The sequence below is a fragment of the Lichenostomus cassidix genome, chromosome 1Ab, assembly GCF_008360975.1.
Source record: "Lichenostomus cassidix isolate B80296 chromosome 1Ab, HeHo_3.0, whole genome shotgun sequence".
Lineage (NCBI taxonomy): Eukaryota > Metazoa > Chordata > Aves > Passeriformes > Meliphagidae > Lichenostomus > Lichenostomus cassidix.
This window is the reverse complement of record NC_139481.1, coordinates 3,460,340-3,604,518: the sequence shown is the minus strand read 5'-3', so window position 1 is coordinate 3,604,518 and position 144,179 is coordinate 3,460,340. Positions and strand designations below refer to the sequence as shown.

Genomic DNA, 144,179 nt, shown 5'->3' with positions numbered 1-144,179 from the left:
GAATTAAGTGGTTTAGGAACCATCAAAAACCTTGTTAAGGGAAAACTTCAGCCTAGATTTTTCCTTTCAGGAGGTTTGAAGCCTTAAGAAGCCTAGTTGCCATCACCAGTTACATATAAAAATCCGAAGTTTTATTCCTAAATCACGAAAGCACTTTAAGAAAAAGAGTCCTATAATGCCACTTGGGCACAGAACTTCCCTTTAATATTGCACAGCTAAGCCTCTGCTTACAAAATACAAAAATAAGAGGAAATAACAGCCTGAACTCCGTGCTCAAACCTCTCTCTATAAATGCTGTGGTTCAGAATGTACTGCAGGAAAAGCCCAACAAGTTTGACCTGTTCTCCAGGAGTTGACTGCATTCCCACACCCAGAGGTATTCTGTTGATTGTTGCTCACCTGTCAGATCAATGGAAGAATCTCTGATGAACTTCAGAACAAGCATTTTTCTGTTTCAGGAATTCAGGAATCAGAAGAGCTGAATTAAGCTCACCTCCTCCATCCCAAACACACAGGGACAAAGCTCCATTCCTTCAAATACCCATCTGAAATTATTTTCCAGGGACAATCCTCGCCACTTCCTCAGCAAAGCAGTGATGTGGTAGTTTGGTGTTGCTGCTGCTGCTTTTTGATGCTTGGAGAATTCTCACTGCAAGGATTATTTTTGCCCCAAGGGGAATTTTCCCCACGAGTGTGTGAAATGATGATTTGCTGCATGTCAAAGGTGGCAACCAGCAGAAGCACCAAGCACCAGCCTGGCTTGTTTTTTGGGGAGCCTTGATTATTTACAATGACATGAATTGACAGCACCTGCTTCAGACCAAGTGCTTCCTTTTGTTGTTTCCTGGTGAATTGCTTTTGATAGCTGTTGAACAAACCAGATATCAAAAAGCTTGAATGCTCTGAGCAGAGCTAGCAGCATTCACAAAGATTTGGGCTGCAAAATGCACAGCAGGTTCAGCTGTGGGTTGGGTGTTACTTCACCTCCAAGATTAAATAACTATCAACTTAGCAAGATTTTTTTTTTCTTTTGAGATTTATTGTTTCTGACAGACAAATGTAGATTAAATACATTCAGCAGCTCCCACGCAGATTTATTTTAGGAGCTTCCTCATGCAAGTATGATACCTCAAGGCAATTCTTTTGCCAAGAGAGCTTTGCTATCACCTGGACTGTTTCTAGAAAGGTGTGAAATCTATTCAAGCACACCAAATTCCAGTGTCTCCCTCAATACATCTGTGTGTTTGAGTGTATCTGTACCAATTTATGTGCAAGGGTTATAATAAAAATGTCCTTGGGAATTAGGAGGAAAAAAGCTCTGAACATTGAAAGTTAAGGAGCTGCAGTAAAATTACATTTTTTAGTCTGTCCTCTCATGTTTCCAGCAGATGCTCTGCATGGGAACAGAGAGAAAGAGTCTGATCTCGAAATTAAATTAAATTCCACTCTCAATGACAGTCTAATGTCCATGTCCACAAGAAGTCACATTATTTTACAAGTAGCTCATCCTGTGCTGGCAACAGCAATTTCTGGCCCTGCCTTAGTCTCACAACAATTTCATCTGGCTGAAATGCTCAGATGCCCTCAGCTGCCACCAGCTGCATGTTGGCAGCAGAGTGCAGCTCCAAAAATCAGTGCACTTTTTTTTTTTGGTGTCTTCTCAGAAGTATTAAAACCCACACGGGATAATTACAAGAGTTCTGCAGCCCAGGCAGAGCACTGAACCTGCCTGAGCCATTCTCTCACTTCAAAGTGACACACCAATTACGAGTTCCTTTTGGCTGGGGGCTTTCATTTCCCACTTTTCAGCATTCTGCTGAAGTTGTAACCTCGTTTCCCTCTGCACAGACCCATCCCATGCCAAGAGAGAGCCAGATGCAGAGATAACACCGAGAATTTATTTGGCAGCTCAGCCCCACAATCCTGGAAGAACCATTCAGGTGCCAAGTTGAGACAGAAGCTGCTGCTGCATGTTGATTATTGCCATGAAAGCATGGCTGCAGTGCATTTAGGACCACAAAATGAGGCCCTGTGCCAAAAGTTAACTGTAGGAAAGTGAGAACATGCCATATTTACAGTATTAATTTTAAATGCTCTCAGCATGGGCAACAGCAGCAGGGATTTATCTAACAGCTGTCTGCAAATTCACCCTGTGCCTAAAAGGATGTAAATGCAGAAAAGCAGTAAGACCCTTTGTTGCAATAATTTAGGGTTTTCAAACTGTTAGTTTGTTGTGAGTTTCCATCCTTGTGAGGCACAACTAATGTCCTAAATCAACACCACAGAGCAGATAGGAACATCAGGTGTGGCCAACCACAGCAGTGTGAGCACTTATTGGTTCTAATCATTATTTTAAAATTATGTAATTGTTTTTCCCCTCTAGTTTAGCTGAGTCATTCCCAGAATGCTTTTTTAGTTAGCCAAAATAACAGAAGTGAGCAAGGATTTTACAAGGGCAGCAATGCCCTCACTTTGCTAGGCTTTTCTGCTCTGTGACACTCTGCTTCTCCCTCATTGCAAAGGAGAATGAGGAACAGCTCAGTTCAGCTGGTTTTTCTAGCCCAGTTTAGGTAAAGAACCCCTAGTTAGAAACAATCCCTTTGCATTTCAGAGTGCCCTTCTCATAATGTAAATAATAATCATCCAGAAAAGCAGAATCTCCCCAGACACTTCTGCCAGAATCAGAAAAAAGCATACAAGCAAAGCCCAGGAGGGTTTGCCTGCCAGGGAGGACAGAACCCAACAACTTTTTAAGAACTGTTTGAAGATCCTGACTGCAAACTGTCAGTTCATACTCAGAATTTATTGCAGCTTTGTGCAAATGTATTTCCTTTAATGACAATACTAAAACCACCTTCTAAGCATTCAGGAAAACTGCATTTCTGGCTTGGCAGGAGTGGAAGAAGACAGCTTAATTAGAACAAGCAGATTTTCAGACAGAGCATAACATTTGGTATTTCAGCTCTGGAGTTTTATAGCTCTGCAGAAATTAGCTTGCAGACAGTGAGATCTGCTCAGATTTCTCCTTAAATTAATGTCCTTCCTTTCCCAGGGAACGCTCACCTCGTGTTTATTCTAATAAAATTATTCCTCATTATTTCCATGTCACCCGTGCTCTGTATTTTCTTCCATTTCTAAACTACAAAGGACAACAGGATAAATTATTCCAGCAAGGCCTGTGGCATGTCCAGCTAAAAAAGCCATGCAGAGGGGTTTGAACTCTGCTAATTTCAGTGGCTGAACTGCTTTCTTGTTAACCTTACACAGCATCAGAATTGGCCAAGTCAAATGCCCAAGATAATTTCCAACTTAAACCAAAAGTGGTTTAGGAGGATGAAAATTCCTACATGAAAAATCTTGCTAGGATAAAGCAGATAGATGAAACAAAGCAGATTTGATGGAAAATAAATGAATCTCTAATCTAATATAATTTCTATTTTGCAGCTGTTAGGGTTTGGTAAAACATATTGTAGAATGTGTAAACTGCACCCCTAGGAGCAGCTAATTCCTTTTTCACAAATATTGAGCAAAAGGTAACAAAACCAGGACCACACAATTCCAGAGCACTGGTTAGAAGGATCAGGCAGTCCAGCTCCTGTCCAGTGAACCTTTTTCATCAAGGAATTACATAACATTTCTGGGAGCCAAAAATCAGAATTCCTGTGCTGCTGAAGAGTGAATTTCCAGAGCTAACAGCCTCCTTCTCATGCCTCATCCCAGGAAATATCAGAGGCCAGGTTGCATGGGGCTCAGCAATCTGATCTAGTTATATATATCTAGATATATATCTAGATATATATATATATCTAGTTATATATAAGATATCTCTGATTATTGCAGTGGGATTGGACTGGATGGCCCTTGAAATGTCCTTTCCAACCCAAACCATTCTGTGCTTCTCATTAAATCCTCCTGGTTAACAAAGTTCTAATAACCCCACCCTTTCCTGTAAATCCTAAAAGAGGACTGCTGTGCTTTCCTAATCACCAACACATTCATCCCTTTTCCAGGAATTTTGCAAGAGGAGACTTTGCGACATAAAGAACATTCAGTTAATATAACCTGGAGCCAAGAGCATTTTGCCATCAAGCTTAGCCTTGACAGAATGGAATTAAATTATTAACCTATTAAAAGCATTTAGGGTGTGGGTGTAACTCGTAACAGATTTAGGAAATCAAACCCAACAGGCACCACAAAACAAGGTAAGAGCATTATTTTGGAACCTTGCAGGGCCCCTGATCCCGATAGGAAAGCATCCAAGTAAAACAAGGAGAATTATGAGAGCAAAATCAATGTATACCCATGAAAAGTTAGGAGTTATTGTCTGCAGTTTCATGTGCAAATACTCCTATTCCAGCTGTGAAAAGAAGCATTAAAAAAGAAAAGAAAAAGCCTATTGGGGTAAATGCACTTTTAGCTGCATACTAGTATTCTTTTTCATGAAATTCCTCCATGCAGACCTGTTGGATTGTGTTCAGCAGCTGAGACTCCGTGGGGAAACAGAGAAAGTTTCTGGGGCCAGAGATGCTGCTGCTGCTGGAATTTGCTCTTGTTCCTGCAAAAGAAACATGCACAGATGACAGGAGGGAGGAATTCAGCCAGAAAAAGACACTTTTGACCCAGTCACTCTATTCTAATTGAAATATTACTGCTGAGGGAGTAAAAGCAGATTAAATTCAAACTCCTTCGTGCATGTCAGGAGCTGGGCTGTTAAAGGTATGATTTTAGTCTCTTTGTAGTCACCTTATATTGGGAAATCAACACAGATGAATTGTCTTGGGCTCAAGCTGTGGAAAAGGGGCAGCAAAGAGTTCCTGGGAAGGGCAGCACTGCCAGCACGAGTGCTGGAACGGCTGCAGAGACTGAGGAGAAATAAATCACGTTTCAGACAATAGGAATGCAGTAAAAAAAAAAAAATAAAAAAAGGAGAAAAAAAGTAGGCAGGAAGGCTGAGTAGGGAGCTGCACTCCCCAGCTGAGAAAGGAGATCTTGAGGCTGAGCCCTTCCCCAGCAATCCTGAGGGAATGGATTTTTGGTGCTCCAGGGATAAATAACACTCATGGGGATCATCCAGGCAGGAGAGGTGGGAAGGAGCAAAGTGCTAAAATGAAAACCTCACATTCCATTCACAAATCTGCAGTTGTGCCTCAGACAGAACTGCATTTCTGTGGTTTTGCCAAGTAGCTTTACCTAGATCATCTATCTTTGGGTTTAGCCAGACAAAGGGGAAGTAATAAATTGGAACTTATAGAACAAGATAATAAAATGCAGAAGTTTTATACTGCTGTCCCATCGGCCTGAGAGAATATATGAGCTCTTGGCTCAAGCAATGATCAAGAAACACATTAAGCAGCTTTAATTCCTCTCAAGTGCTTTCTTGAGAAACAACTCCTCTTATCTTAACCCCAAAGTTACCTCTGTTCCTTGCAAATTTCTCCCTAAATCCCAGCAGAGGGACGGCTGTGATTCCAGTAGTGAAAAATGATTTGCAGAGATAACAAACCCATTGTGACTGAAAAGACTGATGGAACCCCTAATCTCAAAGGGAGGAAATTCACAGAACTTAAATTTCCCATTTAATTCAGTTTTTATGCCTCTCTTCAGCAGTTCAGCCACATCAGCAGTGCCAGGGGGTCACAGCAGGTTCAAAGAACACTCACACCATTACCTGAACAACATTTTCGTGCTGTAAAATCTATTTCCTAGCTGGATTACAGGAGGAAACATGATCTGCACACAACCAAAGCTTCTGGAGCTGCCTGGTTTTATATGCAGCCCAACAACAGATTGATCTCTCTTTGAAACACTTAATCAGAAAGTTATTGCCACTGAGGGTTAGCCTCTGACTCTTCTGGTTGAAACGTCTGGGTGACAACATCCTGCAAGGAATTCTGTTGAAATCACAGCCAAAATTGTAGCCAGAAAGGCACAAGCAGCTGTTGAGTGATTCATGGATGTGAGTTGTGTTACTCTCACTGTGCCAGAGGGAATTTGAGAGAAGCTGCCCAAATGTGATAGCAAATTCCCAGATTTCCTCCCCAGGGATGGCAAGGACCTGGCTGGCAGGTCAGGGTTTTCAGGGCTGATTCTGCCACCCTGTTAAAATCACATTCCTAGCCAGAGATCTATCATTTTAATACAAAAACCCCTAAAATTCCGATTTTCACTCCCTCAAGGGTGAATTCTCTGTGTGAAAGCAAGCAGGCAGTAAAAAGGCAGTGTTTGCAGGGGCACTGCACACACTTTGGAAGCAAACTTTATCATCAATATTTCAAATTGATATCTATTTAATTTGCCTTTCTTGCTGTACTTGAGAAGCAGTAACAGGACACCCCCCAGGGCTAATTTAATGTAGTTTTGTGAACAAAGCATCTGCTTCACATCTCCAAGCAAATGAGTTTGAAGTCTTATACAGAGTGGATTGCATTAACCTTTCTAATTATTTTCCTCCTGAGAAAGCACTTCCAGATTTCTCCTGACAAAACATATTTCACTCCTGAAGTGTATTTACTGCCAATAATTAAACAACAACAACAAAAAAAAAGATAACTCACACTCTGGTAAAACAGGCAGCCCAACAGCAGAACTACAAATGCTGAAGAGACTTGGAGAGAACTCCAGAAAGCCTTGGAAACACAGCTGATAACAAATTCCAAAGCACCAAATGCTTGCTAGCTGCAGATTAAATAACCAAAGCCCTGGAAGTTAAAGTTTGTGTTAAATGCAGAGGGCTGATGTGCTCCAGCAGGATGTCTGTGCATTCCAGCATGGCAGAGGATCAGGATTTATCCTGATTTATCCACCAGGAGCATCCAGGGGGCTTTAAAGGCTAGAGAACAGAGTCATGTGTGTCCTCCCTCTCCCCCCCAGCCCCAAATGGTGCTCAGCTCTGGTGATGTTACTCCCCAGGGCACTGAGATAGTGCTTTCTGGGAGAAAAAAGCACATTTATTGGGAGCTCAGCACATGGATAAAAATGAAATGAACCGAAGCAGCAGTGCAGGGAAGCAGCAGTGGTTGGTCCTTTCGAGGGGAAGTGGAAATTGGAGATGTTAAACTAGAAAGGATCACCTTCCCTCTGCCTCTGTCAATGCCATTCACAGGCCATTGGCGTTTTTAGCTCAGATCTACAAAGGAAATAATTCTTTCATCATGGCTGCGTTGAGCTGATAAACAATGGAAAATTGCTGATTTGATTCTATTTTAAAAAACCCACAGAATTATTTTGGACTAGGCACAATAGCACCGAGTTCTGTTTTAACTTGCTATAATTACAACTGGCCATTCATATGCTGAACTGACATCAAAGAAGAATTTATTTTCAGTAATGGCCCATAATTCACCCTAACGTCTGCAATTAGAAATGCAATGTAATATGTGCCCAGGCCATTGAGGGGGAAGGGGAAGTGCAGCCTTTTGAATTCATACTGTGTAGGAACTGCTTAACAACATGCCTGGTGAAGATTAATCACCCATCACAGTGCAGGAGATCAGGTAAAATTAAACAACCAAACAACAACCGAGCTGCTGAGCACAAAGGAAACCCATTATAAACACAGTGGAAATTGTACATGCCACAGATAAATTAATTCCTGCTATAACCAGACTGTTTTGGGCTCCTGGGCCTGTCCTGCTTCTGCTTGTCACATGTCATGGTGACACAACACCTTCATTTTTGCAGCCAAACTCTCCCACCTGAGGCTCTTCCCCTTCCCACTATTTGCACAAAGCTTCTTAAAACGTCAAGATTCTGGGCTGTGGGTTTTTCCCAGTGTCACACAGAGGTGCTGGCGTGTCCTTGCAGTGTTAACAACCCCAGCTGCACTTTTGTATTTAAACTACAAATTTATTTGGGCACAGACCAATGTTATTCTCATAATTCTATCATTTGCAACTGGGTCTTGCAACAAAGCATTTCTGCTAACAGAATGAACAATTTTTTCTTTTTCTCTTAGTGAATCCTGCTTTAGAAATTAAGATTTTTCTAGCAAACCTAGCAGAAAGATCACTTTTAAAGTTTCTCCTCCTCCTGCATTCCACACAGCCCTAACTGTGATAACTCCATGATGCCTGAGAAGCACCTCAGTACACAGCACATCTCTAAATGTGATTAGGTTAGAGTACCCTGAAATGTCTCTGGGGCTGATAAAATCTCCTGCTCAACAACCATTCCCTGACTAACTGCTTGCCCACATTGTTTATAGGCATTTCAAACAGCACTGATCTCAACGTTGATCTGCAAAGGATTCCAGTTGGTAATTCCCCTCTATTGTGAAAAACGAACATTTTTCTCTATCTTTTATCAGTGTTTGCAGCTTGCCTTATCGCGTATTTGAAGAAGTCTGTGAGATGTTGGGGAAAATCCCACAGGCCTGAAAGATCTCAGGCAGAATCCCACTCTGTAATTCCCCATATCACACAGCAATACACGAGACAGGAGCAGCCTGAACTGAGAGCATTGACCAGCAATTCCTGGTGAGAAAGAGCAAATTCCTGTTCTCCCTTCCAGGAACAGAGCAGGAATATGAATTATTAGCTTTCAGACCACAAACCCATCAAGCTGATAATCTGTGAACATCAACAACAGCTATTTATATATATATATAAAATATATATAATAAAAATAATAAAATAACCACCAACCTGGAATGAACACTGGCATTGTTGTCCATGTCAGGGAACATCATTTCATGTCTTGCTTATGTGGTCAGCAGGTTCCTTCTCTTTGGTGAAACACCTTTAGTCAGAATCAGAAATGAGGAATGCAACAAATGTTCAGTATCCATTTCAAGACATACATGAGATAAACAAACTACAGAATAAGAGAAGACACAGCAGTGGCATTATTTGTTTTTCTGGAAGAAAAGTATGTGGTGTGTAGCCTCTCTCTTTAGCACTGTATTTTAAATATTTTTTAATTCAAAAAATAAAAACTAAAAAATTAAATTTAAAAATTTAAGTAAAATAATTAAATAAGATATTAATAAAAGTGTGGAATTCTCTTGGTCATTCAACACTACAGATCAGTTTAGCTGGGCAGAAATACAATCCTATCAACACAACACTGAGCTGAGTTATCCTCCTGCTGGTACAACCAGTTCCTTGTTATTCCAGAAAAATCCCTCCCCTCAGGATCTCCATCCACCATTTCCCCACAAGCTGCTGATTATAACTGCAGAAAGCTGCAGGGGAAAAGCAGCAGCCACCCAGTTCCTCACAAATCATGTCCCAAAGCTCACTTCCACTTCTTCAAACACCAGCCAGCTTTTCAAAGCTTTTTTCATGTTCCCTGCCAGGAGCATGGCCTGAGGCTGTGCAGGATCTGAGCAGGAAAGCTGAGATGGGCAAGCAAACAAGCTCCAGAAAGAGAAGAGGCTTTGGGGATCATGTATGTTTGCTAGGAGAAATCTGTTGTTAGCAGCTTTGAAGATGCAGTTTGTTGATCAGCTGTCTAGGATGTTTGATGCTAGCAGAGAGGGTTGGAGATGCTTGGGAAAGGCAGTGGGCTGGGGTGGATCTGCTCCTGCCAAACACAGGTCATTATTTCTGTTAAATCCCATGGTCAGCACTGTGCAGAGGGCAAATCAGCCAACCTTCAACCTTAATAGCTGAATAGCTTGGATTCTGAGGGTCCAGCAGAGAGTCCAAACTGAGGGGAGCCATCAGTGCCTGTGCAGAAGAGCTTTGTGGTATTTGAAAGACAAGCTGGTCCCAGCAGCTGTGCCCACAGCCTGAACACCCAACTCACAGGCAGAATTTTATCTCAAATCTGTCTTAGGGAAGTTCCCTTCTCGAAAGTTATTTACTTTTTTCAAAGCTTCCTACCACGTTCCTCTCCTTTGCGTTGCTATTTATTTACTAAATCCCAAACTTGCATGCACTTGAAAGACATATTTGCCAACACTTCACAATGCATTGTCTGACTGAAAGATTTCCCATAAAATGCTGAGGAAAACTGTTCCCAAGTCAGGAGAATACAGTAGCAGGCTGTTGGCACTTTCATGTGAAATACCCAAATGCACATCTGTAACTTCTCCATGTTCAAATAAACACAGTGATATGAGACATCTGCCGAGCCCACAACTCATTCCTTATGCTAGAAGCTTTTTAGTCTGTCTTATCTGGATGAGGAAACAGAGAACTCCACCTTCTGAAAAGCTGGAGCACTGACTTCTGCTGAGAGAGCTAATGGCAAAATAGAAAATGTCTTAAAATACTTTCTCCATTGCAGTGGGTGGAAAACTAGTCCTTGAAAGTACAGAGATATCATTGCTTTCCCTAATGCCTGAAAATGACAGGAAAGGAGGAAAAGGACTGGAAATTAACAATTTCCACCTGACACTTGGAATGCTTTTGTGAGGCAGAAAATAAGCATCAGCCATGCTGAAAAGTGAACTAGAAACTTGGATGAAAAAGGCAGATTTTAATGCTATGAAGCAATCACCTCTGGGAATTCCACACCTGGGAGGTGTTCAGGGTTCTCTGGCCTTCAGGAAGGTCAGGAGTTAAAGCCAGGACAAAACTGACAGTGGGACAGCTGTGTGCTACCAGCACATCCCTTAAGATATTTTGCTTTTAACAGCAGCCGAGTTCCTCACTTAACATCTCTCATCATCACCAAGCCACTGAAATACAGATATCAATTGTTAGCCACATAAATGCTTCAGAAAACCATAAATTGCTCCAGAAAACCAGCTTAGTCTCCCTTGGCTTTTGCATGCAGTGAATGATGCAGATGTGGAGCACACACAGAAAGAAAGTCACACACTGCAGCAACACTGAAAATATGTTTACTGAGCTAATACCCCAAAGCTCACCCGGTGTGATCTGTGAATACCAACAAAATTCAGCATTTCAAGCTCTTGGATTGCCACCTCGTGGCTAATTCACGTATCACTTGGATTTACCGGGAGGATAAGGAATTCCAGCTCAGGAATTCCTTGCATTGCCTGACGAGGGAATAAATGCTGGCATGAATCAAAAGAGAGATTTAAACTGAGTTACATTCAATAATACTTTGCAATGGAACGAGACGCTTCTCTGAAGGAAGAATATGAATCAAATAGTCGGTGAAAACTCATGATGCAGAAATTTAAACACTCCACCCATGATGTGTCAGCTCCACAGCCTGGCACTCTGCCCGGAGGGACACAAAAGACAAAGGTGCCACTAATGAGTGACTTCAAAATTATTCCAGTTAAGCAATCCGTCTGGGAAATTTGTTTCCAAAGCCTCTGGGTGGTTTGATAGTCAATTGACAGAGTTGTGATTTATAGGGAATGTGACCTTTCTTTGAGAATTAGATCCCACAATGGTGTAAAGGGTTGAATCTGATCATGTCCAGGTCTACTTGAGAACAAGGAATCCGTTCTGGATTTTTTGTGTGCAAATCCTTTCACTATGCCTGCAAAAATCATTTGCTTACAAGGCTAAAATAAATTGCTTTATGATTTATAAGAAGACAATCATGCATAAAGATTGAGAATATATAATGGAAAGACTAAAGCAACTTAATAATCTCGAATTGCATCCACATTTCTTCTACTTAGGCTCAGCCTGTCTCCTAATGGGATTTAGTCCCGAACACTTCCTGCTTTCCCTGGTTAAATTACTGATTTACCATTATACAGCCAAGGGAGATCACCCTTGGCTTTGCCTTAATCTTGTGAATGGTTCTTAGAACAAATAATCTGACCATCACAGCATGGCAGGGTGGCAAAACAGTCAAAATTTTCTCAGAAATGCCAAAAACAAATATTTGTTTAATGATACTAACCTGCAAGCTTTAGGAAGAAGAAAACACTACATGTCTAAACAAAGTGTGTGACTATTTAAATTTTACATGCATTATAGCAGCATCCACTCCAAGATGAGTACCAGGCTGGGAAAAAAACCAGCAGAGGAGCTCCACACACCGTTCCTTTAATGCCGCGAAGGAGAACCACCTGCCAGCGCACAGCACCGCAACATTCTCGCCGTTCAAGCCGCTCTCGGTCAGCTCAGAACGCTGGCGTGTCCTGCCAAGAAGCACATCATCGCTCCCGTTTATTCCATTTATTCCGTTTATTCCGTTTATCCCAGCCCGGCTCCACCCCGGGGCGGGGCCTAGCGGGAGCCACGCCCCTCCCCCCAGGCCCCGCCCCTCCCCTCCAGGCCACGCCCCGTCCTGCGTCTCCCGGCGTGCCCCGCGCGCAATGGCGGCGCCCGCGCTGTGCCGGCGCGGCGGGCGGGCGGCGGGGCTGTGGGGCCTGTTCCGGGGCCTGCAGAGGGACCTGCACCGGGCCCTGCCGCCCCCGCCGCCCCCGCCGCCCCGCCGCCTGGCCCACGAGCAGGCGCGGCGGGCGCGGGGCGCGGCGGGGCTGCTGGCGGCGCAGTGCGAGCGCGGGCTGTTCCAGGAGGTGTTCCCGGCGCAGAGCGCGGAGGAGCAGCTGCCGGCGCTGCTGGAGGCGGGCCGCCCGCCGCTGGCCGCCTACTGCGGGTTCGACCCGACGGCGGACTCGCTGCACGTGGGGCACCTGCTGCCCCTCATGGCGCTGCTGCACTTCCAGCGCGCGGGGCACGACGTCATCGCCGTGGTGGGCGGGGCCACGGCGCGGCTCGGCGACCCCAGCGGGCGGGAGCGCGCACGGGAGCCGCTGCCGGCCGGGCGGGTGCGCGCTCAGGCGCGGGCGCTGCGCGCCGGGCTGGAGAGGATTTTCCACAACCACCGGGAGCTGTTCTGGGACCCCGCGGCGGGGCGGCTCGGCCGGGAGACGCTGCTGGACAACGCGCGGTGGCTCGGCAGGGAGCCGCTGCTGCGCTTCCTGGGCGGGCCGGGCGGGCGGCTCCGCATGGGCACGCTGCTGAGCCGGCAGAGCTGCCAGGCCCGGCTCCGCAGCGCCGAGGGCATGAGCCTGGCCGAGTTCCTGTACCCGGCGCTGCAGGCATACGACTTCCTGCACCTGCACCGGCAGCACGGCTGCCGCATCCAGCTGGGCGGCCACGACCAGATGGGGAACATCATGTCCGGCTACGAGCTCGTCACCAAGTACGGGGAGGTGGTGTGCAGGGGATGGGCAGCCTGGGGCAGGGGTGTGATTGTCCTCCTGGAGTGGGCACTGGGGAGGCTGCACCTCCAGCCCTGTGTCCAGCCCTGTGTCCAGCCCTGTGTCCAGCCCTGGGTCCCTCAGTTCAGGAGGGCAGCGATGGAATGGAATGGAATGGACTGGCAGGGTGGTGCTGGAGTCACTGTCCCTGGGAGTGGTTAGGGACACAGTGCACATGGCAGTGCCATGCTCTAGATGACACGGTGATGTTCCATCACAGGTTGGACTCGATGATTTTTAAGAGTTCCTTTCCAGCCTAATTGATTCTGGGATTCTGTGAAGGCATGCTGACATTGACACCAATTGCTGACACTGACACCAATGACTTGGTGCTGACAATCCCTAAAGCACCAGCTGCAGAAGTCACTCCTCGAGAGATTTGGCCAAACACAAAATTGTGGTTGAGAGGAATAATTAATTGCCTTGAGCATAAGCTTGGTACAGATGGACGTTTTGGTCAGGTTAACATGACTTTTTTTTAAATGGATAGGTTGTATTAGTGAATCCGAGCACCAAAATGAAATTCTCTGAAGCATTGGACAAAATCAAGACAAGCCTTCTGCTGGCCTGCAGTGTCCAAGCCACAAAAGCAGCTCTGATTAACAGAGCAGAAGGTCCAGGACAATGAATTCACTAATGCTGTTGTTTGTGAAACAACTTAAAGTCTGTAGATGTCTCTGATACACACAAAAGAACTTAAAAACTTCAGTTGCTGGTTTTTTCCTAAAGCACTCCTCACAGAACAGTGTTGTGGCATCTTTTTGCCTGTCACCCCCTGCTTTATACCAAGGCTAGAATTTTGCAGAATGCTTCTATTTTAGTCAGCTTTACCAAGATAGGATTTTTTTTTTAACATGCAGTGATCCTTTTCTTTCTCAGGATGACAGGAACAGATGTGTTTGGAATTACTGTGCCTCTTATTACCAGTACTACTGGAGACAAACTGGGCAAGACTGCTGGAAATGCAGTTTGGCTAAACAGGGAGAAGACTTCTCCATTTGAGCTGTATCAGTTCTTTGTCAGACAACAAGACAATGTCGTTGAAAAGTAAGTTTCTCTTCCTCTTGCTTTTTGTCATTGTTTATAAATCCCAATCATAACTGTTCATTATAACTGTTTCATTTGGATATGTGCAACACCCATGTAGAAGTATGTGTTAATTACAACTGTATATATTTAATTATAATCATTAAATTAACAGGCATGACTGGTTCCTAAGTATACAGGATAGTGGAACTTCCATGTGCTGAAATATGCATCAGAAGATTAGAAGTTGCATGACAGAGGAGTGAAGCACAGTGCATTTTGTTTAATAAGTTGCTTTATGTTCTTCTCTAAATCTGTTTCACTTTAAACTTTAATAGCACTGTTAAATCTGAGGTATTTCCCTTTTATATGGTGACCTTTCTCATAATGTAATTACCTCTCTCAAAGGTTTATCCCCTGATAATTCAAATCAATGTTCTTATTCCCAGTACCTTTCAGACTGAAAAGAAGGTTATGTGGGTATTTAACTCTAAAATATTTCAGGCATTCAGACTTGATAACAGTAAAGATACATTTAATACACTGCATAGGACTGAAAGATCATTAAAATGGACTTTGTTGTGAAGAGTATTCTTAGGTATGCTTTAAATTCTTGATTATCCTAAATAATCTTCCTGCTGAGATACTTGGTATACTTCTGTCCCATGATCATCACAGACTGGCAGTGGTAGTTTGCATTAGCATATTGTGGAACTGCTAAGATAAATGTAAAACCTTGTTAGTTGACATATGATTCCAATAAATCCTGCAAAAGTTTCAAGAGAAAACCAAGTTATTGATTGGAATACAAGCTTCAGAAAAGCATCTGACATTATCTTATGTCTGAAGACTTGACCCTAGGCAGACTGTTAAGTAAAATGTGAGTTTTAAGGAGTTATTTGAAAGGACAGAATATCTGTAATACATATTTCTTAAACAGACTAAGAATCACTGCAGTGCAGTTAATGACATTTGAATGACAAAACAGGAAATCTTAATGATGGCTATACAGACAAAGTATTTTTTTTTTCCCTGCTCATAGATACCTGAAACTACTCACCTTCCTTCCTCTTGAAGAGATTGCCCACATCATGGAAATGCATGCAAAAGAACCTGAAAAATGGGGCCCTCAGAAACGACTGGCTGCAGAAGTAACCAAGCTTGTCCATGGTAGAGAGGGGCTGGAATCTGCTAAGAGGTGAAGTTTGATTTATCAAGCAGTTTCAGATTTAGTTTTGTGGTAATTATCCATAGCTTTTCAGGGACTATATAATAATCTGTGAAGTTGTTGCTTAGATGTTAAAAGAGAAAACTGTAGTTATTCATGTAAACTTAAAAGTACATTGACAATATAAAAAGAAAGTGCAGGGCAGTGGGGTACAAGAAAAAATGGGGGTGTATTTTAATTATTTTAGTTTGTGGACTCTCAAAAGAAATCTGATGAGTTGAGTAGCACTTAGTGTGATACAAAATACAGTTCTGTATTTTGAATGCTCTTTGCTCTCCCAGGTGCACCAAGGCTCTGTATTACAGCAGTGTGGAGGCACTGGAAGAGATGTCTGACCAGGAGTTACAGGAGCTTTTCAGACAAGCAACTTCTGCCGAATTGATGCTTGAAGCTGGCATGACTGTTCTTGACTTGTGTCGCAAAGCTAATGCCATTCCAGATGGACCTAGTGGGTAAGTTCTCACCTGGGCTCATACTCAAAACAGTATTTGCACTTCTCAAAAACAATTGGAGAAGTAGAGCCTAAGGTAATTTCAGTCACTCTTCATCTGGACTGGAAGTGAAGAGCAGGAGAATTAAAATTTATTCCATTATGGATCCAACAATAATGGGTCCATTATGGATCCAACAAAAAAATAAAACCACCAGAAAAACCAACAACAAACCAAACCAACCCTAAGTGAACTTTCAATTCTTAATAATAAATAGCTTTCTCTTGCAATTAACAATTGGTTTTGTTTTGTTTTTAAGGTACAAGAAAATTACAGATGGAGGAGTTTCGATAAACGGGAATCGTGTAACGAATCCTGAGACTGTTCTCATTCTCGGACAGCATATTCTGAAGAATGGAGTATCATTACTGAGGGTTGGAAAGAAAAATTACTACATTATAAAATGGCTGCAGTTGTGACAACAGAGTATCTCCCTACAATGACAGATCATTTTAACTCTGCTGCTTGAAGATGGATGTGAAGATGTTTCTGTACTGTGCATTACCACACAGCTCACAGACTGCCCAGTATCAGCTTCCTTTTCAAAAGAAACAAGAGATCAACAGAGCTCAAATAAAGGAGCTGAGTTATAACACTGAGGAGATTGTAGATACTCTGCCTTATTCAAAGCACCATTCACAGAGGATCTGCACGAGAAGAAAATGAAATGATTAATTTCAAAGTCCAGTGATGGAGATGTGCTTTCCCTCCTCTAACAACCTTTGTTGTGGCCACTTATTCCAGAGGATAACCCACAGCAAAATGAGCCAAAGCAACTCAAACCAGTACTTCATAGCCAGTGTGTGCTCACCCAACGGAGAAACCTCACTGGGGCAAGGACAACCAACCTCTGATGGTGCTTCTCTGAACAGGTTTGCTTTGAAGGAAGCTGCAGAAAATCCGTAATAAAGGAGTAAATGATTAATCACTAATGTAAGTTGCTTCTTAATTACATATGGGGACACATTGCTAAAGCTTCCCAGCTTTCATGTGGGAATACACAGCAACTTCACCTCTTGTAATCTGAAAGCACAGAGCCTTTCAAAGCTTAAACCAACCTAATGAATCCTTTTAGGCTTTCTGTGTGCCTAACAGGATTTCCAGGTGAGTAGCACTCATTCCACTGCTTTGGTCCCGAGAATGACTTGGCTGCATCCAAGGAATATCCTGGCAGTAATTCTGCAGTCTGTCTCAGAAAATAGCACATTTCCTGGATGTGGTAACTCAGCACCATCTCTTCTGCTGTCAGAGTGAATTAGGATAGTTCAGCTGGTTTAAAACCACCCAGCCTAGGAGAAGAATAGGGAAATTACATGAAATGATAACAAATCCCCCAGATATGTAGCTGGATGGGGAGTTTGTTATTTTTTTTAGGGTTTTGTTTGGTTTCTATGTTTCTTTTCATGAATAAATATTAATATTTAAGTATTTAACACAGCTACTAATTTGTGATTTGAAAGTGCAAAAAGAAAATTAATTATTTGGGCAAGATATTTTTAAAAATACAGTTATTTAAAGTACTGACTTACAAGAGCACATAAGACCTGCAACCAGAACTACAAGTCAGTTCCAAACTATTTCTGGCATAATTAATTTCGTGTATTATCTGTTTATTAAATAACAGGATTGTTACAGCATGGACTTTCAAAGACTTGCATCAAGGATTACAAATCAAGGTCATTTCTTGGCACTCAAACATTACCAAATTGAAACTTTTGGTGAAACTTAAAAAAAAGTCATTAACATTTCAGAAACCAAATTAACACTGGAAATTTCACATGACATTACAGAGCCAGGTATCACTTGCAAGAATTTCTTCAATCCATTAAATTCATTTGCTTTATGCAGCATTTCAAAACCTTACAAGTCAGAGTGTTTCTTCACAAGGGACTTTTGACTGAACTTTGGGAGTTAAAGCTTCAGTAGATCACTCATGGACGGAACTACCTTGCTGAAAACTTCTTAGATGGCAAAAGCAAAAGGGAGAGAGGTGAATTCCAAACAGAAATAAAATGTTTTGGACAAAACTGAAAAGCTTTCACTGATCACCAGAGTCTATTTGAAAAGTGGTTTGCCCTTCAGTCATATTTCTTAATGAGAACTTCCATCCCTAGACACAATGCAAGATAAAAGTACCTCCTTTGTATTCATTACATGTAATGCACACACCATGACTTTTTTGGCTGTTTAAAAATACACAATATATATTTCTGTCTTCTGCATGAATTACCTCAGATCATAGATAAAGTATCCAAAAATTGCATCTGTCAGACTCAACTCCTTGTGCTCATATTGATGCCATACTGAGGATTACCATGAGAAAAAAAAAATATTAAACAGAGATTCTTGTAAACTGAATTTTTAAATTTTCAATCTTTAGCAGCTTACAAAAGGAATTCCATTTTTCCTAAGTGATTTCAGGGGGAAGGAACTGCATATGGTGATAAAAACCTCACTATCTTGGCCCAATACCATAAAATCAAGCCATGGAGGTTGACAGCAGTGTCCTATTTTTCATGCAAGTTGTGTTAAAGAAAAAATATCAGCAACACTCTAGTAAACATTTTCACTTTATACAAAAAGAGTGAATCTGCTTGAAAAGTACATGCAAGTATGCTGGCTGGAGTTTAAATAAATTTTTATTCATAAAAATTAAAATGTTTACTTTTTCAAGGCTAGTGTGATCAATAGTTATCTGTATGAATTATAATCAGAAGAAAAAAAAAATCTCAATTTCCAACCTAAAATTCCATAATTTTACGATTGTCCTCAAAAAAAAAAAAAGCTACTTACAGCACAATAAAATTTCCTCAAAAGCAACTGTAATCTCTGATATAAATATTCCAATTCCACAGACTTCCTTTCATACTGTCACACATTCCAAAATTGGAAGAAGTTGTGGGCATCCCCTTCTCCCTGGCCAACTTCATCTGTTTTTAAAAGAAACGCTTCTTATCCCGTAACAAGTTTTGAAATCCATTTTTATTTCTTTTTTGCAGTTCTGCCAGAGCAAATTTACTATCAGATGGTCCAGGGGTTTGGTCCCAGGGGAGAGGAAGGGGAAAGGTGTCCTTGTGCCTGATTTAAACCCCAACATTCATACACAAACTCCAGTGCACGTGAATAACTCTGCACCCACTTTTTTAGTGGTTATTATTGTTCTCAAGCTCCAGGCTTATTTTTTTCCTACATGATACTCCATTAAATCAAGTCTGAGGTTTTGTCTGCTGTTGAAACATTTGGGGACAAATTAAAAATAAAAAAAAAAAAAAATAGGGAACACACATACATAGTAAATACGGTCGACAATCTCTACTGTGCTATAAAATGGAGACCTCCATCTGTCACAGTGCATGCAATATATTCATGAAAGAAAATACTTGGTGCTCTCTGTTCTTCACAGTACTGAGACTTCTACTGGAAAAGCAGCTTAAAACTATTGTCACAAGACTACACCGGCCGTCTGAACCACAGGCAACCTGTTCAGCAAGTCAGGCACTGGAACTTGAATGGTTTTTCCCCAAGTTCAAATGAGACTGTCACTGAGACAGAAGACTTGGTCTGCTTTAATTTTGCACCAGAAACCTGGTAAGGAGACATTTAGAGCCATTTATTATATGGATTAAATACGACTTCTTTTGCAAAATACAGCGTTTTGTTCTGTTTGCAAATCAAACCGACTGTCTTTACATGAGCAGATTTACACAGTTGCAGTACACAGATAAGAAGAGTTCATAAATAAAAATTCTACTCCGTATACCATGCCTAGCAATTGTCAAGCCAATGGAACCTCCAATGCGTATAAATAGTGTGGCTGATACAGTCTTCACCAAAGATGTGTCTCACGAATCTCTGCAATGATCTGGCTGGCTCTCTGCAGGGCCTGCACAGGAGCACACAAAAATCAGTCAGTTGTGCTGGAGAGATCTCCCAGGGATGTAAGAGAAATAGTTTAGGAAGTGTGAAGTTAAAAATCAAAGCTAATCTGTTTCAATAAGTGGCAACCCATTAAATTCTCACTAACAGCAGACTTTTTCACCAGACTCAGTTTTAATGCATTAAACTTTAAAAACAAAAGAGAAACTGCACCTACTTTAGCCTGTCAAACTGCAGATTTAAAAGCTGAAATGCAATCCTTTCTGGTCATGTATTGGTTTTAATTCCTCTAGCAGAGGAAAGTACTACACTGGCATACTGTTAAAAAGCAGTAAGAAAAAAGGAAAACCAATCTTAACTACTGCTGTCTGCATTACCTTGAGCATGTCAGCTGCCTCTTTCCTGCGCTGTGCCATGTCCTCAGACTCGGTCAGCAGGTCATCCAGCAGCAAGGATTTGTACAGCTGCCCCACCAGCTCACTCTGCAGAGTGTCCTTCACGTGGTTCACCAGGAAATGCATCACTGCCTTTGGCACACTGCAGGCACACAAAGAGTGGGTTTTAAAATAATTATTCAAAACCAGGGCTGAAGAATGCAGAATGAGGGCTAGCAGCTACACACAACCTTGGCTCAAATTACCAGGAATCTATTGCTATTGTAAATAAAAACTCTCTCTAAAGTAAAAGTAGCATCATGTGCAATATAAGAGTAGAACTAATTCATATAAAATTAATTTCTTCCAAATAGAACAGCTGCATTGTAAAAAACATGGATAGCAAAAAAACACAGAATAAATAAATTACTTTGCTCAACCTGTCTCTACTGTGCTAGGGATGACACACTTAAGTATGTCAACCCTAAAATCAAATTTGATGTGTGAATGGGAAAGGAATGAGGCAAGGAAACAAGTCACATCTCTGATATTACACAGTACAAAGAGTGCAATAAAATTAAGGTAAACAAAGCACTTCCTTGCCATGAAATACTAAAAATTATATTGAAAGTGTTAGTTTACTAGATAGACTCAAACATCTATGACCTCACTAATCTGCTTTAAAATATGGTTTCCAGATTCCTGTATTTCCCCCCAGTATTTCCCATACAGGTAAAAACATAAATACATATAAATTTAGGTCTTTCCACAAAGATGTAAGCAAAACAAAGTTTTACATCACACTTAATTAAAAAAAAAAAAACATGACATTTTTAATGGAAAATTTTAAGCCATTTTCCATAGTTGCACATAGCAGAAAATTATTTTACTGTTTCCATCCTTATAGCTAAGTGCTAGAGAACTGAGGCACAGTAGTCTCTATTTGACCTTCCCATTTGAAATAAGAGGACGGCAAATCAAAATTCTGTCAGAGGTACACAGCACCTTGAGTTTATTCATTATTTGCTGCAAATCATCCATCCCAATTGAAGCATCCTTCAGAAAAGCAGGCATTTCCTAAATAATTTAACCTTTTACTTAATATTACACAGAACTGAAACCATTAGACAAAACAAGTGCTTCTTCCAACTCCTTCATTCTGTGGTCAAATTTTACTGCTCGTTCTAAAAAATAAATACATTTTCTCTCTTCTTACAAATGTAAGAACATGATAAAAATACCAAGATTATATATATATAACTTGAAAAGCAATATTTTTCTTTTAAATATTTCAAGGAAGCTTGGCTTTACCTGTCCTGAATGTTCTTCCTGACAATAAGGAAGTAAGATTTAATAAGTCGTTCAATCACTTCACAATCTCGTTGCTCACGGGCAGAAAGTTTGCGTGCAACAGGTACAGGCTAGGAAAAAATAAAACCCTCAGTTTAGCAATTGTGATTATTTGCATATGTAAATAAAACCCAAAACTCTAACTATTGCTCTTTTAGCTTGAGTTTGGTAGATGCAACCTGTCTTGCAACAAACCTGTAATTCTTCAGAAATAAAATCAGACATATCAATATCCAGATCTGGTCGGAATGCACCACTACATTTTTCTAAAGCTCTCCAAACAGTTCAAATATCTCTATCTGTTTTTAACTTGAGTGGGTTTTGTCTTTAAATGATTCTTCTCTAATATAAACATTCAATTTCAGCAAAAGAGCAGCAGGAATTTGAGGTGAGCTGAAATTTGTTTCTGTACCAACAGCTATGTAGAGAAGGATTTCATTTGCCCAAAATGAATTTGCCCAAAAGGAATTTGTGAAAGGAACCCAGTTAGTTATCCCAATCATATCCCAACCTGGAGCAGGCAGGGAGTTGGCAGGAAGATTGGGATTGGGCAAGAAGAAAATCAGAAGAGACTGGCTAGAGCTCCCTGTTGCTCTAGTGGAAATTATTTACAAAAATATCATATATTAGAACCAAAGTTCCAAGCTCTGGAATTCAGATATTTTGTCTCCTGAGCCTGAACTACAAAGAGGTATTTTTCTTCCAAGACTCACCACATCTAATAGGTTTACAGCATGTCCTTTTTGAGGACTAGCAGGTAGGGCTGCAGCTGGCTTGGATTTTTCCTCTGCTGATACCTCTTCTGCTTTGGAGGGTTTCAGCATCCCTCTCCAGCTGCCTGTTCCAGACTCCTGAGATGCATCTGCTCCCGCAGAAGGAGTCTGCACAAACAGCACATTGGGAAAACATGGCACAGTTAGAGCTTGGGCATTGTACAGCAGTGTCTGATCAAATCACTACACGTAAAACTCACTAAAAATGAGATTTTCATAGGTATTTTCATTCTGCTCTTCACATTCCCTGCTTTTGTTCTCCCTTTGCTGCTTACAGCTGGCACTAAAATTCATATTCTCTAATATTTTTCTAATAAAGTGTATGGAAAAGGTCTTACATAGGGAAGCTCCACAGTATTTGAAGGGTCTACAAATCACTTCTGAAATATGGAATGGTCTTCCTAAATCATTTGGCTTTTACCACTTTTACCATAAATCATTGGAACACTACAACCTATACTACCAGCATCATTCTGAAGGCATGTTTTAAAGATCACCACAGCTCTTGCAATATTTGAATTCAAATCCTTTGGGGTTTGTTTAAATACAAACTGAAATTTCTTACAATAACAGCTAAAATATGTGCAGATTTTTGTTTCCAGGTACCACAGCTGTGAAAGTGTTTGTGCTGTCAGAATTTACAGAAGGCTTTTTTTGTACCAAATCGAAACAAAAATCTTCATTCTCTGGTAGTAAAGATCAGAGATTCTGGGAAGTTCTAGACAAAGAATGATTCACTGATCTGAGGAAAGAACACCCAACTCTTAAATATTAGGAATTACTGGACAAGAGAAATATCAGTGGATGGTATCCACAATATGTTAACTAGTATTAAAAATCCCAACAGATTATTTTGATGTAGAACAGTGGTAATTTTTATTTTGTACCTTTCCACAAGCCTAATATCTGTTCTATTTACTACTGTGCTTTAAAACCCATTATTGTTTGAAAAACATTAAAGGTCATTCAAGGCTCTGTACTACTATTTATGTTTTGCTTCAGATACAGGAGGAAAAAAGCTAAATTTATCTATTGTGTTTACAATGAAACACCATAGGCTCATCTTAAATCTAAAAAAAAAAAAAAAAAAAAGTGAGAAAAAAAGAATAGTAAATAGAATAGCAGCAGTAGCATACCAGGAGGAAACCCAGCTGAACTGTGCACATCAGAAGTTTTATTTAAATTGCACAACTGCATTAGAGAACAGACTGTAAGAATTCAAATCAAACTCTGTTAATAAGAGAAAATTATTGTTAAGGAAAGCTCCACTGCATTATTTGTGATTGTGAGAGAGCTGCAGAAAATGACAAAAATCCCTGTGCCACTCTCATTCTGTGTTAGGGTGGAGCCTGCTCTGCCTCCAAAGTAGTTTCACAAACAAAGCTACACAAGTGTGGAATGTCACCTAACAGAGGACAGATTTTATGAGAAAAGCAAACCAAATCTGGTAGATTCCTGCAACTTCTTAAGTCACAACACTATCTGCACCATGGCTCTATTTCTTTGTGATTTTTGCAGCATATCAAAACCTCTAAAATATTGATGAAAATAACAGTTTAAATTCTACTATTGACTAGATTTTGACTTTAGCCACTTTGTTCAGAAATGGAAGCTTTGCATTAAGAGCTGAATATGTAAAATGAAGGAGAAAGCCTGAGTCCCCTTGGTACTCCTAACAGACAAACTCCTGACTGCCCATCTTTTCTGACTCCAAGCAAGAGCAATTAGCAAAAAAGCCTTTACAGTAATAATGAGCTGTTATTTTAACACAAGAGACAGCACACCTGACGTGTGAAAAAACACTGCAGACCACATTTCACAAATATCAGTACACGAGGGATTCAACAATGATGTGAAACGACACAGAGGAGGTTCAGATTGAACAAAGCCTGTAAAGATTCCCTGCAGGAAGCAGGAAACTCACATTTTGGCTTATCTTCTGTCCTCCTTCTTTAACTGTCAACACATTAAAAACATGCAGTTTAGCAGCCATGCTGAACACTTTGATTACAATATTGTTGCACCAAACCATCTACCGACAGTTTGATGCAAATTATGCTGCAGATTTGCACCACAATATATTGCAACCAAGAGTTCTAAGAGAAAGCAGTGACTTGGCCACCTCATGGCATGACTTTCCACGCCACTGAATATATCAAATCAGTAGTGCCAAGTGATCCACACTGGTAGGACATCCATGGAGGACACAGTGGCAGTGACAGCACTACAGACAAACTGCTTTCCTGACAGCTGGGCTGCACCACAACAGAAAAGTGCATGCAGTGCTTAAGAGGAAAAATCAAGACAGACCTTGCCATCAGCCTCAGCAGAAGCAGCAGTAACAGTCTCCTGGGAAGCAGGTGGCAATGCACCTGGAGCTTTAGTGGACTAAGAAAGGTAAAAAAAATGCAGGGAGAGGGGGGAAAAAAAAATTCAACTGAAGACCACCAAAATTTACCTAGCGAATTTCATACACTTTTACCTACTAGCATCTTTCAAAATCCAGGAAAGAAGTAATTTGAATTTGCAAGAAAAACAGTAAGAGAAGCAGAAAAAAAAAAGAAAAAGGAAAAAAAAAAAAAGGAAAAAGAAAAGGAAAAAAAAGAAAAAAAAGGCATCTCCAAGACAGTTAAGAGATGTTTGGATTATCTGACCTTCAATTTCATTTCAGCTCCTACCCTGACGACATAAATACGAAATCAATAAAAAGAAGGATTAAAGAGAACTGAAAGCAATCTCTAGACAGCTACCTTAAATTCCCAGTTAATCCATCAATTGTCTTAGACTGATTAAAGGCAGTAGTATTAGATCCACTCTGGGACTTTGTCTCACTTTTTAAAGTAACAAACTTAGCCAAGAGATTTCTATTAGCTGTAAAACTCCTGTTACAACCTCACGAGGAGCTTAAGCTACACTCTGTACCTTTGAATTTTAAATACTTCACATAATATTAAATAACTGTCTAAAGTTCCAGCTTATTGTCAGACTATTCTTTTCCACAGCCAGACAATATTTTCCATGACACTTGGTTGGTTGTTCCACCCACTGGGCTAATCTCAAAACCTGCTAAAATTCTCCAGACAGAATACATGACTGGATTATGATGAATAACTGAAAATGTCACCTCAACATATTCTCCCAAAGAAAGCAAGACTGCAACAAACTGCAGTTTTAAGAGTGACTTTAAAAGTCACTATGTGGGCACACTGGATATTTTAATCTTGTTTATCGTTTGAAATCAACATATAGTCTCAGCTATAAATTTAAGCATGAAAGTTCTGAGACCATCTTGAACATTTGCAGGCATTTTGTACCTTACCTGAGATGACATTCAAGTAGTAGGTGTAATATTACAGTGAATTTATAGACAAGTCTTCAGAAATACCAGATTTAAAACCTCCCAAAAATTTGCATCTTTTTAAGAAAATGACATTCCATTCTATCTGATGAAATTGAAAGGAAAAAACTCAATACTTGGAAATTCCCAAGACTGTTACTAGTGCAGCATATCAAAATTTCCAATACTTAGACTGGATCTAGGAGAATGCATTAAGCTTTACAGAAAAAATAAAATCCAACACTGACTTACTTTGTCTCGTGGCACAGCAGAAGGCAATTCCCGGGCTAACCTGTTCCGCCTCTGTTCCTTTAAAAACAATCCAGCAAGACCTCAATTATGTCTTACTCTGTATCAACACACAGGCAAAATTCACATTTTACAGAGGACTTACATTTCAGAGACAAACACAAGTGATTTCATCTCATCCAGTGTCAGGCTAATACTGTGCTCTATGAAACCCTTGATTATTTGGATAAAATTACTTTGATTACTTGGTCAAAACTAAATTCTCAATACAAAAAGTTTTGCAAAGCTTTTTTGCACCATGTTCCATAATCAAAACCTGAGCCTTTAAAAAAACAACATCAAAGATACACAATTTGGCTCAGCACAGATATCCTGCAGCCCTCATTAAGCTGTAAATCCTCCAAGTAATCTAAAGGATTTGATTCTGTGGTCAGATCATGATTAGCCCAAAAGGAAGGAGGAGGCAGAATTTGCTTCATAGCAAAATAGAATTTGAAGCAATCAGGACAAAGAAATATCCGATTCTGCTTGAAATGAACAACTGATTGTCCACCAAATAAGGCTTGGGTTTACATGGTTTGGTTCTTCAAAAATTTCAATCCTTTAAGTGAAATATCAACCACTGTTCCTGAGTGTAATATGCAATATAAATTAATAAATCCACAGATCACTGGAGTATACACCATATTCATAATTCACCATATTCTAATACCTCCAAATGTAGAAATGTGCTTCAGTGAAAGAAGTCGAAGCATTTCTTATTTTATCAATTTCACTTTCACTTAAAGAGACAAACTTTTGCAGAGAACATATTTTCTCACCTCTATGTTGTTATTCATTAACCCACAGGCATCAGCGAAGTCTGGATGTTTGGTGTTGATATAAGCTAACTCAATGGCCACCAGATTATGAACCTGCAATGCAAGACATTCCCAGATTAAAATTTTAGGCAGCAAAATTATTGCTAGTGAAGAGCAGTGAACTACACTGCTTGGGAGCACAGCTTAAATAGCAAAAGACCATTGAGCCACAAAGCACCTACAGCATGTCAATTAGGGATACTGAGTATACAAAATAAGTTTTGCAGTTCAAATCAATCTTTTATGTTAAAACATGTTTACTTAAAGCTACAAGTTGTATTTTTGGTTTTTACTATCTAAAGGGTATTACAAGCCTCTGAAATATACAGAACGAGGATTATAATTTAATTTTCATCACTGCATCCCAAACTCTGCAGTAAATGCACAGCTTCTGTTACAAGGGAGGGAAATTCACCTATATCAGAAAGACTAGAAGATGTTAAATTGATGTTGTAGTAAAATTCTTCTTGGGAAATTCAAACACAGGGGACAATATGCTTAACCCTAACCCCACCTTTTTGTTTTTTATGTATCTATACTCTAATACAGAAGTTTCAAACCATGTACATATTAAATAACAAGCTACTTAACAAATACAAGTCAAGATTCCTTGAATAACTTGGGTTCCTGGCACTGCAAACAGAAGCATCAAGACTCCAGCAAACATGCATTTTTACCAGTAAAATTACAGCAGATGCAAACTCACCATTTCATTGGTGACAGGAAGTCTCCTACGCAAAAGACAGGTTACTACTTCAACTATGGCATCGTGCAATTTAGGAAACCTCAGTAATTCCTAAAAACAAACCAAACATTTACCAGTGAGACTTCCACAAGTTACTAAACAAGCAGTGACAAACACACACTCCAGTAATTACAAACCCAATTGGAAAGCATGCATTTTTACCTGTGTACTGTAATTACTACAGTGCTGGATAATCCTCTGCATTTCCTCGTGAACCAGCTCCACACAGCGCAAGCTTGGTTCTTCCAGACGTTTGATTTGCCTTTTTACCAGCAACTCAAATGAAACCTCAGGAACAAACAAGGCAGGACGAGGACCCTGGTTCAAAAGGAGGGGAAAAGCTGCTAAGTTGTCTCTGAAATAAGATGCATTTCTAAGAGGTAGTGTCTGATGTGGCCCAGAATAAATGAGGTCGCAGTGATCACACCTGACACTCAGAACAGGTCTCAAGAGTAAAGGAGGTTACAAGAATATTTAAAAATAAAATCTATAAAGTTGCTAACTTTAAGACAAACTGTGTTAAACAATGATTAAACAGCACCCCGATAGGATCTTAGAGATTTCTACCTACTCATGTCACCTTAGGCTTACAAATCTGAAAAACGCTTTTCACATTTGAGGATCCACATTTAGATGAAATTAATTATAAAGGCAAAGACATTTTCTTTCTCATTTCAGAGAGGAAAATTGCCATTATTTATTGGACAGCCTTGGACATATAATATCACACCAACAAGATAGGTGGCTTTCAGTGTTTGGAATAATTTCATTGTAGTGTGCCTTATACAGAATTTAACCTTTGTTCCCTAACCTACAGCCACAACACTTAGAAATACACAAGAACACTCACAGTGGCATTTCTAATGGCAGTCAGAATGTCAATTGTGTTAAGGCCACCCAGAGGGTCAACAGATTCTAAAGTTCTTCCAAAGGTCTCATGAAAAATATAACAGATTCTGGCTCCACCACATCTGAAAGAAGAAAATAACAACTGAAGAAGCAAACAAGAAGAAAGCTCTCATTGCAAACATTTTTTACAGTTGCTTGAATTCAAACATTTTTGAGGATGTCATGGTCCAGTATAGTAACATTGCCACTGGGTCAACCCAACCACTCAGTCAATATTCCAAAAAAACCATTTGTACTTACAGCTCTGAAGTCTCGATGTACTTTGCAGTTCCTTCAATAGTGTTACAATACTCTGTGGCAAATTTGGTAATGAGCTGCAATAAAGTAGCACTTTTGTCTTCAACAGGTTCCCCATAGCTGTTCAGTAGAGACTGGTACTGAGCAGCTAAAACATTAATTCTGGTTTTCAGCTCTGGCAAGCAATCCCTGATATGATGCATCAGCAGTCTAAAAATAGAAAACAGTCCCTCATTAGAAGGGAGGAAAAGTTGCAGCCTTATCATCTCCATCAGAACAGAGAAGAGACAAAAAATAATCACCAAAGCAAAACATTAGCTTGGGAAAATCACAGTAAATTCAGAAACTGAGAGAAGCAGAGTTTGGAACAAGTTTTCTTTAATGCAATACTGTATAGCACCAAAAGAGAAACTAAGGTTAAAAGAAAGGTCTGCACCTATGTCTAACACATCAGATTATATCTTCAATTCCTACCTGTTCAGTGTCCTAGCAAGGTACTTGGTTCCATTTCTATTGGCGAGGGAAGGATACTTCTTCTGAAGAAAACCATACTCATCACGAATGGAATCAGCCACACTCTTCTTATTGTTAATATCCAACTGACTCCTGAAGGTAAAAAGCAGAGTTACACACTACTTAATGGATGCAAAGTGAAAATCATTTACATTTCTGCTTTTCTGGACAGAACATTTAATAACTGGCTTTTGCTTTTCACACTTAACTCACCTTCCTTAGACTTTACAGGTTTTTATTTGTTGCTCCATGCAGCACAGTCAACAAATCAGTATTGGTAGCAACTGTACACAGACTAAACAATGCTTTGATCAAAACTACATGAGATTTGACCCAAGTAGTGTAAAAAAATACAGCAGACATACCATAGCCTTATGCAGTTAGGACTAATATATACAGGACTTGTCCTGGATCAGAGCTAATGTGAACAGCTGTTCAAAGCATCCCTCAACTGAAGGACAACAGCAGAAGTGGTGAAACTACACCTCTTTTAGGAGTGTCTCTGCTCCTCTCCACATGAGCAGTTGGCTGAGAGGAAGAACAAAGGCTTTTGAGAAGTGAGCAACAAGCTCCTCACTTGCTTATTCAGAAGTTAATTTCAACATGGTCACCTTATTCTTAAAACTATATTCATGGCTAAAAGAGCAGAAAGCATTACTTCAGATCAACACAGTTTTAAAAACAGCACCAATGTGCCCCACAGACCTATTCACTACTCCAATGATGCCAAGTTTGACAGGAATCACTCTTCCCATGAGCACATCCATAGCATCAGTGCCAGCATCCATGAGATCCAGCTTTGTGATAACAGCAAGGGTTCTTCGACCTACCGAGAGGAAAACACTCACTGGGATGTTCTGATTGGATCAGAGGAACTAAAACTCAACATTCAGCAAAGTGGAGAATTAGTGACCTAAATCCATTAAATAGGTAAATATTGCCCATCTAAACCAGTAGCTTAACACACGCAGGATTTGTCTGGGACCTTAATATTTCCTGAGCTCTTGGTCTGAAAAAAAAAAAGTGCCAGGAACTTTTTCTTTAAACTAGAACACACTTTTTGAGTCTAACAAAAATAAATCAGCAGGTTCTTGGGTCTTGAAACTTTCATGTGAGCATATCTACTTTAGTACTTTAGGTTCTCACTGCACAGCATTATTCCTGCAGAACCTGCAACATGATCTGCCACTCCAGACCTTTAAGTGTCACAATTTTGGGAAGTGATCCAAAAGACATTGTCAGTCATTTTTACAGGGGTGAATTAAAAGGGGTCTGCTACCTTGAACCAGGACAGTTTAACTGAGCAGACTGCCAGAAGAGGTTTTCCCTCAAGGTTATGTGGCAGACAAGCCAAAGCAGACTTGGAGTTTGAAACCAATCAAGGAATGTTACACTTTATGGGAAGAAATGTTTGAGGGTAAAGCACACCAACACTAAATTTTAGCCTAATTTCCATACACCTATTTTCCAAGTGTATTAATCCATCTTCTTTCCAGTCACAAAGTGCCATTTGTTAGCCAGTAGTACCAACAGCACTTTGCAAAAGCAAGAAGTAGCAGTCAGTAGCTTCAGATCTGTTTCAAAGCCCTTAGGTAAATAGAAAATAATAATCTTCCTTTTACATTAAATCACTCAGTTCTCCCACATAAATACAGGGCACCAACATAGATACTGACAGTATATATTAATTTTATCCTTAAAAAAGTCACTAATCTAACTGTCAATTACTAGCTGCAGGGTGGCATATTTTCTCCACTGAAAGAAACAACATTGGACAATAGAGCATGAAATTGCCCTAACAGACCACTGTACTGAACCTCTGAAAACCCCCAACATTCTGTAATGCCATTTGGCTGCTGTGGAAATGAAGTGACTCCATGACTACCAGAGTAGTTACTTGGCCTGCTGGCAAGCCAGAAATCTATCAGTTATTAATTCATCCCAGCATTCTCCTGAGTTGCAGAGACTGCAGCAAAAAGTCTTTAAGCAAATATAAAAATCCTATTTTCTAGGAAATGTGGTGACATTTGCTTTTCTTAGTATATTTTTCCCAAACAACTTGAGTTTTACGTTAGGATTTAGTTTTTAAAAAGAAGCTGAACTTGGTGCTTACCATCTGGATCCACCTCCCGAGCTATTTTCAGTGCTTCAGAAGTGGCCATGTCTGTGTTAGCAGCTGTGACTGCCAGGATAATGGAATTGGGGTTGCTGATGAACTGAAGGATGAGCTCTCTTATCTGAAGTTCAATGTCTTTAGGCTGATCACCAACAGGCACCTAGAGAAAAAGTGACATCAAATTTATGTCAAACTAGTTAACCTGAGAAAAGGTGTTTATCTAATAATACAGAACAATGGCAAAGAGTGAGCAGGCAGACCTTGTTCAAAAATACACTCCTCACACTGAGTCAGAAGAGGAGAATTCTGCATCTTACCTTTGTCATTCCAGGTAAGTCCACAAGAGTCAGATTTACGACATTAGATGAAAAAATCTTAAGATGAATCGGTTCAGGACTGATCCCCTAGAAATACATTAATAAGAAGTAATAATGACTGCTCTGGATTATTTAAATGCATCACTTAAAAATCCGAAGGCTGTAGTTTCTAGAAATACTAGAAAATTTCTTTTTCTAGTAAATACTATAAAAAAAGTTAATACTAGAAATTTTCTTCTTTCATCACATACCTTAAAACACACAGCAAGGAAAAAAGCCAAATACATCTGTCAAACAATTCTTTTGTCTTTGGCAGCACCCAATTTTAGAATTACACATGAAGCCATGAATGTGGGAAAATGAAAGCAAGCTTAACTCAAAATTCATTTTTTGCACTTTTATTACAGAACCTTGAATTAAAGCAACAATTCTGTCTTTTAGCTGAAGTCATTTATCTCATGAACACAGTGAAAAAATCTCAAGATAGAAAGCAGCATTACTGTGCTCTTCATCAGAACAGTTAAATGCTTTTCACCCCGAGCTGCCAAAACCATTTAAGAAAGCTTTAAGCAGCATGAGAATCAATAGCAAGGCAAAGATGGAGAGTACAGGATTTACCTTATTGTTTCCTGAAATCCTCTCTGTTTCATTTTCTATTTCCTGACGAATTTCATCAAAATCTGTATAGATCTGAAGTAAGAAAGAAAAATGTTTAAAAATCAAAGACAGGATTCAGTTGCTTAACTGCAAAATAATGCTCTCTTCTCCAAGGGATGGTAAAAAACTAAGTATACAGAATATGAAAAGAAAAAAAAGAATTACTGTCAGCCCTTAATGCTAACAGCAATCATCAGTGATAAAAATTACAGAAATTGGCATTTAATCTGTTGACTAATTCTGTGAGATGGCAGTTATTAGCACTTATAATGCATCAGTGTCAGACAAGTTATTAATTCATGTCCACTTACAGGGAATTTTGAACACTTCATTCCATTTTGAATCTACTTGTAATCCTTTGAAGTTAATCAACAACATGGAGCCTAAACCTCTTCTCATCTTGAAGAGGACAAAGGGCTGAGTTTGATTTTTAAAGTTTTCCACTCTTCTTTCTAATAAACCTCTGAAGTAGCCAATTCTTCAGTGGACTGAAATGCCTTGTGATCACACCTATCCTTGTCTTTGTGACATCCATCCTAATTACGCCAAAGCACAAAATAGAATAATCAACAAAATAACACCAAAAAGACTAAAATAATTCAGCAGAATTGATGACCCACGTAACAAGACATTTTATGTTTCCAGAAGTTTTCTACTCATAAAAAGCAAAACATAAAATCCTCAATATTCTGCCATATAGTAAAGCAGGCATAATAATACCTGTAATCATCTCCTTTTCAGGAAAGTCAAGGGAGGAGATAACAGAATTAAGTATATATATATATTAACATATTTATGACACTGCTACTACACAGTCAGAGTAAACATACCTTATTTTTGGTATGAAGAAATTTACCCCATTCTGCAGCATCTACTTCTGAAAACAAAAATTGATACATTAGAAAGAGAAAGGAGATGTTTCAATAACCTTTTCCCCAACGCCTGTTCATTGAAAACTATGGGATTTTTTTCAAGCAGCAAAAGAAAAATTAGTTAGCTTTCTGGTTACATGTTAAATAGCTCAGTACAGATTTATGATACTGTCAATTGAAACATTAAATTTCATTGTTATATCTAATTTGTCTCATACAAGGTCCACCCTCCTACCTGTGCCTGAGCCAATCCCCTATCCTACAATCTCTCAGAAATGGTCTTGTTCACTAAATATCAGCTTGTAACAGAAAACAAAAGAATTATTAGCAATAGTTTAAAAAACCTGAAATAAAAAGGCTAGCTTGTAGCATCTTTGCTTTTACCATGCAAGTGAGATCAAACCACAGCTGAAAGAAAAAGTTAGAAAAACCTGTAGGACCAAAAGCAAGCAAACAGAAAATACATAAGAATTCTGCATAAGGAAGAAGCCTTAGGAGAACATGTCTCTTCCCAAATCTGTCAAGGACCAAACATCTTCACTCTTGTCAGTCACCACTGAAGTCCAGAATTACTTGGGGACTTTGCAAGAGCAAGGGAGGTTTTGCTCACTTCCTGCTTTGTAGCACAAGCAGGAGTTTCAGTCACACTGCAAGATATTCACACTTTCACAATTAGGTTTGCAAGCACTAGGGGAAAGTTCCATTTCCAATTTTTAGTTTGTGGTGGTCATTTCCTCTGTGCTCCCTGACACAGCAATCTGCTAAAAGTCTACAAGAAATCTGGTCAAAACCACCATTTACCTACAATCAAGTAATCTTTCAAAACCATTTTTGTCACTTAATTTAAGAAACTGATCAACAAAGATTTCTTTTTAAGGATTTGGGAATTAAAAGTGCAGGAAGTTCTATGAAGCAGCAACAGCACAGGAGCAAAAATCATCTCATTTTAATGCAACAAGGTCAGAAAACTGAAAATCAATCAGATCACAAGACTCAGCAAAATAATCACAGTAGCTGAAGTGTAAAAGGAAAAGTGTAATCAACAATAATGTGGCATGAAATGTATGTGATTAGTGTATATAAGCATGCACTTTAGGTGTAGGGAGAAAAAGGAAGTGGATAAAGGCAACCTTTAGAAAGGTGTCTTGGATTTTTCCATGTAGCAGGGTCTGCAGTTAAAGAGAAACAGTATTGAATGGTGTTTAACATTTTTAATCATATTGAACAAATAGCATTTTATTAATTTTCAGTAGCAGATTCTATTACAAAGATCACAAATGCATGCAGACAGATGTGCATGCTATTCTAGTATTGATGAGAGTGTGTAACATGTTAACAATATGTACAGAAATAAGACCTTAATTAAACACATATACATGATGCATATTAATCAGATATTCTATACAACAAAGTTCACTTGATGATGACTATTATTGCCATTCACCTAATTCCAACAGCTCACAATATTTTCTTATCTGAGTACAGAAAACAGCACCATTGGACTCCACAAAGTTGAACTTCTTTAGTGAAATATGTTCCTCATAATTTACTCATGGCAAGAATCAGAAAGACTAAAGAACCATTTTAAATGTCACTAGAAGTAGTGTTACTGCACGGGAAGGAAATCTGATGCCATGCATCAATATTTTTAAGACTCAATTAAAGAATTACAACAGTTCTGAGACAGATTTAAGAAGAGACAATATCTACATCATTCTTCTCAACTTTTAATGCTTTTAATGTATGGAAATGCCATTACAAAAAACTCCAACTTTTTATGGATGGGGTGAAGAATTTACAGCTCCATTTTTATGTGATGTCTGTAAAACACCATGAAAGTTCAAGAAGGACACAACACCTACAAGCATTTACTGCTTGGCCACTGCTATGCTCTCCCTTATTTTCCATTTCTGAACTACCAGAATAGGTCTTCACTGCAAGACCAATTTAATAATTCACACAACCAGGCCCAGTTCTCTGCTAAGTGCTGCTTCTCTGGCAATTCCATCAGAGAACACCACAGTGTGGTATCACCACATCAAACACACCATCTGTGCTCAATCACTAGAGGCTAACAATAAACAGCAAAAGCAAAATGGGAACATTTCCTTCACACCAAATTACACACATTCTCTGTAGAACATACATATCAGTCTGAAATATCATGTTATAAAAATACAGAGCTTCATATTTAATGGAAAATTTATCTCTGGTATTTTCTGACTCCCTTGATTTATTGCAGTGACCACAGTACAAAGGGTATCATTTGTCCTTAAGTGAACAGCACAGGAGCCAAAAGTGCTTTGTGTTAAAAACTAGGAAGCTTTCTAGATGCCAAAACTCCAACAGAGATACAACTGAAGCTTTTAAGAACCACAGAATAGCAGCCATTTTGAAATGGGCTGTGTTAATATATAATACTAGTAAGCATTAGGATGGATCCAGGTGCAAACACAAAACAGAAGTCAGAGAGAAGAGATGTAAGTGTAAAAGTATTTGTGTCTACAAGAGTTCAATGTCAGCATTCTGAAAGCAGCATGCCAAGCCTGAGACTCTTGTCATGCCAAGACTGATATTCTTCTGTCCAATATTCAACTTGTAAAGAAGAAATCCCTCATCTGGAAAATCCTTTCCTGCAAGACTATTTCCCTCTGGGAAATCCCAAATCCATATTCAAACCCACCTCATCATCCACCTCATTAGAAATAAAATTACCTCTAAAAATAGCACTCTAATGGCACTTACTACAACATCACACAGCACAGCCAGGATAAGAGGTTGTCATTCTTTTTCTTTCCAAGCTACCTGATCCCATCTTCTCAAATGTAACATCACAAATTATGCTCTGCACACTCAAGACAATTATCTTTGCAACTGAAATGCTTTATTTGGCCTATTTTTCTCAAAAAAAATTCCCATAATAGGAAAGCTGAAAGCATTAAAGATATTTTTAATATCCAAAAGATTCTGACTTCATGACATTTGCAAAATGGACAAAACAGATGTGACAACAGCTGTGCTTTCATCCAAGCAAATTTTAAAAAGCATACTCAAGTTTTAAGATTACAACAACTGATTTTTTTATTTAAAAGAACAAGGAAGATTTAAATTATGTTTTCCAAAGGGAAAAACACATTCTTGGATCACTTACCATTTTCATCTCCAGCTCCTTTCCGACCATCCTCTGGGGAAACATGCACCAGCTGCAGGATAAGGGGTCTGCGGGTGACAACTCCAGTACCCCGGGGGAGCAGATCCCTCCCCACAAGACTTTCCAGCACAGAACTCTTTCCACTGCTCTGAAAAGCAGAATAAAGCTACATTACTTCCTTGAACATAAAAATGCTGTGATATTTTAGTTTGCTTTCATCCAGCCTGCAAACAGTTTTGTCCTCTGTTGTGTGCCTGAAGGAGCATATGACAGACTCCCTGCAGACACAGCAGTGTCACTGCTCAGGCACTGAAGGACACAAGTCTGCTACAAGCCAGGAACTGTCAAAACCTGCTTGGGGTACTTAGAACAGATATCTATCTGGTTTTAAGTTTCTCGATCTATGGTTTTTAAGTCTCCCACGGTTTTTATTTCTTAGGGCAAACTAAACACTAAACTGGTTTCAGAAAAATCAGTCTTCTATTTAACCTTTTCTACCACAAATATGAAATTGTCCAGAAACATGCTTTATAATGCTCAGAAAGAAATTCTATGCCTTGTACTATGCCATTTTCTAACACCTTGAAGGAAAACTTTACTTTGTAAACTGAAGAATTAAACTCTCTGTTTAACATGGGCTAGATGTATTAATACCAGGAGCAGCATCACAGAAACACATATTAACTATGTATACTTGAGTGCATTATGCTGCTACAATGTTATATTCCTTTCAGCTTGAGGTTTGGTTGGGTGGGGGTTTTTTGGTTGGCTGGTTTTTGGGTTTGATTTTTTTGTATAATGTATTGTAGCAGCTTCCTAAGTGTGGACATTGTTTTACACCCTAAACATAGAAACAAACATTGTTTCATGGCATCCCACACTCTCTCTCTGTATATATTTAAGTATTTACAACTTCATTGCCTGCAAACATCTGTCTACATGACAACAAACTGTAAAAAGTTGAGGAACAAAAGCTGTGAAATTATAAACAAGTCTTTGAGAGTCTACATTTCAAATGTTCTCCTGCAGGACTTCTGTATAAGATTAATAACTGGTCCAACCAGCAGCTTTGAATACCTGGGTTTTAAAAGGGATTCCAGACCAGTACCATGGTAAAGCTAACAATAACCAATAGTCCTTATTATCAACCTCATGAGGACAGGAAACCCAAATCCAAGGGACAAGCTGCTGCACACACTGCTCATCAGTCCTTCCAAAGGTATTGCAGGAAGCTAAACTGGGCACACAGCAAGATATAAAAGAAGTATATAGAAGAATATTCTCTTTACATAGCAGTAAACCACTGTGTTTGACACCACTGCCAGTGATCTCTGGATGGAGAAGGAACAATCTGGATCCTTTGTAAACACACTAAATGAAACATTACAGCACTCCATGCACCAGGAAATTCTATCAAATTGCATTACATTCCCAACTAAAGCAATCTGTTGTTGGAATACAATTATCTAATGACGCACTTCTTAATCTGCACTCCTTAGCATCCATTACCAAGAACTGTCTGGGAACACAGTGAGGAGGGCAGGAAACACAAAGCTGATCTTGTTCTGCCAGTGGGGCAAAGCAAGGGATATGGGTCTGTAAAAAACACAAACTCAGTTCAGCCAGTCCTTCATATAATAGATGCAGACAGAGGCTAACTGATGCACAAGAACCATCAGATTTCTTAAAATCACTTGCTCAGATTGTTGACTGTTGTATATTTCAAGTATTATTAAAATGATAATGGACTTGTATCAGCTGCAACAAATTTCAAGTCATCTTATAAGAATCTCCTGCCTTCCTTTGCCTATCTTTAGGCTTCGTAATATTTCTGTGGAGCCAATGTACAATAAATCATCTGTGGAAAAAGTCTTTTTAAGGAAACATGTCCAACAAACTACAGGGAAACTTCCAAAACAAAAATTACTTGAAAGGGGTGTTGAAATGTAGCTCATTGCTTTTGGCAGGGCAAACTGATAACTCTTTTTACTATCTAATTCTATAGGAAAAAAATGCAAAAAACTCCTCCAACACAACAGAGACTTAATGCAGAAAGCACAAAAAACCAGAGGCAGTGATATCAGAATTCCCTCTGACCTCATGAGTGGCACAACACCACAAACATTGGAGAATGACAGGAAGGAACTGTGAGCTAAGAGACACTTGTCAATGAGACATAGTAATTCCTGAAGAATTGTATTGAGGAAAGCAGTGCATCTGCTTTGACACCTGAGGTGAAATGGTGGCAATTTTGCAGTTTCTGTCATACAAGAAGTCCTGCTGGTAAATCATGCTGTTAGCAATACATACATTTACAATTTACTACATTTCCAAGTTATCACTGGGAAACACCAGCTAATGCATTTGTGCTGGGATCTCATCCACGGGAATACTACCCAGGTAGGTGCTTTAAACAGAATTTATTTGCAGTAGCCAGCCCAAAGAGTTCAGCCTGCTATAACTGAAGACCAGCAGTATTTTTTTTCTTACCTTATTTTGAAAATATGAATTACTCTAGAATAAAAGGTGAGTACACATGCCATTTCAGAGCAGTTCCACAAGGGAACTGCTTTGGCTGGGACAGCTATTATAACAAAATTTTCCTGCTCGAACTAGAACGCCCCAAGCTACGCTGGTTCTAAACAGCTAAAAAATTTAAAAATTTATTTACTAATCAGAAAAGAATGTTAAAGCTACAAGCAGGCTGAACGAACTATTTTAAGACATTGTTTGAAACGAAATTACACTTCTAAAAGATGCAGAAGAGACAACAGGCTGATCCCAACTTGAGAAAGCAGTAAAACCAGCATAATGCATTGCTCATTGTTTGCAAAATACATGCAAGATCTTGTCCAGACTACGAGACTGTTGTTCCTGCAGGGCATTCCCCATGAATAGAGAGCTCTCCTGAACAAGGCAGGGAGAAACTCGAAGCCACAGGAACTACCTCCACATAAAACAGCTTGTGCACAAGCAGAAAGGAATGCCAGAACTGACAGAGCTCTGTCAAAATTTTTCAGAAATCTCATATTTACACTGTAATAAACCGCAGGTGCCAAACAACAGCAAATACAGAAATGATTAGCAGATGTTTTCTTCCTCAGAACATCAATTCCCAAAGCCCTCCAACAATTCACTTAGGGAAAAATTGTCTCAGCTAAGTAGAAGCAAGTACAGACTCTAAGTTACATCACAGAACTGTGGTATTTGAAGATTCACATTTGCCAGCCAGATATCCTGACCTTACATAGCATTGTGTATACTACTATATTCATGATTTGTAATATAGTGAACCAAAACAAAGCCAATTTGTATCTTCAAATTTCAAAAGTTCCAAACAAAAGTATAATTTAAAAAAAAAAAAACCAACCCAAATCTCTAAGTTAGTCAACCTTCTGGCTACTATATGGCCAAATCTTTTGCAACAATTACATAGCCATTTTCTCTCCAGATTCTGAAAAACATTTCCCTGGACTGTCCGTTTTAATTCTCTTCCCCTCCATCTTCCTGAAAATATGTTTTCTTTGCACTGTGCCCCCTGGACAACATACAAGATTCACCTGGTCTAATTAAAATACTGGTTTTCCAAGACAAGCAATTGCCAATCACAAGGTGAACAGGATCCTTGCAGTAAAGCATCAAAATTAGTGAGAAAACAAAACAAAGCACACACACAAAACAAGAGAAGCACAAAACTTCTTCATCCACATCCTTCTACAATCCACATCCTGTGAATTCTGTGCAGACTCTCCACTCTTCCTAAATAACCAGGCATTTGCAAGCAATAAAATTAGTATCTTCTTTTAAATGATGTTTAATACCGCTTTCTTATTAAAAATCTGTAGAGACAAAATACTAAAATACAGGATTCAGAGTTACCAGACCTATAATTTTATTTTAATTTATATGAAGTCTTTAGGACCTAAAAAGTACAGCTGCTCAGAAATGCAGAGAGCCCATCAGAGCAAAGAAACAGCACAACACTAAATGTTGTTCACACTGTATCATAACAGCAGCAACATTTCTATTAGTCTGGTAAATGTAAATAGCTAATTAATGTCAGCCTCACTTTGCTGCTTGTCTGAAACAAACAGCAGAACAGTCAGGGCTTGATTTGACAGCAGCAAAAGAGGGCAAAAAGAAAAACAGTTACACCCAAAACTGGTGACTGTAAATGTCAGATACGAAAACAAAGAAAAAACCCAAATGAAACCAGGAAGTTTGCAAAACTTCTGGGAGAAAAAACAAACTGTCCTCAGCCAGCATAGAAGCCATGCTCTGGTTACATCCCTTATTTAAATGTAGATATAAAATGGGTTTTTGCATCTGCTTGAATCGCCAGGGAAGATCCTTGCACGAAACAAGAACCAAAAAAGCAAAGAAAAATCAAAACAAACAAACAAAAAACCACGGAAACCAAATCAACAATCCAACAAGAAAGGAGAGAGGAAGACATAGCTGTGCTTGGCGTGGGGTTTTCCTGGTTGCTGGGTACAAGGTGGAGTTTCCTTCACCTCAAAGTGGCTTTTTGCCAACCCAATGGAGGCTACACCGAACGAGCTAAGTGGCTTAAATGTCTGTTCCCCTGACAGGGAAAGTCACAGAAGCTCTGCACAGCACCTGCAGTCTCAGACCAAGGTGCTAGTCTCTCTCAAATGGGATGCTTTGATAGAATCCACTGGATTCATCTCCTCATCCCACTAGCCAGGACTATACATCAGCTTTCCATTGCTGTCAGCTTTCTAACAGCCTAATTAGCATCCCAGCTCTTTATCTTACCAGAATATAAACTTACACAAATTCTAGTGCTCAGGCTGTTAGACCAGGAAACCTTCCTCCTTGCAATGAAAAGTGGTTTAGCACTGAAATATCAAGCATGATGTTTACTGCAAACAGTACAAACAAGAAATAAATGTAATGCTCATCTGTAAGCCAATCCCAGGGGAACATCCAAAAGAAATCTGCATTAAATATCATAAACTACACCTCCCCATTTAAAGTCCCAAAATGGCATTAAGGAAACACTGAGCAAAAATACTTTGTAAGTGTACAGATGAAAAGTCACTTCAAAATGTCACTTGTGAATTCCATCAGTTGCTACATCAATTTCACCATGATGTCTCTACTTCAGTTAACATTACCAAGTGCAAATAAAGCCCACAAGGTGTTTTTATAATGTCAGTATTGGAAGAATTTTGCTACAAAACCGACACTGAAGTTTGGATATAACTAGGTTAATGACTACTAAAAACCCCAAGCATATTCCAAGAATTAATGGCCCAATAAATAAATACAATCCACTTTTACATACCTCTAGGCAAGTATTTTGTTGTCTGGCTGGTTTGCTTAAATTGATTCTAAATCTTATGCCCTCTTTTGTAGTGCAGACATCCAAAAGGCCACAACCAACCAAACTACTTTCCTTGCCTCCTGTTACTATAGTCTCAATGTGTTTGGTTGAGACCCTTCAATACCACCTTGTTATCCCTTAGAAATACAGAGCACAAAGCATTTGTATAAATCAGAACACTGAGTATTTCAGCATAACTGAACAAGTATTTTTATATAATATTCCTTACCTGGCCACTTTTTTTTTTTTGCTCTTCAGTCATACATTTCTAAAAATGGAACTGGAATACTGAACTGGGAAAAAAATAGAACACCTAAGTGGGAATGGCAGAAAAACCCTGAAACTGTGAAGAAAAATTGGCAGTTTGGAGGTTTCCTCAGAGTTCTATCTGTTTACTTCATACAGTACCTGTACTACAATACAGAAATAACTTAGACAATATTTATGGGGAGAATGAAAAGGAATTCTCATATGACTGAGCAGCAGGAAAAGCACTAGAAGTGCAAGAGGCCATTTAAATGCGCAACATTTCCAGAGAAATATTTTGAAATTAGCACCAAAGTGTATCTAGAAAGAGCAAAAAGGTTATTTCAATTGCTCAGAACACAAGGCCAGTAGGAAATGAATCCCAAAACTCCAGAGGTGGGGCAAAGGGAACATGGGAAACAGAAAATATTCAAAGGTAAATTAAGGCTTATAAACACCTTCCAGTTCTACACGCTCTAGAAAATAAAGAATTAACAATGCACAGAAGGAGAAGTGGAGAAAGACATAAGCACAAAACAACAGCAGGGTGGAGAAGAGAGAGGATAGGTGAGAAAAATAAACAGAAAACATTACTTTAAAAAGCTTTTTTTGTCTCCTTGCTGAATATGTAAAAAGGTCATTTAAGAACAGCAGCTGGCACACTGGAAGAAAAAAGCATAAGTCAATTAGCAGAGAAATCTTAACTGGCAGCATTTGTTTCCTACAAGAAAACTAGAGGTGAAAAATGCAAGACTGTTTATTGTGAATATTATTTCAATAAGAAAAAGCAAAGACAGCATATGCCAGTGGGCTACAAATACTTCAACTGTGTGAACAAACTTAAAGGCCACACAGCACTTCACCAAGAAACAAGATTGTCTAAAAGACACATGTAAAACAAAAAAGGAAGCAAGCCACCAACTGCAAAATTATTAGCTCCAAGACCATGTCTGAGACATCTCCAGAAATCTGGTCTATAATAAACTAACCTCAAATAAATAGACTAATAAAATTTTATTTCTATTAAAACTAATTGCATAAAATAACCACCTACAGATTTACTACGTCAGTAAAGACAATTATTTCTTCCAATACTCCTGACTAAAAACAAAACAAAAGCAAACCAAGGTACAGCTTGCTAGACTTCTGCTACATATTTTTCTGGAGTCCATAAAGGACTTTGTTTTGGCATGATAGGAAATTTCATGTTAATTCAAGGGGGTTTATGAATATCCTGAATACAGCACTGAATACACATTGATACTGGTGGGTAGACTACTGAAGTCAAATACATGTCAATACACATGTTAATACTGTGTTAACTCTCAGTATTTAATTATGGAGAGTATTTACACTTAGAAAAAGATAACTGGGACAGAGCTGTTTGAAAAATGCCACTTCAATATATTTTGTAAAGTGAAACTGTAAAAAATACTTTTTTAATGTTACATGGAAAAATGCTTCTGCATTGCACGTTCTGTTGCAGATCTGAACTGAAACACAACCAAAAAACCCAAAATAAATGCTCAGCTTGCTTGTATAATTCTTAATATAAAGAAGATGCAATGCCTCCATAAAGCAATCAAATTCTCTCAGACATAAAACCAGCAAGTACCCAACATAGCTTCTCAGTCTCTCCCACCTATTCAGGTATTCCAGATCTACTTTATAAAATGGGTGATGTAAATTCAGTGAATGTATCTGATGTGTAATGGGAAAAGAGAATGACTGGTGATGGCCTCACAACCATTCTGACACTGTAGCTGGCTTTGGGCAAACCTATTCCACAATGTGCAAGCTTTACACACATAGCTTGTGTTTCAAGTCATTTAATGGAAATCCTGAGTGCAGAGCACTTGGCTTTGGAAGGCAAACCATTGTCAGGGAGCACAGCACACTCAACAGATCTTTAAATTTCACAGAAACCAAATGAGAGATCCATTAGCCTCAAGTTTTACTTCCGCTCAATGCCTCATTTTCTGCTCCCTAATGACTGCTGCAGCTCTGGTCAGGCATGTCGAGCTGCCAAAAGTCGTGCTGAAGAGCAGCATCGCCTCTGAAGCGATAGGACAGGCTCGGAGCTATCTCGGTGCCCAGCAGCATTACCGAGCTCATTCGCACGTGTTGTAACTGTTGCAGCCAACAGTCGCCGGCCTGGCCTCTTCACCTTCCCTGCTAGCCCATCACCGGCTAACAGAGTTCAAACGGCACCGGCACTGGGCGGAAAGGAGAACGATCCACGCCTGCAAGCTGCCATTCCGCTGGCACCTCGCTCTTACCGAGCGCTGGCTGCACGGCCGCTGGGGCAGAAGCGAAGCCGAGGGCCGAGCAGCGATGGCGGTCACGCCGCCGGTGCCCCGAAGCCACCCGCACACCCGCTGTGGCAGCCGGAGAAATGGGAGACAGGGGCACCGGCCCTCCCCGCAGCCCTGCGGAGCTCCGCGGCCGCTCGAGCCGCTAGGGAGAAGCGCCAAAGCGGGCGGGCGGCACAGAGGCGCTCCCAGCGCAGCGGGGCTGAGGCGGCGGAGCCGGGAAGCAGCGCGGCGGGGACACGGCCACCGAGGGCGCCCCGCCCGCCGCGTCCCCCCGTGCCCTTGGCGGAGGCAGCCAGGGTTCCCTGTGCAGCGGCGGAAGCGCGATGGACACCCCGGTCGGCCCTCAGCGCGGTGACCGCCCCCGGCCCGGCCCGGCCCGGCCCGGCCCGGCTCACCTGCGTGCCCACCACCACGATCTGCGGCAGCTGGATGATGTCGGCCCCCACCGTGTTGAACACGTCCTGCAGCTTGTTGATGACGGGGATCAGCGCCTCCATGGCGGCGGGCGGAGGGACAGGGCGGGTCAGGCGGCGGCGGCGGCGGACGGACGGACGGTCGCGACGGGCAGCGGCGGCTCCCTCAGCCGCCCCCTGCGCCTGCCGCCATCGGCGCCGGCCCCCGCGCACGGCCCGGCTCCCGGCAGCCCCCGCGCCCACCGCGCAGCGCCGCCGCCGCGGGGCACCATGGGAGTTGTAGTTCCCGCCGAGCCGCGCCCTGCTCGGGGCGATCGGGGACACGGAGGGGTTGGGTGTGTAAAGTGTGTGAAAATAAAGCCATTGCCGGGTTTGATTAGACGGAACCATAGGGTTAGGATGGAAAAGACCCCTGAGATCAGCGGGTTCAGCCTGTGACTGAACTGAACTGTGCCCTGCTAACCAGAGCATGGCATCACGTCCAGTCTTTCCTTAAAGGACAGTGACTCCACCAGCCCATTCCGATGCCCAACAACTCTTTTTGTGACCAAATTCTTCCTAATGTTCCTCTCTTCTTGGGCAAAACAGCATTAGAGATCCGCTCTCACAAACAGCACAGTGAAAAGAGTATTCTCCCGTTTCTGTTCACATACTGAGGATTGCAATGGACACACCCAGAACAGCTATATTTGTTCTGTTTGTTTCCCTGTAGGTATTTTTTGTTTTGCTGTGAGGCTCTTGGATAATCATCTGAAATCCTGCAGCTCAGATGTGTAATGGTAGGTTAGGCTGAGGTGGCTTAGGAAGTGGGAAACCATTGTGAGATTTAATACTCAGCTGTGTTATCAAAAGAGATAGAATCAAACCAGAGGATGACTTGTGATGCAAGATCACAACAAATAAACCATCTCATCTCCACATGTCTTCCCTCTGAGTGCATTTTCTGAAAGATAAATTATGAATATGCTGGCACTGAGTTAATTCAGACTTTGTTCTTTCTTGTAAGCAGCAGAGTAAAAAGGCTTCTGAAAGGTTTTTTGCTTGAATCCAAAGCATTCAAGTTTTGGATGGCATTAGAATCCTTATTCTTGTTCTATACAAATGAGTATTTTCCAGTCTTCATGTCTTGAAACACTGAAATGTCAAAGGAAAGAACAAGGATATATATTCTTATTTGCACATCTTTTCAATTAAGTTTCTCATTCTCACCCAAGCAGTTTCACGCTGCTTGTCAGGGAGACAATATTTTGTGATAAAACCATAAAGATAGATAACACCAGCTCATTTCTCTATGCCAATTGCTTTTCTCTTCCCACTTTTATTTTGCCACATGACCTCATGGACACCACTGTGCAAAGGAGAGAGCAAAACCTGCTTTGTGTCTTAATTTAGACCACAAGTGGGACATCTCAGAAAGAATGGCAAACTGGAGGAGGGTCAGGGAGGGACAGCAAGGATGATGAAAGGTGTGGAACAGCTTCTACATCAAGACCAACTGAGAAAAGTTCACTCTACAAAAGAAATGATGTGGGCTAGCAAGGACCAGAGAGGTCTGTGTAATCATTAGCAACCTGGAGGGGGTGAAAGAAAATCAGGTTTCTTTACTTTCCCTTCCAACAGGGACATTTTGGGACCATCTAATGAAAGGCAGAGCCAGCTCAGAACAAAACAGACAGCAGCTCCTCACTGGTGCCTTGGTGACCTTTTGAGCTCCTTGCCAAAGGATGCCGTAAGACAGTAAAATTTAAATTGATGGATTAGTTTAAGAAGGAGAAATGCATTGCATAAAAATATCTATGAAGGGATCAAGACTAGCTGGGGCTGTTTGTGAGCTGCCAGAAGCTGGGAGGGCAGAGAGCACAAGCACTGGGTGTTAGGCTGTCCCTGTATGGCTATTCTAAGAATTTTATCAATTTTATCAATATTTCAAGGAGCTCACAGAGGAAATATCAGTTGCTGAGCCAAGTTGAGGCAACCCAGCCTGCCCAGCAGAGGTGTTGAAATGCCTACCCAGGGCTGGATGCACCAGTGGAGCTGGAGAATTAATGAAGAAATGCAAGAAGATACAAAGCTAAGAAATGTCAGAATGCTAAGTTTAACACATTTTACATTTCTGGCTAAAAAGTGAGAGCTGGAAATCCCTCTGCTCTGAAGTGTCATGGCCTGCACCAACTTCAAAAATCCAAATTACCTCATCCCAGCTGAGGACTGTGCCAAAGCAATAAATATTTTAACAAGCAACGGTTCTCTGTAGCTTTAACTCTAAATTTCCCTGGCTGACTTACATTGTACTGAGCAAGAAAGTCAAAGATCTGATAAAGGCAGGAGTAGTCAGACTGGTTATTTAATTAATTTACAGGAAGGCATAGGAGCTGCCACACCAAATGGGATCTGATATCAATCTACTGCAGAACCTTGTAAGACTTTTTTCCCTCTGGGGAAAATATAAAAATGCAATAATAAGATCTCCTCATTCCAAAACTGTATATGAAATTATTTGGATATTGCAGTAAGATCTGAAGAAGACAGTTCAATCTTTCTTTTCTGTTACTGCAAACTAGATGGCTTTATTTATCATATAACAGGGGTTTTGTCCCATCACACTAAATTCTTGGCCCCAATGACAACCTCTGACAGTAAATTTCATTATCTAATTATCTATCATGCAGAAAATCAATTTGGTATGAGTTTTCTATTTGTCATCTTCTAATTTCCACATAAGCCTCCTTGGTTTTATGTTTGAAATCAGGAGAACATTTCCAGACTTTCTTCTCCATGATACAAATTTCTTTTTAGTTTTGCATCATCACTTACTTCCATTTTTCTTAGACAGCTGAGTCTTTTTTCTTGGCATGCTGACAGTAATGGACAAATCATTTGCCATTTAATTCATTAATGCCAGACAAGGAAACCCCAAACTGGCACCTCAGCAAAGCATATTTCCTGCCATCCTCTTTGTCTAGAGAATTATTTCTGGAACACATCAAGTATGTAACTTAGAATTTGTGCCTCATACTGTCATACTACTTCACCCTTCAAAAACACCATTAGCTAAATTCTTCTGTGAATTCTTCCTGACTAATGTCACCCTTTGGAACTGTGCAGTACAGCAGTTGTATGGGTCTGGCAGAGATCAGGTTTTCTGTGAAATCAAATGGAATGGTGTTTCTGTATTCTCCAGAGCAACCTCACCACAGATACAAGTTGCTAACACCAGACATCTCCACAGTGAGCACCATTAGGAGATAAATAAAATACTGAAATCCCTTGACAGAATGACTCTTTGGCTGTACTGCACAGATTTCCCAGGCTGAGAGGCTGAGAGATTCTAAGCCTTGCTTTTTTGGTTTTTTTTTCCTTTCTTTTTTAGAGGTCAGAGGTTTGAAATCCATAGTCCAGGAGTTCTGCTGAGCTGGCAAAGCAAGCTCTCCTAGGTGCTTCAGCTGGCTGTGAGGAAATCCTGATAGGAATTCCTGAATAGGAATTACATTACCTGTGCTGACAGCCAGACTCTGACAGAACAAAACCAATATGAACTAAACAACTGAGAGTTCCTTCTATCCTCTTATTCTGTCCGCTGGAAAGTTATTCATGAAAATAATAAATATAAATAGTACAATATAATATAATATAATATAATATAATATAATATAATATAATAATAATATAATATAATAATATATTATATAATAATTTGTATTTATATAATATATAATAATATAATATATATAATTTTATTATTATATTATAATTATATAATATATAATTATATGTAATATATAATTATATAATGATAATATAATAGTATAATATAATATAATAATATAATAAGTATAATACAATATAATATAAATAATAAATATAAATAATAAATAAAGTTGTGTTTGGGGTTTTCACACAACTTCTGGTGAAAAATTCTTGCAAAACTAAAAACAGGTTTCAGATGAAGGGAGGGGAGAGCCCAGAGGTCAAGAGCCACAAAGCAAACACAGCAGTGGAACCTCATAAATCAGTGACAAAGCCCAAGAACTCTGGTTTTTTTTAAGAGATCAGCATTTCTGACAGGGAAATAGAGATAAAAACTTAGCGTGGAGATGAAAGTTATCTCTGTATCCTTCTGGACTGCTGTGCAGCAGCTCTCCCTCCTTGCTGCAGCTGGGGTGGTGACACTGAAATGACAAACTGAAATGACAAACTGAAATAACATCACACTGAAATAACAAACACAACACTTCAACAGTTGCTTCAGTGAATTATTTTCACTGCCCCAGTGGTTTTCTGATAAAATCAAAGCAGGTTTAATGTGTGCACATGATGGCAATTAGATGCAATTTTGGGCTGTTAAGGACACTTCCAGCTAATTATCTGATCAGTTTTTTTGCTTTGCAGCAGCACTAATTTTGTGCATGAGATCATGGTGATCATTTATTATTGAGTAATACTAAGAAAATGTGGAGCTGCACTAAACATGTTCCTTTATTTCTACCCTTTTCTACAGGGATGGCAACACAGAAGTGGATAAAATACTCATATAAAATCCTGGTCACATTCCCATTGCACAAATATGGACCAAACAGCTTTTCCCTTTCCCCCCTAAGGTGTCACAGCATTAAATACATCCTTTATCAACTCAGAATTCATCTCTCACCAACTCTGCAGTCCTTGTGAGCAACCAGCACTTCAGAAAATTAGATTTCAGTGCTCCAAAAAAGGTCCTCACTGCCACAAATACAACTTAAAGATTTAATCAGCAAAATGAACAGTCGGTAGACAAAAAAAAACTCAGCCAGCAATACTTATTTAATGATGCTTTTATTGTACAGGATACAAATTTCTTTTCTTTTTAAGTCCTCAACATGAATTAAAGTGCTTAATTTTTACAATTCTCCACCCACCTCAGGATCAAATATACATATATTACAGAAAATATGTACAATATCTTCAGCTTCTTTACATTCATATATTTCTTAACTGTAAAAATGACGACTTCCATTTGCACAACTTACAATGGCATTTGTATTTCACTGTTTTAATATTATTCACTTTATTGCAAAACCACAACAAATTTACACCTCTTCCGAATATTATTTTTTTAAGAATTTTTTTTTTTGCCATTAAAATCAGAAATTAACATGAACAGCCTGTAATTCTGATGTCAAACACTACAGCTGATACAGCTCCCACTAAAATCAATGTATTCATCTGCCTTCAGGGCTGCAGAATAGAAAACACGCTGGTAGAAAAAATAAAATTTCTATTGCAAACTGTTCTCTACGTGCAACAGATTTGGCTGAAAAATACTAGGGCAAATAGATGCACAAATGCTTTGCTGTAGTTCCCTCTTTTCTGAATGTTTCCACCATAAATACTTCATGAATCCACGAGGATGAACTATAAACAGAAGTGGGTTGGTGTTATGCAGCTGCTGAAAACATGTTTTATTCACAGAAATCTGCTTGAGGGTTTTGAGGAAAAAAAAAATAAAACAACAAAACACGTTTTACATTCACTTGTGCTAGGAAGAGGAAGGGGTGAAACCAAATGCCATGGTTGATTCTGGGAAGAAATTTAATCACAGGCTTTCAAAGGAAGCTGATTGAAATGCCTCCCTGGAATTAGCATGTTTGTGGGGCTTCTTTGTTTTATTTTTTTTTAGGCTGAAATAGTAAACATGTCACATTAGCAGATCTACCTCCATTTTTTAATTTTTTTTATTTTTCTGGAGAGCATCCTCAACACAGTCATCATACATTCTGTTTCGATTGCAGCACAGTGTATTGTTTGATTGTAAAATACTGCCTGAAAACAAGTCCTCTGAAGAATAGCCTCAAATATATAAATACACATATATACATATACACACACACGTGTATAATCACACACACGTGTCACCATTAAGTTAATGTTGTGTTCTGTTCAAGGAAATAGGAAACAATCTGACTAGCAGATTAAAACTCCTGTCTGAGAAACATTTTACAGTCCCGTGGGTCAGAACCAGCTAGAGAAACTCCTCACACCACAGACTAGAGCAAAAAACACAAACCTCATCTATTTCATTGCAGATTTCAAATAAAATGACATCACAGACTAAGAATGATGCCCATTTCACCAACAGATTAGTCTTGAGGATAATCAGTTCTGCCACAAAATTCTTCCTCTCCAACCATTTCCTTTTGGATTTATATTTCCAGCTACATCAAACCCATCTGAATTTCTGTGACTTTCAGCAGCTCCAAACTGGTGGAAGTTTCATGTCTCACAAGTGTCCTTCTCTACTGTAAGGCAGATTCTGGGTGAATTGAAACCACTGAAGGTCTCGTGGCTCCAGCAGTGCTGGTTTACACCAGCTGTAGGGAGAAAGACCTTTTGTTATTGCTTAGGATTATTTCTGCATTGAATGGTTATTTCTTTCCTGAAGGTTTTCCCTTCAGTAGAAGAAATAACTACCCTCTGCTAATTTTCTTTAATCTTTTCTTGAAATGAAAAGCTGATGGGTTTTTTTATACTAGCTATGTGGTGATGAACCTGTCAAGTGTTTACACATCTTTCCCACTTGTTTTTTGGTTTTTTTTTTTTTTAATATATGTATTTTTGTTCCCTCTGACTCCACTTGGAAATCTCTAGAGCATAATTCTGTAATCTCACCTAAATTTTGCTGAGATGGTAGTGTGTTTACCCTATATTTGATCAGTGCCTTTCCTTCATCCCTAACTTAAAAACATGAAGAATAAAAATCCTCTTTTCTGTGAAAGGGCATTAGAATCTTTGAGGAGATTTATAAAGCACTTTGAGATGGTTTTGCATAAAAAAGGTGCTACTATATATACATGCAATTAAAGTGGTTTAATATTCTACTCCAAATAGAAGAGAATTATTTGTATTCTCAAGATCTACTTTAAACATATAAGTTATATGTTCATATAAGTTATAAGTTATATATTTATATAAGTTATAAGTTATATAAACTTTAAACATATATGTTAAATATATTTTGGAATAAACAAAACTACTCAGCGTAAAGGGATTTGAAAATATTACATGGTACAGATTTTATAGCAGCTCTTCAACCAAGCAGGAGTACCTGATACCAAAAAAGTATTTTTACAGGGTCTGGAGGAATGATGCAGATATCATGATACACTATTTTCCCACGGCAGGGGGAAAAAATAAGTCATTTCAAAAAAATATATTACTATGATCCAAAAATAGCAATGATAAAATTAAGTCTTGTTCTGGTTGAACACAGCTAAAAGCACTAAAATAACTTTAGATCTGCTTTAAATCGCACAGAACACTGATCACTTTTAAAGTGAGAAAGGAGCATTTCTTGAACCCAAGAGTAGCAAAACTTAAATAATTCAGCAGAGCCATTCACATGCAGTCATGCATTATGAATGAATTCTTAGTTACAGTTTATTCCTTACACACAGAGCTTTCTGCTCACTAATTTAATGCCTTTTTTCTTTGCCTTGAAGAATTTTAGAATTTAGCTCAAATGGGCACAGCTTCTATCTACCTTGTTAGAATGATGGTTTAATTTCACTTCAAATTAAATGGTTTAATTTCACATCGTTCCTAAGCCACAGCAGCTCTGACTTTGAATTTGTGCCTCTGCAGGCATAATTTACAATTTAAAGGTTTGGATGCTGTAGGAAGGCTGGTCTGTGCAGAATGAAGACAACAGGGTGGTTAAATTTAGAAGCAATTTCTCCAATTTGATGCCCTTTAGTATCAGGTAATACATACTTTTCCTACAAAATACACACAGAGCTATATATTTGAGTGCTGAGGCATTCTGTCTCAGAAGAGAATAATTCCAACCAAGCAATTGTTGGTGAGAACATGAAATGGGTTTCACTAGGGTAAATAAAATATCCTGTGCTATATACAATTTAATAGCCAAGAGCAAACACCAGGCTAACATCCAAACAAACAGCTCCAGCGGTAATTTAATTTCAAAATTTTTTATGCCTAAATGCAGGATTTCATCTGGGAGATGCTTCAACCATTTCAGGAGCTTCAACCACTCAATGCCACTGTAACAATAAGGCAGAGCAGAAATTGCTAATTTTAATCACTGAACTGGAATAACTTCCTAGCTGGTTTAGGATGAAGTTTGCAGGAAGTTTGAGGAGCAGCAGAGGGAGCTCAGCCTGGAGAAGAGGAGGCTCAGAGGGATTTTATTGCTCTCTACAACTCCCTGAAAGGAGATGAGGGCAAGGAGCTGGTTGGTCCCTTCTCCAAAAAAACAAGTAATAGGACAAGAGGAAATGGCCTTGAGTTGTGCCAGGGGAGGTTTAGATTGGATTTTAGAAAATATTTCATTTCCAAGAGGAGGTCAAGCACTGGACCAAGCTGCCTGGGGGGCCAGGTGAGTCCCCATGCCTGGAGGTACTGAAAAGCCATGCAGAGGTGGCACTTAGGGACATGGCTTGGGGTGGACTTGGCAGTGCTGGACTCAGTGATCTCAGAGCTCTTTCCACCCTAATTCATTCCATGACCACACTCACAGCATCATCTTATTTCCAGTATAGCTCAATCCCCTCTTATCTGAGAACTCCTTCAAAGCAACTTCTTCCTTTACACTCAACAGCTTGACCATGGGAAACTGGTTTTTTCTACACTGGGATGTGGTCAGACAACTCAACAAATCCCACAGTGGCACTTGAGGCTCTGGTAGAAAATACCCAATTTTGGGAGATGGCCAGGAAGGAAAGATAACCACTAAAGAGTTTTATTTCTTACCTGAATTCCCCATGCCCTGCCAAGGAATATCAGTCAGTGCTAAAGGTTAAACACAGCTGCCAGTAAAAGTGGCTTAAAATCTCTGAGGAGAATTCCAGAAGAGCTTGTAAATAATACCAGAGTTAAATCCAGAAAATCTGGACACAGGGAGCACCCGAGGAGGAGAATTCAGAGCTGACCTGCACCAAGTTAGTGAAAGTTAGTGCTGCTCCAGACCTGTCCTGATGGTTGTTAGCACTGTAAGGCTGTGCAGACTAAAGGCTGTGGTACATCTGGGATCTGAGAGCAAAATCCCACTAAGTCAGACCATGTCCTGATGGTTGTTAGCACTGTAAGGCTGTGCAGACTAAAGGCTGTGGTACATCTGGGATCTGAGAGCAAAATCCCACCGAGTTACCTGATATTCTTGTGAAGGAAGGATGGACACTGCCTGCTCATGGATCTTGACACTACAAACGTGTTAATCCCTTGCCAAATGCAAAATGAGTTGGGTTTTTTTTCCCTATAGCATCACAGAAAGAGTAAAGCAGGAGTAGGAGTTCAGTGAATAGTTTTTTTGGCAAACTCATTGTAAAAAACCCAACAATTTAAACCTCTTGTCACTAACAAAACCTGAGCTCTTCAGCTTGACAGGATTTCAAACACAGATTGCAGACAGATTGAGAAGAAAGATTCCTGAATGTTCTTATGAGAAGTTGATTGTAGAAGTTACGTATTTTCCTCCCTTTAAGGGTTTAAAAAAGGAAAGACAGCAATGAATTTAGCTGATAGTCAGTCTTTACCTCTGAGTTTGTCGTGTTTCATTCAAGGATATTACAGTAAAAATTTTAGGGAGGTCATTTGCCTCTATGTATAAAAACCCCTAATAGGAATGGAAGTTCATAAGGATCTTAATATTGTAAAGCAAGAGAGTCCTTTTACCCACAAGCAGAAAACAAATAATATTAGTTAATAAAATTTCAGATTTGCAAGCTCAGATTTCATACGAAATTTTTATAAAGCAGGCTCCACTTTAAAACAATAACCCTCAAAGATTGTTGCCATAAATAAATATTACAACACCTGATCTTCTGCAAAAAATTAAAAAACTGAAGTTCAAAGTGTTCTTTTGCTCCGATAACCATAACAGCAAAAATACACATTTTTTTTTAGAAGGTTACTAGGATCTGTTGCTTTTCTCAAACCACACATTGCATTTGAGCAACAAACTGCTGCACTCTGAAAAGCTAACAGTGATTGGACACTGAAAAAAAAACACAACTGGAACTCATCTGTCCATTGCATGCCACTTACATTACTGCTGATTTTTTGATGCATAAAGATATCAAGATCATCGAGTGTCAGCTATTAAAACAAATCACTGAACAGTATTTTTCAATTTAGGACTGTGTTTAATTTCAAATAGAAAACATGCTTTTTTTGTTTTAAAATAAATTATTCACTAAGAAGGACCCAGTATCATGAAATCAAAGCGATAATCAAGTATTGTACATTTTTAATACTGTACATATATTATATATAGTTTTCTCATCTTTTAGGCATTTCTTTCTAGATTGAAAATTACATTAAGATTGTTTCCTTGATAAACCGAAGCCTTAAAAGCCAATATACCTGTGAAAGCAATTTGCATTACTTTAATTAAAAAGATACAAGTGAATACAACATATGTACAGAACTGTGGAAATCAATATATAAACTACATACATTAAACCAAACTGTCCCTGCATATTTAAATACAGATCTATTTTGGCAATGTGGAGGTATTTCTTTTATCCTGTTGCAAGTCCTAACATGTAAGTAGGAAGTTTCAAATATTTGCATTCTTAGTGAAAGTAGCAAATGCTAACTGAAGAGCAACTGGATTTAAAAAAAAAATAAATTGCATTACAACAAACAAGTAGTACAGTAAAGTTAGTAGGTATTTTTAATAGCATTCACATTTTTTGTTTAAAAAGTCTCTGAAATGGACCTGTACATCACTTTTATTGACAGAACATAAATATAAGAAAAAGATCCCTAAAAAGACCAGAATTTTTTTCCCAAACATAAAGTGCCAAGATGTGTATGGTAGTAAGAAGTTTCTTTTTTTTTTCTTTTCTTTTGTGTTTTTTTCCTTGATTGAACAAAGAAAGGTCAACACAAAGGCCAACCACCATTTCAGCTGAAATCTCCTAAAAACTCCACGTGTTCTCGAGCTTCAGCATTCAGATCTTTTAGCAGATTCAGGCTGCTCCTCTAAACTCACTTGCAGCTCATTCTGACATTCTGGTGTCTCACCTTTGACAGCTAAGTGGATAACTTTCAGCCACTTCTGCTTCAGTTCCTCGTTGTCTGCAGCAAAGCTGTGCACAGATTTGGACTGGGTCAGTTTGAAGCTGTGGGGGAGGTCAGCACTTTTGGGGGTGTCATCCACGGTGTAGCCCAGAAGGGGAATTGTAGCCAGAGCTTTAACATCCTGAGAAGAATAAATTCTTTATTAAAAACAGGAATAAATTCTTTATTAAGAGCCAATCTGCCCATTACCTCTCATTCACTGCCCAGCTTGGTGGATCTTCCCACCATCCCCAAGCTGTTTGACTTCTCTTCCTCAAACACTGATGGCAATAATTGCTAATTATTGCATTAATTGCTAATTAATGCCAAATCTTTTCCGTTTCCCATACATACCTGTGGAGCACCATACATGTAGAGCACCAGGGCTTCCTGCTTGGGGATGACACACCATGCCTTCTGCCAGGGCTTGGACTTCTCCATGTACTGCAGGAAGCTGCAGATGACACTATTGCCAGAGACTTCTGCAGATTCGATCTAGGAGAGAGTGTAGAGCAGGAAAAGGAAGATAAACTTTCCTTCAATAAAGGGTAATAAAGGAAAGAACAGGAAAGAAAGGGATTTATCACCATTTGTATCAAATCTTGTGTCTGCAAAAGAGCTTCAGGAAATAGTCAAGAAGGATCATGAAGGGCTGGATTTATGGAGAGAATATCTATATCTATATCTATATCTATATCTATCTATATCTATATCCTCTATATCTATATCATCTATATCTATATGTATCTATATATCTGTATTTATATCCTCTAGATAATCTATAACTATATCCTCTATATCTACATCATCTATATCTGTATCTATATATCTATATATCTATCTATCTATCTATATATCTATATCCTCTATATCTATGTCTATATCTATATCTGTCAAACACACACAACCACAACACATATTCCCTTAGCATGCTCAGTCTCTTCCTTTTTCCATCAGTAATTTTGGATTATAGACCTCTACATCACTCCAATTTTTATTTTGCCACCACAGCCAGCCTTTCTCTGTATCTGAGCATCTCCATCAACATCTGATTTCCAAAATAACATTGTGTTAGGCACTGAAGTGTCACTAACTGTCCCACATGACAACTTAGCTATTTTGGCAGTCAAAATATTACAACAGAATCAAATTCAAACACATTTCTAAAAATAACATAAGCACACAAGCACTAATTTCTCTCATCCTAGAGAAAACATTAGATTAATTGCTTAAAATCTGTAGACAGAGTAACACGCTATTCAAATTAAATAGCAAACCTGAGATGATCAGAAAACATAAAATGCTTTTGTGTTAAAATTTCCATTGAAAATCTTGACTTTTCAGATGCCAAAATCTGAGAACAACTTGGCAGTTTAAAGGTGCATTTTGCACCTTGATCAAAAGAGTGTTTTACTCCTCAGACTCTGAAGAGCAAAATTCTCCCCCATTCTCTTCTTTTCCATCCCCAGTTCTTTCAGTCTGCTTTTCCAGAATCACTGTAGTTAACAGTGGGGTTTGTTGCTGTGAAAGTTTAAGTGCAGAAGAAGAAAACTGGAAATTTCTAAGGAAAGGTAATATTTTGTCATAGGAGCTGATGTAACTGAAGGAAGCAAACAAGCTCTAAGATCCATAATTCCCTTAAATTTTTTTTTAAAAAAAGTTGCAAGAAACAAAGCAGTTTCTCAAAGGTGAATGCTGGAAACCAAAATCTATGGAATGGGATGAAAATGATCCACATACATTTTATTTCTCAAAGAGGAAATAAACCCTGCAAGAACACAACCATTTTTCACCTAGTGATGAGCCAAAATGATTGCATATATATCTATATACATATATATATATACATATATATATATATATATATATATATGTGTAATTCTTGAATTCCATACCTCCAAGATGCCCTTCCTCTTCTTTTCTTCGCTGTCTGTACAGCCAATTATGACATGATAGCAGTCCTTGCAGACTTTGTTCAGTTTATTGCCATCGTATTCCAGGTGTGCTTTGTAGTCAGAACATTTCCAGCAAACCACCTGAGAAACAAAAAGAGGTAAAAAAAATGTGTAAAATTTAATTATTTATACAAATGTATTAAAATATAATAAACACCCTTCATATGACAACTGCACAACCAGTAATTCACAGCTTCTGAAAAAAATCTCTAGTGCCCTGCAAAGCACAAAATCAGCGTTGTGAATGTAGCAAACCTTTGGAACAGGTAAAAACAGGAGAAAGAAATCTCAAGGACGCTGTACCACAGATATTAAACCTGAGCTCGTGCTACCATCTGCTGGAGACAGGCAGAGCTGCTGGGTGGCAAGAGAAAAAGCAGAGTAGGTTTGCTCTTCCCTTGTTAACCTCTGAAAACTCTCTGAAAAGTCATACTACCACTGTCTGATGGTTGTTTTCAAGCTGGAGATGTTCCATCCTACAGGAAAAGCAGCAGCAGTTCTCTCTCCCCATCCTCACATTCCCTCCTGCCCCCATCTCTGCACGTGTTCACACAGTTACACATTCAAATACACAAAATAATGCTGGATTATGCCAGCTTAACATCCTCTTGAAACTCCTCACATCAGTGGGGTCACTCAAAATAGCAATATACTGTGTGCACGGCCTTGGGACATTTTACACAATGAGCACTGCTCCTCATTCCTTCCAAGCTGACCATGCCAACCAAGGCAGGCAGAGAGTCCTTGATGCCTTTAAAATCCATTCCTAAATTCACAGAACCAATCAGCCACTATCTCTCTGATTTTGAGCTGCTTCTTCCAGCTAGAAGCAGAACAGCAAACTCCACAGCAGAACAGAGAAGCTGTGGATGTCCCTGGAGCCCTGGGAGTGTCCAAGGCCAGGCTGGATGTCACTCTGAGAAACCTTACCCAGTGCAAGGTGACCCTGCCCATGGCCATCAGGCCATCTTTGGGACTGGATGATGTTTCAGATCCCTTCAACCCAAGCCTTTCTGTCATTCCATGACAACAAGGAGCCACGAGAAGCCAGGCAGGTGTTGGAGAAACATTCCCACCCTGCTGAGCAGCTACAGGTGATGCTGGATGATTTTTACCTTTTTTCTTTTCTATATTTGTAACCTTGCCAGCACTTTTCCCTACCCTTTCCCCAGCTAGAAAGACCAAAGCCATTGCAGAGCTCCAAGCCCTGAGGGCAAAGGCTCCTCTCCTGTCTTGGTTCTTCCTGGGAACAAAGGTCTTCAAGATACATTTTCATCAACAAGTATAACATTATACCAAGGGTAAAAAGCTCCAGAAAAAGGGCTTGACCTGGGGGGAATTGCATCACCTCTTGTCCTCCTAATTAATGCTTTTTCTCAATGATGCTAATTTCCTTAAACCTATCAAACTCTCTTCACCCCTGTGGGGGTTGAGATTTGTGGATATTCTTCCCTAACTTCCCCTGGAGCTCCAATAAACATCCACTTTTCTATTATCTCCAATAACAAAACGATCCCAAATTTCATTTCCAGGCTGCCAGAGGCAGCCCAGGCTGTGCACTCACATGGCCACACGCCCTGCAGTGGTGTCTCCTCCTCGTCAGGGCATTGAAGGGCTCCTTGCACTTCATGCACATGGTGACCTCGTTGTCCCTGATCCACCTCGGCGCTCTCTTCCCAAGCTCAGCGTTCTGAAGGGCAGCAGGAGGATAAAAGAATTAAAAAAAACAATTTAAAAAGAAAAAAGAACTAATAAAAAGTCGCCCAGTGCTTGAAATAGGGAAAATAATTATTCTCTTCCTCTGGAAAGGAAATGACTAAACATAGCTCGAGATGCATTTTGAAATGGATAAAAGGAATGACAAAGAACCCAGTGAAAAATCATGATGCATCACTGAAAGGGTGCTCTGTTACATTTTCCAAAAAAAGAAAGAGGCTTGTTTGTAAGATTTGGCATTATGAAGAAAAACAATTACCAACAAGATGACTACTTTGTAATGATTCTGCTATAAAAATGGTGAGCTTGAAAAAAAACTTTCTGCCAAACTTTTTCCACTTATTGAAGAACACAATGGGCTCTTCAATCAGTTCTTCAAACTTTTTCCACTTCTTGAAGAGCACAATGGGTATTAAGAAGGAATTATAAAGGAATAGCAGCAACTTACAGAGACTTCAACAGGCATATCTTCATATTCTTTAGCAATAGCATTTCTGAAAGTTTCATTCCTCTGCTGAAAAGCTTCAATAGTACTCTGAAGTGCCTGAGGAAACAGCAGAGAAATCCCTCAGACAGGATAAATTTAAAATAGACTCTGCATTCTGACCAGTTATTGATCAGAGAGAAAACAGGAATATTACTTTTCTGATCTCTTCAGTGGAAAAGTGTTTAGCAAATAAAGAATGTAGATGGATTTACCTTTATCCATTCTTCTTTATCCTGTTCAGAACTAAAAAGAAACATTTGACACATTAGTGTGAAGCTATTTCAGGAAACATTATCTCCCTATCAACAACTTCTTGAAAAGCCAAGTAATTCTGCAGTCATTCTCAAGAATTTAAACAATAGTCATTGTTACTAACTGTCCAACTTAGAAAAAGAAATCAAGCAGAGAAGAAGACAAAATCTTGGGCATTTCTGCAAGGTTAGGCTATGCATCTTCTACTCAGAATGACTTTTGGACTCACAATTTTTATTTTTTTAGCAGCCTAGGCTCTTTTCAAAACACCAATATTACAATGAAACCCACTGCATCTTTCCACAAATCTATCAATCCACTCTGCAGATATTTAATTTTAAGAAAGTGGCTAAATAAACTGCTCACCTGGCCTGCAACTCCAGTGTCCTCTCCTTTCCAGACACCTGGAAAGTGTGGGGATATTCCTCGTTGTGAGTCTCTATGATCTTCATGCCATCGATGCCAACTCTGGTCCTCACGGAGAACTTGGATCCTACCAGGCTGAATTTGGGGACGCAGTAGAGCAACATATTGTTAAACTGGGGGGAAAAATAAACACGTGGTGTTGTACTAAGAAAAACGCAGATAAAACCACATTTTGTTCGCTGAGAGATGTACCAAATCACAGAGCTAGGCTTGGTGGGGGAGGGATTGAGTTCTGCCCTGAGAAGTTGGGAAATGAGAAGACAAAAGGTGTGTGATGCAAGATAACTTCTCTTTCTTATTTCTCCAGAAATAAGATTAAAGGGCAGCTGCAGTGAATACAAAAATAACTGTTCTGTATGTGCATTTGTTATCAAGCTATACTCAGACCAAATATTCTACACCAATATAAAGCTTTTCTAACAAAACTCACATTTTTAGCCCTCAAATCTGCAAAAACCTGCTGTAAACTGCAGAATAAAGACTTTTCCCTTCAGTGTATATATTTCTATCCTCTACCAAAATAATCTGGTTTTGTACAAGTTGTAATTAATAGCAATTGAAAATATAATTTTTCTTTTCTCCAAGACAGAAGAACATTTCTTGAAGTTTTTATTCCCTGAAACCTTCCATATCACAGGGGAAAAAATAATATGTGAGCAGGACAGAGATATATTCCTTCATAAAAGATTAGAACTTTAAACAATATTTAAATGTCTAAAGGCCCAGCCTGGAATCCCATTTATTAAACCAGCTATAAAGCGCTTAATTGTCTCCCATTTTTTTCCCCTCTCATTTTGCTCAAAAATCAATTCTTCAAAAGAAAAACTCACTTCAGTTAAACCCTATTTCCCAGAACTCCTGACTGGAGTATTTCCCAGTCTGTACCACAGCACAGGCAACGTGTGAGACTTTCACCTCACTGGGACTTCAACACAAAACTCATCAGGACAAAAATCCTCAGCTTTGATATTTCATTTTAACGAGAATTTCAAAGTTCTCCTCCTGAGCAGAACCTACCAGGAAGAGGTATCGCTCCTGAGCAGAGGTGTTGCGAGCAGCCAGTTTGAGGATTTGTCCTTCCTTGATCAGCTCGTTGGAAGGGTTCACGATGTCCTCCTCCTCCCCCAGCATCTCGTAGATCTCCAACAGCTTCTTGAGATTCTCCTTCACAGGGAAAATAGGGTGATGAGAGTTATTGATTGAAAGCACCGATGGTTATGCAGTTTAAATTCATTTATGGGGACTTGCATAAATCTGGGGACTCTTAGCTTTGAAAAATGTATTTATGGTCAGTGATTAACTTAGTTGATAAAGAAAGAAATACTTTTATAAGTGTTATCTTTATTTATTTACTTATTTATTTTGTTATTGCTAATTTTTCTAATGCAGTTATATATACAGCCTGCATTATTTCTTGCCCAAAACTTCTCACATTTTGACTGCATTTCCATCAGCCCAGCCCAGCAGAGGAACAGTAAATACTCTTTACAAACATTATCTTGCACTGACAGAAACAGGTGAAAGACTTTAAGCATCTTTAGATTCTCCTTTACAGTGAAAATAGAGTGATAAGACTTGTTAATTGAAAGCACTGATGGTTATGCAGTTTAAATTAAATTATGGGGACTTGAATAAATCTGGGGACTGTTAGCTTTGAAAAACATATTTATGGCCAGTGATTAACTGAGTTGATAAAGAAAGAAATACTTTTGGAAATGTTATATCCTTGGTAATTTTTATAATGTAGTTATATATACAGTCTGCATTATTTCTTGCCCAAAACTTCTCACATTTTGATTGCATTTCCATCATCCCAGCCCAGCCTGGCAGAGGAACAGTAACTGCTCTTTACAAACTTTATCCTGCACTGCCAGAAACAGATGAAAGATTTTAAGAGTTCAGTGATTTATTTGTGATTTGAGCAGGAGAGGAACTCAGTCTGTCCCATTTTCCACTTGGGAGAATTGGGTGCAGAGACAGATTTATTTATCATTTCCAGGAGCTGTATGAACACATTAAGTAGGAACAACCACTTTGACCCAAGAAACCAATTCTGGCCATTTTAGGGAAAATTTGCAATTCACTCTCCTAGCTTCATCAAATACTGAAATATATTGAAAAGTGATCAGAAAAAAAGGATAATTTACCATCTTTCTTATTGCACTATTCGAGTGACTTGCTGCAGTGGATATAATTTCCAGGGATTCTAGATGGAAGAAAAAGAAAAGAAGTTAACCCAAAAAATTGCATTTTTACATAATTATATATATTACATAGGGAGGAAAAAAAGGGAAGTAATTGTACAAAAAAGTCATTTTTATGTAAATTACATAGTACAATAAGTTTTTTCAGTTAGCAATAAAAAGTAAACAAGGTAAAGTGAAAAGCATAAAAAAATCAGCTACCAAATAGTAATTATAATCTGGAAAGATCACAAGAGAATTATTGCAGATTACTGTGGCACTTCAGCATTTAAAATCACATTTTTCTGGGACAAGAACAGTCACAGTTCTCTCCCTTCTTTTCTCAAAGTAGTTCAGAAAGTCAAACTATTTTTTTCAGTTGAAGCAGCTCATTTTACAAGCATTACTGTAATGGTGCTAAAAAATAATTATTTAAAAGAATCACCTAGTGATTTTGAACAATCCACACAAATATCTTGAACAATCCACACAAATATTTATTTGTGTAAATACAGAGAGGAGGAAATTTAAAAGTGCTCTGTGCTCTGTTCCCTGCAGAAGCTTAAAAATACGAGTCTAACCTCACTTTTGTACAAATAACAGTCACACATTGCAAATGTGTGTAAAGCAAACCAAAATGCCAACAAAACACAAAATAAAAAAAAGAAAAGGAAAGCCACCACAAGCCCTGATCATCTTCAAAGCAAACAAATCAAAGCCTGTGCAATATTCCAAAACTAAAGCAAAACTTCTGTTTATTAAAACTTATTAAAATCCAGTATTCTCCAGGAGATTACTAAAGGCTTTATGTTTTTTTTACATGAACTTAAATTCAGACATATTTTTTTCCCAAGAATCCTATCATTCCACTGAAGAAATTCTAACATTTTCTTTTCCCATGAGTAATCCCTCACTCGATCTTTCCCGAAAATACCTTTAATTTAATCTTAAATAAATTCAAGATTTATTTCTCTTCAATTTCCAGCATCCCCTCACTCATATCTCATCCCAAACTCCTTGAACGGCCTGCAGATATTTACTTTCAGCATCTTTCCAGTCCAGGGAATCCTGGGGCAGTTTCCTCAGGTAATCCTTCAGCAGCATCTCGTAGCGTGGGATGCGCTGCACTGGCTCCAGCATGTGGTGCTGCAAGGTCAGATTCCCACACACCTTCTCCTTCTGGAAAATGGGAAATACATGTCCATGAAGCTGGCAAAAATGTCGTTATGATGTTGTAAAATAAAAGTTATGGTTGATGGAATATAATGTATTTTGAGACATGCATTATAGACCTTCTGGAAGAAAATAGAAGTCTTTTACCCAACCAAATAATTAGGAAATATTCCCCAAAAAACACAGTCAAAACTTTTCTAAGTATCTGCCACTAAGTATCAAATTAATAAATAAAAGTCTCATAAAAAAAAAACTCTCAAACTCAAGTGTATTTTAAATTATGTTTGTAATAACACAGAAAAGATAAGTACTTCTGAATTAAGCACAATTCATGACCCCATATAAGAAACAATCACTTAAATGGGCTACAGTATATTTATAGCATATTTTACAGTATATTTTTTACAGTAAATAGTATATATTTACAGTGTATTTTATATATCTGAGGAGGGAATGCTTTCTGAGTTTCATTTCCAATGCCAACTGCCTCAGCACTGCCCCTCCCTCATGTTTTAATATATATATTCATCTCCATAATCTTAGATGCAGGGGAAAAAAAAATCACATTTAAACACACATTGTTTTCTTCCCTGCCTTAAAACCACCAACCCTGCTGAGCAGTAAAACTTAAATAGAAATACTTTATCCCAATTCCCAGAGACACCCCCAGGGAGCACCAGAGGGTGTGGGATGAGCCTTTGGGAAGCTCTGGCATCCCTGCGCTCGGAATTTTCTGTTCTCAGCACTCCTGGCAGCAAACACAATATTTAAGGATGCAGTGCAGGGAATTTGGAGTTGCACTGCTCTGTCACTTCGTGCTAAAATGGTATTTAATTCTGGTATTTAAAATAAAATGCTGGGGGGTTTTTTGTTTGTTAGGTTCTGTTTGATTTTTTTTTTTTTTTTAAGTGTTCAGTTCTTTCAGCCTTTATAATTTGCTCCTCTATTTTGCTGGAGAAAAATCCAGATTTTTGTGGGTGGATCGTTCACATATGCAGGAAGGAGAAGGAAAAAAACAACAACTCTAAGGGATTTGGTATTTAATTTTCTCTCTAATCCTTTTTTCACTCAAAAAAACTCTGTATTTTTATCTATCACTGAAGGATCTACACTATTCTCCCCATTCCCTGAATGTCCTGAATGATGAATTTGAATTTCTCAAGGATCTACTTTATTTTCCCCCATTACCTGAATGTCCTGAATGATGAATTTGAACTGGGGAGATCTCTCAGTCCACGTTTTCACCAGCTCCATGGCATTATCAAAGTTCTTCACATACTCCCCGTACATCTTGAGGAAAGGAGCCAATTTCTGCAGAATATCTCCAATTCTAGGGGTGATATTCCTGCAAAGGAAGAGGGTGGAATCTCAGAGCAAACAGGGAAGAAAGAAAAGTCACAGGAGGTTAGGAAAGGTTTCGAGTTGTCTGATGGAGAATCCTTCTGCTTGGGAGAGCCTCAGGTGGAATTCCAAAAAAAATCACTAATCTGAATTCACATTATCCATTCAATTGATGATGTGTGAGCATTAAAGGTCATGCAGGGGATTAAAATGAGAAAAGCTAGAAATTGAAGAGTTGAAAGGTTTTATTTACAAAGCATGGCCTAATTTATTTTATCTGCAGTTCCTTAAAACTACATGATCTTCTTTGATGATAATTTAACTTTTAAGATGTCTAACCTGTGGTTTGGTTTGGGACTAAACCCATACTTCCCCTCTATGCCTTATAGAAACAGATGTATTTATAATTTTTAAAAAATATTCAGCTCCAGCTGTTGCCCAACTCATTCCAAATACAACCACCAGATAATTTCATTTTCACTCGATAAGCTCAGATTCACACTGCCTTTTCTTCCAAGAAAGAACAATTCACTTTTGATCTCTCCCAGTTGCAAATTCTGTATTTTTACTCAAAGTTTTCAAACCCTAGGAAAGCTCTAGGGAAACTAGAGCTCTAGGAAACAACTCTAGGAAAGCTCAGAAATTTCATTTCAGAGTTTTACAGAACTTTACAGAAATTTTCATCCAGCTATTTTTGCTGGAAGATAAAGAATAATAGAAGCACATAAACCTACCCATGGAATATACTTAATTTCTTGTCTCTAATGAGAGGAACTGCTGTGAAAAAACTATGTGTGGCAGAAGCTGTTTGTGCCAGACTGTTTCAGAGACCAGTGATGGGGGTGAGAAAATTAATCCCATAAATAATAAATAATTTCGTATTTCATGAAATTATATAAATATTATTTCTATTTGTATAAATATTATTTCTATTTATATAAATATTTCTATTATATTACTTATATAAATATTATTTATATTACATACATAATTTCATATCTCATGAACATTAAGAAATATTCTTATTTCTTTCATAGAAATATTTATTCCATATTTCACGAATATGAAGAAATACTCTTATTTCTCCATGATCAGAACGAGCTGCCTTTTTCCTAACTCCTCCCAAAAGCACAACGTTTCAAGGACATTTAAACAGAATGTCTCAGGTGCAGCACGAAGGTTGTTTTCAAGCAGTGTGGAAAAAGATAACATCCTTGTGATGCAATTTATCAGCTCTGCGCCAGTCAGAGCTTATCTGCAAAAGCACTTTTCAACCTTTGGAGATATATAATTACAAACACAATGGCAGAGAGCAATTGAGCATTTTGCAAATATGGAAGGGAAGACAACCCAATCTTCTGTGCTCCATAAGTGTCTAGAGCAGAATTTTAAGATTACACTCTGAATTTAATTTCAGATTCTACAGCACTGACATAATGCAATTTTTGAACTGGTTTTGAACACCTAAATTCCATTTCTCTATTGTAATCCAGGCATTCCCATTTCCCATCAGGTTTTTTCTGCTGATTAAAAGAAACAGGTAGGTTTACCTAACACAGATCATTTTGCAGGGAAAACAAGGTGTAAGTTTTCCTCTGTTCCACAAAGCTTACGTTTTCTTGACTTTCTCATCCTGTAGATTACACAGAGGCACCATGTGTTTGTGCATGGTAACTGTTCCATATTCTATTTTAAATAATCACCATTTTTAAGGGGAATTATCTTACAGAGCCAGGAGACATATAGCTGCTGTCTAAAGCACTGAGATGTTCATGTATGGCACAAAAAAAGCATTTTTCCCTCATTTACAGTGTGTTTTTTGACAATAAGGATAATAAAGGAGTTATATGAAAGTGGATCTGGTAATCATACGGGGAGAAACATTTGAATTCCTCATAACAGAATCCAGATAACAGATGTATTTGTAATTAAAATTATAAATACAGGAGACAAACAGGTGCTGACTGAAAACACTGGATGAAACTGCATTTGTAGTTTCTTTCCAAATGAGTTCATCCTTTTTCCCCAAAGAAAATAGGGGAGCAGCAATATTTTGAGACCTTTTTTTTTTCTTTCAATATTTTTTCAGACCTTTTTATTTCTTTCAGAAAAACACACCAAGGCAGGATAAAGATACTACAACCCATGATTATTGTATATTTACACCTCTGCTGTCCTGCTGGCTCCAAATAGAGGTCAAGAAAAGCTGGGGGGGGAAATAACCCTAAAATATGGGACATTTTAGGAATGACATGGAATTTAATTTCAAACAGAAACTCAAAACATTGCAAAGAAAGACTCTACTTCACCTTATTACAGAAATCAGTGACTACAAATGTTATTTCAACATTAGCATGAATCAGATATATCAGATTATTTATTATTATTTAATTATTAATTATTTACCTCAACTGCATATTCAGCCCAATGAATTCACCAGGTAGCACATATTGGAGCCTGAACCCCTAATTTAGCAAGGCACTTGATCATGAGCAATCCCACTGGCTTCAGTGAGATTAATTTTGTCCTTTATTGGGAGAGAATGATGCAAGTCCTGTGCTGAGTCAGATCCTGAGCAAGAGTGGAGAGCAGATGTTCTTCACTCCCAGCACCTCCTGGACCTGCAGAGCTCAACTGGGAAGGTATTTTCCCTACCTCAACCCTGCAGGAAAATTCCTACAGACACAATTTTAGGATTATATTAACCAGTGGAGTTCCTCTTACCATTCTTGCATTCTTTTCTCGAGTTCTGGAAGCAAGAATTTACTGTGGAAAGCGTTTATGGAGGAAATGTTGGAGAAGATTTTGTTGATCACTTCAGGTGGAAAGGAACCTCTGTTGGCTTCCTCCAGGAGTCTGGAGTAGAACACCTGAAATGCAGACAAAAGAGCCCCAAACTTGTCAGTTTATTATATTGAATTAGTGGAAGAGCAGCTCTTCAGCTGAGGCAAGATAATTATTTCAAAAATACAGATAACTGGTGATGAATTGATTGTTTTTTCCTCACTAGAAGTGAAAAGCTTCTCCTCCCCTCACACTCCACATTTTTTCTGGTAATAAGGACATCCCTGCAGGCAGGGCTGGGAGAAGGAGAGCCAAACTGAAGCAGAGGAACCTTGGATCAGCTCCAGCATCTCAGCTTCCCCAGACTTCATTTGTATTTTCCACTCTTCTGCTCTCTGCAATTAGCATGATGGTGATCACCACCAGCCCCAGCACAGCATCCTCTTATCCTTTTGGAATCAAAAAGCTGGAGTGATGCCCACTCACCATTTAAAGCACTAAAGTTCTGACTAGACTCTCGTCTCTTTTAAAAATCAATATATTCTTTATATGTATAAATATATTTTTAATATATGTTTACAAATCAATATATTCTATATATATATATAAATATATTTTTTAAATCTATTTTTAAAAAAAATATATTTTTATATTTTTTGGCTCTCCTTGGCTAGGTGCAGCTACCAAATATTCATCTCTTCATGTGCACACCATGAGAATTATTGTCCTCTCTGCATCTCCCCAAAAAGGGTTTCACAAGGGCTGGGTGAGGATTTGCAAAAGGAGAAAAAAGTCTGAAAACAGGAACTTTGCTCACCCCAGCTGAGCCAGAAGTGTCATAAAAGGCACAAAGCCATAAACTGTCACACATGCCTTAAAACATGTCCAGTTTGCTGCACTGCCAGCAGGACTGTTGGGTGACTTTGAAGGCCATAAATATTACACAAGTTTTTCACCAAGTTTAGAAATCAACAGTTCCTTCCCAGCCTTCTGCTTCCCTCTCCTTAGCAGCAGTTGAGCAGCTGTGCTTGAAACTCGTTTTTCAGAATTCCCTCCAGTTAATATTTGGAAAGCAGACTATTTAGCAGTAATGCACTTATGAAGACATCAAGGAAAATAATAATTGCACATTACCCATCAGAAAAATCTATGAAAGAAGTAAACATCTTTTTTTTTATTATCCTTTTTAAACTTCTCTAAATCAAAGTTTGATTTTCCTGCAATACTTTGGCTTTTAAAAGTCACCAGATATCCATCCCAATGTGGTCTGCTGGGTAAATCCACTTTTCATGAGGAAAATTACTGAGATCCCCAAGCAGCCTGAAAAATTATTGTATCAGCTGAGAACTTTTAATTTTTCCTCGACTGTTTGCACAAAACTTCTGCTCTGGGACCTGAGAAATTTAAACAGTGAAATCTGAGGAAAAAATGCTCTTGCTTATAGTGACATCTACCCACTTTGCATTAATAACCACAAAATTCTAACACTTATTAAAAATGCAGCACTCTCCAAAGAGAAGCACAGGCACAGCCATGTGGCAACAGGAAATAACTGACTGGAAAATCAGCAAAATGTGAAAAACGCACCAAAATATTATGGTTATAATTATAATTTACATTAAAATAGAATTTAAAATATAACTAAAATATAATTTATACATTTATAATGTATTAATATTATTAATAACATAATATAAAATATTGTATAATATATAATATATAATAATATAATGTAATATAATATATATTATATACGTATATATAAAATAATAATATATATACATATATTATATATAATAATATATATACACATATATAATATAATATAATATAATATAATATAATATAATATAAAATAATATAAAGTATTATTTATAATTCATTTATAAATTATATTTACATCCACACTTATGCACGGCCATTTGAGTGAATTCAAGGCAACCCAAGAAAAGCAAATTTAAGGAAAATTAAAGGCAAATACCCCATCCAGGAGGTCAAGTCTGCTCACATAGGCTTTTTCTGTTTGCAGAAGTTCGTTGGCAATTTTGTGACGTTTCTGCTCATCTGTCTCCTGGGGGAAAAGAAGAGCAGCTCTTAGGATGCTGAAGAAAACATGATTTTATAATAATTAAAATATTTTTGAAAAGCCTTATGACTACCTTATAGCCCAAAAAGCAACTGAAATACAATTTTAACATTTAGCAATGAACACCAACGTTGAAAAATTCATCATTTCCAACAGTTTAATCAACACACACCAAAGTTAAAGAGCAAAGAGGATGTTAAAAAACCAGTCAAACCGCAGAGCAGAATTCACAGCCTAAAAGATTGACTATTTTCCAGTTTTTATCAGGATTTTTGCCAAAACACCAACTCCCTAACTCACAGCTCAGCTCCCATGGTGGTGATGGAGCTGCACTGACCTTTGGGAGCTGCAAAAAAACTGATTTGCAGAGCAAGAGGGAACAGATGGGAGCAGTCAGTGCTCATCCCCACCCCACTGCAGGAGCTGGTTGAAAATTGGAAATTGTTGAAAAATGTGGTACAAAGTGTTTTATGTTCACTGATACACTCATGGCTGAATAATCCTTGGCTGCAATTAGAGAGCTCCTTCATTAAGTGGGTTTTGGTTTTGCATTTTAAGGGAAGTTTTCATTTTAAAGTCTTTAATTCTGCGGAATAAATTTCTGATTCTTCTGCTGAACAGAAAATTAAGACTTAAAAATTCACTCAATTCAACAAAAAACTTAAAAATTCACTCCATTTTTCAATGTTAAACGGAATATGTTAGAATATATAATTACAAGCTGCTGGGCAAAATTACTCCAAAAAAAAACCAAAAAAACAATGAAAGGACAGCTTTCTAGGAAATCAAAACATTAGGGAAATAAATGCCTCAGGCTGGCAAGTGTCAGGTTCAACAAAGTGACACTTCTATTGCAAGATTCTCTCTCCAGACCTAGTGACGGTCTGTTCACATCTAACCATAGCAGAGCCTCCCTTAAATACATGGCAGCAGCATCACAGTGCTATGGGAAAGTGGAAATTCCTAGAAAAACCATAAAAAGGCCTTCATTTAAAAAAATAAATAAATAAAATAAAATTATAAAATAAAATAATAAAATAAAGAGCCTGAAAGAGTGGCTTCTGATTTCAAGCTGCACATTGCTTTCCACAAGAGAATGACAAACATTTGCAAGCACCTTTACAAAAATTGCTTGAAGGATACAGAATATTAAAGCACAGTCTTATATTTAAGGAGCTTCAATAGGTTTTTCTCCCTTTTTCAGTATTCAATAACTATTCCAAATTTCAACGTATTTCAGTTCTAATCCGCAGCATTCCCAATCACACTGCTCCATGGCAAACCTCCCTAAAAACAGCCTTTCAATAGGGACTTCAAAGCCGTTCATTAAACCTGTTTAAATCAGCCTAGCAACCAGAGTAACCTGCAGAATTATCCTTGCAGTGCTGTCAGGATTAAACCTGTTTAAATCAGCCTAGCAACCAGAGTAACCTGCAGAATTATCCTTGCAGTGCTGTCAGGATTAAACCTGTTTAAATCAGCCTGGCAACCAGAGTAACCTGCAGAATTATCCCTGCAGTGCTGTCAGGAGGCATTGCAGGGAGCTGCAGGGTTAGCTGCTCCAGCTGCAGCTTGCTGCTCACTGCAGCCAGTCACTGAGGAGATCACATGGATTGAGGACAAAAAACACAGAGGTTAGTGGCTCCTCAGCAATTTAATTTGATTTTTTTTCCTCACCCCAGTGCTACAGAGCCAATCCATAGCTTTTAGGTTACTTCAGCTAATTAGGAGAGGGAAAAATCCTACATAACAAACACAAAAAGGAGCTGGGCTCAGGTTTCCAAGGTCAGGTTTGCAGTCCTCTCAGCATCAACCTCACACATCTCAATTCTCAAACCTGCATCTCTTTCTACATCAATCACACAGCCTGACAGAGGAATCTTCTGTGTGGGGGGAAAATGCACATTGTGGATGAGTGATGTGTTAATCACTGTGGTGTGTTCTCATCCCAGCATCAGAACATCCACCTCCAGGGTCAGAGCAGAGCAGAATGACACAGAACTCTGCTGCTGCTTTGCTTTTAGCATCTCCTCGGGGGGACAGGGGATGATTGTTAGGGGAGGGGAAGGTAAATTCAGGGAATATTTCAAATTTCTGTGAAAATCCATAACACATGGCAACTCAACATATAAAAACCCAGAAAAAAACCCATATAAAAACCAGCAGAAATGGCTGGGTGATGTATTTTACTCCATTCACACTCCATAAGTAGAGGATTTTCATCTGCTGACCAAAATACTAGAAATGTGAGAGCAAGAGTTGCACCAGGAGGGATTGCAAACCTGAACCTCTCTTCCAACAGAATAACTGACAGAAAAACTTCAGCTGGATCCTAAAAATTCCAGCTTTGTTCTTTAGCACAAAGCTGCTCATCCTTAGAATACATTGGAATTACACTGAATACTTGAATACAATAGAATTACGTCACTACTGATGCTTAAGAAATTAAAATAATTTTGAACTCTGAAGTTAAGAGGTGTGAAAAATGCTGGTGAAATTATGAACTTTTTAATCATCCAAACCAAAAAATGCTGGTGAAATTATGAACTTTTTTAATCATCCAAACCCAAAAATGCTGGTGAAATTAGGAACTTTTTTTATTATCCAAAGCAAAGAGGAGCCATCTCCTGTGAAGAAACCTCTACCTGCCAACATGACAGTGATGCTGGATGTGATTCACTCTTACTCAGGCATGGCCTTTGCCCCAAGGGCTTTGAGGGAATAACACAGACAGGGTGAGAGAAGTAGAGTATGAACAAATAGAATTGAAATTACACTCTGCTTGGTTCTTGCACAGCGACCAAGAAAGCAGTAAAGATCCTGGTGTCCCTAAAAAAATTATTATTCACAAGAAGATTTATGCATTTATTTATTTTTTATTATATATTATTATATATTATATTATTTTATTGATTATTTATTATTATTTCTTGGTTGCTGCAGGCACACAGCTTTGTTCACACTGCTGTTCCTAAAGAAGACCAGAAACTGTAGAATCAAGAAGTTAGCAGAACCTCTCAAGGGTTTCAACGATAAAACATTTCTTGGCAGAAAGTTAACTTTTCAACAAAAATTTTACCCTTGTTTAAACTGAAACATCACCTTACACTTGGAAATAAATTATCTCCACCAGGTTTTTCATCTCCAACATCATCATTAAAAGAAGACATAATCTCAGGATTTAATTAAAGAAATTCCATTAATTTCTCTCCATCTGGGGCAAGCAGGCAGGCAGTCTATATCCCCATTTCCTAGTCTCCCAGCAAACACTGACACATTTGTCCTCTTGTCTTCAGCCAGCCCTGGCAGCAGATTCCCCTCAAGATGTTGTTATTCAGGAAGTTAATTGATTGAGATGTTCTTGTGCTATTCAGCCTCCACAGTTTAGGAGGTGGTTCTGCTGCAAGGCAGGAAATTTTTCACTTTTAATTGTCTTTTCGCTTGTCGTCCTCATGTTTCATTGCTTTCAAACTGATCCAGTAAATAAGAGAAATAAAGCATACTCTGCTTGGATTGTTTGGGGAAATTGTTCCAGATCACTGCCAGATTTAATAAGTTTTGCTCAACTTTTTCCAGAACCTGCCATATTCTGTCTTTAGTCAGATCCACAGTGATAATGGGAGGGAAATAACTGCAGGAGCAACACAATTTCAAAACAAGCCTTCTTTTCCAAGTCCAAAAACCAATTTCTGCTCTGGTTTTGCACCCAATTTAATTCACCTCTTCCAGCAGTGGAACTTCAGATCATTTCTACTTTGCAAGTACTACTTTACCACTTTCTTCTCTTTCCTGAACTAAGAAACATGTCATAGAAGTGACAAAATACTTTGCACCAGTATCAAAATACATATATCAATATCAAAATACATATATCAATATCAAAGTACATATATCAGAGGCATAATATAAAGTTTGACTGTGACTCACATGCATCTGCTCCTTTTGATTTCAGTTTTATCTTCATTTTTAATCAAAAGGGCACAGAGTGCTGTTATCCTGTGCAGTGCAACTCCAACTGGACTGCATCCCAGTTTTAATACTCTACAATGACTAAGTAGGCATTTAGCAAAATCACAGATTGTCTGACGCTCTCACTTCTTGCTGCTTGGATACAGAAACAGCTCAAAGCTCCACCAGAGCTCTCCTGTTGCTCCTCATCCTTCCCCTAACCCAGAGAGCATGGCAGCAGCTCCTGCAGACCACCCCAGGGCTGATTTCCATCTCTAGGTAGCATTAATCCAAATTAAATGAGTGTTTGATGCTGTAAAGGGTGGCAGACACACTCTTTAACCTCCCCAGAGCAAAGGGGAAGTCCTTGCTGTACAAGGTGTGACCTTTTCACTGTTCAGTTTTACAGATTCAGCTCTGCACCAGTGCAGCCTCCAAAACCATCCTGCATGGGTTTGGCTTGGTTTTTTACCCTTCAAGCACCAGTGAACAAACCCCATCTAATTCCAGCCCCATTGCACCTCACCAACTGACTCACTCTCAGTGCAACACAGATCACACATGCTGCTTCCAGCAGCTCCCAGGCTGATTTTAATGAGATTGCTGCCATTAGCATTTGCCCAGCTCCTTCCTGAACTTTAAAACAGAACTGCTTCCCTTTTCAGCTTTTTCCTGGAAATGCTGCCAGCACCTTACTGCATGACTTGGGTTTGAATTTAGCATTGTTGGCCACGGAGAATTCAGCACAGGGAGGGGGAACAGGAATTACCCAAGAGGAGATAACATAATGACAGGTGAGGAGGGACAAAAATGCCTTGACTGTGCCCAGGATTATGTTTAGGGGAATCAGAACATTCATTCATTCCTGGAAAGAAAAAAAATAATAACAACCCCTAAAACAAACAAGAAAACCCACACAACCCATCATTTTCTTGTCATTGCCTAGGATATTTCATCCCATAATCCATGAGAATTTGAGAGCCACCTTTCCCACTCACAGCTTTGGTGCAAGAAGGCAAACTGCATGAGTAAACTTTTACAAGTGAAAAATATTCACTGTTTTCCACCAATTAATTCCCCAAGGCAGATTTTCCTCCACCCACTTCCTTCGCTTAAGTGTTTCAAACCTTCAAATTCATCAGGATAGAAGTTCTCCTTGCTAAAAATGCATATATTTAGCATTTTCTGAACACTGCATCTATCTGATCACCAGCAGACTGCCACTGCCTTTCCAGCTCTGATGTGACAGCTAAATCCAAGTCAGGGATTCACACAACAGCTCTGCCTGAAGCTCTGTTGTTGCAGTTTACTACACATGGCGTTTTATTTCATGTACACCACTAACACGTGTGCCTTGCAGTCTGGCACAGCTCAGGCATGGTGCTAATCATATTTGAGTTCACTTTTTTTTAACCTCTGATAATTAATGGGGAAAAGAGCCAAGGGGATGAGGGGAAGAGCAAAAGAGGGGAGAGTGTGGGAAGAGGCAAGGAGAACTTTGTTCTCATCTTTTTTTCAGAGGGAAAATAACCAAAATATTTTCAACTTCGTGACCTGGCGCTCCTGGAAGCACCAATTTTTGTAATTAAAAACAAAACAGAAAACAGAAAAAATACAAAAAGTAGCAACGAAGGGAACAATTTCTCTTTTTACCTTCGTTTCCACGGGCTGATCTTGTCTGCTGATCTCCTCAGCTGGCTCTTCCTTCCCATCAGCATTAATTCCCAGAGTTTCACTCTCGGAGGGGAGCAGTGCATCACTGCTCGGAGTCCTGCAGCAGCTGCTGAGCATCTGCTCCTCGCAGGCAGCCACACTCTGCAGGGATTCCCTGCCAGAGCTCCCTCCCTCCCCGTTGATCAAGCTGCTGTCCATGCTGTCTGGGGCTGGGGTGGACACGTTGGAGCCACGGTCTGGTGATCTCCTCTCCTCGTCGTCCGGCTGCTCCGGAGTGACCACTCCGTTGGCCGTGGGCGGCTGGGCAACCTGAGTGTGGTCAGCGCTGCTGAGTCCCTGGGTGTGCAGTGGGTGCTGGGAGGGGAGCTGGGGCTGAGGTGGTGGTGTTGAGCCATATCTTCCTTGAGGTTTAGGGATGTGGAGGGCAGAGGGGTCTTTCTTCAGGTCGCTGGGGTTCAGGGAGCTGAAAACACCAAGTGAAAAAAAGGGTGGTGAGAGGAGAGATCAGTGTGGAGTTACAGAAAATCCTGATGTGGGGAATTAAAGAGTTGCACCATATAAAATCCCAAACCATTTTTAGCCTGTGTTAATATCAGGAAGTTCAGGCCATTGAGTTATTATTCATTATGAATTATCATTCATATTATTCATTAATGCATTAAAACACTAACAGACATGCACCTCTCACTGGAAACCCAAAGCTCTATCCTTACTACATCCTCGTGTGTCCTGAATCTCATGTATATGAGAGATTTAGATTGGATATTAGGGAAAATTTCTCCTTGGAAAAGGTTGTCCAGGAAAGACTTTGAGCCACCATTCCTGGAGGTATTTAAAAGATGTGCAGATGTGGCACTCAAGGATGTGGTTTCCTGGTGGATTTAGCAGTGCTGGGTTAACCCTTGGATTCTGGGATCTTTTCCAACCTAAAGGATTCTGTTCTCAGCTCCATGTAACTGACCTGGAAAGCTGATGGATGAAGCAACTTGCCCAAAGCGTCCCAGAAGATTATTGGCAGAAATGGAGAAAGGCTTGTGGTTTCCCAAATCCCAATCCACTGCTTAAACTAACAAATAGCCTATTCCCCAACAGCTCTTTAATATAAAAAATTAATCAAACATATTTAGCACCTGTTTGCTTAGTTCAGAATATTACAGGAGGACCTTTATATTTTTATCCCATTTCTTTGCCAGTTTCCTTATTTAGCAGTGCCCTCTTGCCATGCTGCATCTTTTCTGAAGATCTTTTTTCCTCCAAACTTTATCTCAGTTTTAAACACATTATCTCTTCTCCATACCTTTCACTCTCTGTGCTATTTTTGAGATTCTGAGGCCGATAGAAATGTTAGTCTGCTCTGTAAAACTGCTTGGCTGCACTATAGTCCAATGAAAAAAAGATAAATTGTTGGAACCTGAAGGACATTTAACAAGCCATATCAATTTGCAATAAAGTATCATGACTGCCCTCCAACACTTTGTTACTAGTGTGAACCTCCATCTTCTGGAAAGATGATTACTGCTCACAAACTCTACTTTTTCTCCTTATTTATAAGATACTTTTACACAAATATTGCAAACATCTTCTGAACTTCTGCGCACACAGATCAAAAAAACCCCTCACACTAGATTTATCTTCTTCCAGCAAATAACAAAAAGAAATTTAAATAAGATTTTCTTTAGTCATGTAAAGTTCATGCCTTTTTTTTATTAAATAAGATTAACTCCAGGATAAAATTAATATACATTTTTCAATTGCCTGCACGGAGTGAAGAGGTTTAATTAACTTTCTGCCACATCTACATGCTTGTGGGCTGTACAGACTAATGAAAATAAGTTATTATAGTTGACAATCACAGTTTGCAGCTCACGACCATGCTACCTAACCATTTCAAGACCACTAATTAAACATGAATTTCAATTTCACAGAAGACACATTTTGTGAGCTGAGCTCATTCAAAAAACAGGAATTACCTGCACTGGCAAAGCAGGATATTCCAGAAGTCAGCATGCTAATTGTGGAAGTTTCTCACAAGCAGAGATCACAGGCTTGAGCAGAATTGAGTTGTTGGGCAGACATTTCTGGGTGTACCTAATGAATGATGTTGCCCAAAAGCAACTCAGCTTCCCACAGCCCTTAAATGCCTCGACTTTTAAAGGTCTGTGAACAAGAAAGTTTTCTTTCTTCCTTTATAGTTTCCTTTGATTGTGTAATATGGCAAAGGTTTCTGCACAATGCAGCAGGAAGGTCTGGGAGGGAGAAATAAATGTAAAACTCAGAGCTGTGGGGCACAATGAACCTGACAAGTTTTCTTTCAGAAAGGATAAAATTTTTATTTTTTCTAAGGATACTTCACTGTGTAAGACTTGGGTGATGCTTTGGAGAAAGACTAGGAAACAAAGTGCTAACAGGATTAGAGATTTGGGCTGAAAGAATCCCCAGGACCTCCAGTGCTGCAGAAATCTCTTTTTCCCATCTCTGAGCACCTCTCATGACCAACTGCAATTAAGTCTCTGCCTAATGACCAAAGTCTCTTGCAGATGAAGCTCTGGAATTATTTCTATTCCAACGGACAAATGTCCTTTTGCAATGCTCAGCTGCTCCTGTATAAAGGATTGAATTTCACCCATCTTGAGGGGAAATCCTTTCCATGGAAGTCTGGATCCTGTGGCTCCACAGAAGGTCATGCTCTGTTGTACATCATGCATCCCTTGGGAACTCCAGCATCCCAAGGAAACACGAGAAAACCACATCCAAAATTTGTCACCAGACTGTTTCTGGAGCTGTTCCTCTGCCATGGGCTTGTGGGGAAGTTACTCTCTCTACACAGAGCAGATATTTGAATTTTCTGTCTCAGGGCTTACAATGCATCTACTCAGAGATGTATCACATGCATTAAAGACATACAAGTAACACCATTTTGGGAAAGCATTTTGTGTTCACTGTGGTTCATTTTTCCCCAGGTTCCAAATGTTTCCCATAAACAACAGGATCAAAACCCAAGGAAATGGAGCTTTTCCACAGAATCAAAACCCAAGAACACAAAGCTTTTCCATTAAAATCACCAAACACTATAAAGCAAACAATTTAGAGAATGTATGCCATGCCACTACAAATAACTTGTAGAGTTCACCCTCTTCACATGAATGAGTTAGGACAGCATGAAGTGACAATTTCAGGATTTTCAGGATTTTCTATTTGCTTCTAAAAGCAAGTATTTTTTCCTCCAGCAAGAACAAAACCATTAAATATTAGCTTCACTATTAAATTTATTTCAGACTGCTGCCCAGCTCACATCCCATGGCATACCTGCCTCCCTCGAAGCGGTTGATGAGATCTGACACTTTACTGGACTTCTCCTTGGTGACACCAGGAGCAGCAGCAGGTGTCTCCTCCTCCATCCTTGGTCTCTGAGGTGTTAAAGCTTTTTGCCTGGGGGTTTGGTATGTCGCCTTCTGCAGGTGAATGGGCTTTGGAGGCACTGCAAACAACAACAATAATCAATCAATTAATCAATCAATTAATCAATTAATCAATCTGTGCTTCTTTGAGCTGCCAGAATACACAATCATGGGATGGTTTTGGTTGGAAAAGACCTTAAAGAGCAGGGACACCTTCTACTAGACCACTCAAAAATGAGATTTTTTTGCATAAGAACTTGCTACAGTAATGAAAAATAGATACTCTTGGCTTTAATTAACCTTAAAACTGCTTTACAAAAGCAAGGACTTCACATAGCTCTTTATGCACTGTTTGGTATTAGGGATCTTGTTACATTTCCTGCCTAAAAGCTGAACCATATGCTGCTTTAACAAGCTGGAAAATCAGGGAGTTTTCTTGTTTCTTCGTTTGATTTTATGCTTTACTACAGGAAATACATCTGTGAGGTTTACAATTGCAGGTTTTATAATAAAATAGAATGAAACACAAAGGAAAGAACTCAGGAGAGAGATTTAAATTGCTGCCCCAAAACTCTGATGCTCTCTTGAGACCTCAAAAATAATCATCAGAGGAAAAGGTTTTTGCCTTCAGCTTTAAATTTCCCTTACTCACCCAACCTTTAGCTAATTATACTGCTGAAAACCTTTCCCCCTGAAAATATTTTTTATTATTCTTGCTTTTTCTCCATCCTCACCATAAGTCCTTTTAATTAGGTTGTTAATGAGCAGTGACTGTTTGATGCAGCAGCGACTGAACAAAAGACAAGGTGACACATGGAGCAGCTAAAGTCACAGCATTAAAACCTTTAAAAGCTCTGGAATATCTTCTTAACTCACCCTGGCAAACCCATGCACCATAGATAAGATTTTAAATCCCATCAACTGACATTTGAAAGGGGTGTTGAAAAACTCCTTGCAAATCATAGACAGCAATAAAATTGCTATATACTAATCATAGACAGCTATAAACTTGCTATATACTAATCATAGACAGCTATAAACTTGCTATATACTAATCATAGACAGCTATAAACTTGAAGAAACACTCAATTAAGGGCAATTTTCCATCTCTATCTTACATTAAATAAGATAGATTTAATAAATAAGATAGATTTTTTAGATAAGACAGGTAATACAGACATTTGAAAGGGATGTGAAAAAGCTTGAAAATATGCAAATCATTGACAGTGATAAACTTGAAGAAATACTCAATTAAGGGCAATTTTCCATCTCTACTTTACATTAAATTTAGAGGTAATACATTTGAAAGGGGTGTGGAAAAACTTATTGCAAATATACTAATCATAGACAGTAATAAACTTGAAGAAATACTCAATTAAGGGCAATTTTCCACCTCTACCTCACATTAAATTTGCAGGTAATATAGGAGATAACATCTGTCTGTGTTTGCAATAATTTAATTGCACTTAAGTGGGATTTCAGTGATCGCTGAAGTCTGAAAAGAACCATAAGACTTTATGAAGAAATGAATTTACTGCAAAAAAAGCTTTAGACTTCAATCATATCAACTACAAAGGCTGATAAATGAAATAATCAGAGGGGGAAGGAAGACAATTACTGCAGATGAGATGCTTTTACTGTACATTTTCCTTGGTCCTTGGAAGCTTTACATTTATTATCATATGCAAAAAAACCAAAAAAAAGCAAGTTTGGGGAAGGATGCGCTGCAGAAAGAGAAATAGTTATTTTGAAATAGTCACTTAAACAAGCAGATTATTAAATTCTGCAGCCTCCCCAGTGTCTGCAGTGCAGGGGAGCAGCTTTCCCCAAATCCCCTGAGCTCAGGGAGTTGGGGAATCCTGGCAGAATTAGGCCAGCGAGCATCAGCTAATTGTCCAAGAGCTGAATAGCTGGCTGTGCTGACAAAGGCACAGCTGAGAAAAGGAGACACAGGCAGGCTGGGGAAAAGCAGGACACAGAATTGATCATCAGCACTGCCATCCCCTCGGGGAGGGGACAATGGGGACACCAAGTCCCCTTTATTTTGAGCAGCAAAAAATTCGCTGAGCAGCACCTCAGGAGTTTGTAAGAATATTTCTTGCTCTTGCAATGGACTTTGTATGAACCCCAGGGCTGTGGATTCTATGTGATTGACTTGTCCATCCCTTCAATCCTTCTGTACATCTCATGAAATGTTAATATCCCCACAAGGATGTATTAAAACTACTCAACTTGAGGGAATTCATATCTACTGATAAAGCAGAAGGAATTAGTTGGTAGCTATTTCTACACTGGATCCGCCGGGACAAAAATCAAATTCTTGGACGTTCTGTGGAAGTGTCACACTCTGTGCAGCTGTTCCTGAAAAACCCCAGCTAGGCAGCATTTACACAGGGCAAGCTATGAGGAACCTCTGGTCAAACTGGACAATCCCCACCTACTGAAAATCCCTGCCATGTCTTCAGGAGAGAACCACAAACCAAACAGCCAACCCACTTTTGCAGAGTATTTTATTCCTTCCTCCCTATCAGCATCTAGCAGACAGCATTTCCTGTCTGCATTTGCTGCTGTATGGCTCAGAAACAGTGCAGTGGAGAAAGAGCAGTCACAAGAGCAATGGAAAGAAAAGAATCAGTAGTGGAAAAAGAAAAAAAAAGAAAAAAAAAAAACCCAAACCCACAACCCTCAAACCTTGCTGTAAGGTCAGCCTTGTTAACAGGGATTATGAAGAGCAAATTCCATTAATTCTCTCCTCAATGTACTTCTGCAGTGTTTTGTTCTAATCAGATTATTTTTCAATGTGCTCAGAGCAAGGATCTTAAGGAAAAAAAAAAAGAGAGAAAAGACTGGCCTATTGTAGTAACCTGCATAATGCAGAGCTCTGTTTGAGGCTATAAATACTCTCATCTCTGCACTGTAGAATTTTGAGCTCATTAGGAGATGTGAACTGCTTATTCAGCCCAAAGAAAACCCTGCCATGTACTCAGGTAGCTGCTGCTGCACACAACCAGCCAAAAATCAAGATTTATGCTGCAGCTGTGCATTCAACTTTGCATATATCCATGAGGAATTTGGGGGTAATGATATATTAAATATCTCAGAAGCTGCAACCACCTTTGCAGCCTCCAAAGCATTTCAGCAAAGGTGAGCAGATGCCAAAGATTAATAATCTTAAGGAGAAGAAAGAACCGCTAAGCTAACCCCAGCAGACAGAAAAAGCCATTTTTTCTCTGAAATGCATTTTTACACAATTTTAATTCACACCAGAAGAAGAATCTTCCAATAATATATCAAGAAAGAAGACCAATAATAACCAAATGTGTTTTGTTCCCTCACTTGTCTTCTTCACAGAGATAATATGGGGATTTGGCAGTTTTTTTGATAAAAGGGACATTGTAGCAGATTTCTTAAATTACCACCAAGCCTGGAGAAGCCAGAATTATTTAATTCACCTTTAACTGCACAACTTTCATTTGCCAGAGACTTACAGTCACATCTCAGACCTTTAAGAGGTCTCTCAGCTTTTTAACTCCCAGGCCACTGAAAACTTTTAACCAAAAACAATATAATTAACCGAGAAATGAAGACAGGTTGATGCTACAGAGCACACAGGCAGCTAAAAATTCCCCCTGAAATCTAAATATTGCATCCATTGCAGCCTCATCATTTCCCAGCAGCACCAACCAGCCCATCTTCTGGAGAGGAAATTCATCTCCAACCCAAACAAAAAAGCCTCTCCAGCCCCAGCAGGAGATTCATAAGTACTCCTAGGCTCTCATTAGGAAAATTGAAATGAGCAACTGATGCTCAGTCTTGAAGTGACAAGGCTCTTCACTGCTCTGAAGGAGTGTTGGCATTTCCACACATTTTGCATCCTTCAATAAAATTGCCTGCTGCAGACAGCAGTTTCAGTGCCCAGGATTTGGCAATTTGGCATCATCAAAAAACCTCAAGCAAGAGGACCAAAGAGCAAGGAATAGAAGAAACTGGGAAAAAAGGTCAATTTTCACCTGTTGCTCTACATGAATTCTGCTACTGCCAGGTTCAGATCACTGCCCAAATATTTGTAGGTAAGGGCAAATCTCAAATTATTTAACAATTTGCTTCCTCTGCCATGCATCATTTTCATACTGGAATTTGGGAGCATATTTTGCTATTTCCCCTGACTGCCTCCAGCCTGGATTAATGCAGGGAATTTATCAGGGAATGCACTGCAGTGATGATTTAACAGCTGGGACAGAAGTTGCTGCTCAGCCCCAATTCCTTTGCTTAACTCCCTCATCAACTTCCAGCCAAAGTTTCAGGCTTTGTTCCAAATCTGCAAAGTTTTCCCTGAACCAAACTGTGCTCCAGACAGAAATCTGACACGTGAATTGCTAAATTGTTGATGGGAGGAATTATTGGGGAAGAGAAATTTATAGAAAGAATGATTGGAGAACAAAAATTGGGCTTTTTACTGACAGTGTGCCAGGCAGTCCATTTTCTCCTTGAAATGCCAGGGGGAAAAACTAAAATGAAAAGAATTTTGTATTGGATTGCGTGCAGAAATTTATTCACTTGACCTAACTACCCCGAGTGAACTGTTTCTAAATACTTAAACTACTTCTGGAGACCAAGTGCAGACAAAAGCACAGGGTTCACTTGAAGTGCAAGATTTTGAACATTTTTCCTCTAAATTCAAGCTCTATTTCCCTTACTAAGGCAAAATTTACTGAAAATGGCTTTACCCCACTTGCAACACAACCTCAAAGTCACATTTATATCACTTATTTTAATTATTTTGGTAGGGTAGGTTAAGGTCATTTTGCAGTTAGTTCCTCCACAACCAAATCCATTACAATTCAGGTCTCTCATCTCATTTCCTTTCATTAGCAAAGGACACTTAGCATTTGCATGACTAGAAAAACCATATGGAAAAACATTTCCTGCGACTATAAACCGAAAAATATTTCTCTACCTCTACATGAAAAAAACAGCGACTTTAAAACCCATAAACTTTAAAAAAATAGCCACTTTTAAACCAATAAACCTTAAAAAAATAGCCACTTTTAAACCAATAAACTAGAGCAACTTAGTTTGCCAATATTGTTCAGACTCCCAAATGCCTGTCTCAATAATTCTACTTTGTTCTGCTTCAATTCAATAAAAAGCCAAACAAAAGATATTCTATAAAACCTCAATCTGATGCAAATATTTAATAGAAATAAATGGAGAGCGACCCGTGAACAAAGGAGCCACAAAACCCTATTTACAACAGAATTATTGAATTTAATCCACACAGCTGTGTTTCTTAGACTGCAGCACTACTCCTGGCTGTTGCACATTTTGGAGCACAAAATATTGACAAACCAAAGGAAACGTGACTAGGAAAGAGCAGCAGCAGCTGTGGAGCTACTTAAATGAATGGAGTCCAATAATATACAACTCCTAATTTATCTAACAGCTAAAATTTTGTAATAAGTGTGTTTACATTGGTTTTGAAAGGCTTAAAATCTTTTTATTGCTAGCACGTTTCTGTTTATCCATGAAGGATTTCTAGAATATTTCTCTTAGGAAGAACACATGTTCTCTTTTTAACTTTGCTGTAGAGGATTTATTCCAGAGTCCTAGGAAATGGTGCAGAAAGGATACTCAGGTAAGTCATGTTTATATATGACTGGCAAAAAAAAATCTTAGTTTTGTTAACAATACTGGCAAAATTTCTATGAAAACGAAATACACACACACACACAAAAATACAGCTTTATTTTGTTCTCGTGCTCCAGAATGAAACAAAACTTTCTTGACACACTAAAAAATTTCTCCCCTGGGGATACCTGGAATCCAGCCAGGGTCACATCCAGTTTTCTGTAAGTAATTCTCATTTCTGTCTTATCAGCACTGGAATCCAATCCACTGAGCAGCATTGGGATCTATGTCCACTAAAAATACTCCTTTTTTAGCTTTTAAAATGATCAAAGTTCCTATTCTTATTGCATGTCACTCCTGAAAGATATCAGTCCAGATCTGATTTGAATTCAAGATTTCTGCTCATTTTTCTGATCAACCACAACAGAATCAACACTATTACTGAGAAGAACACATTAAAAGATGCTTTGAGGTTTGATTCAATATATATATTTACTTTATATATGTCTGAATTACATATAAATATTTATACATAAAGTGTGTGTGCATATATATTTATATAGGTTGATTTATTTAGCTTTTAAAAGTGAAGATATTATTTCTGGACAGAGACAGAAAGTAGGGAAATCTAATTCTGGGCTGTGTGCATTTCTGGTCAGGTTTTAGTGGAAAAACATGAAGTTCCCACCTTTCCACACACACCTGCAGGAGATTTCCTCTCCATCTCTGCTGGAACTCCAAAAGCCCTGAATATCTTCCCCACCAGCCCAGCCTGAAAACACTCCAGCTCAAAACCAGTGTCCAGCTTTCCAGCTCAAATACAACAATAATTCCAAAAAATACATCAGAAATTACAGAATCACAAGGCATCCACACTATATTTATATTTCAGCAACACGCTTACACCCTGTGGTTTTCTCCCTTTCAAACACAATTCTTCCAAGGTGCTCCAATTCTCTCAGCAGCCTGAGATGAAGAACAGGTTTATCCAAAATATTTGAAGCTGCTCACCTTGTGGCTTTGGGCTCGCAGCTGAGCGTGGGCTCTGTCTGGGTGCCACACTGCCATTTATTCCCTGATTCGCCTCATTCTGGGAGTTCTGCTCCACCAGCCTGCCCGGGGCACTGGCTGCACAAGCTCTGGGCAGAATTAAGGGCTTTGGACAGATGCTGCTGCCTGGAAAAGGAATGCAGACAAAAGTAAGAAATGGGATTAAATATAATATAATTTTAATATATAATGTTATATATCATGTATTAAATAAAATGTATTATATATAATTAATATATAATATAATTATATAATATACAAAATATATCATAAAATATAAATTATATGAATATTAATATAAATAAATTACATAAATATTATATAAATAAAATATATAAAATATAAAATATAATATAATTAATAAAATGAATATAGTATAATTAATATAATAGAATGCCATTCTATCTTATATCTAATATAAGGTGAAATGGCTACAAACACGTTTATTAGAGTGCTAACAATTCTCTGCAGAGGATATTCAAATATTCGTGTTCCCTTTAGGTGTTTCATCATAAAAACACTCTTTGCCTTTCACTGAAATTTATTATGTTGTTTAAACCGTGAAGAGTTGGATATTAAAAATATACTTCCACCATGACTAGCCTAAGCTCTTCTATAGCAACATGACAATCTCCAACAGAATATTTTCCTATTTGAATTGTTGCTTGTTCAACAGAACTCTAGAAAAAGCAGAATTTTGTTCAGCTATTCTATATCTGTATTCAAGGTGTGCACAGGATGCTGTATTTATATATTTATTTCATTACTGATGGTAGGATCCCAAAGGCAGCTAAATTAATTGCATCTCCTTTTTTGCTAGGAGAGTATATTATTATAATTATTATTATTATATAATACTATTATAAGTATTAAAAACACCCAAAAAATAAAAGCGCACAGCATGAAGCCAACTGACTTTTTCTTAGCAGAATGGAATTTATTCTCCCTAATATGCTGCAATTGGTAAGAAATTTGGAAGAAAATTTAAAGGAAAACAAATTCAAAGAACAGAAACCGTAACAAAAGCACTCAGTAGAATGGGATTACAAAAGCACTTCTTAGACTGTGACTCCAGAAGCCTAAACCATGCACTTCTGTTTGGGGTGTGAAAGCAATTGGTTCTCTAAACACAATCAAAACCTTGAAAGAACAACATGAAGGACATTGAGATGTCACTTGGGTCAGTATTCCTTTACCTCTGAATCAAAAAAATCAACAACATTCTTGTGGGAGGAGCAAGGGAAAGCAGCCAGGGCTAAAAATGTTCATCTAAATGGTACCTTATTTATTCAAAGGATTTCCTAAGAAAGCGAGGCACTGCTGTGGTCAGAAAAGGAACTTATTTCGCACTCAGAGCCTTCTCAAGGCACCAATTCCTGTCGAGGTTATCGCTCACCATCACAGAGAGCAGAGCCAAAGGCAGAGCTGCTGCTGAGAGCAGAGCTGCTCTGTGGTCAGCCACAGCTCCCCTGGCCCTGTCACCTCCTGCTGCTGGCCACCCCTTCCCCTGGGCCAGCACAGCTCTGCTCCCTGCACGGCGAGAGCAGCAGAGCCAGGCAGGTGGGACTGGAGGAGGTTTGGGATCAGTTTGAGTTCATGATCACCCCAGCTGTGCTGCTTGCACCAGAGAACAGCTGGGAACAGCTGGAAGGGGCAGGACAGCTCCTCTGCCTTCCTCACACCTTCTGGTGACATCATTCACACACAGCCCCAGCTCCTCCAGCAGCTGGTCAGACTTTCATTCTGAAAACCAGTTCTGTAAAGGTGTTTCTGTAAACCATTGTGCAAACCATTTCTGTAAAGCATTTCTGTAAAGCATTCTGAAAACCATTTCTGTAAAGCCATTTCTGTAAAGCATTTCTGTAAACCATTTCTGTAAAGCATTTCTGTTAACCATTTCTGTTAACCATTTCTGTAAAGCATTTCTGTTAACCATTTCTGTTAACCATTTCTGTAAAGCCATTTCTGTAAAGCCATTTCTATAAACCATTCTCCAAACCATTTCTGCAAACCATTCATTGTTTACACATGCACACACACATGGCCTTAGAACAAAGTCCAGCAAAACCAGCAACAGCTGGAAAAAAGCTTTTAATGCAAAAATATTAGGTGGCCCTAATCAATTTTGTTGTCAGCACCACTAGACTGGGAAATATTTGTTGGATTCAGTGGGCAAAAGCCATTTTGCCATTGCCACTGTAATACAGAAGGGTAGCACAAGGAACAGAAAAAGTGCTTCTCAGTAATGGGATTTTTGCAACTGCTTAAAGGAAATAAAAACTCCAAGAGGTGTTCTGACCCCAAACGTTCTCTGTCTAAACACCAACAACTCAGCACATGAAAATTCATTATTCATTATTCAGCAAATTCAAATTCTTTATTGTTGTACAAGGCATTAAACAAATTCTCCATCCTCTCTGGAAGCTGTGTTTGCTCAAGATGGACATGCTGCAGACATTTAATCTGTATTTCAAACTAGGAATTCTGTTAATCATGTCACATCCTCAAGCCATGTAAAGCCAGAATGGAAAAGGGTAATGGAAATGTAGCCACAGCATATTTCTGTACAAAACTGAGTAGTCAAGTTCTCTGGGGAAAAAGCATCCTTTAGAAAAGGATCTGTGGAAATCTCAGCCCTACCTTCCAGCCAGTGAACAATACCACCTTCCAGGAGATGCAGACAAGAAAACTGTGGCAGAAACACAAACTCCTGGTGAAAATTCCTCTATCTGGTGCACTGTGTGCAATCTATTATACTATAATAATACACTTTGTCATCACAAAACCCAAAACACACAATATTCAGCCCAAATCCTTGCTCCACAACCAGCAGCATGCATTTCAGCAGGGCTGCTCAGTTGTCTAGGTTTAGGGAAGCAGTAAAATAGAGTTTACCCTTTCAAAATACAGCTGTTGCCCTCTAAATACAAGATAAAATCCCATTAGATATAGGAAAAGGCAGACATGCTGCAAAAATCTGCAGCTTTTACTGGGCTGAAGTAGAAGCCAATCCTGATTATTGCTGGCCTGAAGAAGAAATAAAGAAAATTAAAAAAAAAACCTCTCACACTTCTGCTATTCCCATGCATTATAAAAACAGAGAGATTTTACCTGAAGAGAGAAATGCCATGCACAACAAAATATCACCAGCCAGTTCCTGTGCTGACTGGAACATCAATATCCCCCTTCAAGAATGATGAAATACACTGAACAGGAGAGAAAGGTGGGGGAAGATTCAAGAAATGTAAGAGGTAATAAAAAAACTAACAGAAAAGAGAAATAAACAGTGCAAATTTGATAAGCACTTAATTATTTTGGTTATCACCTGCGAGGAAATGAGAAGCTGGAATGCTTGCAAACACGTTTGCATCTGAAAACATGTTTGAAGCTAGGTGATGCATTATCTGTATTTTCAGGGCTTTCTAATTAGAAATAACTTGGATCCATGAGCATTTAGACAAACATAATCAGGCAGCTTCAAATGCCAGTAAGATTGAAAAAATGGCTTATTTATATTTATATTTATATCCCAAAGATTGCACTAATGTGTGAGTATTGGAGAGGTTCACCATCAGCACTTCCAAAAGCCAAGCTCAACACCATTAAATCTTGGGCTGTTATTTTTTAAATTTATTTTTATTTTTATTATTTTTAATTATTTTTATTATTTTTATTTTTATTCCCACTTATAAGCACATAGTGATCCATACTGCTCCAGCACTGCCTAATTTTTGCTGCCACTGTGATCCCACTCTTAATCACACATTTTGAATGCAAGAAATGCAGCATTTTGGGATGTAGACAAAATCTATGGGAAAAGTATTAGCCTCTTGTGACGAGAGGCAAAGTTAAAGTATAAAAATTAATTTTTATGTAGTTATGTGTGTTAGGTTGAGTCTCAAATAACTTGGCACCTCCCAAATGTATCCAACTTCCCAGATTTATCCTTTTTGTGAGGGGAATTGTCATGTTCTAGGAGGTTCATCCTGCTGATGCAAACCCAAACACAAGTCAGCAACAACAGCACTAATCCCAAATCTTCTGAGAATTTGGAATGTGAAGGAGGAGAGTAGGAAGTCAATGTTTCATTGAAAAAAAAAAAAAAAATCTTCCTTCCTCCAAATTCTATTAAAAGCCATCCTTCCAGGTTAATCCCACAGCTGTGCTTTGATACATCTTCACCTCTCCCACTGCAGTGGTGACAGAATTGTGAATATTTCACAGCTGCACAATAGTGCAGAAACTCCATCCTGATACTCTGTTGTGTGCAGATGAACCCTAAAGGTTAACATCAGTGCTGTGGTGAGCCACTGCTGCAATTCTGCAAAGAGCTGATAACCCAGCACGGCAAAAAGAGGAAAAAATAGCTTTGGCTGAAGTCAGGAGGGCTGTCTCGCCTAATAAATTAGTTTTCTTTCTGCAAGAAGGTGCTGGCCAGAAAAATAAATAGCAAATAACAGACGGTTTGGAATTCTCTTTCAAAAATGGAATCTTGGCAAAGGATAAGGGATAGATCAGGTCCTGTTGAAGGATTGGTGCAGATATGTATGCTGACAAAATGCAAAAATGTGGAGTTTTTTCCTTGCAGAGCTATTGGCCAGACACAGGCAAAAATATTTTAAGTTCAACAGAAGAAGGTAGACCATTTTCTGGGAGTAAAAAAGATCTAAAGCACATAAAACTATTATTTCTCACTGCACACAAACATGAACAGAACTATCAAACTACAATTAAACTCCCTTTCATAGCATTTCCTGCATAAGGTAAATAAATCTTCAAGTGAATGTGTTAGTTATAAATCGTAGATTGCAAAAAATGTATAAATACTTCTCTTTTAGTTCAATGACCTGATGAATGCACTCACAACATGTGATGGGGAAGTTAAACAGGAAACATTACTGAATTTCAAACCGTCAGGCCAAACACTTGCTATTTATTACGTGCCAAGAACAGGAAAATATTTAACTTCTTGGTAAATGTGGCACCTCACTGATTACCAGAGAGCAGAGGTTTCCAGGCTGAGGATTGCACTGTGCTTAGTGTGTGAACTCAGCAATAAATACACAGCAGGGAAGCTGAAAGAATCTTCAGCAAGTTGAACTGTGCACAACAACCCCCAAAATATTCTACAAGAAGAAACTACTTTTGAAATAGTTGCATTTGTAATAAACTGAGTTAGGTTGTGCAGAGCATGTGACATTCAAACCTTCCCATATCTGCTGGGTCTAGGGCGAGCCATGACTGCATGGCCTTGGTTTGGAGGGATTGATGAGATTTGAGCATTCCATGCTGCTTTGACAGTGTTTAGTCAAGAAATTCAACTGTTTTGGTTGGAAGAAATCATCTTTCTGGTGGTGACTTTCATTTCTAGGCTGAAACAGAGCTTTCTGGAATTTCTGCTAAAAAGATGGAGATGCCATCCCCATTTAAGTAGGATACATATCTAAGGTAACAAATTCAAGGTTACAAAGTCCAAGCTTTAACAGGAAGCACCAAATTATTAACTAAATAAGATTTATCAGCAATGCCCTGATCTCAGTCTCGGTGAATCAGGCAAAGTAAGGAACTGAATGGTGAATTCCACATTTCCTACAAACGTCCTGCCAGCCTGGCTGCAGCAGGGAGGCTCAGTGTGCTTCCTCTGTTGTCCTGCCTGGCTGTGATCTTTGTTTTTTGGCTCTGAGAGTTGTTTCCTTGCAGGCAAACCTGTGCATCTGCTGGGGCTCTTGTGAAAATGAGTCAACAATTAATGGGATTATCTTTCAGCAATTCAGTTTTGGATTAGCACCATAAAGCAACATGCACAGCTGATGCTGTTCCAATAAAATTAAATAAGTAAAAAAAAAAAAATAAACACTGTACAGGACTTGAAATTATTGTCTTTTGAATGTAGTAGCTAATAACTGAGGTCCTCTGCCAAAACCACAGCATTTCTTCACTCAGGTTTTTATTAGTCACCTCCAGTTGTACACAATGGCTTTGCCAGTGGTGGATATCAGCTATTTAGTGAATAATGGAGGTTTGTTAGACGAGCAGAGAAAAGAAATGTTCAAACCACATCTCCAGAAAGACATGAGTGAAGGGAGAGCTCCAAGCTCAAGGAGCTGTGTGTACAGCAATAAAGCACTGCTTTTCCTCATCCTGAATTCCTGTGCTACAATCCATTCCCCCAAAGCTTTGCTTTCACTTTGCTCTTTCAACATGGATTATCAAACCCAAAATCTAGAGAGAAAACATGCAATAGTGTTCCTTTACTTATAGAGATTTTCATGGCATGTGTTTCATAAAACATTGCCAAAATCTCTCAGCATATTTGGACAATATTTTCCCTTTGTTTTTATTAAGACTACAGGACAAGTGAATACATTTCCTGACCCTACAGCCATGAGAGCAATGTCCCCTCCTCTAAGATTTTATGCAACAGTCCAATTTTTCACTAAATTTTTGTCACCAGCATACTCTGCACAGATGGCAATCCCCATTTTTTAAGTGCCCCAAGCTCCTATTTATTAAACAAGACACCCCATTTGCAAAAACAGATTTACAGATCACAGAGGAATCACTTGTCTGGGCAGGGGCTGTTGCACTGAGCCTGGTGTTTCTTTCACTTTATTTGCCAAGTATTAAGATGATTTATTTTCCTCTTCCTTTCATTGTATATCAGATAAACAGCATGACACCAAGCTGGGCAGCAAAATTTAACTTTATATTGAGGAAAGCACCTGCAAAACTGAAGTCAGCTGCAGGAAAAATGCACTATTTATCTGATCCAAAGCACTGGAATAATTCAGGATTCACCAGTGGAGGATTCAAGGGCAAGGATTCCTCAGACAGTGACAGAAAGATCTCCCCTTCTATAATTCATCAACCATTATAAAATAAGTGTTCTTAGAGAAATTTAATTTAACTACAGATTTCATCATTTGGCTCATTATTCATTGCTTCTGAATTTCTCTGACAAGTCACTGACACTTCAGTCTTGTTCTCTGCCCAGTTATCTGTGCAATTATCTCAACTCAGAGCTCTTTTAGAAACCATCCACATGCTTTGAGACGTGAAATCAACTATTTCTGCAGATAAAAGGACTTTAAAAAAGCATTTTTGGAAACAGGATGCTAAACAACTCAAAGCAAAAAGCCGCCACAGACCCAGAGGGGGAAAAAAAAAATAAAGTATATAATTATCATAGAAGGCTGACACTGTAACTGACATTATTTCAGAAGATCTGAGCAGAAGCTGTAAAATAAATTATATACAATTTATATAATATTAATTATATAACTTATTAAATTAAATATATAAATCAAATTATAATAATTCAAATAAAGATACAAACACATAACAGAGCATACCCAAAACGCAGAACAACCAAAGATCCAGAAAGAAGTCAATTATCCAACCCAAGTCCATAAAACTCTCCCTGACAGCTGGAAACTCTGTCCCTGCTGAAGCAGTCGGGGTGTCCTGCCAGCCCAGAGCTCATCCAGCTGTCACACACACAAACTGTCCCACCCACTGCCCTCCCTGCTCCAGCTGCTCTGGGGTTGGCATCCATCGAGCCTCAGGATGTGGGCTGGGAAAGTGGAGCCAGGAGGAATAAAAATGAAAATAAAAATAAAAAATAAAAAAAAAAAATAAAGCATGTGAATATATGCTTTATTGAGCCAGCAGGAATAAAAATGAAAATAAAAATAAAAAATAAATGTTTGGTGCTTTGTGCATTCTTTCGCCTGAGATGCACTGGAGTTTGGGCAAAGAGGCCCAAATATTTATATATTATACTTATTGATAAGGAAATAACATATTATGTTATATTATAAGGAAATTATATGGAAATAATAATGTTATATTTGTTGGTAAGGAAAGGAAGGCAAGATTGCCTTTCCAGAAGCAAGCAGCCTCTAGGAGATAATATTGATTTTACTGAATGGTATCTCAGTGGGGTTGGAGTAAACAGCAGGGCTAGAAAGGGGAAAAAACAATAAATCCAAAAATAATCTAAAAATGGATGGCTTGGAATATATCAGGAGCAACCCATTTCATGCATTCCTTCACCTTAGATGCACCAGAGTTTGGGCAAAGAGGCAAATTTGTTGATAAGGAAAGGAAGCCAAGATTGCCTTTCCAGAAGCAAGTAGCCAATAGTAGATAATATTGATTTTACTGAATGGTATCTCAGTGGGGTTGGACTAAACAGCAGGGACAGAGAGGGGAAAAAAATAATAAAAACCAAAAATAATCTAAAAATGAGTGCCTTGAAATATGCCAGGAGCAGCCCATTTCATGCATTCCTTCACCTTAGATGCACTGCAGCTCAGCAAATTCATTGATAAGGAAAGGAAGGCAGGATTCCCCTTCCAGAAGGAAGTAGTTACTAGATAATCTTGCTTCTATTGAATCGTGTCTCAGTGGGGTTGAAGTGAACAGCAGGGACAGAAAAGGGGGAAAAAATAATAAAAAAAACCCATAATCTAGAAATGTCTGGCTTGAATTATGCCCTGATGACAGCCCAGGCAGGAGGGTAAAACTGCACTATAGCATTGCAGGGCAATGCAAACTGCTGAACTTTCTGATAAAGGGGAAGGCAGGGATGGAGAGAAACCCTGCAGCCCTTTAGGGTTGGCTCCAGAGGTGCAGATTTCCTTTCCTTTTCCTTTCCTTTCCCTTTCCTTTCCTTTCCTTTCCTTTCCTTTCCTTTCCTTTCCTTTCCTTTCCTTTCCTTTCCTTTCCTTTCCTTTCCTTTCCTTTCCTTTCTCCTTTCCTTTCCTTTCCTTTCCTTTCCTTTCCTTTCCTTTCCTTTCCTTTCCTTTCCTTTCCTTTCCTTTCCTTTCCTTTCCTTTCCTTTCCTTTCCTTTCCTTTCCTTTCCTTTCCTTTCCTTTCCTTTCCTTTCCTTTCCCCTTTCCTTTCCCCTTTCCTTTCCTTTCCTTTCCTTTCCTTTCCTTTCCTTTCCTTTCCTTTCCTTTCCTTTCCTTTCCTTTCTTTTCCTTTCCTCCCCCAAACTGAGATCTCTCAGGCTCCCCAAGCCCTTCAGCCTCCCTGCCAAGTCACTAACAGCCAGCAGCCCCCCAAGCCTGCAGAACAAGCAGCTCCCTGGCAGTGCTGGCTGCACCAAACCAGAAATATAAAGAACCCCAAGCTGGATGCTTCACAAGATTTCAAGTGCTTCCTGCTTTTGACCTGGTTGAGGGGGAAAAAAAAGTGAAGAACAGCCACAAAAAGCCTCGTTTTAAGTGCATTTAGAGCCTTCCTGTGAAATCATTCAGGAAGGACCTTCTTGCCCAGACCCTTTAAACTCACCTCAATCAATGCCAGCTTTGACATCGTCTCTGTTCCATGAGGAACAAGAAACCAATCCCCATTTCACACCAACCCTCTGCTGCATAATCATCCCTGTGTGAGGAAGCCAAGTACAAGCTGCCTGGGATCCAAATGGGGGAAAATCTCTTAGCCCTTAATTGCCAGAGATGAGCTCTCTTTGTGCTGCTCACAGAGTTCACTGCAGAGCTGCACATCAATGCCTCTGGAGCATTACACAGATTGTTGAAACTGCTTTGCACTCCATGCTCTGAACAGGCTGAGAGATTCAAATTCACAAGTGTTCTGTTGTTTAGTCCTCTCTTTTACACACCTCCATTTCAAATTTACTCTTTAAAAAAAAAAAAAAAGAAAAAGAAAAAAGAACAACAGTGTGATGAATTTGGATTGTCATTTCTTAAAACCTAGGAAGCTGGAGAATTCAAATTTTTTCTTTTTTTTTAATGCAAACTTGATGAATATTTGTCACACTCTTCCAAAAAGCTTAATACTCATACAGATATTTATCTTTGAGTGTGTAAATGGATGGAAAATGCTGGCTAAAAAAAAAAAGTAGTGGAGTGGAAAAACACATTAAACACAACTAAAGAAGAGAAATAATTTTGAAATGGATGAAGTTTTGCCCAACACTTCTCAAGGATGTGCAACCTTTCACTTTGAAAATATTTCAGCTTTTTCCTTAGAGCCTCAGCTCTTGGAATGAGAAGAAAGAACAGCAAAATATTCACTAAAAAAGAAAGGGGGATGGCTTACATGATGGGGAGGAAAGTTTCCAAAACAGACAGCAAATAAACTCTGTGAAATTACTCTTAAAAATAACATTTGTTTAAGGTTAAGCATTTAATTTCTTTTCTAATGCAAGCTTTGGCAACACTCCAATCCCTCTCCACCTCACATGACGTAAACCAGCTGCTGCCTCCCCTTTTTTTTTTGTTTCCTTTTTACAATGACAGGTCTTCACTGCTGGGTTTTTTCACAAGCAAGCAAGAGTGATCATAATGTTTTAAATATTTTATGGCAATGTGAAGGAAAGATGATATTTCCTAACTACATCTCCTTCTCAAGGTCAAGCATTGCCTGTCAAACTGTGAGAAATACCCATTTCTGGCACTGAAGCTCCAAACTCAACACTAAAGAAACTTAATCCTTTTGTTTGATGATAATTACAAACCCAGGGCAGAAGGGGAGAGACAGGGAAGAGGAGAATTGCATAAATATTTTGAATTTTTAGTAAAGACTGAGCAGATTCACTGGGTTTACAAGCACTGATGTAAACCAAGAGACATTTTCTGTTTATGTAGCACCTCCCAGGTAAGAGGTGAACATAAAACTCAGTGCTGCATCACAAAGAAAATCATAATAATGGCACTAATGAAAACACTGAAGTCCTTGTTGACTTCTTGGTCATGACATCAATGACCCTTTGAAAAGACATTGCTTGAAATCAACTTTTTCTCTTACAGTGAATACTACTACCAGCAGAACATAAATCCACAGGTAGTTGTAACAACACATTATCCTTCCTGAAAAATCCATAAGGGTTTCATGTCACATTTACAGGAAAAGAATATGCATTGCATATCCTAGAAAACAGCTCTTAAAGGACAGATCAGAGAAAAAAAAAACCTACAACCACATGTCAGTCCTTCTCAGGATACACCAAAATGGTATTTAATGAGTGGAGGAAAGGTGGGATTCTCATCCTTCTGGTTCATCATTAAAAGCTAGAGGGAAAAGGGAAGTTTCAGACTTGATCACAAAACAGATAAGGAGCCAATAGAGTTATTTTTAAATGAGTATTCTTGGTACCTCCCCAAAATCAGACGCCCACAAGCACTGAAATCAGAAGAACTGCACAGAACTATTTGCACACATCTACTCCAAGCTTCTCTAGGAAATCCCAAACTCTCTCTAGTCCCTTCCCTCTCTTCAGTCTCACAGGGCTTTCCAGAGAGGGAGATTGGCATTCCAAACCAAACCTTCAGATCAGCTTCATTCACCTCTCTGTGGAAAACTCAGTTCAGAATGTTACACGAGGCTGTTAGGGTTGGCTATGCCTTTTGATTGAACTTCCCCTAAGCTGGGCTTTTCTCAGAAATGAGAAATGCACTCCCTTAGAAGTAAAGCAGTATTTTCAATAGGATTCTTTAAAACTCATTTACAAGCATACCATGGAAAACATCCAACTCTTTCACTGGATAGTACAATAATTTTTTTTTCTGTACATTAAGCATAGCATAAGCATCAGTTAAATGGATTATCGTAACATTATGTGTGAAAAGCTGGGTGTAAGTCACAAGTGTACACCTACCTCCTAAACCAAGGATATAAATCTTATGCAGGATATAAACCTTAGATATAGAAGTATAGATATTTCCTATAGAATCCTCAGAGCAATGACAGAGCTCAGTGAATCTGACAAGCCTGGAACTGAAACCACTTTTTAACGTCACAAAACTTTTAAGAAAGTCCCGAGCTGGTGAACACAGCAGCAAAAGAAGCCCAGAGCAGCAGAGGTATTGGGGAGGCAGATCTATCAGGCAAGCAGCTCAGGAGATTCCAAGTTTCTTTCCTGAGCAGAGGAGGGAAAAGCCACCAGAGCATTCCAGCTGAATTGCATCACAAGGCAGCTGATGCTCACTGGTTTATTCGCCTCAGACTGCAGAATTTAACTCTTGATATCTCTGGACACAAAGGAGCCTTGAGGAGATCCAAGCTGAGCAGAAGCATCCTGGTCAGCCTTACCTGGTCCAGAAGACATCGCTGGCAAATATAATCCAACACCACCTCACGAGGAATTACTCCACAATGGCAAACCCTACCAGAGGCTCACATTTATCCCATTCCAAGCCCTGCAAGTTGCCAGGAAGGACTCCTGAAGCTGCCTGACAGTTTCCACGCTGGGTTTTTCAGCCACTCGATGCTCCTCCTCTCCCTCTGGGCTCAGAGGAAAAGCGTAAGCAAAACCAGTCTGCTTCGAGAAGAGAGTGAAGCTCGTTCACGAGGAAAGAGGAAAAACAAAGAAATCTGCTTATGTAACGTAAAAACTGCTGGGGAAGGGAGGAGGAGGAGAAGGAGGGACTACAGTAAGTTGTTTTGTCTGATACCTCGGCCACTGTGAAAGTTTGGTCGCTGTTAATTGCGTTGCTGGTTGGAATTAAAGCGGCAGGAAGGTTAAAGGACAAGTTGGTGCATTTTTCTTTGTTCTCCCTTTGCATTGCATGGTGTTGACTTTAAATCATCTTCTGCGTTTCCTAATCTCTTTAAATTTATGCCTAGAATGAAGTATGTATGACAAACAAGATACCATAGCACTGACCAAAAGATTCTACATTAGAGAATTCTTATGAAAACAAGAGTTTATTTGGCGTAGATTCAAATTGATCAGAATAATTCAAAATCAATTTTTAAATGGCATAAACTACGTGTCGTGCTCCAGGCTACAGCACAAAGCTATCAGAGTGAATTGTGAACTGAGGAAACACAGTTTCAAAAAGCAAAAGGATTAGCTGGAAAGGGAAGTTAGTGCAAGCAACTTTCTTTTATTGTTCAGAGCTCCCACACCATGTGATCCCAGGCTGGCAAACTTTCATCTCAGCGGGAGAGAAAAACTGGGATTTCAATCCAGCCCTACCAGTTCGGGTAACATGAATATTGCAGCCAGCTGAGGTCATTTCCTCCCTGTGCCCTGGTCCAGAGCACAGCTCCCTGCAGCCCTTCCATCCCCATCACCCTGCTGGAGGGTGAGCACCAAGGGTTACAGGGATTGCAAAACAATCTGTGATCTCTGCTTGTCACTGCCCTCTGCAGATAACTGTTTCCTTGCCGTTACAGATGTTGAATGGCAGGGGGAGGTTGCCAAGAGCAGCAAAAAAACCAACTTTACTCCAGTTGTTTCAACACTTGGGTGTGTTTTTTCATCTTGGGATGAGCAGAGGGAAGCTCCACACACATGGATTTGAAAGGGAAGCTCCACACACATGGATTTGAAACCTAAATGGAACCCATTTCTAGCACTTTGACCGAGAGTTACAAATTTTGGGTTTGTTCTGAAATTATGCTGATCTAGGAAGTTGCATTTCCCCATCCCTGATACTCTCAGCAAGCAATCTCAAGCTCCTTAAAGACACATATGAGTTTTATTCACTCAGGTCATCAACTCATCATTAAAATAAAAAATAGCTTTAGCTGAGATTCATCATCAGACCTAGAGAACTCCAATGCAGAAGTTCTATTTGTATTTTGAAATTTCACCTCCAGGAGTTCAAAGGTTGAACTCCTCAAACATGAAATACCTCTTTAACAGAAAACCTTATTGCTCCAGGAAAGCCTTTGCTGAGAAGATCAATTTCAGATGGGATCAGCAATAAAATTTTCAATTTTCACACAAACAATACAGTGGGTTGGAAAGCTATACGATAAATGGCTACAAAATAATTTAAGCAGCAATTAGCTCAGATAAGCAGCTACAGAAATGGTTAGTGACCATGCAAGCAAGGAGAGGAGAAAGTGTCACACAAGGAAAAGTGTGATTAACTCCTCCTTTTGTAAAAAAAAAAGTTATATATTAATTGTTCCGTATCTATTTGATTAGCTAGCAGCTAAGGGGATTTGGAAGAGATTAAGCTGCTACAGGGGGAATATCTCATTAACCTATTACCCTGCTTTCCCAAGTGCTCCACGCCCAGCTTTGCTTACTCTGAGAGCACAAACATGCAAATGCACTGTGCAAATAAAAGGTGCAAACTCATCAACAAGAGGTGCAGCTATTTCTTCCCTGCCACCAAAAAATGCCTATGAACTCTAGAGAAAAGTTAATTAAAAAATAAAGTTAGTTTTACTAATTTTCTCTAAAAAGCAGGTGAAGAGGCATGAAGAACAACTAGTGAAATACAACAAACTTTCTCCTTAGTTTGTCATTAAAGTCTTACAACCAAGATAAGAAGTTGTTGTCATGTAGTATAATTAGAATAACTACACAGACTAAACACAGTGTGTTTTCAGTCCTTGCCCAGCAGACTAGCTCTGTGAAACTGTGCTACCTCAAATCAAAATTATTGGCTCATCTATGACTTCATCCCTCCAACAATTAAAAGATTTCACCAATGTCTCACAATAAACTTACTTTTTCCCACCTCCAAGGACTTCTCAGACTTCTTCTTTCCCTCAGTGCTTTGCTCATTTTGCAGCCAAGGGGACTCAGATTTTTTTTCTGTACACAATTTATTTGAATATTCTTAATGTGATGAAGTTGAGGAGGAAATCACATGAGAGCTGTTAGGAAACCTGGAAGGCTGAACTAAATATCCAAGAGCTCCACGAGCAGCACATCACAGTGACACAAAACCAAAGTGGCTCATGTGACACTGAATCACAGCCCAGCACTCACTCTGGGTCTCTTCTGCTTCTCTTCCCCACTGCAGACTCACTTCAAGCCCAAAGGGATTGAGAAGTTTTGCTGAGGGTGATGAGCAGAGCATGGTGCAGAGTTTGGGGGGTGAAAAAGGGATTTTTGTCCCAGCCAAGGGATCAGTAACCCACCAGTAACCAGAATTCCTGACACGGAATTTTGGAGGAGAACTTCTGAATTTCAATATGGAAACTTGTGAATTTCAATGTGGAAACTTCTGAATTTCAATGTGGAAACCTCCCAACTTTCTTTTTCCACCTGGGAGATTTCTAGACACATCAGTGAGTCCAAGAGGGAAAGGCTCCCCATCTCACAGAGCTCTGGTTGATTCACCCTGATCTGCTCTTTCCCTTCTCCATAACACCCCAATAATTGAAAAATCACAGCAGTTTTGGCATGGGCAAAAATAACAGCATGCTTTGCTACTGTTATTAAATAATTAATAATAATTAATAAAAATAACAGCATCCCCAAATAGTTCCTGCAGAGGGTTCAACCTGGATTTTAGGGAAATGGGATCAGCACAGGACAGCACACACCCCTGTCCTAAAATGACCCTCATTTCTGTCAGACCACCCACATGCTGCCCTTTTCACCACTCTTGGGATAGTCTAAAATCAAATGATTTTGTGCAGAAACCTGGGTGGCTTAAATAAAATATATTTTAAAAAAATGCAAAGGACGCAACTTATTTAATAGTGCTGACTTGTTCAACTGCATCCTTCAAGCTTTGCCCCACAGACATGGGAGGGAGGAACAGATACATCACAGCTCAAGATTTGCAGGAAAAAAAAATCTATATTAAGGGAAATTCTATATTAAGGGAGTGACCTAGAAAATTTAGTGATCACCAGGAAAAGAAGGGAGGAGGAAAAGTCTACAGAAAAGTGGGGCTGGGCAAGGAGGAAGTTTGGGAATGAGTGCTCAGGACTGCTGCAACAAGGAAAAACAGCAACAGCATCTTGAAAAGATGGGAAAATAACCTTCAGCAAGGGGAGAAACACTAAGGGACTCTTGGTCTGCTGCCCAAACAGAAACAGCTTTTTTTGGAAGGACATTTCCCCCTCATAGTTTTGGAAATCAGGAATTTCTATCACTCTTTTCCCCACCTTTCCCAGCCAGTTCTGGAAATCAGGAATTTCCATCACCTTTTCCCCACCTTTCCCAGCCAGTTCTGGAAATCAGGAATTTCCATCACCTTTTCCCCACCTCTCCCAGCCCAGTTCTGGAAATCAAGAATTTCTATAATTTTCCCCACCTCTCCCAGCCCAGTTCTGGAAATCAGGAATTTCCATCACTCCTTTCCCCACCTCTCCCAGCTCACACACAAGGAGATGCAAGAAAAGCAATCTCGAGGTAGATGTGATGAGCAATTACTGTGCCATAATTAGAAAGTAAATAACAGTATTTTTCCATCCTTTTTTCCTTTTCTCCCAGCTCAGCTGTGTTATGTGCCCCAAAGGGAAATCTTGCTGAAAGAACACACAATAGAAGTTCTTAGAGGAAAAGAACTTTTTGTCCTGTTCTTGCACAGCGTTTGCCATTGCAGCATCTTGGGGTCTGCAGTTGAGTCCAAGAGTAATACAAGCAACTGCAAAACTCTCCAGAAAAATAATTAAATGGCTGCTGGTCAATTCAATCAGAGAATTGTATCAAAGATTATGGAAAATGCCAGCTGTTGTATTAGAGTTGACATCCTTTGGCTGTTTCTTCTATGGCAACTTGATGGTTTACATTAACCATACAAAGCTGGGTTTCTGTAGCTTAAAGTACCATCCATACTTTAAAAGAATATTAAAAATCTAGGAATTTTTAATCTAAGCCTTCCATACTTAAAGAAAAAAATTAAAAATCCAGGAGTCTGTGGTTCATTTGTCATTTAACTTTCTTTAGTAAAGAAAGATCAGCAATTGTTAAACAATTTCTGGTTTTAGACATGAAAAGTGGCCAAAGGCTATGCCTCCATCAGCTGGGTTTGATCTGCCAATTCTGTTAAAAAAAGGAGGAAAAAAATCTGTGATCTACTCTAAAAGTGTTGTTCCACCATCTTTACTCACCTTCACAGATCAGATATCATTTAACATATTTGCAAAATGGCACAGAGTCATTTTTCACTTAATTTACCTTTTGGTCACACACAGCACAAGTGAACCCCACAAAAAAACTCCATGAGCCAAGCCAGGGACACAGAATTCTCCTTAGATTCAGCAGCACAGTGAAAAGCTGAAGTCAGAACTTTAAAATCACCCCTGCAGCATTAAAAATCAAAAAAAACCAGACTCACAAATGAAGCAGATCAGATTTCAGTGATTTCACTTCCATATCAAAATCAAATTAGGGCAGTGCTGGATGCTAAAAATAAAGTCCAAATTACTCTTGGTTTGAGTTAATAAAACCTTCATGCAGGATTCACAACAAGCAGCAGGGTGGAATGCATTAATCCACTTCTGGGGTAGATGAGAGTGCACAGAGGATGAGCAGGGAAAAAAGAATTATTAAAAAATCAGCCAAATATTGTGTGTCTGACAAGAAGCAGCAGCAGATGTGTGGGTAACCCCTGCAAGCCCCACGTCTCACAGCATCAGTTTATGGATCACCCATGCCAGCAGAAGAGGCATTTGTGCAATTTTATTTTGCCAGATACTTAAAACCATATTTACCATGGATTTGTTTAGTCTTTTCCTGAATCTCATCAAAATTTCTTACAGAGAATACAGGCAGAACAGGCATTTTTGACTTATTCCACCTTAGCTCTGACTCCATCTGAGGAGGAGAAACTCAAAAGAACTTTCCCCTTCCACCTTCTTCCATCCTCCCTGTCACACTGCAGGAAGTATCAGATGAGATTTCTCCAGAACACATCAATTCCTAAAAATCACAGAATTATTTGGATGGAGACCATTCAGTCCAGCCCTCCTGAATGGGAAAGGATATCTTTCACCAGCTTGCTCTCATGACAAAAAACGTCATTATCTGCTCACAACTACTTCCTTCCACCTCAAATATATATACAGCTTGAATATATCTACAATATATATACAGCTTAATCTCTTTGCTTTGTCCTGTTAAGGCAAATTTAATCTAATATTTGCAGGGTAGTCAGTAAATTGGACTTTGCAGGGTTTTCTCTCCCCTGCCATTAATACCTAATATTGCTTTTTTTTCCAGTCCAATCCAGTGTTTTGCACCTCAACTGCCCAGAGAAAAGTGATCACAAGGAACTCCACGAGCAGATTTCTCCCAGAAAATGAAGGTAAAAATGCAGACAGTGGTGATAAATAAGAAAATGGAGGAATGTATTTCAGCTTTTGGAGCAGTAAGGGTCAAAGATCAGAGGGAGCTCTGACTGGTTTTATACAGTGAGGTTGTGCTGATGGTTAAACTTAGCCTTGGAGAGCAAATCCACACTAATGAAACTGTAATTTCCTTTAAATTATTGCCATCCATGCAATGCCAGACCTCATCAGCCTGGCAGTAATAACTTCCCAGCATTTATTTCGACACAAAAAGCAATCAATAAGCTTTTCCCCATAGTTCCTTTACCACTGAACTCTAAAATCCTGCAGAGAAGGTGCCAGCTATGAAACAATACAAAATACCAAAAAAAAAATACACAGTTTCATCTTGTCTTCCTTGAAAAATTTATAGGGAAAGAAATTCTAAACCACCACCCCTGTTTTGTGATAAACAGGATTAAAGAGAAAATCTTAATCCATTAAAACATGATGAACAGACTTGGGTATCAAAGAGCAGTAAGGAGATCACATGGGATTTTGAGGCTTTTCCCTCTCATCCTGGCTGTCCTGGGCATTGTTTTGCACTGGAAATGTTTGGTGTCAGATGGAGGGAATATCACACTTCTGCTCACACCAGCTGAGGACAATCCATGGAAGACACACATACACAAAAAACCCCCAAAAAAATACCGAGAAAAACCCAAAAAACCACTTCAGCTGCCAGCTGAAGTTTTGCTCCTGTGTTAAGCAGCAACTAAAAAAAGCATCCTGCAGTTTTGAGAATTTTTCAACAGTGGGAAAATGTTGGAACATTTGGAATATTTTCAGGCAAACCAGAGAAACACCAGGAATAAGACCTGCGACAATCAGTGGCAAGTCTGGAAAATTTAATTCAGTGGTTTAGAAAGACTATATTATGTTTTACAATCAATAAATTCAGCTTCATAAACACAAACACACACAAATGTTCTGTGCCTTATGGCCTAACCAGGCCACAGCCTGCAGGAAAAAAGTGCTAATATGGGGAATATTGGTGGGAAAGGCTCTTCATTTAGAGGCTAAAATATTTAAAATGAGCATTTCCCCAAAATACCAGGATGCCAGCAGACAACAGAGTGCAGCACTGCTGACTTCACCGAGGGCAAACAGTGCTGACTGTGAGTATTTCATCCTCAACTGTTGTGTTTCAGTTCTCAGGCAAAGCTCTGCTTCCATCACTGAATTTATTGAATTTATTTTGGCTGCTGGCAGCTATCTTGGAGAGTGTTTTTTAGCAGCTTCCCCAGTTAAAACTGACTTACACACAGAAATCCTGACAAGCCAAGGGACCCAAACACTTGCCAGCTCCATTTTTCAGTGGGTGGCCAAGTCAGAACTGCAACATAAGGCTCCAAGCAGTGGTGAGAACGAGAGCTGCTGAAGGGAACAGATAGCAAAATTAGCCTTGGAAACTTCCTTGGCACAGAAATCTGCCAGAGATCTACTGCAGCTGCAGAGAAGAGCAGCACAGGATCCTTCAAGGAAGGCAAAAGGTAATTTTATACAACCTGTGGAGCCTTTTTGGAGAGCTGAGCAATGCTCAGCCACACTGAACACAAGCAAAATGAACATGAAATTATTTATTTTGTGTCTCAATCTCAATGTAACTGCTGCAAGCATGGGATGGGAAGCCATAAAACTATTTTGAATCACAAAAAAAGACACTTCGTGCTTTCATTCCTCTTCCTGAGCATCAGTGACCTCCTTAAGAAAGGGAGGAGAACAAAAAATTAAATTTATGTAGGAAAAGGGACAGCAGTACAGAAAACCACAAAGGGTGATGATACTGAGGGGGAGATACTGGGAAGAAAAATTCCAAGTGGGAAGTTCAGGTCCTGCCCTGCAGGAATGACTCATTACAGAACCAACTTGTTTAAAGTAATTTTACAATCTCTTGAGCTAATTTTCCCTCTACTTCTCAAACTGCAGCTACGTTCATCACCTCTCCAGGGAATACACCACACCACCCATGGCACTGCCTAGTGCCTTCAACACAAACCCTTGGCTGGAGAAAAGTCTGCAGTTCAGGTTTCTGCAGCCTCAAAACCCATTTATGAGCCTTTGCTGGAAAGGTTTCCATAAATCTTTGCTTCAATCTCGAACAACAAATTTAAAATTTATACAGATACTCAGGATTATAACTACATCACCACCTAACTGGGCAGGGGAATGTGGATTTTTTTTTTTTTTTTGGGTGGGGGTTGTTTGTTTTGGGATTTTTAGGGGGGAGGGAGGGTAAGGTTTGGGTTTTTTTTGGTGTTTCTACAAGTAGAAGTGGAGCAGACAAGTTACAACACTGCTTAATATCAGGTTTAGCTGCACCTAAACCCTCTCCATGGAGGAAAAGCACAGCAAAAAAGCACAGCCTGGAGGAGGCAGAAGCCAGCAAATGTCTACAGATATTCAAGAAGAAACACCCAAAACTGCAGTGAAGGTTCACCAAAGATCAGCAGCTGGAAAAGCATTTCTACTTGGAAAAAACCCACTTTTGCTAGCCTGGGCTATTCTTCCCTCCAGCTCAAGATCTGGCTGTTCCCATTCTCCTGCAGCACTGCAGGCTGGCTGAGGCTGTTGAGTCCAGAAAGCATCATCCTGGTGGGGAATTCATGTCTCAAACTGCTGCTCAGGTTTTCTACTGACAGGAATCTCACTGCTCTGGGAATGACTTCAATCTTTCCAGTTCCTGCAGCATGGTGTAACACTGGCTTTTCATCATTTAGCTGAGTTTAAAGTTCTCTTTCAAGCTGGCTGTGATTTAAGAAGAAAATCCTGCTGGACATCTGAGGACAGGTAAGTTATATTTGTGAGGGTGGTAAGTGGGAAATCCCACAAAAAATCCCCTCAGTGACCAAATGGCTCCTTCCAGCCCTGAGCTCCACATTCCCAAATGCACTCAAGGACTTACTTTGCTGAGATATTCATCAAAAAGTAAACAATTCCCATGGCTCTTATAACTCCAAGTCATATTTTTATACTTCAAATGAACAGCTAATTATATAGCAAGAGCAACTGGATGAACTGGGGTGGGGGAAAAAAGTCAGAAATAATTCCACTTCGAGATATGCTGTTGCTGGCGTGGAGTCATTTCTTCCCAGCCTGTTCTTCTCTCAGCTTTGAATAACAATTACCTGGGAGGAATATTTTCTGAAACTACTTGCAGAGCAGCTCTGAGCTGCCAGGTCCTTCAATCAGACACCTCAACAAGGAGGAACCTCCAGGAAGGACAGAAAGACTTCTGTCCTAACTGCAAACCCCTCTGGAAAACACTGAAATAAACCTCCCACAGTTCCCAGACATCATCTGCACATTGCTAACCTCTCCCATCTAGTTCCTCAGCATCTCACTGCACAGCTTTAGGATGCTTGGGAAAAAACGTCACAAATTTGGTGTTTTCTAAGATCTGGTACCAAAAAGGAAAGAAGAGAGGAGAGGAGAGGAGAGGAGAGGAGAGGAGAGGAGAGGAGAGGGAGAGGGAGAGGAGAGGAGAGGGAGAGGGAGAGGAGAGGGAGAGGAGAGGAGAGGGAGGAGGGAGGAGAGAGGGAGAGGAGAGGAGAGGAGAGGAGAGGAGAGGAGAGAGGAGAGGAGAGGAGAGGAGAGGGAGAGGAGAGAGAGGAGGAGGAGAGGAGAGGAGAGGAGAGGAGAGGAGAGGAGAGGAGAGGAGAGGAGAGGAGGAGAGAGGAGGAGAGAGGAGAGGAGGAGGAGAGGAGAGGAGGAGAGGAGAGGAGAGGAGAGGAGAGGAGAGGAGAGGAGAGGAGAGGAGAGGAGAGGAGAGGAGAGGAGAGGAGAGGAGAGGAGAGGAGAGGAGAGGAGAGGAGAGGAGAGGAAAGGAAAGGAAAGGAAAGGAAAGGAAAGGAAAGGAAAGGAAAGGAAAGGAAAGGAAAGGAAAGGAAAGGAAAGGAAAGGAAAGGAAAGGAAAGGGTGAGTGCCTGCATTTTCTCCCCACCCATCCAGAGCATAAAAGGCACCAGGAACTGGCCATGACTGAGGCCCAGCAAGCAGCCCAGGAGCAGCAGTGCCTCTGTCAGCAGCTTTATCCTCCCACATCCAGAGCCTGCAGAACTTCATCATTCCCCGGGAGCTGCAGAGGGAACAGTTTGTAAACAGCACCAGGACTTTCCAAAACAGCTGTCCTTTCACAGGGAGCTGCAGGCTTTAACCTTGAAACAGCCACGCTGCTGGGAGGAGACAGTGAGGAGCCTGGGATTTTTTGGGTTTTTATTTTTAAATTTTCTGGACACGAGTAAACAGCAGGGAGAAAAGAAGTGCATTGAAAACGAAGCATGAATGCAGCAAGCAGCAGCCCAAACACAATGTATAAATAAATCCAAGTCATGTCAAACAGCATTCCACAGTCATGTGTCGAGTGAAAAGCAGAAAGACTTGTCTGTTTGAAGGAAACAATTGTGATGGTTTGTGCTCAAGCCAGTTTCCTATATATTGACTCAGGGTTTTACCATTTAGTGACAAGTTTACTGGAAGCTCAGTGAGTACAGACATTTTAAACAAGATTATTATGAGCCCATTATCTACTAGCTTGGATTTCTAGGCACTGTTTAGTTGGGAGTTCATTCAAAATGCCTTTTTTTCGTGAGATAATGCACCTAAGTTTAGCTTACCCTCTTAAAATAACCCAAACCAAATCACTGCTCAGTATCACCCATCCTCTCTTCTGGCCCCCAAAGCCCATATTTTAGAATAAATCTCCTTCAACAGATCATGTAGCAGATTACACTGACAATCAATTGTTTGCATTAAGCATAAACATCCACTTGTAATAATCCACCAAAGATTAAAAAAAAAAGGTCTGAAAATAAAAATCATTAGTTTCCAACAGACATTTAACAGCTCCTCTGTTAAATGGAAATGGGATGTCTGCTATGAAAGGCCAGATGCTCAAATGGATTAAACAGTGTCTAGCCTTTAAATCCTGCATCCCCAAATCAACACTGACCCAGTGACCTAACACTAAATTTAATAATAAAAAAAAGTATCAGGCAGACAGCATCCAACAGACTCATACAGACCAATCAAGACAGAAATATAAAACACTGTTAGCTCAAGGCTGCTTGGGCATTTCCATGGTGCTCACCAGAGAATGTGAGAGCTGTGGAGTGCAGAATGCAAAGTCCCTGTTTATCCTTGGCACAGGTTGAGCAGAGGCAGTGGAAAATCAGACCTAGCAGAGCCCCAGTGAGCAATCAGAGCAATCAGCTCCAGAAAGGGCACAAAATCACCTCCAGGAAGGGCACAAAATCACCTCCAGAAGGGACACAAAATCACCTCCAGAAGGGACACAAAATCACCTCCTGGAAGAGCACAAAATCACCTCCAGAAGGGACACAAAATCACCTCCAGAAGGGACACAAAATCACCTCCAGAAAGGGCAAAAAAATCACCTCTAGAGAGGACACTAAATCACCTCCAGGAAGGGCACAAAATGCCCTCCAGCGAGGGCACAAAATCACCTCCAGAAAGGGCACAAAATCACCTCCAGAAAGAGCACAAAATCACCTCCAGAAGGGGCATAAAGTCACCTCCAGAAGGGACACAAAATCACCTCCAGAAAGAGCACAAAATCACCTCCAGAAAGGACACAAAATCACCTCCAGAAAGGCACAAAATCACCTCCAGAAAGGACACAAAATCACCTCCAGAAAGGACACAAAATCACCTCCAGAAAGGACACAAAATCACCTCCAGAAAGGACACAAAATCCCCTCCAGGAAGGCACGGAGCCATTACCTTGCTGCCCAGGATCGCTGCTGGCTGTGAAGCCTTGCCAAGGAGACAGCAATTCACACGACAATGACAGAGAATCCTGCAGGAGCAGCTCCTCGCTCGGAACAAACACATCCCAGAGCAGCACAGCCCCGGCAGGGCTGCCCTTCACTCCAGGCAGGTCCAGCAGCACATCTGAAGGGTGAAAGTCTAATCTCTCTCCCCGAGCACAAAAGCCAAGCTGCTCCTTTCCTCCCAACAATGCAATTACTGCCAGCTGCACGTGTGGACAAGTCCACTGCAGCCCTTGAAGAGCAAGTTTGGCATAAAGGCAATGAAATATTTAAATCATGGGGAGGGAAGGGAATTTTTTAATTTTTTTTTTTAATTACAAGTCAGTGCAGCTTCTGTTAAAAACGCCTCACCAACCTGAGTGTTACACAGTGTGTGAAAAGACTTGAGGCACACTCAGCAGCCTCCCACAAGCACGAGAAAAAGCTCATTCACCACAAACAGTTAAAGCACCCAAAGAAATAAAAACCCTCTCAGCCTCCCACACACACACTTTTGTTGGGCACCGAGACTTGAAAAGCATCTCGTAGGTTAAAAATTGATCTTAGTCAAATATGTTGCAATCGTGACTTATTAACTCCGTCAGGAACTTTCCAGGCAGACTCTCCAGCAGTGACATTTTCAGAGGGGAGATCAGTTGAATTAGCACTGACACAGTTTTAATTAAAAGCCTCTATGGTGTTCTCCCCTGCACCAAATAAAAATGGCAGTTCTGGCAGGAGGGATGCAGTGTTTGAAAAGGGAAAGCCTCTGTGGGACTAAAAAACATCTGCTGAAGCAACATTTTGCATTTTTGGGGTGCAAAATTTTAATGTCCCTCGTTTAAGTCAGCAATGTGAACTACAGTAAAATGTTCACCATTATGAAAAAAAATAGTACTTCTAGCTCCTACAACACAGCAAAAAAGTCTCTAATAGGGCACAAAAACCTTACAAGGATACACTTCTAATTTTATTTTCCCCTCTAAATTAAATCCTGCCGTCAAAACAGTCACAATATTTGCAGAAAAACCTGAAAACTCAAGTCTCTATACAATTAAGCCCCGGAGGAGGAATAGCCCAAAATGTTTGGTCAGTTGGTGAGTTAGAGAGGGACAGAGGGTGGGAGCGAGGACTGGAAAACCTGCTCCTGCATTCTGCCTGCCTCCCGCTGCTTCCTCTGAGCAGAAAACACCCCAAATATCCACTGTATCCCCAGCTCTGCTTGCACATTTCCACCTCTTCTCACCCTCCAAGCCGGTAGGAAAACCAACCGAGAAGAAACCACTCAGACCAAAAGCAATCAGCGTGAAAAGAGATGTAAATCAACCAGCTCTGGCAGCGAGCAGCATTTCATAAAGACCAGAGACACGAATTGCTCCATTTGTGTCAGTCCGGCCGGTTATTGTTCTGACTTACTACTCCAACCAGCCCCGATTAAACTGCTCGAACCGCAGCAGACAAACAAAGATCCTCCAAGCGCGATCCCCCCACACCCTCCCAACAATAAGCATTATTCCCGTGGCTCTGCCACCCTCAAACCTTAAAGCCTCAATTAACAAAATCACCCACCTCCAAATATCCATTGCGGCACCCACCTTGCGAAAAGCTCTCTCCTCCCGGCCAGAAAGCACCAAAAAAAGGGTAAAATCCTTTTTATGCTCTCCTCCAGCCGGCTAATTCCAGCCTGCCATTAACGCGCTCCATTGCGGGTAATTGCCGGCAGCGCACGCTCCTCGCTTTTTGCGGCTCCCGGCAATAATCACATTCCAGCAGGGAGCGAACAGATGGCAGCAGCCATGGTAACCAGTCCTCCCCGGCTGCTGGTGGCACTGGGGGACCCGCGGGGACAGCGGCAAGGGGAGCTCTTTGTGCGGCTCCGAGCGCGGAGGATGCTCTGGGGGTATCCGGGTTTGCCTTGCCTTAGCCACCTGAACAAAAGCCGGGACAGGTTCAACCTTGGCACTGCCTGTTCCCACCTTCTGCAGGGGAAAAAGGGGTAAATCACCCCCTGAAGCCAAGCGGGAGTTCTGTTTAACCTCCCGGATTAGCCAGGATCTGTTTTTCCCCCAGCAGAATGATTTTCAGGCTTATTATTCGCCCTGAAATCTGAAATCAGGGTTTGATTTCAGCCCGGCACGGTGGGAAGCGATTGCTGCCTGATCTCTTCTCTCCCGGACTTTGAAATTGCTCCCCTCTAACCTATTGCTCAAGCAGAGCTGCCCAGACCCTGGTTTGGTCCCTGCCAGGTTGGTTTGCTGTGCATCCTCCGGGATGGATGCTGATTCAGCAGCAGGCAGAGCTGCTCTGTGGCTCTGCTGCACTGCCAGGGGAGGCGTGTCTGGAAAAACCTTTTTTTTTTTTTGTCGTTTCAAAGGTGTGACCGAAAGCTCAGCTCGCCCAGGGCCAGGCTGTGCACAGCTCCACACCTGCAGGGATGAGGTGAGCAGCAGCTCAGAGAATTCCCACTGGTGATGGCAGCGGGGAGGAGGGCAGTGGATTTTCACATCCAGCCCCTAATGATCTCCTCTGCAAAATGAAAGGACATTTTGAGGCTTTAAACACCCATGAGTTGCACGATTTTGAAATATTTAAGGTTTGGAACAGTGAATGTATAATAGTCTTGACTCACTCAAACTTTCTCTGCCTCACTGTCCAAACCACCCAGCGCTTATGACTAATGACATCTCACAAAAAAACCAAAAAAAAAAAAAAATTGTGGGTGATTTGACTTAAAGCTTAGCCAAATTTGGACCTCAGGTTCCTGCATGCACATGAAAGGATTTTAGCAAAACTGCTGGTGGTTTCTAGCTGAGAGGAGTGAGCTTTTTGCAAGGTCGGTGCTAAATTTGTTTTTGTATTGGGTAATTTTTAATTGAGGTGGTGGCTTTAAGATTTGAGGACGGCAGTGCCATGGAAATCATAGTTAGCAAAAATAATTCTTAGCAAACTATTCTTTTGAGGAAGGGCAAATGGTTTCCTGTCTGCCTTAATGGCACCTTGAACCTTCTAGCTGGTCCTGCAGAACAGCTTTAATTCCTTTAAAAGACTGAAAAACCCTGAGCTGGAACCACCACCAAAAAAAATCATCTCTCCAAGTGGTTTCGGGCATGGAGCTCTATGATTTTCCATCTCCTCCCACCCAAATTTTCAGTTTTCCTCATCCTCAGTGCACAAGGAGGTTTATTTTGTTTCACAGCGAGCCCAATGAAGCTTCTATGAACACCAAACCTAATTATCCATCAGCAGCAGCACTAAAATAAAGCAAGGAAAGAAAGCCAATATCCTATTTAACTTGCCAATCGTTAATAATAAAAACTTCACAGCATTAAAGAATCATGGAAGACACCAGGAGCACTTCCTTTTTGCCTCTGAAAAATAAAGACCATGGCTCAGAAATCAGTTTTGACATACAAATAGGTTTTTATACATTTCTGGGGGGAAAAAAATGTATCATTTTTTTATAAATGTATCATTCTGGAGTAATTACAATTCTGAGGAAATTGACTCCAAAATTATAGGGATTCAAGTCCAGCTTCAGTCTCTTTTCCCATCATGACAGAGCCACCTTCTACAGAAAAATTTTCTAGATTTATGCTAATTCTAACTTCGTACTCAAAAATTATCTTGTTTACTGAAATATTATAAGCAATCTTGCTATTGGCAAACCTGTTCCACACGCCAGAAAAACCCTGAGACCATCTGTTCCTGAGCAAGAACTAGCTGTACTCATTATGGGAGGATTGCTAGCAGAACGAAGGGCAACAGCAGTCAGAATCCATTTCAGCTCCTTGCTTGGAAATTCTGTAATTTTTTGGTCTGGTTTTACACAGATACAATGGGGAAAAAAATAAGAAACTACATGGAGAAGCATATTTGTGTGATCACAAAGGAAGGGGCAATGGGACACTGCAATCTTTGACTCAAGCAATGAGTAACTTATAATGAGCATTAAAAAGTATTTAAAACTCTATTAAAAAGCATTAAAAAGTGTCTAAAACACTAAAAAAGTATCTAAAACACTATTAAAAAGCATTCAAAAGTATCTAAAACACTAAAAAAGTGTCCTCTGCCCATACGGCAAAAGTTTTATTCAAACTGCTTGAAAGGAACAGAGGAAAACAGAGCGTCCAAAATTATTTTGGGGAGAGATGGACAAGGAAAAGAAAATTTAGCTATCTCCCTTTCTTGATTGGCTCAGTCTGAGACAGACAGAAATTTAGGAATAAACTGGTTTTAGCTGGAAGATATGAATGGAAAATAGAGGACATGTTGGCATCCTGAATTGATTCCCTTGAAAGGATTGTCTTTCACAACAACCACACCATGTGCTTTTCCAGCCCCAGCTGCCACCTGATGGACCCAGAATCTGGCATTTCATCCAGGCTGATGAGAACTCAAACCAGCCTTTGGAAATGTGTGTTTTTCAAATCAGATAAGGATGATTTGAAATCTCTTTTTGGTGATGAGCACCTAAACATCAATTCACCCAAAACATGTAAATTCGAATTAGAATGAGGCATACAGACAGCAGTTAGTCTGCAGTGTCTGCATCAGATTTAAAATGTTTTAACTAAAACCAACCACAGATTCTAAGTGACATTTCAGGTCTCACACATGCATGGGTTTGAGTTGTTGCCCATTTGGCATATAATTTTTAAGAGTTCTGCTAAAACAGGCTTGTAATTCCTGCCAGTTGCAATATTTACTGCCAAAATAAAACAGAACATTGATCTGCTCTGCTGTAGCATCACCTTTGTTCCTAAAGAGAAATCGACTTCAATAGAAACAGAATAGTTTAGGCTGGAAAAGACCTCCAAGATCATGGAGCTCAGGTGTTAACACAGCAGAATTTCCTCTCATTTTTCCAAAATCCCAAGATTTAGGAAGCACAGGAGGGCCAAGGTTTCCACACTTCCACTCTCTCTTCCCACCTTGGTGACTAATTTGGTGCACAAGCCTGAAAATTATCCTCCCTTCATGGGCAGCTCTCCAGAATAACTCTGAAGTTATGAAAATGAAAGCCTTATTGAAATATAAAAAAGCAATATTTTACTGTTATGTCTCCAAAGATGGTTATTTTCAGATCAGGCACAGCACCAGCCCAATACACTGAAACATGTTCCATAAACCAGAATTAGTTTTAGAATTCTGGATTAGAATTTAGAATTAAATTAGAATTTAGAATTAAATTAGAATTTAGCTTCCAAGCAGTTTATGGCACCTCTGCACTGAGCTGTATCAATAATGCCTCCAAGTTTGTAATGCCTGCAACAAAGACATTGTTTCTCCCTAAAGCCAACACTAAAGCACATCTAGAGTTATCCAGGCCCATTGATAAATATAATTTTTCAAGCGTTATGGAAAGAAAATCATGTAAAATCTAATTTCAAAAGAAATCCACCCATCCAAAGGCTCTAGATTTGAGCCACTTCCTCTAGCAAAAAACCAAAAAATCCTCTTGGAAACTGCTGATAATAAACACACAGCTAATAACAGAATTTTTTCACTGCGAACACTGGAATATTTTTAAATCAACAACAAAGTGAAGTGCACAGAAAATCTCATCTAAGGCATGAGAATACTCAAACTGGTGGCAATTCCCCAGAAGGGGAAGGGCTGGAGCTGGTTTGGGAAGTTGGGCATGAGCAGAGAGAAATGGAAATCCAACATCAAGGGGTTTGCATCACAGCAGCAGAATAAGCTGTCACACCAATGCATTAAAAAAAATTTAAAAAAAAATTTTAAAAAATTAAGAAAGGGAAGAGGTGTGGCTAAACCAGAGAGGATTTCAGCTGAAAACTCAATTTGTGGATCAATTCAGTTAACTGTTTGGAATCTCCAGCAATAAGGCACAGCAGCCACCAGCCCTGCTGATCATTGCTTCAACCTCTCAGGGTGTTTCCATGGAAAATCAGCATCATCCAGCTCTGCCATCCAGCCTCTGCCAGCTAAACCAGGCAGAGCTGAGCTCACGAGGCTCTCAGAGGTCACACACAGCTCCTGGATGTGCTTCTGAGCAGGGTGAGAGCAAATCCAGCTCTGGGGAGATCCCAACCCCTGGGATGTCACTGTTGAGCAGCTAGCAGAGAAAAGACCTGGATTCTCAGCGTGGCAAGAAAAAAGAGCTTTATTATTTTGATTCCAACCTATATAGACTTTTCAGAGGTCACCCAGATTGGTCAGTCAGAAACCTCCCCCTAGGCCTGACTGGCCAGGCCTGAACTGTCCAAATCTCGAGACACTGTTTTTAATAACATCCAAACTTTATCTTTGTTTATAAAACACAGGAAAAGATTCTCATGGGAAAGACCTGTGCTAGCCACACAGGGGTTCTGCTCTGGGCTTTTTCTTTAGCTCAGTTCCCAGTGGGGAGAGCAGACAGCCCAGCAGCACAGGGTGGAACTGCAGCCTTGGGGTTTTCCTGGCTCTTTGGGTTTCTGAACAATTCCTGTCGGAGCTGCAGGACAGAACTGGCAGAACAAAGAGAGAAATTGTAATTCTGGGAGAAGAACAGCCTGGGCATTCCCTCCTCTGTAAAGAATCCTACAGTAAAGGCCAAAACCAGCAGGAAAATGAGGAAATGTAGAGAAAGAAATGCCACCATAATGAACTAACTCACACTATGGATATTCACTGTATTTGTCCCTCCATGCAGACACAGGATGCTCTCACCCTTCATCAATCAAACTTGGAAAGAAAAAATATTATTACAACTCCAGAAGTTGAAGTTTAGGCTTTGCAGAGGTGATCTGAGGTACAGCAGGAGCTAATATTTGAGCTAATATTTGAGTGCTAAATATTACATCAGCAGCCTCAGGCTCACTGTAGGTGGATAACTTGTTAGTGGCAAAGAATGAGGAAAAAAATTCTTAAAATTTCACTAGAGTGAAATACTTTTCACCCAGTCTGCCTGTACTTACACCCTAAACAGCTAGGACATATTTTCTATTTTGATATCTATTTTAATAAATAAATAATATATATATATATATAAATATATATATAATATAAATATATAAATATGTAAATATATTTATTATATAAATATGTATTTATAACACATTATATAAATAAATATCTATAATATATATTATAAATATATATTTATAATACGTTATATAAATATATATTTATAATATATATAATAAATATATAAATATATTATATAATATAATAAATATATTATATATATTTTTATATATTATATATATATTTATAAATATATAAATATATCTATAAATACCTGTTTATCTACTTAAAAAGCACTCTGGTAAATAAAAGTTTTCCATAAATTTCACTTTCAGGCAAACAAAATCCTTTGGCAATGCACTGCAAGGCACTGATGGTCACACTCACCCCTTGCCTCCCATCCCTCATTTCAAAGATCATCCCTCTTCTCAGCCCTCATGTGACAGAAAATTAGGAAGGAAAGGCCAGGAAAGTACCAGAAATAAGTTCAAATTCGCAGAGGAGCCCGTGGCGTGCAGTGGGGAAGGTCAGAAGGCTCTCTTTCTCTTTTTGGGGGAAACAGCCTTGGATCAACACATCCTTGTGCTGCTGCTGCTCCAAGCCATGAAAATTCAGTTTAGTGCAGCTGCATCTGCTGGCAGATGGATTGGTCCTCAAAAACAGCAAAAAACAGCCTTTCTTTTGGATATCAGCCCAAAAACTAGATCTAGAATTCACTCCTGCATAGAAAAGTTTGGTCACAGACTGCTGGAGGAGTTGGTGACCTCCTGTTGATTCCTAACTCATTCAAAGAGTTATATCAGCTCTTTATATCAGTATATCAGATATATATCAGTATATCAGATAGGTATATCAGCTCCAGGCCAGGATGGGGAAAAACAGCTTGATTTTGATCAAGAAATATGATATATATATCTTGATTTTCAAATATTTCTGAGGCTCTGCTGGAGGACATAGAATTACTTCAAAAGCAGTAAACTATTAAAGAAAAAAAACCCACCAAAAATAGAAAAAACGAACAATAAACCCCAACACCAACCAACAAAAAACAACCAAAAAAAACCCCAAACAAACAAAAAATCCCCACCAAAAAAAGTCATCTACTTACAGCTACCCATGCCTTATATAGGAATTTCAGAACCACAAGCAGAAATCCTTACATTCCAGTGATTTTGTGCAAGAAATCCTATTTTTGTCCAGGAGGCAGTCCTTCCACTGGACACAGAGTGAGAATTATCAACCTCATTCTATGAAAAAGGAAGTCCTGAATTTCATAACTCAGTGACATGGCTCAGGAAATAAGCAACCAGAGGCATTTCAACACAGAGCAGCAGCAGATTGTGTGAGTGGGCACCTGGGGCAGAGGAAATGCCTCTTTGAAAATGTTTCTTTAAAAAGAAAATAAAAATGCTGACGCGTCAGGATCCGCTTGGTGCCACCAAGTGAGTTTTCTAGTCCACATTCTGGAAGGCAAAGGCTAATTCTCATTTTTAGGGCTTTTTAGGAAGTCTCAGTTCTTAAGGAGAGGGTGAGCAGCTCAGGCAGTGCAGAGTGTGTCACTCACTGTGGAAGAGCATTTAGTTTGTATTTTGGTTTTTGAGGAGCTGGAAACACATGAATAAATTCAGAGAAAGGATTTCTGTAAGTTGGTTCCACCTGTAGCCTCGCTGTTCTTTTCACAGTGACAAACTGTCTGGTAAATGATTGTTTTCCTGTAGTAGGAAACTTGTAAACAAGACAGTCTAATAATTTGAATTTTGTGGTCTATCATTTTTGCTCCTCATCTCCTGGTCTTTATACCCAACTCCAACCCTTCTCCTGCTGCATGTTTGTAAAATTCAGCACAGAAACCAGCAAGCCATGACTGCCAGAATTCCTGAATTTTTTCTGCACTGACTGTTCTGTTATTGAAATGGTACCAGAGAATTTGCAGGAAGAATAAAAAGATTTTATGTTTTCCAGCATGACTCAATTAAAAAAAAATCTCTTAAGATAACATCCCCCAGCATCAAGTGTGGATGATGCTTTCTAGAGAGCCAAATACTCACCTTTCAAAGACAGAAAAATACAGAACTTTTTAGTGGTTCCTCAGTAAAACCCATCTGATGCTGCCAGAGCAAATCCACCATTCTCTCATTTTCTCCTAACTACCAGCAGGGCTAAGATCCTCAGCTTTCCCATTAAAAAAAATGAAGTTTAAATATCATGTCTAATGCTGCCCACCATCTCCCCCAGAAACCCTTCTGACCCTTTCCTCCAAGCCCTGAAGCTGTAATTTGGAAGCTCAGTATGAATTATAATGTTCATTTTAGTTATATTACTTCTAACAACCTCCTGCAGCTTTACCAGCAGAAACATTAAATTTTCACACTATTTCTCCCTGAAATTTCAGCTTATGGAAGGGAAGTGATGATATCTGAACAGAAATTAATGGAAGAAAAATTGTGATTTTTCACTCTGCAGAGTTACCTTTGACTTCAGCTCTGTAACCATTAGGAGAGATTGGAGTCATCAGCAGGAAAACACCTGACAGCCTGCAAAGAGCACTCACTCAGCTGGGCTGCAATTACCTGGAATTCAGTGGCATTTTATCAGGAATTACACTGCCATTTATCTAAACTCATGTTGTTTTATTTAAACTTCCATTGAGCTTTTTATGACTGATAATTAAGGGATTTTTATTTTATTTTTTAAAATTTTTTTGTCTCTTAAAATATTCTATTTCCGTTGTAAATACAACAAATCAATTCTATTAAAATAAATTCTACAAAAAGTAAATTCCACAAAAAATAGATTCCACTTCCATTCAGTAAATTGCAACCTAATATCTGATTTTAAGGCAATCCTGGACTATCATGGGACACAATAGAGGAAAATCTGCAGTCTAACAGGTTTGAGATTCAGCTATTAATCAGTCCCTCTATTCCATAACAAGTAACTTGATTAATATTTATTATTATTTATTTATATTCTATAACTTTACTAAGTTATGACATTCCCACCTGGAAGCTACAAAATGAAGACAGAAAACCCCCAAAAAATATTTCCAGCTCAAAAATACTCAAAAAAGTCTTCCAGCTCCCGATCCAAACCAACCAACTCCAAAATCCATCCTCTCCCCAGCTCAGAAGAAATCCACCCCACTCAAATTTGAGATATGAATTTGTCACAGCAAAGACATCTACACTGGTGATTTATCAGCAGTGATGCTAAAAATGGATCTAAACAGTCCATCTGACTCAGCACAGATCAGCTGCACTGGAGAAGTGCCAAAGTGACCTCGAGTTGATCCTCTGAGCATAAAACACATCCTGTCTGTCACCTCCCTCTGAAGTGGCAGCTAGGAGCACCTTTGCTGTCTATTCAACTGCTCAACGTTTTATTTTATAAAGGAAAATTCATCATTTTTGTCTCCACAAAGAGCTCGAGAAACACTGAGGTTGTAAGAGGTTTGAGTTGCAATTATTAGATTTTGGAACAAATATTAAAATTTATTTTTAATGAATTTTAAAATTTATTCATAAATGATCTGCGAGAGATTTTAGTCACAATTATTTGGGCTGTGAGGACAGTGTGAATCACAAGGAGCCTTAGAGGTTTCCTCAGTGATCTCTTTGGGGATTTGAGGGATTGTGATGCTTAGGTTTGGAGGCAGGAAGATCTGGGAAGTTTTTTTTTTTTTGATATACAGGAAGCCTATGAATTAAGTAAAATACTTGATAAATAACATTTCTTGCTTTCTGCTCTCTCCTCTCTGACAGCAGCAATTTCCACTGAATGCTGAAACGAAAACTTTGGATTTCAGGAAGGCCAAAATAAGCAAAAATGTATTTATGTGTGTTCAGAGCAGTGTTTGTGTTCACACTATGGTCTCTCCCATTTCCAGGAATGTAACAAAACAACAGCTATGTTTGATTATATTTAAAAAAACTTTTGTTTTTAAATCAACAACCAAAATTAATGAATATTTTTGAGTTATATTTTGTTGCTCATACATTACATCACAGCAAAGGGACAAAGGTTCTGAAATTAATTTTACACTCACCCACTCAATATCCAGTTTCAATAGAATAACCAACAGGAAAAAATTACTAACCTCTCAAAACACAATCATTTGATAACAACTGAAGCTCCTCCAATCCCAATCCAATCCAATCCAATCCAAATTTGGCTCAGATTTGGAGGCAAGAAAGCAAAAAAAGGATCTTCTAGAGAGCTCTGAAGTTCACTGAAGCACATTTTTTATATCAGAGAAGGTGAGAATGCAGGGGGTGGGATGGTGGAGAGGCTGCTTGGTTTGCTCTATCAACAAGGCAGATTTGTTATTAATCATGATCAAATCATGATCAAATCATGATCAAATCACCTCAGGCTGTCAACATCTGATTGCCCTCTCACTTGTGCCTTCTGTCCATGTCAATCCGAATTAAAATGGGAAAATATTAATCAGCACTGGCAGCACAGGAGGGATTTTCATGCAGCAAGAGCCAAATAAAGTGGGAATTACTCACAGAGCTGAGCAAGAACAAAAGCTCTTTACTCTAACTTTACTTCGTGCCAAAAATCTTCATGCTGCTTATTGCTGTTCAGCCAATCCACACTGGAATTCTTTTTTTCCCCCAAAATTTGCTTTTAAAGTAAGAAGTGTTTAGGTGAGCAACACCATTTAAAAAAAAAATTAAAAAAAAAAAAAAAGAAAATAAAAGAAGAAGAAAAAAAAAGAAAAAAGAAAAGAAAAAAAAGAAAAGAAAAAAGAAAAAAAGAAAAGAAAAGAAAAGAAAAGAAAAAAAGAAAAGAAAAGAAAAAAAAAGAAAAGAAAAGAAGAAAAGAAAAGAAGAAAGGAAAGGAAAGGAAAGGAAAGGAAAGGAAAGGAAAGGAAAGAAGGAGAAAGGAAAGGAAAAGAGAAGAGAAGAGAAAAGAAAGGGAAAAAAAGGGAGAAAAAGGGAAAAAAAGGAAAAAGTGTCCCCTAAAAGAACCCCCTGGACACAAAAAGAAGATTCCCACTTTAATTTGGGTTCCTCCTCTTCCTTTCCTGCAGATTCTGAGCAGCTGCCCAGCGTTTTGCCAATTCCTGGCCATGAGCACCCATGACTCTGAGTCACTATTGCAGATTGCAAACATCGTTATTCTGTTATTTTTTAGTTGCTTCTGATTTTTTTGGTGGTTTGTGGTTTATCCTCATTATGGTTCTGAAGTGAGTTGAACATGGAAAGACACAGTGCAGCCAGAAAAGCTCTGCAGTGTCCATTTACACCTTTGGAAATTAGAAATAACCTAAGTGTTTACAAACCACAAACAACAAAAACAAAAAAACCAACAAAATAAACAAAACAAAACAAAAAAAACCAAAATAACAAACAAAAACCCCAAAAAAACCCAAAAACAAAACCAAAAAAACCCAAAAAGGAATCAAACAAAAAAACAAAAAAAACCACCAAACATAACAAAACCCAAAACAACCAAAAAACCCTAAAAAAACCAAACCACAAAATCCCCAAAAAACCAAAAAAAAAAAAAGAAAACCACCAAAAAACCCACAAAAAACCAACAACAACAACCAAAAAATAAACAATTCAGTTTTGCCTTTTCCAAGGATTTTTGTCCTCTTCTCTACAAGGTTTGAACATCTTTACTGTCTTGCAACACATCCAAGGCATTGCTCAGAAAATCAGAATATTTTCTTAAGCCTTCCTATGAACTACCATGACTGACCTGAGATTGGGGAGAATCTCCAATAGTTTGGAGTGGAAATGATTACTTTTTACCTCTTCCAGAACTGAAATTATTTACCTGAGTGTTGATATTCTCCTAAGACTTTCAAAGCAGATGCATGAAGTTGGGAAATCAATTCCAAAATCAAGGAAATAAACACTCATTTGGATCCTACAGCTCATCATCACCTCAGCTGGCATTTTATTTTGTACCTGGACTATTAGAGGGGAAAAATGAAAAATGGGTATTCAAGAATAAATTCTGTCTGAAATTTACATTTCCTTCAACACAGAAGACCTCAGTAGATAAAAGGAAGGTGCCTCAAGATTTAATATCACATATTACAGGTTATATTTAATGAAAATATAATTGAAATTCTTGAAGCTATGGTGAAGAATACAGTATATTCAATGAAATAGGGTGTGGTTTTTGTGGGTGTTTTTTTTTGGTTTTGTGTTTTTTTTGGTTGGTGGGTGGGTTTGTTGGGTTTTTGTTTTTGTTTTTTTTGGTTGGGGTGGTTTTTGTGGGTTTTTTGGTTTTAATGAAAATATAATTGAAATTCTTGAAGCTATGGTGAAGAATACAGTATATTCAATGAAATAGGGTATATATATATATATATAGAGAGAGTATATTCAATGAAAATAGAACTTAAATTCTTGCAGCTATGGTGAAGAATAGGGTATATTCAGTCAAATAGGGTATATATATATAGAATATATTAAATGAAAATATAACTTAAATTCTTGAAGCTATGGTGAAGAATAGGGTATATTCAATGAAATAGGGTATATATATATATATAGAGTATATTCAGTGAAAATATAACTTAAATTCTTGCAGCTATGGTGAAGAATAGGGTATATCCAATGAAATTATATATATATATATATATATATAGATAGATATAGATAGATATATAGAGTATATTCAATGAAAATATAACTGAAATTCCTGCAGCTATGGTGCTGAACTAGAGGGAGAAAGAATCACGACCAAAACATTTCTTTGGCCACCCAAGACAAAGGAATTTTTGCCTATTTTTCTCCTTCAGGAGGCAAAACAACATCTTTCTTTGCCTCACAAAGAACAGCAACCCACAAAGATAATTTCAGCCAAGCCCATGCTTTGGGCCATTTCTATTTCCAGCTGAACAGCCAAGAATCTCAACCCTTCCAGGAACATTCACACACCACATCAGGCAACCCAACCAGGATGGAGATTTCTGCTAAATTCCAAATGTTTGAAGTTTTTCCCTGTCCTGAGCTGTTTGTGAACATGGCAGAAAGAAAACATAAACAAAGACAGAGACAAGAGGACATTTCCAAAGCTGGTTTTGGTGGGTTTTTTCCCCAAGGGTGCTTTGAAGAGCTTGCAAGTTCAGTCACTTCACAGAGAGGAAAGAATGTTTACATTTTTGGGGTATGAAGGCATGGCACAGCTATTGGTGTAAAAATAAATAAATGTAAAAATAAAAATAACAATAAATCTGTGTAAAAATAAAATAAATGTAAAAATGACATGTAAGACATATCAGGGTAACATTAGATTTGGGTTCTTTGGCTTTTATTAGGAGAGGGATTAGGGAAAAGCAGGAAAACATAACAGCAATGTCAATTTATCATTATTTACAGGGAAAAGATAATTTCCAGAGATGAACCACCTTGGACCTTAGCTAAAATCCTATGTACCCCAGGGAATTTAGGAACCAACAATACTCACAGCTGCTGAAATATCCCATCAAACAATGCACTTCATACTCAGGAAAAATAATTTGGGCTTTTTTTCCACCCATCTAGAATTTTTCCTTCTGGCTAACTGTTAAATCTTGCAGAGTTTATTTAGGGTAGAGAGGAATAGCTTACAGGAGTATTCTGGGGTGACAGAGAGATTGAGTTTAGACAAGAAATCATAGATTATTGAGAAGACACCATGGGAAATATGTAAAGTTAGTTTAATAAACCTTTCCATTCAGAAAGGTGGCTTCACCTGCTATGAGATAAATGACAAATAATGAGATAAATCTAATAAAAACCTATTAGAAACAAGGGTGGAGCACAGGACACTGAAAGTTACTTCTTTTTAAAGAAAATTCAAATTCACTCTCACCACTGTGTCATTCTGATATTCAAGTGCAAAACCAGCTCACAGATATCTGGGTTTATCACAGAGATGCTTTGAAAGAAAAGAATTTAAAAAACAAATCAGCAGAAAACTATTAATGAAGAATCCTGGGAAATATGGTGATCCAGACAGGAAACAATGATGGAATTACTGCATGATATACTACATGGAGAATTTAAAATATGAAATTAGCCATTGGATTGTTTCAAGAAATCTGAGTTCAAAATCTTTGTCTCTACAATGAATTTTTTGCCTTCAACATATTCCTTTACTCTCCATGCAGATTTCTGTGTGCACAAGCCCAGCATTCAAAACCCCACTATGAACACAGGAGGAGGAAACAATCAATAATTACTTGAGGCTGTGCAGACATTTATATTTATATTTATATTTATATTTATATTTATATTTATATTTATATTTATATTTATATTTATTTATATTTATATTATTTATATTTATATTTATATATTTATATTTATATTTTTATATTTATATTTATATTTTATATATTTATATTTATATTTTTATATATTTATAATATTTATATTTATATTATTTATATTTTTATTTATATGGCAAGAAAAATGAACATGCAGTTCTTGAAAGCACCCATGGTGTTTTAGGCAGCTATATGGGAGAGGGAAAAAAAATGGGACTCCAAAATCCAAATAAAAATCAGACTTTGTTCTAACACAGGATAGAGGAAACTGCTTCCCCATTAGAGGACAAATAAATATCACCAACAGCCCGACACAAAAGGGAAGAGGAAAACAAGAGGAAAAGCTGCCAGCTGGGGGAAGCAGCAATCAACTGCCAAGGAGCATTTTTGGGCTGCAGCTGCTTGTCCCTGCCAAGTCTGAAGAGTTAGCTGTTCTAAAAGTACATCAGAAAAATCCCACTGGGGAGTTCAAACACTGACCTTGTATGGAAAAATTCCACAGAGGGGACAGCGAATTTCCAGGATCCCAGGAATTCTGCTGAAAGCCATCTCATGATTTCCCAGGTTCAGCACAGAAAGAGATATTCCAAAAATGTTGGGTTTTTATTTTTTATTTTCCCTTCTCACATCCCTACCCCCAGAGCTGCCAGTCTGCCCTGTGCCTGGCTGGATTTAGCTCTGCACATCCCACTCTGCAGGGAACAACTTCCAGGCTGGGAATGTTGCTACTACTATATCATCACTGATCTATTTTTGCAGGGTGAGGCACGAGGCTTCTGGGAAGAGAGCAGATATCCCATTTATACCAGCAGATATTGCATTTCTCTCAGTGTTTTAGGGTTGTTTGTGTCTATATTATTCAGTATTTTAGGGTTATTTGTGTATATATTATTCAATATTTTAGGGTTATTTGTGCCTTTATTATTCAGTATTTTAAGGTTATTTGTGTCTATATTATTCAGTGTTTTAGGGTTGTTTGTGTCTATATTATTCAATATTTTAGGGTTGTTTGTGTCTATATTATTCAGTATTTTAGGGTTATTTGTGTATATATTATTCAGTGTTTTAGGGTTATTTGTGCCTTTATTATTCATTATTTTAGGGTTGCTTGTGTATATATTATTCAGTATTTTAGGGTGATTTGTGTTCAGGGCTCTCAGCAATGCTAGTTGTTGAGATTTTAGAGAAGCACTGATCAGTTTACTCACAAGTGTTTTAGGACTTAAAAAGGGCTAAATCTATTTAAAAAAAACCAACCCAACAAACAAAAAATCCAAGAAAAAAGTAGCAAGGTTTTCCTCATGTAACAGCGTGCTTGGAACTGAACCGCTGCTTTCAGATTTATTATTTTTTTAGAGAAAAACCTGTCTGTAAGGAATAACATTGACGTCAAGTGACATGAAGGATGATCAAACCACCTGTGTGACATTTCTGAGCCCTTGACAGAAACCTTCTCACCCTGCTGATGAAGGAAGAAGTGATGTAAAGGTGTCCAAACCAACTAAAAAGTGGCACTTTGTGACATTCCTGAGACCTTGACAGAAACCCTCTCACACTGCTGGTGAAGGAAGAAGTGATGTAAAAGTGTCCAAACCAACTAAAAAGTGATTCATCATTTAACATCTGCATTGGGTTTCAAATATAGGATCAGCTGGGAAAAGCACAGCAAAGACAGGTGCAGGAAGAATCCCAAATCCATCACCAAAAATCACATCCTTTAACAGCCCCACAATAACATTGATATCAAGTGACATGGAGGATGATCAAAGCACCTTTGTGACATTTCTGAGACCTTGACAGAAACCCTCTCACCCTGCTGGTGAAGGAAGAAGTGATGTAAAAGTGTCCAAAACCAACTAAAAAGTGATTCATCACATAACATCTGCATTGGGTTTTTAAATGTATCACATATGGGATCAGCTGGGAAAAGCACAGCAAAGACAGGTGCAGGAAGAATCCCAAATCCATAACCAAAAATCACATCCTTTAACAGCCCCACGACCAGCTGGTATTTATTTTATTTATTCATTTTATTTTATTTTAACCACTCGAGACAACCAGGAAACATTTACTCCACATTACACACTTCCAGCCAGAAATTCTGTTACACTTCCTCTTCAATCAGAAGCAACAGAATGATCTAAAATTCACCTTTTTTTGAGGGAAAAGGCAGATGTAATTTTATTTTTCTGCAGTAACAAGGCCAGGCAGCACCCAATGAGTGTGGGGAGCTGCTCTGCCCTGAAAGTGATAATTTCCAGCAGACTGAAAGACTATCATCAGGAATTGTTATAAAAGCTTAAATACCTATAGAAAAAAGTAGAAACCACTGGAAAACCAAAAATATTATACTAAAAAAAAGGGCAGAATTGCATTGCTAGCTGACAGCTCATTGTTTTCCAGCATTCCCTTCCATCATTATCCCAACAACAGCAGCTCAATCATGCTTATTGTATTTCACTATTTCTTCAGAGCAATCAGAATAAACGTCACTTTCAGTGACAGACAAACCTCTAAGGCAGTGAGAACTTCCTGGTGAAAAAGCAGCCAAGCATTGACTTTTCTATCTGTGGAACAAACTGTGCCATGAAACAGGAACCTAAAAAATCCTAATTCAGCCTCAAAAGCCTTGTCAAGGGACACAGAAGGAGAGAGAAAAAATAAATGTTTTAATAAGACACCACAGAAGCTTTCCATAGGTACAGAGTGGCTTGACTGCATTCAAGAGAATTTAAAAAAAATAATAATAAAATTAACACTCACACTGCAAAATTCAGTTTAAAAGTGCAGAAGATCTGTTTCCTGGTCCATTCTTTCCACTGAACTAATAAATACACAACCATGATGTTTAAAAGTTCAAGTGCAAAAGTGCAGAGAAAGTTTATCAAGTTTGCAATTATCTATCAGGTACCCACTGCATCTCCTGAAGTTGTGAAGGTAAGAATAAATATCTGGAATAAATTCAAGAGAAAGACGGAAGTTGTAAAAATAAACTTTACTGCACTCACTGCCCCTGGCTCACCACTTTCATTTTGACTATTTTGGAGACATGAAGTACTAATGGGGAACACTGACTTTTTTTTTTTTTAATTATTTTGCTGTTGGGTTTTTTTTGTTTGGGTTGTTGGTTTGGGTTTGTTTTTTTTTTTTTTTTAAATGGACACAAGTTTCACAAAAACCCAAGTTATTCTCTGAGATATCTGAGTGACCACAACCTTTATGTTCCTCAGATCTTACAGTTAGTCTGATTAAAAAAAAAAAAAAAAATAGAACTACCAGGAGCTGTTTCTAGGCAATTTCAGGATCTCAAAGACAAAAACTCACAGGAAGATCACATATCAAGGCAGTAGGCAATAGAGTACAAGGCTAGGACTTCTTGAACTACACCAGAAATCTCAAATAAAAGAAATTTCCAGGAGTCCCAGGAGACCAGGAGAGAACAGAAATTCTGAGCCAGAAAGTGCTTTGTACAAAACCATGTCAGGGCAGCTCAGATCATGGAAGAAATTAGAAGGAAATAAGAAATAAAAGTAAAAAAAATTGTCTTATATCCCCACCATGTGTAAATTATGATTTTCTACCCACAGTTGGTTGGTTTGGTGACTTTAGACACAAAAATCACCTCAGGAAGGTGGGAAGGTTTGGGGTTTTTAAATGTATTTTAGAGATCACTTCATCTAGAAACAGCAAGAGCATCAGTCATCTGTGCTTTGTTTTTTTGGATTTACAAAACCAAAACTGAACTCTCTCTCCTACCCCAGCCTGGCTTCTGTAACATTTACAGAACTGAAATGAGCAGCTTTCTTCTAAGCAAATCTTTTCCATTAAAAGTGATATTTGATACACAGAACATCAGTTCTTTATCTGTATTACCAGAAATCTTACAATGACACAAATATCTTGTTTAAAGCATCATTTTCCTCCCTCCTTGCTTCAATCCACACTCAGCCCCATGGAAAGAGAAGGACTTTGTGGTTCCATCAGGAGAGCAGAGAGGGAATATCTAAATCTAAATAAGGCTTTTTATGTGTCAAACAGCACAGATAGACCAATATAACTCATTCTTTAGTCTTGTAAAGTTTGTGCTTTGAGGTTATTTTCTATATATATATATATATATAAATAAATGTATATTTTGTATATATAAGTGTATATATCTACACTCCAAGCACAGTGAGCAGATTTACCTGAGAGAAAGATGGGAAAATGAGTCTGAACAGCAGAATTTCATTTTAGTGAAGTTCAGAGTCCTCAAAAGCTTGGCTTTCTACCCATTTCACTCTCCCCAGATATACCAGTCCAAAAGACATTGCCTTTCCTCTGGCCCTGCCTGGCTGAAACCTTAACCCTCTGTCTTTGAGCACAAAAGTGAAATTCAAAATTTCCCATTCAGATCCCACCACGCTGAGCTCAGGGCAGAAAACATAAAGGAGCTCAAACTCCAGAACATAAATCACCTACCAAAAAACCATCAATAAATAGAGGTCAACAAGTGGTTTCTGTTTACCACCAGCTCTACCCCACTCAGGTTCATGTGGCCATTTAGCAAACACCACAGCAAAAACAGTTTGAGATGCCTGTTGGCTTCTGGGGCAATCTGAATTTGGATTTTCACCATCCTGCAGCTGGTAAATTAGCACAGTCCTGACAGAAGTCACCTCCAAAAAAGACTTTTCATTAAAACGCCACTAGGATATTAAGTGTTAATATCCTAGTAGGATATTAAGTGTTCATTGCTCCCAACATTAATTGAGAAATAAAATCTTTTCAGTACCTGAAGCATTTTTAAAGAAGAGAAGAAGTCAGTCCATACAGGTCAGTGTTGAGTTCCAAGTGGCAAATTCAGGAATGATGAACATTGCAAGGAATCAGCAGGAGGAAGGAATATTTTATTTTATGCAAAGCAGTCTGAGTGCTGTGGGATATCAGGACTTTACCCAGAATGTTCACAGGGTGCTGTGAGAGCTTCTGAGAACAGTCCTGGTCACCACTGAATTATAGAAATAAGCATAAAAAGCATGATAAATTGATGAAGCAGCATTTGGGGGTTTTGTGTTTGTTTTTCCTGCTCATGGGCAACATACCCACACTGAGAAAAATCACATAAAACAATTTGTTAACATTTCACAAAATAATTCCCCAAAGTTCTCCCTTTCCATTACCTTGCTCCAAAAGGAAAAAAAAAGTGCTAATTTCCCCTTTTTCATGGGAAAAGGAGCAGCTCTCCACCTTTGCTCCTTTCCCCCCTAATTGTGGAACTAAATGGCATAGCAGAGACATCACTTTCTCCATCTCCAGCCAGATTTCGAGCAGCCTTGAAAGAAATTCCACGCAAAAACCTCATTTTCCACCAGAACCTCCTCTGTCCACCTTTGATCCTCCCAAACTCACGCTGACAGCCAGGAGAAAGGAGAAATCACCACCACAAGCCAAGCGTTCTGATCACCTCTGAGGAGCTGGCAGCTCAGGAAAAATACAGGAAAACCATTCCTGGGAAAGCACAAACCAAGGAGTGGCAAAATGGAAATTCCAGGGCAGTGACACCCCTGGCCATGTCACGCTGGTAATGGAATTACATGGCAGCAAGTCTTTCCCAGAGAAGGAAATCACTGAAAAATCACTGTAACGTTGCTGCCAAGCGCCTCATATTTCATTTATTATCCTTTTGCAGCAGCAAGGAGTTCACAGAGTAAATTTCCCTTCAGCTGAGTTATGCATAAACCCCATTAGACTGGCACCAAAAGGCACTAAAAAAAATGAATTCAAAAGTCAAAGTATAAAAAAAAATGGGAAATTGTTCTGAAAATGCCACTGTTGGAGCTTGTAAATCCCCCAAAATCCCCCTGTAATTGCACACACACACTATGTTCCCATACACCTTGCAGTCCCGTGCATTTTTCTTGATTTCCAGCACTTTTGGGAGATTTCTCCTTCAAGCAAGCAGGTCCATGATTGCAGAAGAGAAAAGGTCACTGCAGGAAGGGCAGGGCTGCTCTGCTGCCCTCCAAAGAGAAACCACCAGCTCTGCTTCATTAACAACTATTGACTGCCCTCGCTAATTACTGCATTCTGCAGCTCATGGTTGCACTGCAGCACTAACCTCAGCTCTCCACACACACCACTTGCTCAGCTTATATTTAGCTTTTTCTGACAATTTTGCATGAAAAGAGGCAGGAAGGATTTTTTTACCCAGTTTGGTTGGATTTCCAAAAATAGCCAAAATACCTAGAAATGTACTTAGTGATATTAATCTACCCAATGATCTACCTCAATCTGTTGGTTTCCATGCCTGAAGTTAGAACTAAAAATCCAATGTTCAGGCTTGTAAATGAATGAAGAGGTTTTCAGAAGAGCTCAAACCCAATACCTCAGAAAAACAGGATATTTAGCAGTTATATTTGTACATCAAATCCTGGCTGTACGATGGAAAACTTCCCAACTTGCTCTCACAGCTCCCTGATTAACCCCACTGAGTAATACCTTTGCTTTTCCTATGCATAATTTAGGAACAGCCAATCAATCCTAATTAACTGCAGGCAGGAATTTAATCCTGAATCACACTGTTGGCAGAATAGAACACCATTTTTCTTTTTTTTTTTTTTTCCCCCTTTCTTTTTGCCCTTCAGTGTTTCTCTGCAAACAAATCCCTGATTACTTTTTCACTTAAACACTGCATCAAATATTTGCCTTAAGGAGAAAAAATCTCTGAGGAAAATGATGACAACCACTCCTTACCCTATTCTTCTGAAGGATTTTTATCTACACACAGCAATTTATTGACTTACCAGTGAAGACATCAAGCAGCATTTGTTAAAAAATTAGGGATTCACTTGTTCTCCTCAGGTCAGAAGATATTCTCTCCACCCCAGACTGACTTCCTGCTCTATCCTCAGAGCCACCACCCGAGGTGACAGCAAAAAAAAGAGGTTTTGCAGTCTCTTTCACTTCCTTTTGTGGTTTTCAAGCCCAAAACGAGAGGGAGACTTTTTTTCCCCCCACCAGAATATTGCATTTTTCAGTTATTTTATGCAGATGTGAAAATGTTCTTAAAGCAAGAGCTTCACTCCTGCTGTCTGATTTGCCCTCTCAGGCTGATTTGCTCTTATTTTGGATGCAGAGCAAGGTGACATCTCCACTCCATGCTGAGCAAACTCCAGACAGCAGAGGGAATTTGAATTCACTGAAAAATAAACCTTTATCCACACCAATGGAAAGCACAGCACTGTGCCTACCAGAAGAACATATTCTTTATATATTCTTTATATATTCTTTATATATTCCTTATATATTCCTTATATATTCTTTATATATTCCTTATATATTCCTTATATATTCCTTATATATTCCTTATATATTCCTTATATATTCCTTATATATTCCTTATATATTCCTTATATATTCCTTATATATTCTTTATATATTCCTTATATATTCTTTTTATATATTCCTTATATATTCTTTTTATATATTCTTTTTATATATTCTTTTTATATATTCCTTATATGTTTTTCTTGCTCTTCATCCTTCCCTGCACAGCAATTTCACTGCCTGCTGAGCATTTCCCATCCTGTCCAGAGCAAAGCATGAGCTGACATCCATGGAAAGTGGGATTTTTGTCACCCATAAAGATCCATGGCTCCTTCTGTTGCCAGTTTAGCTGGGAAACATTTCAGCCACACTGAAAATACTCCTGAGGTTGTCAAAAACACATTGCAGCTTATTGCAGCTATTTGGTAGAAGGAAGAAGTAATTTTTTTTTTAATTTTTTTTTTTTTTTGAGGTCCAGGACACAAAGAAAGCTCAGCTCCAGCAATAATCTCTTCTCAGTTCCACAAGCATAGCAATGAACTCATAAAAAGGAGTTTTGGGCTAGTCCTGCAGCTGGAACTTGCTGGGCTCATTTCACTCTGGGTCAGTGTTTGAAGGATGTTTCTGCACAAAACTGCTCTCCAAGCAATCTCAGTACCAGCAGGGCAGATTGTGAGCAATAACTAGATAAGTAGTTCCTGTTTCTGTCATTTGATAGTCTGAGGGGTAAAAACACCCTAAAATAGATACAAAATAAAATATATCTAAATATATATTTATATACAGACAAATATTTTTATATAAATATATGTTTATAACAGATAAAGAGATATTTACATTATATATTATAAAATTTGCATAATTTTAAAATGTATTTCTATTAAAATAATTTAATAAAAATATATATGTACATAAGAATTTAATATATACATTATAAAATATAAATATATATTTAAATGTAAATTTAATGTGTGTATATATATATATCTATATTAAATAAAAAATATATAAATAAAATATATAGAAACATCACCTGATGCACCATACTCCTTTCTGGTGGTTTATACAGCAATATGAAGCTTTTATAATGATTTGTCCAATGAAATAAAACATGATAGCTGCCTCGTCTGTTTGAAGGGAGAGGGAGATCTGATCCTTTAAAATTTCTTTTTCAGGATGACAATTCTGAAGGTAAAACTATATCTATCGCAAAGACTAAGATAAATAGGTCAAAATATTTAATCAAAGGAATTACTTGCAAAATGCTTTGAAGGCTGATGATTTCCTCCTGAGATGGAAAATACATACACAGATGAGAACATTACAGATGAAAACATGATGAGTTTGAAGAAATAGGTTGTAAAGAGCCTCAATTCTGTATTACCTGCTATACAGAGCTGTTTGACAACAAAATAAAATAAAAATGTAGATATTATACTGGCAACACAGGCCAGGCATCTAATCAACTGGCTCACAACTGAACAAAACACTCCTAGAAATAATTTTTTCTCATTTAGATGGAAGCACACTTGGCAATTACATCTCCTTCACATGGTTCCATTTATCCAAAAAACTGCAGCAAATATCTCGTGTGTCATTTCCCATTCTGCTGCTCAGGCACCAGGAGGAGGGACAGGAGAGGAAGCTGCTGAGCCAAATTCTGCCAGCAGTCAGCAGAGTCACTGAGGAATTCGAGAGAGATTCAATGAGCTCTTCCAGCAGGGTCTGAAGGTGAAGTGTTAAGTTGCAAAGAGACTGAAAAAAATGAGGAGTGCATCTCCACTTACTTCTTTTTTTTTCTTTTTTTTTTCTTTTTTTTCTTTTTTTTTTTTTGGGTTAAGAGCATCTATTGCCATGGAAGCAGAAGAGCAGAAAGCAAAGCTGAGTTTTAGAAAGGTTTCACTATTCAGCAGAAGTTACCACACTGCATAGTGCAGGAAATACAGGAAAAAAACACTAAAAGGTTAAAGATGTTTTACCTTTTATCCATTTCCCTTTCCACAGGCAATTTATCCTTATTCCAACTTTTTGTCATTGATCTCCAATTTCAGCCACTCTCCAAGAATGAAATATGCAGGTAAATTGCTGTGTTTTCATACTAGATTTTAGAATATGGATGGAAAACTATCATGCTGAGCTAATCCTAAATGGAACCATTTTACAATTAATGGTTTCTGCTTTACTAATCCCTTGTGCACTATTAAAAAAATCCTTATCAGAAAGCTGATCCTGCTTCTACATCCTGAATGGTATATATATAAATATATATATTATATATTATATATATATATATATATATATGGTGTGTGTATATATATATGGGGTGTGTGTGTATATATATATATATAAAATATATATATATATGGTATTTTAACTTCAAACAGCCTGCTCCTCCACCCACAAGAGGGAAAGAAAATTAAAAAAAAATCTAGTTTAAGGACTCAAAATCCCCCAGCTGTGTGTATTTCAGTCTCCAGCTCTGCCAGCCCAACCCACACTGAGTGTTGCCTGTCAGCTCCCAACCTGCAGTCAGCATGCAGCCCTTGTCAGCCTCAGGAAGGATAATATATTCTCACTTCTCAGATTTAAAAAGCAGTTTTTCCTTCCTGAAACCGAAGCTGATGTTTCACAGTCAGCAGTCATTTTGTTTGATTTCCTGAAGGAGAAAAAATTCTAGGAAAAATTCTTAAATTTTCCATGCCAAACTGGAGTTTCAGGGTGGTGCAGAGGCAGATATATGGGAAAATATGGGAAGCAGAGTGGGGCAGAAGTGGTTTTTTTCTTCCAAAATTACTTTTGTTCAAGCAGAGCTCAGCAGAGCACTGTGGAGAAGAAAAGATTATTAAATATATTCACTTGCAAGGTCTGCACAGAGAACAATTCATCCACTTCTGCTCAGCTCTCTAATCTCCTTCCCTGCAGGGAGAGGAAGAAAATAGTGGAAGAGTTTGTTGGTTTTTTTTTTTTCTATTAAGCCAGCAATGGTGTGAGGAATAGCACTTTACACCACAGGGCAGCAGAGGGAATGGGATTCTTTTTCCTGAAAAATAATGGGATCCTTTTTCCAGAAAACTCTCTCCAAAAAACCACTCTAACTGAAAATTTCTGCATTTTTTTTTCCCCCAGATCTCTCGAATAACTCTACCTCCAGGCAAAAAGAAATAAATGGAAAGCAAAGGAGCACTTGGGAGTTTTTCTGGGTCTGAGGCCTGTAATTGGAATTTCCACCTGCACTGCTCCATGGTCACCTCTGCTAGTGAGCTTTGGATTCTGAAACTTCACCACATTAAAGTATTCCTTGAGTCATAGCTAAAAAATGAGCTGGAGAAGAGTTATAAACTGTGTTTCAGCAGCACTGCCAACCCAGGCAATCTAGGCATCAGTTATGCCACATTTAAAACCTTTTTGTTATTTGAAAGGACTAATATTCTCGCAGAAATCCACAGTGAAAGTGGTGAATTTTTAGAGAATGAGAGTCTGAATGATGTGGGTCAAAGAAGTTTTAGGAGGCTGAGGAGGATTTCTGGTGTCTCCTGTGTGAGAATGATGGCTCTGCTCACCATTGTCATATTTCAGCTAATTGCTGAATTATCTGAAATAATAATCTGAAATATCAATGGTATTTCAGATAATGCTGAACTCCAGCAGAACATAATCAATAAAGGGCTTGGCAGATGTTTTTAATGAACACTGCTCAGCCCTGTGGGGGGAAAAAGGGATGTGACAATTTGAAATGCAAGCAACACCCCTAAATCCTCCTGTTTTTTAAATTATATAAGTTTTAAATCAACAAATCAAAGACATGCACAGTGGAACTAAATCCCTTTTTCATTTCAAACCCATCACTGTCCTATCTCAACATGTTCCATAAGCTGTATGAGGCACAAAACCCAATTAAGATCCATTTTAATTAGCACACAATAGTCACAGTGATCAGATACATGATTTATACCACATTCCAACACCCTGCTATTAATTTTAAATGGTTTTTAAATGGAAAAACCACTCTCCTCTAGCAACTCAACTGCATTTGGTGACAAAAGCCCTGAAAAATCTCATATAAAAGCAGTGAACTGTACAGTTGGCATTGGCCACCTGGGAAAACAACCATGATAATGTTAAAAGGTAACAGTGGGGAAAACCAGGAAGTAATAATTCTCCACAGTTACGATGAACAGACACTTGTTTGTTCAAACTCCACGAAAATCCTTTGAAGAGATATCTCCCTTGGGGTTTGAAGTTCCTTTAAATTCCTTATTAATGCATACGAGGTTAACATTGTTCAAAAAGCTTTTCATCATCACCTGCACTAGCAGCTCTTACACAGAAAATAAATAAAATAAACAGTTGAAAAGACAATTCTACACAAACACAAGAGAGCACCTGACAGCCAGCTTGGGCACCTGGAGCTCTGGGGAGCCTGTTTGTCCCCTGGATCAGTTAGAGATCAATAAATGATAAAGAATGGTGGTTTTACTGCTTCATCATGCAGAACTCAGGAGGATATAAAGGGAATTTCAGAGCAGCAGTCAGGTCAGGTTACAGAATGGGATCAGCTTGTGTGCTGCACTGCAATCCTCATCCAAACCCCTAAAAGGGGCAGAGGAAACTCAGCCACTGACTGACTGACTGAATGATTGTTAATCCTTGTTCACCACTGAGAATCTCCTATTTTCACCTAATTCTGACCCCAGCAGCATCCCTGTGAGAGGGAGGGAAAGCTCCTGCAGTCAGAGGGGAAGGAACACCTCAGAGCCATCACCATCTGTGCTGCAGGACATTTGCTCAGATGGCAGAATTTCTCATCTCATCCCACAGCTCCACATTTTCCCTTCTTTCCAGGCTGTTTGACTTGTTTTACATTAACATCTGACACATTTAGCATTAATACTCACAATGAACTCCATTTCATTGCTCTGCCCTGCCTTCCTCTCAGTATCTTTTGCCTCTAACACATTTCATGCTCCATTTTACTGAGTTTCAGTGCAATCAGAGGTGTCCAATTGCCCTGAAACTCTTTAGAAATATATTTCTTTACATGTCTTTTTTTTTTTTTCAGACTGCTGCAGCAGTCAATTTTCCTTCTCTCCTGTTTTTCCTCAATTCTCCCCATGCTCTAACACCACCTCCCTGCTGTGTCTCTGCACATCTGATTTCTCCATCACCCAACATCTCCACACAGCCCCATCCTCCCTTCCCTGCGTTTACTTCAAAAATCTTTCCTTCTATTGAAAGCTTATCTCTGTTAAAATGCAATTTCCAAGGTTGAAGAAACCATTGGAAATTCCTCTTTCAGTTTCCTCCTTGATGCTCAGGTGATTTACACAACCTGCTGCTCTGGGGATTCACTCCCTCAGCAGCATTTTCTTGTCAGAAGTACAGGAGTTTGTTGACAATGGCCTGAATATATTGAGCTCTGCTCTGCTGCACATCTGATTAAAATGTTTTGACCATCAGTAGCTGGAGGCAGAGTTAATTCACGGATTTAATGTAATTTAAAGGATCATTCTGATCATCTAAGTGTAAATATTAATCCTGGATCACCTCATATTCAGGAGAGCTAATATACACAAAACCCCATTCTGGAGCAGAAAACCATTTTTCCCCTCATGGAGAAAAAAATCAGTTTCAACTACAAGATTCACACTCAGTAATTTGATTAAAATATTGAATTGACAGTAATGTTTTGAAGAGAACCAGAGGGAAAAGCCCACAAGTGTCTCATTTTAGAATTTCCTCACTTCATATTTTTCCTTTCCCGCTGACAAATCCTTCATCCTGGGAAGATAAATCATCCATCAAATGAATAACACTACTTTGAGTGCAAAACACAGCAGTTGGAGAGTTTTATCACAGATCTCACACACTGACAGTGCCAAAAACTGCCCAGGATTTTGACTGGGATGCTGGGAGATGAGATAGTGCCTCACCAGGACTTAAGAACTGGGGGAAAAATCTGATAACTGCAGTTTTTAAAGGAGTTTAAAACAGCCAAGGGCAAATAATAACTTTTTTTTGTTATTAACAGCTTCCTTTCTTAATATTCGATTCTACTTGTTATCCAAAAGTAACACATTGCTCAGACAAGGTTTCCTTTTCCAATCCAGAAATCTCCCAAACCTATTTATTGATTTATTTATCTACAAAAGAACTTGCTCCTATGATTTTATACAATAAAGCAATTTAGATTGGGTGTGAAAATTATTATTTTCCCAATTTCAGCCATGCTTAAAATCCTTCCAGCAATGGCACTTAACAGAACCTCTGTGATTTTGCCCTCTTAGGGTATATTAAAAAAAGTCTCTAGAGTGAGGGGAAAACTTAATTTCCAGCAAATCCATGTCAAATTGCAACTCTCCTTTGAAATCTTTTGTGTTTTGTCACTAGAAAGTCAATCAGTGACTACAAATTTTAATTTCTTGGAGGAAATCACCACCCTGGTCACCAGAAAGCCATTTCTCTCTGACAGTGGTGTCTAATTCACCTCCAGATGCAAATCCCTGCTAAGATTATTCCCAATAATTGTACAGGTTTTTCCTGACCACCCTGTACAGCAGATTTCCAATAACTCCAGCCCAGCTGACAAAATGCAGTTGGTTATACAAAGCAATGAGGAGAATGAAAGCCCAAAGCTCATTATTTCCAAAGGTAAAACAACAATAATTAGAAACTGTCAGGCACAGTTGTCCTTGTAACATTTAAAAAATCACCAACAAAGGCATTTTTCACAGGCTAGACCAGCAAGCTAACAGAGTCTCATTTAGTTATCTCCCACTGCAAGGTGGAAACCCAAAAGATTACTGAAGTTTCTTCACCATAATCTCATCAAATCATATCCATTTCCAGGCAGAGATACCACAGCAGCAGCAGGGAGCTATTTTTTTTCCCTGTCAGTGCTGGAAGACACCTTGCTGCAGTGAATGCTGTCCTGAATGCAAATCACCTCAGCTCCCCAGCAGGCTCTCTGCAATGTTTGACAGTTGCCAGCACACAGCACTGAGCCAGAAGAGCTCAGTGGTCAGAGGGAAACTTTCCAGAAAGGAAATTGGAATTGTAATTTAGCAGATAAAAAGGACACCCAATCCACAGCAGTTATTCCCTTCAAAAATGGATTGTTATTCACGTTACTCCACAGAATGCCCTTCTCTAAACTGTCTCCAGATACCACATGGTTTGACATTTTCCATCCATTTCAAAGTATCTCTGAAGGAAAGTTTACCTAGGAGTCTAAGGTAACTGTGAGCAATGGCAGAAGCCTAAAGAAACTAAATTAGAAACTAACAGAGTCCTGGTTGTAAGCACACCTCTATTAGAGGAGAATAAAAATCCATCTACATACTGCAAATGCAGCTGCCAATTCCCCTTTCCCAATGTAAAAAAACACATAAAGCCTTGGAACAAAAAAATCCCACCACCAATAGAAAACTGTGGTTTCATGTACAAATACAAAGTCTCTACACGTTAAAGCTAAAATAAAGCATTCTGTGAGCAGCATTGCTATACTCATTGTAAAATCAATCAGGCCTCTTGCCCAGCAAGTCATGGAAAAACTGTCCCCAAGCAAATCCCCCATCCTAGTTCTCAACAGTCATAATTCCCCACATTACAACAAGCACATGCCAGAGATTTCAAGCTTTATTTCACCCACTCTGCCCTTATGCACCCATAAAACCAAAACCCTGTCACACAGCCCAGCGTGTCACACCTGCTGAGCTCACATCACAGAGCTCACACTCAGAAATACCTGCACATGCTGCTTATAAAGCACAACTTTCTGAAGTTCACATTTCACTGCAGTTGACTAGTTCTGCGTGGCCAAGCAAACACAGGTAACCAGCCCGGGCTGCCTGTCCCTTCCAGCACTTATTCTGCATGAATGTTGTCCCAGCTGCCTCCCGGAGTGTAACCAAACGAGTTTCTATGCCAAACGAGTCTAGCCCGGGTTGTTGCTGAAGGGGGAAAGGGAAGGAGCACTGGGGAGGGACAGGAGCAAGACCTGGTCTGTCAGAGGGGAACATCGCTTTCCTGCCTTCCTGAGAACTGTCAGAGCCAAAGTCTTATTATAAAAACACAAATAAATACATGTTGCTATATTCTAATACATGACAGTGTAACAAGCGTTGATATGAACACAAAGATGCAAAGATAACACAGATACGAATGCAAAGATACGAATACAAAGTTCAACTTCAGTACATTTCGGGTTGAAGGTGTGCACAAGCCGAGCTGCCCGCTGCTCCCAAAGCCGGGGGCTTTCTCCCCATTTCTCCCCATTTCTCACCATTTCTCACCATTTCTCCCCATCAGCCCCTTAATCAGTGACCCTGCAGCCAATCCAACCCCAAACCCCAACCCCAAACCCCGCACGGGCAGAAGTTAATAGCGAACCTCCTAGTTGATAGCCCGGCTTTGAGGAGGAACAGCCCCCTCTATTCGCACCCGGCAGGTGTGCCCAGCCCGCCCCGAGCCCCCGTTGTCCCCCCGGAGCTCGGTTACCTGCGGGCGATGCTCCGGCAGCAGCCGCGCTGGGTTTCCTGCGGATCGCCACCCTCCTGAAGCGCGCTCCCTCCCCTCCGCTCATCCCGGGCGCGCCCGAGAAGCGCAGAAAAGCAGACGGGGGCAGGGGCCGGGGGGTCCGCAGAGCCCCCCGCAGCGCCCCGAGGGCAGCGCCGCCCTCTCCGCCCGCCTGCATCGCTGCCTCACCTGCGCCGCTCCCTGCCCTGCCCTGCCCTGTCCCTCCGGCACCTGGCGGCACCGCCTCCCGCCGCCCTGCCCTCGCTACCTGCCCCGGGCCAGCTGCCCTGCCGGCATGGCGAGCACAGCCCTGCGCGCCTGGCTCGTCCCGGGGATGCTCGGGGACTCCCCGAGCCGGGCAACTGCGGGCAACTTCCCTCCGCGGGCACCGCAGCTGCTGAGCTTCCTCCGGAGCCTCGCCGGGAGACCCCCGGCCCCCTTCCCCTTCCTATCCTAGCCCCCTTCCTCTTCCCGGCCCCGTTCTCCTTCCCCTTCCCGTTCTCCTTCCCCTCCCCCTACTCGGCTCCACTGCCGCGCTCTCTGCCCCCGATCGCTCCCCAGTTCCTGCGGGATGTGGCACTGTGTGTAAATCAATCTGCCCCCAGCGCGGTCCCCCATGTCCGACCAGAACGTTCTCAGAGGGATGTCTGAGCTCCCAGCGCTTAAAGGCGAGTTTGGATGCCAAGGATGGAGCTGCAGTGCTTTCATCGATAATGATTCCTTTCGGGCCAAAGTTCTTGCAGCTTTGCCAAAGTCTCTACGTTTTCATCGATGAGAAAGGCAATCAGCAGGCTGTGCTGCTTTGAGATTACAATAATTTACACAGCACCAAGTGTCTGAAAGCATCTATTTACTGAGACACAGTGTTCAGGGGCAGAACATCTCCCCCTGTGCCATGGTGAGAGCTTTGAAGCCTGTCGGCAGCGGGATGTGGTGCACTTTGAGGTAAACCAGCTGAGAAGCTGTGCTCCTACACAGGGATTGCCTGGGCTTTGGAACCCCTTGGGAGGATTTAGGGCTTCCTCAAAGGTGGCTCCTGGTTTGGAACACTCTGCTTCATTTGTCGTCAGCTGGAGCTGGAGGATTTCCTCACCAAAGGATACAGTCAGCTACACTCCAGGGATGGCATCCCTCTGGCAGTGGCCCAACACAGCCTTTAGTTGCCAACACATGAATTTCTGGGCTTGGAAGAACATTCTGGGCCAGCACCCCCCTGTACTTCTCCAGCTCTTCCATCTCCTTTTTACCACGGTCAGAGATGGGAAGTGGGCAAGTGAAACCTTCCATTTGACCCACAGAGCTCACTCAGCAGTGAGCAGGGGAGGAAGAGCTGCTGCAGGGACATCTGTGCCATGTCCCAATATCCCAATGATCTCACTCTTTTGGTCTCTGTACTCATTCTCTTCCAGAGGTTTGATATTTTACAGCCACCCCCCTCCAGTTCCCGATAAAAAGGAAGCAGCCTGATCACCTCCTGGATCTTTTGTGTCTGCTTGGAACTGCAAACATTGGGTTTGACTTTTGTAAACACACAAAAAAAGCAGTGACTCAGAGATAAAAGGCTGATTTATGTCCTGGCTTTACTCACCTGACTAGGGCTGGGCACATGGAGATGCATATATCACTTATTACTGAACTTTGGACTTACCTCTAAACACAGAGCTTTGCTCCTGCAAGGAGAGCAGCCAAGGGCAAACACACACACCCTAAAAACCTTAAAATGGTAGGAACTGGTCTAATTTTGCTCTCTGTGATGTTATCAGTGAGTGGTAACTTATTACAGGGTCACTCTGGAAAATAAAGGTCACCTCAGAGAAGAGAATCACGTCAACCCCGTGGAATCGGAAAATTGCTCACAAAAGCTCCTTTTCTTGGGAAAATCCTCCTGAAAATCCACCTTAAATATGGTGCTGACATATTTAAAGCACTGAGGTGACAGGCTGAGACAGAAGCAATCCAGGCAGACAGTAAAATCACGGTAATTGCAGAGCATTTGTCCACTGCAGTGTGGTTCAGGATTCCCAGAGCAGCTCAGTGCCTCTCTTCTTTTCAATGAGTCACACGCAGACCTGGAGCAGCTGGCTCAAGCTGGCTCTGAGCTGCTCTGCACCAGCAACTGCTCTGTTCTGCCTGCTTTGAAAGGGTAAAAAACTTCCTCCCCTTCTGGCACGACCTTCCTCCTTTTCTGTGCACCCTCAGTGCCTCTTGTTCTCCATCTCCAGGCACAGAATGAGTCCTTTGGCAATGTCAGCAAGAGGAAAAACATTTTTGTTAAGTGTAAAGGTCGGTCAGAGGCAGGTATTATCTTGGAAAACATCTCCCTAAATTGATTAAGAGATTAGCGTAATAACTGCAGGAGGGATCTGAGAACAGAAAAATAAGCTTAAAACATCGACAGCACTGCCAGTACTGCTTAAAATATATCAAGGTCAGAGCTTGGCAATGCTTGGCTGGGAGGTTAGAGCTCACCTTGCACCCCAGGCAAAGTGCAGCAGGAGTCACACAGCCCTCTGGCCACCAGCAAGCCACCAGCCCAGCCTGGGCAACAGCTGGCCAACAGCTGGCTGCAGAGCTGTCTGTGGGAGTGCTGAGAAATGCAGGTGGAGATACCTGAGTGAAGTGCAGCTGATTTGCATGTGGGAGGAAGGACAGGAGCCCTGTGGAGTCACTCAGAGGTGTGGAGGGAAAGCAAGGACAGCTGGCGAGGTTGAGCCTCGAGGAAAAGCTGAATGAGCACTTCTGGTGTGTGAGAGTGTTGGAAGAACTCAGTTCGTGCTGCTGGAAACCCAAAGCATTCAGGGAAACAGGACTCTGTAGGTGATCTTGTTTAGCTGGTGAGAAAATAAATGCTTCACTCTGCATGTAAACCATTGTTCCTCCAGTAAACCTCTTTGGATTAACCTTTTACCAATGGAAACGACCTTCAGAACACTTGATTTTTATTAACTTTTTGAGTGGGATTGTTTCTGCAGTTGTCACTGGTCAAGATTCCTCATTTCTGCTGGAATTTAACTTCATTTTCTCCACAGTTGCACCATGAATTTGTTCCAGGATTCAGTTTATGGTCTCTAGCTTTGATTTTTCTGAGTACTCCCTTGTGCTCTACCCCACAGCAAGTCTGTGCAGTAACATAATTTTAGAGCATTAATCCACAGGATCCTGAGAAAGAAGATGCATGAACTCCAAACATAACTCAAGAACATTTATAAACCTTTCTAAACATGACAAACGTGTTTAGAGCAGCTTATTCAGAACTGATTTGGAACAGGACCTTCTCAGAGGTCTGAGAGAAAAGTGCCATTCTGTTAGCTATGGAACTCCAAATAAAAACGGAATTAGAATGCAGGTTATAATATAGAAAATCCACATTAAATACATAGGTAACCAAGCCAAGTCCTGCCTAAGTTAGCATAAAACTCATAAAACAGCTTGAATCTTCTGTGAACTGCATAAAAGCCACAAACCAGTTCTGCCAGCAGGGAAGGGTAATGAAGAACAAGAACCAGCAGAGCAGAAGATCGAGTAGGATACTAATTAGAGAAGAATTTCACTCATCTCAGCCCCTCCTGCACATTCCAGGTGAAAAGTCTCTTCCAACAGCAGCTGCAGTTCCAATGCACAAAGCCACTGCAGTGAGGGAAACTGATACACAGAATTACCAAGGGAATTTGAGGCACTTCTCACGGGGTG

At 39.5% G+C, this 144,179-nt stretch overlaps 3 protein-coding genes and 2 long non-coding RNA genes across 13 annotated transcripts; 2 read left to right on the top strand and 3 right to left on the bottom strand.

The window, feature by feature from the left end:
- Nucleotides 1-4,749: 4,749 nt before the first annotated feature.
- Nucleotides 4,750-10,524, bottom strand: LOC146442783 (uncharacterized). The gene is made up of 3 exons (XR_014849460.1): nt 10,444-10,524; nt 8,643-8,736; nt 4,750-4,853 (listed from the first exon to the last, which is right to left on the bottom strand). It is a non-coding gene; the product is annotated as an uncharacterized LOC146442783 (long non-coding RNA).
- A 1,641-nt stretch (nt 10,525-12,165) lies between these two features.
- Nucleotides 12,166-16,761, top strand: YARS2 (tyrosyl-tRNA synthetase 2). Its single transcript, XM_085049495.1, has 5 exons — nt 12,166-13,026; nt 13,964-14,131; nt 15,153-15,308; nt 15,620-15,790; nt 16,089-16,761. Exons 1-5 carry the CDS (start codon nt 12,194-12,196, stop codon nt 16,246-16,248), a joined length of 1,488 nt encoding a protein of 495 aa, XP_084905621.1. The 5' UTR covers nt 12,166-12,193; the 3' UTR covers nt 16,249-16,761.
- A 657-nt stretch (nt 16,762-17,418) lies between these two features.
- Nucleotides 17,419-44,718, bottom strand: DNM1L (dynamin 1 like). 4 transcript variants are annotated; one of them, XM_085049491.1, is made up of 20 exons: nt 44,472-44,718; nt 36,166-36,313; nt 34,145-34,183; nt 32,973-33,019; nt 32,104-32,175; nt 31,486-31,572; nt 31,166-31,328; nt 29,758-29,878; nt 29,014-29,145; nt 28,543-28,749; nt 28,244-28,364; nt 27,556-27,711; nt 27,355-27,444; nt 26,610-26,702; nt 25,792-25,848; nt 24,513-24,590; nt 22,143-22,310; nt 21,391-21,500; nt 20,083-20,242; nt 17,419-19,712 (listed from the first exon to the last, which is right to left on the bottom strand). In XM_085049491.1, the coding sequence occupies exons 1-20, from the start codon at nt 44,571-44,573 to the stop codon at nt 19,656-19,658; spliced, it is 2,208 nt and encodes a 735-aa protein (XP_084905617.1). In that variant the 5' UTR covers nt 44,574-44,718; the 3' UTR covers nt 17,419-19,655. The 4 variants fall into 4 exon arrangements, with proteins under 4 accessions (XP_084905617.1, XP_084905619.1, XP_084905618.1 ...); XM_085049493.1 differs by lacking the exon at nt 24,513-24,590 and having other exon boundaries at nt 44,472-44,717; XM_085049492.1 differs by lacking the exon at nt 34,145-34,183 and having other exon boundaries at nt 44,472-44,717.
- A 9,886-nt stretch (nt 44,719-54,604) lies between these two features.
- FGD4 (FYVE, RhoGEF and PH domain containing 4) lies at nt 54,605-140,693 on the bottom strand. Of its 6 annotated transcripts, none has more exons than XM_085049485.1 (17): nt 140,472-140,693; nt 85,610-85,774; nt 78,879-79,050; nt 75,552-76,035; nt 69,846-69,935; nt 67,805-67,950; nt 64,928-65,084; nt 63,607-63,745; nt 62,531-62,589; nt 61,401-61,547; nt 60,324-60,496; nt 59,918-59,948; nt 59,667-59,762; nt 59,067-59,192; nt 57,443-57,583; nt 55,902-56,042; nt 54,605-55,689 (listed from the first exon to the last, which is right to left on the bottom strand). In XM_085049485.1, the coding sequence occupies exons 1-17, from the start codon at nt 140,665-140,667 to the stop codon at nt 55,432-55,434; spliced, it is 2,721 nt and encodes a 906-aa protein (XP_084905611.1). In that variant the 5' UTR covers nt 140,668-140,693; the 3' UTR covers nt 54,605-55,431. The 6 variants fall into 6 exon arrangements, with proteins under 6 accessions (XP_084905611.1, XP_084905612.1, XP_084905616.1 ...); XM_085049486.1 differs by lacking the exon at nt 140,472-140,693 and adding an exon at nt 131,453-131,807; XM_085049490.1 differs by lacking the exon at nt 140,472-140,693 and adding an exon at nt 125,148-125,276.
- Nucleotides 97,951-107,032, top strand: LOC146442780 (uncharacterized). The gene is made up of 3 exons (XR_014849459.1): nt 97,951-98,050; nt 103,543-103,627; nt 105,960-107,032. It is a non-coding gene; the product is annotated as an uncharacterized LOC146442780 (long non-coding RNA).
- Nucleotides 140,694-144,179: the final 3,486 nt, after the last annotated feature.

Coding starts and splice junctions, on each gene's coding strand:
- YARS2 (XM_085049495.1), top strand. CDS start 12,194: ATGGCGGCGCCCGCGCTGTGCCGGCGCGGCGGGCGGGCGGCGGGGCTG. Junction 13,027..13,963: donor GGCTACGAGCTCGTCACCAA/GTACGGGGAGGT, acceptor TTTCTTTCTCAG/GATGACAGGAACAGATGTGT. Junction 14,132..15,152: donor CAAGACAATGTCGTTGAAAA/GTAAGTTTCTCT, acceptor CCCTGCTCATAG/ATACCTGAAACTACTCACCT.
- DNM1L (XM_085049491.1), bottom strand. CDS start 44,573: ATGGAGGCGCTGATCCCCGTCATCAACAAGCTGCAGGACGTGTTCAAC. Junction 29,146..29,757: donor ATCATTGGAGTAGTGAATAG/GTCTGTGGGGCA, acceptor TTTTACCTTCAG/GAGTCAGTTGGATATTAACA. Junction 19,713..20,082: donor AGGCAGCTGACATGCTCAAG/GTAATGCAGACA, acceptor GCTCCTGTGCAG/GCCCTGCAGAGAGCCAGCCA.
- FGD4 (XM_085049485.1), bottom strand. CDS start 140,667: ATGCAGGCGGGCGGAGAGGGCGGCGCTGCCCTCGGGGCGCTGCGGGGG. Junction 62,590..63,606: donor GGACTGGAAAGATGCTGAAA/GTAAATATCTGC, acceptor TCTTCCATCTAG/AATCCCTGGAAATTATATCC. Junction 59,193..59,666: donor ATATGCCTGTTGAAGTCTCT/GTAAGTTGCTGC, acceptor GCTGCCCTTCAG/AACGCTGAGCTTGGGAAGAG.